Source organism: Phalangium opilio, unplaced genomic scaffold (assembly GCF_054372755.1).
Source record: "Phalangium opilio isolate 3A_F unplaced genomic scaffold, DU_Popi_V2 ptg000053l_1, whole genome shotgun sequence".
Classification (NCBI taxonomy): domain Eukaryota; kingdom Metazoa; phylum Arthropoda; class Arachnida; order Opiliones; family Phalangiidae; genus Phalangium; species Phalangium opilio.
In genome coordinates, this window is record NW_028324172.1 from 1,126,132 (window position 1) to 1,269,797 (window position 143,666).

Here is a 143,666-nt window from a genome sequence, read left to right on the forward strand (position 1 = left end):
TATATGTCCTGATGATTCTTCATGCAAGAAACATTTGAGCTTGCATGGCCTATGGTACTTTGCTTCTGTGGCAACTAAATCTACTACTGAATTTACACGCGCATTAAAAATTTCCCCAAGTTCATCGTTTCGTTCAAGAGCGCGTTTCTTTATAGCGTCAGCTATCTCTAGGGTTGTCACTTCTTAAACTGGTATGCGATACCGTATTTCCTGTTTTTCTTGCCTTTCACTAAGTAAAATCTTTCCACAAAATAAACAGTTGGTCTTAAAGTCAAATTGTTCGAGAGATGATCGTAGTCTCACTGCATTATCAGTTAACTCATTTCCAGATGTCTCAGTGGAAGTGGCTTTTAAATGAGCCTCAATGCTCGAGGGACGCGTATAATTTTTCCTACAGAAAGTGTGAACTGAAATACTTGCCACATCTTGTAGTTTTACATGTAATTGATCCTTCCTTTTCAAACTGCATTCGATTAATGTTTTAATCCCCCTTGTCACGATGACAGTTTCGCCACTCAAAGGTTCAGAACACAAAACGCACTCATTCATCTTAAATTTTAACTAACGTTAGGTTAAATTAAATATTTTTCAAGTACTTTTAAAAAAATAGTGATGCTATAGACATAGCTTACTCTATTGGGAAATTGGAACAGAAACTAAAACTGAAAATCCACCCTGAAGCTAAAAGAATCGATAACGCTTGAGGCACCATGCAGTTCCATGAACGGCTACCAGGCTTAAATTACTAGACGCACCGAAATGTGCGTGGGGTCTCAAACGATTCAATAAATCTCGAAATTAATTTCATTGATTTTAAAACAGAAAAATTAGTATGATTGAGCGTAAACAAATGTAAATAACGATGATATTAGAAAAAATTAAAATACGTTTAACATTTAAGAATTTTGGAAAGCAAAATATTTTTGAATTTTTTTCCCATGATAAGCGTAAACACCTCTGTAATTATAATGTAAGGGCTACAAAATTGGATCTGTTTGGATTGTAATCGTCATAAGACATCGTTTAAAAGAAACTTCATGTATATCGGTTCATTAGATCTCGAGATATAGAAACATCCAGTATGGCGGCCATTTTCCAATATGGCGGCGAAAGCCGGCACCGGAAGCTTGGGGACTTTCCGGACGTTAATTAGGACCATAAGCACTTTGGATTCTGAAATTTTCAGCTTGGTCATATTTAGTTCCTTTCAAATTCATATCTACCCTGTACTATAGCCAGACATGACTTGCCTGGATTTCTTTATAAGCTCGATAGTGGTGGACGAGATTTATTTTTAGATCATAACCCTCCGATTTTGGTTCTCTTTTGGATTGAATTAATGGACATTTAGTGTACTTGAAGTTCTTGAACTGATTAGTTGCTAAAAGTAGTGAGAATATTTTCATCGGGAAAAAATCGCGAATATGGAAAATGCATTGCCTTTTCGAAGCAGAAAAACCCTTTGAAACAGAGAAAAACTTTATCAAATGGAAATATCAAAGTATATTCTTACGAGGATAGTCCTCCACGTAAAGTTTTGACGTTATCATTTTATTCTGAAAACGAAAGGAACCATTTTGACAACATTTACCAGATGGTCAATGATAAATATTAGTCATTAACGGCTGAAAAATTTATTTTTAAAGCCTTTACGGCTTTGGGAAAACTAAAGGAGCCCTTGGTATCGGAAGAAGATTCACCGTAGGCTAACATCGAAGGAAATACAAATTCACCTCTTAGAACTATTTCAACTGGAGTATGTTTTCTATAAACAAAAAGCCCAAATGATTTTTAAATCAACATTTCCGTCTGAAGCCAAAAAGCTAAGATTTAACGAAGAGTTTCATTTAGTCAAGAAGAAACATAAAAAATGTCTTTTATCCAATTTGATTACGAGAGGATTGACCATTTTGCATACTCAGAAGGATGATCATGTAATTTGTGGACCACTCATCTCCTTGAAACCGATTTGGGTACGGAATGCTATAGGAATCAAGCTCAGGCTAGTTTTGAATATGAAGCTGCCAGCTCTAATAGAAATGAGGCTTACACTACCGAAAATGAAACAAATCAAGACGGTACTTGATCATATGACGAGAAAAGTTTAAAAATTCAAGAAAATTTCATGGAAACTGCGCCCAATTTACTGCTTTGCGACGAGATATCCTATTTCCGTGGATTACAAATAGTTGAAGAGCACAGCCGAAAGTGTGAAGGATCACTAAAGATAAATGGCAACCAGATCTATTCGGCAATCAAAAACCATATCTATTGGGCTATTGATAACTCATATTTGTGCGCGGAAACTTTACGTCACTTAATCGACAATTGTGTTGAGCATTTTAAAGGTAATCATCAAATTTGAGCCGTAGGTTCTACCTGTAAAATCCCGACCATTTGCCAAGTCCTAGAGGACCCTATTTAATTAGAACTGCTAAAAAAGTTCTTGAAATCAACAACGCTCTACAAAAACGCCGAAGTCTACGTAAATTGTAGGAATACGCATTATGTAGAGAGCTTTAACAATACGGTCCTCTTGTATATCGAGTAAAGAGTACATTGTAAAACCTCTTATGGTTTAAGATAGACACTGGCAGTCTTGGAATGGAACGAACACAAGTGTCGCGTCCATACACATCTATGTATGAAACAGAAAAGGCCAAAAATTGTAATAAAACCCAAGAAAAAAAATTACGTCACAAAATCCTTCAAGCACGTATTTGATTAAATTGTTTCTGTTTCATTTTCCAAATGACCAAAATTGAATTGTTAATTTATTTATTTGTTTGTTTAGATTCGTTAGTGAAATCTGGATAATGTTGGCGTCATCCCCCCGATCGATTTCCCCAATGATTTCTTCACTCAAGTGTCCGATTGTTCATCAGATGAAGAGTTCGACGATTAATAAAATATTATTTAAATATAAAAGCAAGTTTACGAAAATTTCTTGTTTCAATAAGCACGCAGTGTACTAGGCCTACTCAAAATATTTTTCTTCAACTATTGTATCTTACAGTACCTTGCACGTAATAAAATTTACCATTTCCACATCTTAAAGAGATATGTACTTTTGTACCATCGCTTTGTTGGCTTAAATATCAATTACATCACCTTTTGTAGTAGAATGCATTTTGGTAATTTTCAATAGGTCTAAGACCATCCCCTCTCTTTCAATATGTTCTTAAAATTCCAATATTGAAATAACTTTTGTTGACATGAGCCCGCCTTAGATAGATTACAAAAACAGTTTTCATCTAGACGGACCGAAATTCAGGACCTGTCTAAGTTACGCTTCATTGTTCATCTTCAGCTTGGCCAGAGCTCCTTTGCACGGCTTTCAGTTTGACAAGAACCCTTTTGCACGGCTTTCAGTTTGACAAGAACCCTTTTGCACGGCTTTCAGTTTGACAAGAACCTCGGTTTTTCCGTAGTGGGGATTCAAAAAGTCGGGGAAACAAAATTTAAGAGACTATCCATTGTTTATCTTCAGTTTGACCAGAACCCCTAAAACGTTTGAAGCACGGTCGCCCATTATTAGTTCGATGCATGGTTTTCAATTTCACAAGAACGGTTGTCGCCGTTTCCCGGCCTTTAAATTAACATTACAGCGAGGCTCCGTCGAGAATCGAACTCACGATCTCCTGTTTACAAGAAAGGCGCTTTAACCACTAAGCCACAGGGCCCTTGTTATAAAGTGAGATGAAAGCTGCATATTTGAGTAATTTAACTAAATTAACTCATTCGCAATTTTACCCTATTGTTTGCATATATGCATATCTCAAGGAACTAATATTTTTGGAGTTTCTCAAAATTTAATATCTACGAAAACCAGTTAAAATAACAAAACAGCGAGGCTCCGACGAGAATAGAACTCATGATCTCCTGTTTTCTAGACAGGCGCTTTAACCGTTAAGCCACGGAGCCCTTGTTGTGAAGCGAGATTAATGCTGAATATTTTAGTCATTTAAATAAATTCAATCATTTGCACTTCAACCCTTTTGTTTGTATATATGCATGTCTCGAGCAACTATTATTTTTAGAGTTTCTAAAATTTTAATAGCCACGAAAACCATTGAGTTCAGAATATATGTATTTCTAGAGTTTTTGTTGAATTTCCTCCTCGCGGACTCGGATTCGTCGAATTTCATTACTTTCATTAGTCGTTAGCGCCATCTGTCGCCTGACGGGTGAAACTGAAAATAGTTTCTTTTGGTGAGAAATTGACTTGAATTGGAAAAATGGGGCTTAAGAAGACGTAAAGCGCCAAAGTTGAAAAACTGCTAGTTGAGCCTTAATTACTAAGAATTTGTTAAACTTCATTTCTAATAAATAAAATTTTGTTAAATTTCTGTTGTAATACTTGTTTTTACTCAAGATTATCTTTTTTCATTATTAAAGTAATAAATAATATGAAAAGTTATTAAATTTTATCATGGGTAGAAAATGCTCAGTAGAGAAGTGCGTTAACACTGGTAGGAATAGAAATGTTCCGTGGCATAAGTAAGTATAGAAATAAAGAATATTAAAAAATATTCAGAAGTTCAACACTATTTGAATTGTACTATTAAGATTCCCTACTAAAAATCCCGAGTTAATGAAACAATGGTGTCGGGCCATTAAAAAACCCGAATGAACTCCACAAAAATATGATGCTATTTGCGGTGATTATTTTTGTCAAGCGGACTATCGCGAAAATTCCAAAATACGCGTGCTATCGGCTAATGCAGTTCCTACTCTGTTTTTACCCGAATCTTGCAACCCAAACTTCAACATAGGAATTGTATATTAATGAAATATAAATCTAAGAAAATTAAATGTTTTACTGTAATTTGCCACTTTTAAACCGTTTACAGAAAACTTACAGTCGGTGTAACAAAAATGCAGGCCTAAACGAAAGTATTATTTCGGAGAGTTCCGCGTCTTATTCGCGATCAATAGAGATAATCCCAGACCCTGAAGACCTTTTAGAAATAAGTGGCTGTGAAGTTGTGGATGATGTTGCTCAAAATATTGATATTGAAAACACGGATGGCGAAATTAAGTCAATGGATAAAAATGTAAGACACGCTTTATTAAGTTTGGCAACATCCCTAATGTTTTGCAACATAATCAGGCAGAGGAACGCAATGTTGCTTCATCAGAAGTTGAAGGTTTGGTTGAACCCATGGATTGGGACTATACTCCTAGCCGTTGCTCTGAAGGCAATAAGAGTTTAAACAAAAACCAAGAAACTGATGAAAGGATTGCAGCTTTATATTCATTGTCAACATTTCATGTACATTGAGTAGTTATGTTTAACTTATGTTGGTACAGTTGCCGCAATTAAAAACTTTCTCTCTCGCGACGTCTTGTTTCAATCATAAGCCGCAAATTATTGATCTGATACAATGGGTATAAAAAAGGTATCTTATATTGTTGTTTCAATAAATTTTTTTCAAAGCGTTTTTTTACACTCTCCACTTTCCATTTCCAACTGCTAAATAGGGGGTTTTGAATGATTGGGATGATTTTAAAGAGAAGGTGAACAGTTGAGCATAGCTCGTCCGAATTACCGAATAACATTCCAGAGAGTAATGTTAATTGCAATTTTCTGAACACACGTCCCCCACGGAATCAGTGCCTAGAGCCATATTCTTATGGATAGAGATACCCTTTAATATTGCACAAAGCTGTAATCAACAATTGTGGAATGAAACTTCTAATCTTCCTCCGGTGAAGATATGGCCACGGGTGCGACATTCTGTTCCACTATGGTTCGCAAATGCCAGAGGGTGGAGAAAGATTTCTATCTAGATTAGTGGGCGATTCTTGATGTCAGATTCAACATAAGTCTGCACGAACGTTTGGTTGAAAACGGCGAATTTTGGAGAGAACCATCTAGAAATTCAATGGCCAACCAATTCCCTCAATATGTCACCCATTGAAAACCGCTTGGTGGAGGAAATAAAGGTTCACTGAAAAGGAGAATACCCACATTCAAAGTATAGCATGGGTCACAAAGTGGTGCCTACATTTGAGAAAGTGGTTGTATTCATTGTCTTCAACTAATTGGGATTCGCCATAATGAAGATGACGAACCTTTCTCAAGAAACTCTTTATTTACAATGCGAAATTAGTATTATACTAAAGTTCCACTAGTCTTAGCAGTGTATCCGATGGCAAATTATGGTCTTTTTGACAATCAATATAATCTGCTGAGCTGCACGAAGTATTAAATCCTTGAAGGTTAAGTAAGGACGCAATTAATGCAGAGTGTGTATATATTTTATTGAGAACAACCCAACCAACATAACAAGTTAAATAAAGAATAAAGACACTTTGCTAATTACTATCCAACATTTATTCTAAATTATGAACATGGTTAGGATAAATACATTTATACGTTTTCATTTTCAATTTCATTATGCGATTAATATTTGATTATTTTACCGTTGGCGTTTACAACCTGTTGCATTCTCTGCGGCATTGATGTAAACAGATTGCTTATATAATCGGGCCGCTCGCCAACCTCTTCCCATGCGGCCTGGATGATGGTGTTTAGTTCGTCCTTATCATTGGGAATTATACTGTTCTGGGATTAAATCCTTTTCATAATCGCCCAGACGTTTTCGATTGGAGATAAGTCGGGTGAATTTCTTGGCCAGTTCATTAGATCTATTTCCGGATGATTCTCATTCAAATACGCCATGGTTGCACGTGACTTGTGTATACTCGAATTATCTTGTTGAAATATAAATTTACCGTCCGGAAAATGATTGTCTACGACATGAGGGAAAAACGTATGTTCCAATACATTAATATATTTATCGGAATTAAGGTGCCCTTCTATTCGCGCTAAGGTGCCAATTCCATGTTTTGAAATATAACCCCACACTGGCACAGAAAACCGTCCGGTATTCTGGATTGAATGAATGTTAGCCGCATCATATCGGGTCCCTTTCTCTCTCCTCACTCTTACGTGATGGTCCATAGATGAACAAAATGTTGATTCGTCGCTGATGACAACTTCATTCCATTCGTTCCTCCAGTGAAGGTGAGCGCGCGCAAATGCTAGGCGTTCTTGTTCGTGCTCTGGTTTGAAATATGGCTTCTCCGCGGCGATACGACTGTGTAGCCCAGCGTCACGTAATCGGTATCTAATCGTTGTTTCCGACGCTTCCAACTCCATGATGGATTTTACAGATCGAACAGTAACCAGCCTCATGTAACGCAACGAGCCTATTGCGTTCTTCCTGTGATAAGCTTGGCATACTGACTGGTGAGAGAGTGAGACAAAGTGAGTAAAAAATATATTCTAACATATATTTGTTCTATTTTATTCAGGCAACATATATTTTAAAAATGCCACGAAAAAACCCAATAAATTGGGTTTTTTCGTGGCATTTTTAAAATAAAACAAATATATCACTCTCTCACCAGTCAGTATGCCAAGATTATCACAGGAAGAACGCAATAGGCTCGTTGCGTTACATGAGGCTGGTCAGGGGGTTCCTTTTATTGCGCAGCAACTGGGCTGTTCAAAGCCAACCGTGAGGTCATGGCTAGCCGCTTATGGTGAAAATGGACGATTGACAGACAAACCAAGGCCTGGAACTCCACGCGTTACCACTGCAGAAGAAGACGACGTTATTGCTGCTCTTGTTGTGAATAATCCTACCACCACTGTTCGATCTGTAAAATCCATCATGGAGTTGGAAGCGTCGGAAACAACGATTAGAAACCGATTACGTGACGCTGGGCTACACAGTCGTATCGCCGCGGAGAAGCCATATTTCAAACCAGAGCACGAACAAGAACGCCTAGCATTTGCGCGCGCTCACCTTCACTGGAGGAACGAATGGAATGAAGTTGTCATCAGCGACGAATCAACATTTTGTTCATCTATGGACCATCACGTAAGAGTGAGGAGAGAGAAAGGGACCCGATATGATGCGGCTAACATTCATTCAATCCAGAATAGCGGACGGTTTTCTGTGCCAGTGTGGGGTTATATTTCGAATGTAGGACATAATCCCCCCTGGACATAATCCCCCGGACATAATCCCCCCATTAGAGAAGAAAAAGACATAATCCCCTCAGGTAGGAGACAAAATCCCCCGGACAATTTCCCCCGAACGGATGATGAAGACAAAATACCCCCAGCCCAAGGACAAATTCCCCCCAGCCCTAGGACAAATTCCCCCCAGCCCCAGGACACATTCCCCCCAATAGATGTAAAAATAACATTTTGGAAAAGGCATACCTTTGTTGGTCGCTAATATATTTTGGAAAAGGTGGCAGCTAATTAATAGGAGAATATTTTGGAAAAGGTGCCAGCTAATTAATAGGAGAATATTTTAGAAAAGGTGCCAGCTAATTAATAGGAGAATATTTTAGAAAAGGTGCCAGCTAATTAATAGGAGAATATTTTGGAAAAGGTGCCAGCTAATTAATAGGAGAATATTTTGGAAAAGGTGCCAGCTAATTAATAGGAGAATATTTTGGAAAAGGTGCCAGCTAATTAATAGGAGAATATTTTGGAAAAGGTGCCAGCTAATTAATAGGAGAATATTTTGGAAAAAGTGCCAGCTAATTAATAGGAGAATATTTTGGAAAAGGTGCCAGCTAATTAATAGGAGAATATTTTGGAAAGGTGCCAGCTAATTAATAGGAGAGTATTTTGGAAAGGTGCCAGCTAATTAATAGGAGAATATTTTGGAAAAGGTGCCAGCTATTTAATAGGAGAATATTTTGGAAAAGGTGCCAGCTAATTAATAGGAAAATATTTTGGAAAAGGTGCCAGCTAATTAATTAACTACGCCACCAGATCGCTGAGGCTTCCAGTGTTTTAGATAATATTGATATTGTATTTTTTATTGTCGGGGGATTATGACCGGGGATTTTGTCTAGAGGGTGGGGGGATTTTGTCTAGAGGGTGGGGGGATTTTGTCTAGAGGGTGGGGGGATTTTGTACTCTTAACTACGATGGGGGGAAAATGACCGGGGGATTTTGTCTTGAGAGAGGGGGGATTTTGTACGTTTTTAAAAATGGGGGGATTATGACCGGGGGTCTTTTGTCTTGGGGGTATTTAGTCCGTATACCTTATATTTCAAAACATGGAATTGGAACCTTAGCGCGAATAGAAGGGCACCTTAATTCCGATAAATATATTAATGTATTGGAACATACGTTTTTCCCTCATGTCGTAGACAATCATTTTCCGAACGGTAAATTTATATTTCAACAAGATAATTCGAGTATTCACAAGTCACGTGCAACCATGGCGTATTTGAATGAGAATCATCCGGAAATAGATCTAATGAACTGGCCAAGAAATTCACCCGACCTATCTCCAATCGAAAACGTCTGGGCGATTATGAAAAGGATTTAATCCCAGAACAGTATAATTCCCAATGATAAGGACGAACTAAACACCATCATCCAGGCCGCATGGGAAGAGGTTGGCGAGCGGCCCGATTACATAAGCAATCTGTTTTCATCAATGCCGCAGAGAATGCAACAGGTTGTAAACGCCAACGGTAAAATGATCAAATATTAATCGCATAATGAAATTTAAAAAGAAAACGTATAAATGTATTTATCCTAACCATGTTCATAATTAAGAATAAATGATGGATAGTAATTAGCAAAGTGTCTTTATTCTTTATTTAACTTGTTATGTTGGTTGGGTTGTTCTCAATAAAATATATACACACTCTGCATTAATTGCGTCCTTACTTAACCTTCAAGGATTTAATACTTCGTGCAGCTCAGCAGATTATATTGATTGTCAAAAAGACCATAATTTGCCATCGGATACACTGCTAAGACTAGTGGAACTTTAGTATAATACTAATTTCGCATTGTAAATAAAGAGTTTCTTGAGAAAGGTTCGTCATCTTCATTATGGCGAATCCCAATTAGTTGAAGAAAATGAATACAACCACTTTCTCAAATGTAGGCACCACTTTGTGACCCATGCTATACTTTGAATGTGGGTATTCTCCTTTTCAGTGAACCTTTATTTCCTCCACCAAGCGGTTTTCAATGGGTGACATATTGAGGGAATTGGTTGGCCATTGAATTTCTAGATGGTTCTCTCCAAAATTCGCCGTTTTCAACCAAACGTTCGTGCAGACTTATGTTGAATCTGACATCAAGAATCGCCCACTAATCTAGATAGAAATCTTTCTCCACCCTCTGGCATTTGCGAACCATAGTGGAACAGAATGTCGCACCCGTGGCCATATCTTCACCGGAGGAAGATTAGAAGTTTCATTCCACAATTGTTGATTACAGCTTTGTGCAATATTAAAGGGTATCTCTATCCATAAGAATATGGCTCAAGGCATTGATTCCGTGGGGGACGTGTGTTCAGAAAATTGCAGTTAACATCACTCTCCCTTTACTGGAATGTCATTCGGTAATTCGGACGAGCTATGCTCAACTGTTCACCTTCTCTTTAAAATCATGCCAATCATTCAAAACCCCCTATTTAGCAGTTGGAAATGGAAAGTGGAGAGTTTAAAAAAAAAACGCTTAGTAAAAAATTTATTGAATCAACAATATAAGATGCGTTTTTTTATACCCATTGTATCAGATCAATAATTTGCGGCTTATGATTGGAGCAAGACGTCGCGAGAGAGAAATTTTTTAATTGCGGCGACTGTACCACCATTCGTTGGGGGACTAGACTAAGGATCATCTGCAACGTGCGATTGAGAAGTGGGGGCATTTTCGGCATTGTCGAAGACAGCTACATTGGTCCAATAGAGTTTTAAATGTTCTAAATTAATTTTTCCGACATTCTGCCCTGAGTTAGCGTCTTCTAACTCGTAGACAACGGGAGAATGTTTAGCTATGATTTTAAAGGGACCTGCCCATTTAAGACTAAGCTTTTTCATAAGCTGACCAGTCGTACTTGATAAAGGATGTGTTTCCATCCATACTAGGGTTCCTACCTCAAACTCAAGAGGGTCCTGGCGGAGGTCATAGTATTTATTCTGGTGTGCTTTAGCTAACTTAGACAATTCATTACAGAATGCTAATTGTTCCTGAAGAACCTTCAAAGCCTTACTACGACTGGGGTCATCAGGGTCCTGAATGGGTTCTTCAATGTCTAAATCCCAAGGGAGACGTGGCTCCCGCCCTAAATTCAAAAAGAAAGGGGATCTGCCCGTGGTTTCATGGGGCGCGGAATTTATAGCAAATTGAAGGAGGTCAAGGGATTCATCCACATCTAATATGGTGATTCCATACGTAGAATGATATTAATTCACCTATTACTCTATTGACTCGTTCAGTGGGATTTCCCTTAGGGGTATAGGGGGTGGTAAACTTTGGGTTTATTCTAAAAGCTCTGCACGTTTGCAGCCAAAGTTTCGAAGTAAACTGTACCCCCTCTATCACTGAGAATAGCTTTAGGAGCTCCCCACCTAGTGATAATAGACTTGAAAGCCGGAACGCAAGTCTTAGCAGTAATAGTTTTTAGTGGTATCATTTCCACGAATTTAGTCATATAATCAACAAAGACTATTAAATATTTATAGTGGTGTCTACTTTGAGTGAAAGGTCCCATAATATCGACACTGATTTGGTCCCAAGGACTTGTTATTTCTGAGGGTTGCATTAGCCCTGGCTTTTTTCTATTCCTAGCCTTAAATTGTTGGCATAAGGTGCATCCTCTTACATAGTCCTGGACATCACTAACTATGGATGGCCACCAATATCTATAAGTAACTTTGCTCAGGGTCTTATCCTTGCCCCTATGAGCTGTAAACGGGTGGTCTTGTAACAACCTCATGGCTTCTAACCTTAAACGAGGCGGAAAATAAATTTTTTCAGGATGGTTCCTGTATGGTCTTCTATAAAGAAGATCATTTTTCATTTCGAACATTTTATGCCTAACAGGGTTAGGTCCTTGCAAGGAATTAATAATGGGGGAAGCAAATGGGTCTTCCCTTGGAGATTTTCTTACGTCTTCCAACGTAAAGACTGAATATAGGGCTCTAGGACCTGGGGGACGTACTCGACCTTCAACAGTGTCACTAGAGAAAGTTGTTGAACTACTACTTGTAGTATTTGTACTTGTGCTACTACAAGTTGGATCGAATTTACTAGTAGAATTGGAAGTAGAGGAACTAAGTGGAGTACCTCGTTTCTGCATCTTTAAGTCCTGTACTAGCATAGGCTATAGGGACTTCTACATTATCTTGTATTTGGGACAGAAGGGCACCTAACCCTGCGTCACTAGCATCTGTAGTGAGAATGCACGGGGAATCCCTTCTAAAGGAAGCTAAGGGATGAGCCTTACAGATGGCTTCCTTAATTTGTTCGAACGCCTGTTGCTGTTCGATGCCCCAAATAAATTTTTGATCCTTCCGTTTAAGTTTATTAATAGGTGCTACTATTTGAGAGTAGTGATTAATGCACCTATTATGCCATCCTGCCATCCCTAAAAATCTTTGGACGTCCTTAACATTTTTAGGAGGAGGGAATTTCTAAATAGCTTCTATCTTAGAAGGATCTATATGCACTCCATTTTCATTTACAATGTGACCAAATATGGTAGCTTCTTTTTGAGCGAAACGACATTTCTTCAACTGAAGGGTGAGACCCGCTTCCTTTAATCTATTTAGGACATATTCTAAACACGTTAAGTGTTGATCCCAATCTTCGCTAAGCGAGATTAAATCATCTAAATAATCGATTAATTGGAAGTAATTTGCGTCTCTAAAGATCTCGTCGATTAAGCGCTGAAAAGAGCTAGGGGCGTTACAGAGCCCAAAAGGGAGTACATTGAATTCGTACTTTCCCATATGAGTCACAAAAGAAGTTTTTGCTCTACTCTTAGGGTGCATTTCCACCTGCCAATACCCTGATTTAAGGTCAAGGGTTGTAATAAACTTGGGTTTTCCTACCCTAGCTAACATATCCTCTATATTAGGCAAAGGATAAGGGTCCTTGATGGTAACGCTATTCAGTTTTCTGTAATCAATACAAAACCTGTAGGGTTTACCCCGTTTTGTTTGATCAACCAAAACTACGGGCGAAGCCCAAGGAGATACAGAGGGTCTGATTATCCCGTCATCTAACATTTCCCTTACATGTTGTTCTATTATTTTCCTTTTCTGGTCATTAACTCGATAAGGCTGAGATTTTATGGGCGGACTATTACCCGTATGAATCTCATGGAAGACTAGTCCTGTTCTTCCTACTTTATCTGAAAACAACTCAGGAAATTTCAATAAAAGGGTTTCTAGTTGATGACGTTGTTCATCAGTAATAGGGGCTGCGGAAACTGCGTCCCTAATATTCTCTACAATCTCCTTATCTATTGGATCCTTTTCTGATGGTATTGAAAAAAGGGATCCTTAAGTTACCTACTAAGCATTGAGATGACTCAAAATCCAATTTGACCCTGTTTTCTTCAAGAAAATCTTGACCTAATATAAAGTCACTATTAAGGGAAGGAACTATGTAGAATTTAAATTTGAATTGTTTCTCACTGTCAATTGACTTAAGAGTAAATTCTAACTCGTGAGAACCTTTTGTAAACGTATAACGGCCGTCGCCCCAAACTACACAATCTAGTTGTTCATCTTCAGGTAATTACAAACTTTTTCCCACTGGTCAAGACTAACAAAAGAGGCATCGGCCCCGCTATCTAATTTAGCGTGAACTGTCGCGTGTTCAAAAGTAACGGGAATAGTAACCCTTTTATAAACTGAACCCTTTCGGACTGATTCAATCCTCAAGGGAAACGCGACACGCTTCTTGTTAGGGGAATTTATTGGGCACCGGGAGAGGGACCACGAGGGACCTCTCCCGTCTGGGCTTCCCCCGATTTGATCATATTTTTATTTGGACAATCGGGTGCAAGATGACCAGGTTCCTGACAACTGTAACAGGTGATCGTACGTGTAGAGGGGTAAGACAAGGCCAACTGACGACCAGGAGACTTGGATCTCTGATTATAATATTTATTATAAGATCGTTGACCTCTATTTAAAGTGTTTTGAGCTCTAGCTTGCGATCTAGAATCTAAGGGTTTCAATGGATATTCCCATTTAGGATGCGATGGAGAAGTAGGACAAGGGCTTTGACAATGCCCGGGGGAACACTGACTATGGGCTGAGCCCTTATTAGCTGGGCAAGAAGACTCAGCATTAACCTTAGGTTTAGGGGGTGACTTCCTCTTTTCCCTTTTCTCAGCATTCTTTCTCCTAACTTCAATATCCTTTTCTACGGTTTTACAGGAATTCCTTAACTGTTCCATAGTGGTAAATTGTAAGAAAAGGAGGGGAGTTCTAAGTTCATCTTTCAGATTGCTCTTAATTATCGGAACTAACTCCTTTTCGGAAAGAGGATGGGTCATCCCTAAATTCAGCTTCATAACTTCCCCGAAGAAATCCTCTACCGACTCCTTATCTTTCTGACTTCTATGGTTTATCTCTATCTTAAGCTTAGAGTCAGCTTCGGAATCTCTAAACTGAACCTTAAAGTGTCTCTTAAATGTTCTCCAAGCTAAATGAGGATGGGAAGGGTTTACACTACACATATCGTCATATTGACGGACTAAATCCCTATACCAATACAAGGCATGCCCTCGTAATAGGAGAGGCAATGCAGCTAACCTTTCTTCATTTGATAGCTTATGAAATTTTGCATACTCCTCAAAAGCTGCTAAAAACTCGGTGGCGTTATCGTTAGACGATCCCATAAAAGCTAACCTTTCTGGAGGTTCGATAGGGACTTTTCCCGGCTGAGGAGTTGAACTTCTATTTATTAACGTAGGTAAATCCCTAACTAACTTATCCAAACTAGTAGCTATAGCTTTATGTATTGCTACATTTTGGGTAGAATTATCTGCCAATGTTTGGAGTAAGGGTAATATAAAGGCTTTTAATTCCTCGTCGGGAGTGTCTGGTCCCAATTTAGGGATTCTTCGAGATGGAGAAATTTGGGTTCCGATAGTTCTAGCTCTTGGATTAGGTAAAGTGTTTGAAAAACTAACTTTAGGCTTATCACTTTTGGACGCTGATTTAGAAGGATCAAGGGAATCAATCCCAGTTTGAGGAGGGAAATTAGAGGGAGTTGAACTTCCCTTAGGGGCAGGAATACTCTTATGAGGGAATAGTTGGTAGGGAGAGAAATCCGGTTCTGAATAGGCTGCAGCCCTTTTTCTTAAATATTCTTCGTCTTTTTTTTCCTCAATACGAAGTTTCCGGTTAAATTCCTCCAATGGATCATCTGTTTCTGGCGGTACTAGCCTGTCGCCATCGTCTTCCGTAGAAGTAAACAGATCTTCCTTTGATTGCTCTTCCCTTTGCTTTAGTATTACATCATCCTCAGATGTTCGAGGCGATCTAAATTGTTTATTGTTGTCCGAATAGTAAGCCATTTTTATTTATTTAATGATGGTTTAAATAAGTCAGTTAACTTTACAATTTATCAAATTATTCAAACAAGTTAAGTTTAGAAAATATATAAATAAGTCATCTAAATTCAATACGTCACTACATCAATTATAAAGATAATTTCATTTAATTATTAAAATTAGTTATGATTAAGTTAGATTTAATTTAATTGAATTATCTTTAATGCTTTACCCTTGTGGAAGCCGAGGCTTAGCACCACGTGGGGCGGATATACCGACAATGATAAACAAATATTTTACGGGACGGACCAAGGCTTAAGGCCTAGTCGTATCGGCCAGGTCCCTGTTCGGGCGCCAATTTATGTAACCTTCTGTATGATAATTTAACTAAGGGAGAAAGCTCCCGAGGGCCATAAAAGAGAATAAAGACAACTTACTGTTAATATCCAATATATGAAGACTGATCTTCTTTAGTTTATTCTCAAAAAAAGAAATAAGGGACAACGATCCCGAAACCTAACTTGGTTTATACAGAAAAACTCCGTTTTAGAAGACTTTAAAAAAAAGGGGGAGAGAACCGCTCTCGACCCGAGACTAATCGTAACTAACTTTTCTTGCAATCTATCTCAACAAGTAAACTGGAGGAGGAGTATGTAGCATGGAGGCTTAATACCCTGCCAGATCCAAGGAGTAGAAACTCCCGGAATCTGGCAGTGTAAACCTTATCTCAATTAAAACAAGTTCTTGTAATATACGAATAATATAAGAGAAACATAAACATACATGGAGACCTTAAAATCCTACAAAAAACATTACGGGTAGGGTGTGTGTAAAAAGGGTCTATTGAACCTATGGAATTACCAATAAATCATATCCTAAATGTACACTATATTCTAAAGATACACCTAATAATGACAATACACCTAGAACCGCCTCGTAGCTTAATTGGTACCTTTTGCACTGTAAACCTTATCTCAATTAAAACTAGTTCTTTCGTATGACATAAACATACATGGAGACCTCAAAATCATACACAGAATAACATTACGGAAAGGTTGGGTGTAGAAATGGCCTACTGAACCAATAGAGTTATCATTAAATCAGACCCTAAATGTACACAATATCCTAAAGCTACACCTAATAATAACACTATGGAAACTACATACCTATACCATCGCCAATAACGTGACGTCATACCAATACACCAAAAATAAATTCAAATTTATCGCACACCATCACGTGACACGTGACGTCATCAATTCCCCCCCCTCCATAATTTCCCCCTTCAGGCACGGTACCATCTAGAGGAAAGAGATAGATAGAAGAGAGGGAAGCAATAAATGGGGCTGCGTAAAGGACGCCAGTATTAATTCGGTATACTGGCGTCTACTCTCTCTCACCACCATCTACTGGTCTTTCGTCTATACCACATAGACACCAATCTGTAACATTGGCTTCTACTCCATCATCGTTAGGCTTAAGATGTACGCGGCGAGCGGCTAGGGTTACGAGAAACGTCTAGCCTCCCAATGGCAGGGCTTCCACCAAAGGTTCACGCAATTGCGCATTTTCGTATCGTTTAGTGTGAATCAATCGCCTTATATACCCTAAATTTACAAAAGTTCTGATATAGGTGTTCCCTAGAAGTATAACGTTAAATATAGCTATGTTTAAAATTATTTTAGGAATTAAGTTTCTTAAACCGACTTAACTATAATTAACGTAAAATACTGACGATTAAAATAATTAATATCAGTTATATTTATTTAATTATTTAAGATTAACTTCTTTCTATGTAATGACACAAGTGAGAGTTTATATAGAACGAGTAATGAAGATTACATCTGAATCGAAACACTACACGCATATCAAAGTTAATATAAAGCGAGTAGGATGAAAAGATCTCTTACAAAACGATAACATTTTTTGCAGAATATTAAATGGAAATATTTTTCGGCATTACGATTCTTTAAGTTGTGTAGCTATAAAAATATTCCAAGAACATCTTTTATATTAACATTTCAAATTTGGTGTTTACTTTTTAATTCAGCTTTACTACATTTATATATAGTGTAAACACAACTTTTAACTCTACTACATAATATGGATTGTAATACTTCGGCTCTCTATAAGTGGTGAGGCAATTGGGTCTATGAAATAAGATACTCTAGATTTAAACTAGAATTGACCTTGTTTCGTGTCCTCTTACAAGAGGTATTAACGGTTCAGAGTGAGCCGAAAGTTAAATACACACTTAAGTGATAGATATTAGGTCCTCATTAGAATTATGAGGATACACAGGGAAATGTTAAACGATTAAACCTTTACAAATGACCTTCGCAATATCCCGCCAATTTGAACTACGTATTTCCGGTTTGTTTTACTGGCTGGTGGACCTGTGTTTAGATTAGAAAGTAAATTCGTCTCGGCTCGGATAGGTAAGATTTTAGGTTTCCCAACTTGTTTACTAATTTTTTCTCCTACATTCGTCCCGTAGAGCCATCAGAAAACCTCGGAAATTAAATCGCGTTTACACTAAGCACTTTGAAACCTCCTTCAGCCTTTTTTGGAAAGGTTCATCATTGGCATTCAAAATTTTTGTCAAATCCACAAGAGTACTTTAAAAAAGAACTAGTATTTTCATAAATGAGTTGGCATTTCAAAAATATTCAAAACAGATTCAAAGTGTACACGCATCTTAAAACCATATAATCATTTATGTCCTCATTGTTAATTTTATGGCTCTTTATAATATAATATATATATATATATATTATTTTGTATAATATATTCTGTCTATTATTATTTTAACAGGAACGGCTATCCTTGCATCAAAGGTTTTCAACACACCTCAATTAAAAAAAATTCATTCATACCTTTATTTGAAAAAACCAAAAAGGTTTATTTACTGTGAAAAAAACTTATGAAGAAATAGAAAATTTTTCAGTTCATTTCGCGCTATGCTAAAAAAATTTCATTTGAAGATGTGATAAATAAAACCGTTATGAAGAAAAAAATTTTTAGTTCATTTCGCGATATGTTAAAAAAATTCATTTGAAGATGTGATAAAAAAACGTTATGAAGAATAAAAAATTTTCGAAGAAAAAAAACGGAAATGTATTTGTCTTACCCGTTCATTTGTAGTTTTTACCTCTCCGAGTGACGTATGTCACGGAGAGGTTCTAATTTCAACGTGTGTGTCTGGGTGTGTGGGTGGGTGTGTGTCTTTCTGTCTGTCTGTCTGTCTGTCTGTAGTTACACCCACGGGACCGCGTTCGCAGTTTGCAAATCGGAGCAAACATGTTCTCAGTTTCCGGACCGCATTTCCCGGAAATTTCGAAAATTGTATTCCACTCCATTGCCTGTCTAACAATGGTCTTTGTCCATCCCACATGGACACCAGTCTGTACACACTGCCTTCTAATCACCTACATCTTCTGGTCATTGTCCATCCCACACGGAGACCAGTCTGTACACCTGGCTTCTAACTCCACCATCTTCTGGTCTTTGATTTTGTCCATCCCACATGGACACCAGTTTGTACACCTGGCTTTTACTACATCATCATCCTTAAGGTTAAGACATACGCGGCGATCGGCCAGGGTTACGAGAAACGCCCGGCCTCCCTAAGGTGGGGCTTCCAACAAAGGTTCACGCAATTGCAATTATCCATAGCTGCGATTCGAAACCATTATATACTACCTATTTGAGTAAGGCGAAAAAACAGTCGTATCCTTCAATTCAAACGTCAATACTAGTCAAGTCTCTCAAGAATGTTTAATTGTTAGTTTTAAAAAGGATGTAACGCTGAATAAGGTGAATAACTAAGGAGGAAAATATATTATAACAATTATATTTTTTTTAGTATTTAAGGTAATCTTGTCTCTCAAAACAAAATTATTATGGAAAGGGTAAAACATCAGTCTATGTGTTTGTCTGTGTGTGTTCGTCCGTTGTTACCCTAGTGTACCGCGTTAGCTGTTCGCTTTGTGTTGATGTGGAAAGAAATCCTACAAAATCTTAATATTTGGTTTTCTCATAATGTAAAATTAATATATGGAAATATTTTTCGTAATTTCGATGCCTTTAGTAGTTTTGTAGCTTTAAAGCTCCGTTTCATTTTGATATCCCAAGAATATTTTTTATATTATTATTTGAAATGGATGTTTATATATTACTTAAGCTATACTACATCCGTTTATAGCATAATCCTTTCGTTATTGATAGCGAGAAGAACGGTACTATGTCGGTCAAATGAATTTGATTTGTCAATAGGCCTAGTGAACCAAAAAGTAAACGCTTGGGTTTGGTTTTCGTTTCTGTAATGCAGAGACATTAACGGTTCAGATTGAGCCGAAAGTTAAGTACACTTTTAAATAGTCAGGCTTAAATTTTATAATTGAATAAAGCATCATGGTGAAAATCTAGGCCGCGTTCAGCAGAGCTCAGCGCTGTTAGCAATGTCATACAGAAGGGGATTTTGTTTTTGAATTTTGACGTCACGGCGCTCAACGCTGAGCCAGCGCGGTTACCAAAGAAAATAGTCGGGTTTTTGGATAGCGTGACGTAAAACGCGTAGTTCTCAGTTTGGCGGTAAAAACATGGAGGTATTATTACAAATAGCTCTTGCTGATTCTGATGGGACTATACCTATTTAATTGGCGTGAAACCAGTTGATCACGCGAGAATTTTAAGAGACATGTTAGTCTTTCTAATTTTAATTATAAAAGTTGTTTTTATCTATCTCTATAAATATGTTATCATACAATTTTTGTTAATCCCTGGTACCTTGCACGCTTTATTGCACTGGCGTAATTTTTAAAACACCGATGGCCGGAGAAAAGCGTTCAGCAAAGCTATGACGACAGAGCTCACCGATTAACGTTTTCCAAAATCCGCTGTCTTTTTTGTGAGCTCTGCTGAAGGCAGCGCAGATCAGTGAAAGGTCTGATCGTAATGGGATTCTAGCTTCGTGTTTTCATGCGTTATATGGTGCGCAATTACTTGCAGAGCGTGTAGGAACAAATAAGCTTTGGTGTTATGTAACGTTAACAGTCATGTTGACAAATTAAGAAAATCGTCGAGGTGAAACGAGAGGATAGTGTTTACACGGCAACCATGTTGTGAATCTGGCTTTGAACATAGACGGTATACAGTTGAGGAGTAGAAAATTGGGCCTTTACAAACACGTAAAGGTAGTATCCCTCCAAAGTTTTATCTCTTCATTTCCCGTTTTCCCCCATCGGATGATTTTAATGTGTACAAGTATATCCTCATTGGATGTAAAATGTCGTCTGATTTACAGTATATTCGCTATGCTTTGTATACCTCTTTAATATTTCATAAAATTAACTTCGGTATTTGTTCATAAAAAAAGAAACATTTCCATATCTGGGTAAATAAGTTTGTAAGTAGGCCTCCTCTTGACTCGGAGAGGTAATATTTTGGTTTTCCCAACTTGTTAATTATTAAAATGTGATAGTTTCCCGGGGATGAAGAAATTTCAATACACAGTTCAAACCCCAAAAAATGTTATATTTTGAAAAAAGGATAGCATAAATACATAGCTTTACTTAAATATGATAAAATCAATATAGTTCCTTTTTTAAATAAAAATACCTAAAATGTGATAATTTTCAAAGTGGTTTTTATGAGGATACATCACTCAAACTAAAAGACAACATTCAAAGACTTAATGAAATCGTCTATATAATGATAGCTGTTTAAAACTATAAACGTAATGGCTTATTTTAAAAAATAACTAAGGTTTATAATTATATTTATTACATTTCAAATGTTTTTGATTAAAGAAAATTTTTACACACTTCAAACCAGAAGGTTTTTGAAACAAATTAAGTTCATCGGTGTTCTTCTGAATTCTCAATCAAGAGTCGACGGAGCCTTTTAACTTTTGTAGATTTAGTTGAGATTACTTCTTTCATCGCAAGGAAAACACCTTTTCATACTCTTAATATTAGAAATGCTCTGCCTGAAATTCATGATGTTTGGATTGTCACTGGATCCTGTAGCTGCCCTATGTTTCCCAAAGTATCCTTCCAAAGAATCCTGGTTAAAATGTTCAGTTAGGACAAACTTCGCCCCACGTTTCAGAAGATACTGCGAAGCTTCGATGATTGAATTGACTATGAATAGATTTGAAGTATTTTTAGGTATAGAAGATAAAATGAATAGTTATTATAAGCAAACCTGTTATTTGGAGTCCTTCCCGCGTATCTCGGCTAAAGAGAATTTTGCTTTTGTCAAAGCCCTTTGGTACTTCCATCTGCTCAACCTCGTCTTCCCACTCCTCAAAATAACAAAGAAATTTTTCCTTGAGTGTTGAAAATAGTTACAAAATAACTAGTTTTATAAATAGTTTTATAGAAAAAAAACCTTCACACTTATATTTTTTTATGACTGTATAAATAGCTTTTACTGTGTTCAAACTTGTTCAGTCTGTTATATCGTTTCGATCAATTATGTTAATTTAAATTCAATAAATTTTGTTAGTTGCCTTTCTACGCGACAGTTTCTTTTTCCCTTGCTACACACCCATAACCCCAACAGGTTATGGGCCCAGCACGCTGCCACTGCGCAATGTGTCGTTAGATAAGCCGTGTCGTCTAGTAAACGTGTCAACAGTATCCTGAATTCGTGGTCTCTCCGTATATCCTGCTCTACATTCTTCTGTCATGATGGATGGTCTTCTACGCCATGAGGTTGAGAAGCTATCTGGTCCCGAGAATTGGCGAAGCTGGAAGAGACAAGTGACTGATATATTGACAATACGAGATGTCTATGGAATAGTCACTGGAGACTGGGTAGAACCTATTACGACAACAGAAACTGGCGCTGTGACATTAAAGAAGTTCCGAGTGGCATTCAGTACTGCCCATACCGTTGTCTGGTCAGCTCTATCTCTTAAGGTCCAGAACATGATTTCCGATTGCGAGAAGCCCAAAGAGATGTGGGATAAGTTGCTAGAGATCTTCGAACAAAAGTCATCAAATAGGCTCCGAAAATTGCTTGCACAATTAATGCGAACAACAAAAGCACCTGATTTCGACATGGCGACCCATCTCGCGCAAATGCGATCTTTGTGGTCGGACATCTTGATGACAGCAAAGAAAGAAAAGGACGTATCTTTTGATGATTGCATACTCGTCACTTGCATCTTTGAATCTCTGCCCCACGACGAGTACCGGGAATTTGGAATGCTTTGGGATACTTTACCAGAAAAAAAAACAAACAGTAGCTGAATTGGAACGACTTCTGATCGGACGAGCCACTCGAGACGAACACACCTTCGAACAATCTTCAGGACTGGTAGCTCACCTGGATAGTAAAGGGAGCCCGAGAACTACCCCGAACGTTGCAAAACCGTTACGGCCGAGAAACCGGAAATATCGGCCACGATGTTTCAATTGCAACAAGTATGGTCATTTATCAAAGGACTGTCCAGACCGAAGAAAAGAAGAGAAAAAGGAAGGACGAAACGATGGTGGAGGTCTCTTTGCTGCAAACAGTTTGATTGCTCGCTTTACTGCAGAACCAGTTTGGTATTTCGATTCAGGAGCCACCCAGCACGTAACAAATGACGGAACCAAGTTTATCACGTTCAGGAAGTTCGAAAATCCACCCACCTTACAAGTTGGAAATAAAGCACAGATGATAGCAGACGGTGAGGGAGATATCCGCATAAGCTTTATGATGGGAAACACTGTACGATTTGAGGTCATCCACAACGTTTGGCATATCAGTGGTTTTGCTTGTAATATCTTCTCTCTGAAAAGTGCCATGAACCGAAATGGAAATTTGGAATTTCAAGCTACGGCGACGTCTTGCGGCCTGTATGAGAACGTGAAGGGAAAGAGGCGTTTACGCCTTCCAGGCAAAGTCGAGTCCTTGTTCCGGTTGGATATCACAGTAGAGCAGCCCCTTAGTTCCGTATACCATACCACTAATCCAGGAAGTGAAAGGAAAATGGATTTACAAGTATGGCATGAACGTTTTGCTCATCAGGATAAGCGACATGTAGCGGCTACTCTGAAGAAGCTCGGTTACGAGGTTATTGAACAAGCAGCTGGCAAGTTGTGTGAAGGCTGCATATATGGGAAGATGACACGTCATAGTTTTGGCACTCGTTTGGATAAGGCTAAAACACCAGGAGAAAGAATTCACTCCGATCTTTTGGGGCCCTCGCCAACGCCGTCAATGAAGGGAAAACTCTACTATCTTCTCTTCAAAGACGAATACTCCGGTATCCGTATCACGTATTTCTTGGAATAGAAGTCTGAAGTTGTTGAACGTCTTAAGGATCTTCTTGCGTTCTGCAAGAATTACGATCATACCGTACGAGAACTCATTACTGACAATGGTACCGAATATGTAAATGAGGCATTCCGACAGATAACGATGCAAGAAATCGGCCTGAAACATCGGACGTCAATGCCTTACACTCCTCAGCAAAATGGAGTTGCAGAACGAGAGAACCGGACAATTATGGAGTCAGTTCGTGCCATGCTCCACTCAAAACCGGATATACCTCCCAAGCTATGGGCCGAGGCTGTCAACACGGCGACGTACATCCTCAATCGTACCGCTCCTCCCTTACAAAAATCTTCTTAAGAGTTCTAAAGGAATTTCTTTGGAACCCTACGGAGCCCTTGGGATCATTTTCTAAAGAAACTATTTCCAAAGACTTCCTTGGAATTTCCTAAAGGATTCTTGAGATAAATTTCTAAAGAAGGTCTAGGGATTATTTTCTAAAGAAATTCTTTAGAAATTCTAGAGATAAATTTCCTAAGAAGGTCTAGGGATTATTTTCTAAAGAAATTCTTTAGGAATTCTAGAGATAAATTTCCTAAGAATGTCTTGGGATTATTTTCTAAAGAAATTCTTTAGGAATTCAAGAGATAAATTTCCTAAGAATGTCTTGGGATTATTTTCTAAAGAAATTCTTTAGGAGTTCTAGAGATAAATTTCCTAAGAATGTCTTGGGATTATTTTCTAAAGAAATTCTTTAGGAGTTCTAGAGATAAATTTCCTAAGAATGTCTTGGGATTATTTTCTAAAGAAATTCTTTAGGAGTTCTAGAGATAAATTTCCTAAGAACGTCTAGGGAATATTTTCCAACGAAATTCTTTAGGAATTCTTGAGATCAATTTCCAAAGAAAGTCTAGGGTTTATTTCCCAAAGAAATTCGATAAGAATTCTACAGATGAATTTCCAGAGAAGGTTTACTTTCCAACGAAATAAGTCAAGAATTTTAGAGATGAATTTCAAAGTACCAGATATATTGCAATTATGCTTTTCATATAATTATCACAAAATATTTTACCCAAATTGTTTAGCTAAAGTTTTACTAGATAGACATTAACTTGATGGTTTAAAAAAAATAAAAACGTTTCACGAAGGCTTGTCCCGTAGCTAAGGCTCAGCAAGCGCTGAAATGGATTGTTATATTTACCTTTTTTTATTTTTTTGCCTTTAATAATCCGTGAGGTGTTGATGTAATGGATAAAATAGATTAAAAGTAAAATAAGAGTAATTAAAATCGTTATGTTTAGATTTACAGGGAGTATAAGCTGTCAGTCGGAATTTTTGATTAATTCTCTTATGGCACGTTTTATCTTTATTTCGAGCGTAATTAGAGTCCAAAATAAATATTTTTTTAAAAAAATTGTAGAGAAAATTAGCTTAAACGCGTTTCTGATACTCAAAAAACTTTCAGTGAATATACATTATTAAATTTAACAACAACGTCTGTATCTACTGCTTGGCCGTTAAAGCCTCCAAAACCCACTTAGTACCCCATACAATTGCACAAAGTTAAAACTTTCTGCCGTTTACGGATGTTTTAAGTCGATAAAATGACTGACTTTATAAGCAGTTTCACACTGCATGCGAGATCTTAGCTCGCTATAAGGGGTGTAGTTCAGCGTATAAGAACTACACCTCCTGTATTGGGATATGGTTCTGCATGTAAGAACTATCCTCGTTTCAAGTGGCTAAATTAATTTACCACTTCTCTATATATTTCCCACGAAAATTCCAAAGACATTTCCCAAGTAAATTCCAAAGACATTTCCCAAGACAATTCCAAAGAAATTTACCCAAGATATTTCCAAAGACATTTCCTAAGTAAATTCCAAAGACATTTCCCAAGAAAATTCCAAAGGTATTTACCCAAGATATTTCCAAAGACATTTCCTAAGTAAATTCCAAAGACATTTCCCAATGAAATTCCAAAGATATTTCCCAAGGAAATTCCAAAGACATTTCCCAAGGAAATTCCAAAGACATTTCCCAAGGAAATTCCAAAGATATTTCCCATGAAAATTCCAAAGATATTTCCCATGAAAATTCCAAAGATATTTCCCAAGAAATTTCCAAAGATATTTCGCAAGAAAATTCCAAAGATATTTCCAAAGTAATTTCCAAAGAAAAAGAGGCCAATATTCCCCAATTTCCTAAAGAACGCCTTAAGGATTTCCAAAGAAATTTCCCAAGGAATTTTCTTAAGAGTTCTTAAGAAGATTTTTGTAAGGGCTACTCGTGTGGATGGTAAAACACCATATCAGTTATGGACTGGCAAACCAAATCCGTCATTAAAGCACTTGCGAGTTTTTGGGACTGATTGCTATGTCCATATCCCGAAGGAGAAGAGGAAGAAGCTATCCAAGAAAGCCTACAAGGGTATCCTTGTCGGTTATGAAGATAATGCAGATGGTTATCGAGTATACGTTCCGGAGCTAAATGATGTTCTACGATCCAGAGACGTCAAATTCAGTTCCGAGAAGTGCATCTTGGATACATTGGACAAACTAGCACCAAGCAAATAAAATTAAAATCAAATCGCAACGACTGGTCGTGTATCACCATAGAGCATGGCGGACTAACTAAAACGGGGGATACGCGATCGGTTGAGGCTTCATGCTGAAGTTGCGCATGCCCAATAGGCGCGCTTGGTCGCGATGGGTACCGAGAAAAGCCGCAATTTGTTTATACGATCGCAATTTTTCCTTTATCGGTTCTGGTGTGCAATAGTATACATCCCCAATTCGACCTCCGGTATCTTTTCTCAAAACTTGTTCCCTTTTCCACCCATACCGAAAAGGCGCCATTAACAAATCGTCCTGAGTATTCTGACTTTGACTTGTCCCCGTGGGGGTCCCCAATTTAGCGGTGCCCAACACCGGGTCCCTCTGAACCCCACGTTTCCGCCTTCCCTCCCCGGAAGGACCTGCCACCGCTAGGTCTACCCCTTGCTCTTCCTGTTTCTCAACTCGAACCCGGCGTCGGAGATTATATTCCCGCCGTGGTATCGGGGTGGGGACTGAGTCGTTTTCTACCGGAATGCTGGGATTCGGATCGGGTATATCCCGTTCTACATCTATCGAGGTCGACGGCCTATCAACGACCCCTTCCGCCTGGCTTTGACGAGGCCGGAAGTTATACACTCTAACGGGCACCGCATCCCAGACATTCTCCTGACCGTCCCTGGAATCTGCCTCAGTAAAAGACATTTCGTCCTGCGTTACAACCAGCTCATGTCCCGGCCCATCATCCGGTCCGCAACGTTCTCCAGCTCCTGTATTACCGGCGGGTTTTCAAGTTCCGTGGTTTCCGGGGTTTCGAGGACCACAGAGTTCATCAGTAGTTTCAACTTATATGCCAAGTACCGGCCAAACCCCTGACTCCAAATCCATAATAGCATAGGAAACTGGTGATATCTTTTCTATTACTCGACAGGTCCCTCCCAAGCTGGGGCTAATTTAGCCGAGAACTAAGCTGCAGCGTTCGATAAGCTATGTCCTACTTTCCACACTAATTGCCCTACTTCTAGTTCCCCATCGGAATAGTTCCGGTCATAAAAGCGTTTTTGTTTAGCACTGGCTTGCTCATTCATTTCCTGATCAAAATCAATGGCCAACTGCCATTCTCGGAGGGGTCCATCTTCATAACCCCTTATCTCTCCCTCTATATCCTCGGGGACACCGGCAAATGTACGCTCATCCCAGGTTAATGTAGGCTCATACCCATGATTTAAATAAAAGCGGGATGAACCAGTGGAAGTTTGGATGGCACTGTTAATGGCCAACTGAATAAGGGGCAAGCTTTCGTCCCACTTCGTATGGACATTCCCGGTATAAATACTCATTATTTCGCCTTTAACACTGTTTGCCCGTTCGGTCATATTTGCCTTGGGATGATATGGAGATGTGAATTTCAATTGAATTTTTAACATTCGGCATAAGCGCTTCCATAATACACATATGAACTGAGGCCCATTGTCCGATAGTAAGGCTGTCATCGTACCATGACGTGAAACATACTGTAGTAAGATCTTACATAGTATAGGGGCGGTAAAACTTCGTGCCGGAAATATCTCTACATACTTGGTAAAATAATCTACCATTACCACTAGGAACCTATTCTGGGATTTCGTCACCGGTAATGGACCCATAATATCAATCCCTACCAAATCCCCGGGATGTATTTTATGAGAAGGAATCATTAACCCTGATTTCTTCGTATTCCTGCTCTTATTGCGTTGACAAATTTCGCAACCCCGGACATTATCCTGAACCAGGGAATATAACTTAGGATAGTAGTATTTAGCTTGCACCCGTTTATAAGTAGCGGTGCGACCTCTATGACCTGATAGTGGGTGGTCATGATAGGCTTGACATATCCATGGCATTATCGCGGTTGGAATAACTACCTTTTCCGGTTGAAAACCCTGGGTTTTCCGGTATAGCATGTCCTCTTTTATAATATACAATGTTGAATCCTTTCCTTGATCTAAGCCTTGTCTAATAGACTGCCAGTATGAATCACCAGTCTGCGTTAACTTAATATCAGCCTTAGTTGCTACGTCTAACGGGAGACCCAATGCCACCGGATTACAAGACACCATATTGACCCGGAATGCCTAGCCCTCAGGACCGGGCGTCTGATCTATGTCGTCCGTTTCTTAGACTTTTGGACTGACTGTGTCCATATCTGATACCTGGCATCGAGACAAGGCATCGGCAACCACATTTTCCCTTCCAGATTTATGCAGGATTTCTAACGGCATAAATTCCTGTAGCTTTAATGCCCACTGCATGAGCCGAATTTTCTTATCCTTCAAGCGTAGTAACCAGCATAACGCCCTGTGATCCAATAGGACCGCAAATTCCCGACCCTCAATATAGAGGTGAAATTTACGGACGGCTTCTACGACCGCTAATGACTCCTGCTCCGGAGTACGATATTTCAATTCTGTAGGTCTTAAGAGGCGACTGGTATATGCCAGCGGTACTTCCACCTCTCCTTTAATCTGTGTTAACGTACCCCCAATACCGATGCCACTAGCATCCGTGGTAACAATAAATTTCCCACCCGGGGTTGGGGCCTGCAACATAGCTGCTTCCGTTATAACCTGCTTTAAACCCTGATAAGTTGTCTCCTCATCGTCCCCCCATATTAGAGTCCGACGCCGCCAAAAAGTTGTCGGCGGCGGCGTTTGAACAGTTTAGGCATAATGGCGTCGGCGCGTCGCCGCGGCGTTAGAGGCGTGTAAGTTCACAACAAGTGATTAATGTCGTGTTGTGAAGTGGTGTTGTTCACTAGATCAGTCCATGTTCGAAAATACTGGTTGAAATCTCTTGAAACTTTAATGTGATTTGCAAAATAATGTTTGGTATTTTGTGCGAAGTTCAAAATGTTACTCTTTCCAAGCTTTTTGTAAGAACATTAAAACGAAAATTAACCATAATTTAATGGCTTAGTCTCAAACAGTTTAAATTAGTTTCGTTCAGTTTCACTGGTTCGAATTTCTTGAAAATTTAGTGAGAAACATATTGAAAGGTTTTAAATTATCGTGCAAAATTTCAAAGTTTTGAAACGAATAGTTCTTTTCCTAAAATTTTCCTAAGCGACTAAATAGGTTGTAGGATTATGCACAAACGAAATTTTAATGCATTTTTTGGAAGTGAATTGTTCGTTTGAAAACTTTGAAACTTTGCATCATAATTTAAAACCCTTCAATATGCCTCTTTTTTCAAGAGATTCGATCAAGTGAAACGGAAGAAACTTTTAAACCATTCGAAGACCAAGCCCTTTAATTAAAGCTCATTTTCGTTGTAATATTTATAAAAAACTATAAAAGGAAATATTTTGAATATTTCCAAAAATAGCAAACGTTGTTTTGCACATCTCTTTAAAATTTCAAGAGATTTGAACCAGTAATATCAACATTTTGGCAAAAAAAAACTGTTCCTCCCATCATGGACAAAGCAATACTGATGGACGGATGGCAGAGGGAGAAAGTTGAAAAATTCTTGTTAATTCGCCTTCTAGCAGCAGATAGTAGCAAACCGGATAGTGGGTGAATCAACGTTCTAAAGAGGGAAGCAGCTAACGTTTACTTTGTCTAGATGGTGCTAGCTTTTTCCGGCATTTGACTCAGTATTTTTATAACCCCCGATAATTTTGGGGCTGAAAAGGGGGAAGTAAGCTTAACGTTGGTTGATTAAATATAAATATAATAGAGTAAATTTTGTTTGTGAACAATATATATATAATAATTATATAATAATAATATAATAATAATAATAATATAATAATATAATAATAATATAATAATAATAATAATATAATAATAATAATAATATTGAATTGAAAAGTTGTTTAATGTGCATAAAAAGAATCATACAAAGATTCACGAGAATATACACTTAGTGAAAACATCATGGCAAAATCGCAAAAATATTACATATGTACAAGACGTTTAACTCGATAAATTAACAGTTTCATTATAAATTATGTATTTGCTTAATACTGACAGAGAATATGTCAAACTTTCCTTTTAGAAGATTGCAAGATCTTTGCATCCTGTTAATAGGTATTAGGCTTGAGCTGTTTACATAAAATGTATCAGGGTTGATTCGCAAAAGTCGGGGAACATTAAAATTTAATTTTTCTAGTAGGGACGGTATTGGCATAAAATTATGTAACAATTTGAAAACAAATTTGAAATCAGAGAGTAAACAGAGACTTTTTATAGTAGGGAGTCCAAGGAGATTAAGGATACCTTCATAGTTATAGTCTAAATTTTTAAGATAATTTCTAAAACAATACTCGACAAATTTTTTTTGAACTCCCTCTATTTTAGCGAGAAGGTAGGCGCTACAACCCCCCCAAGCAATCCAGCCAAATGTTAGTCTCGACCTGACCAGACTTAGAAATAGAAGCCGAAAATGCGAAAGAGAATGCAATTTCTTAGTTAATTTGTATGAAACCGCTAGTGTTCGCCGGCAACGGTTGACACAGAAGTGAATATGTTCATAAAAATAAAGTCGGTGGTCAAACTGTACGCCCAGATCTTTAATAAGATCTTTTCGAGGTACTTTGTTAGAATCGATGACGTAATTCGTGATCACTCTTCGGCAAATGCGTCTCGTGTAGGTCACATGGACTGATTTGACTGGATTTATGGGTAAGTTATTCTTAGAGCACCAAAGGGCTAACGAATCAAGGTCCTGTTGCAATAGTGCACTATCAGATTTACAATTTATACTCTTGCATATTTTATTATCATCGGCGAATTGGAAAAGCTTGGAATGATGTACGGCAAATTGCAAATCAAAAATGTAAACATTGAATAGAAGTGGGCCCAATGATGACCCTTGGGGAACGCCACATTGGACGGGATATATCACATTTGTTAGTTCACCGTTGCATTTTATCACATTGACCCGAGAGCCCAAGTAGTCTACTACCCAGGATAAAAGATTGCCACCCATACCCAGAGCTTTTAGCTTGTCTCTTAAGAACCGATGGGAAACCCTATCAAATGCTTTCGCCAAATCCAGATAAACTGCATCGACCTGCCCTCTATTTATTACCTCAGGAGCCACCATATCCATAAAGGAAGCGTGATTGGTGTCAACGCTCTTTCCCGTTGAAAAGCCATGCTGGCATTCGTTGGGAAAGAACTCGAACCAACCCCGCATAAATTTATGCATTATCATATCAAAAATCTTCGCCAAGACGCTTAAAAGGGAAATAGGACGGTAATTCTTGGGATCTGTAGATGATCCATTTTTGAAAATGGGCACCACTACAGCTGTTTTCGAGAGGCTAGGGAAGCAATGCTGCTGTATTGACAGATTAAAGATATGTTCCAGTAGGGGTAAAAGGACATCCGCACATCCCTTGATAATGAACGCGGGAATACCATCAACCCCCGTCGAAAACTTGTTTGGCAGGCGTTTTATGGCCCAAAAGATGTCAGACTGGGTTATAATCTGGTTTACGTAACTCTGAGCAGCAATGCCATGGGAGTCAAGGGAATAGGTCTCGTTCTGGTCAGTGTTGTCTACGGAAACCTTGGAAAATAGGTCTCTGAAGCAACCAGCCAGTTTAGTCGGTTCAGAAACGAGCCGTTTGTCTATATTGAGCGTAATAGTAGAGCTAAAGTCCTTGAGGTTGCCATTGACAAAACGCCAGAATTGTTTAGGGTGGGCTAATGCGTTTTCGCAAATCTGTTCTGTTAAAGATTTTCTGTCACGAGCTACCAAACGCTTGACAATGGCCCTGCTCTTACGAAATGCAACAGCATCCTGCAATAACCCAGTGCGAAGCTTTTTCCCATAAAGGTATTTTTTATTTTTTATTGCCCGTTGTAGTTCTAATGAGTACCAGTGGGGAAATTTTCCTCCACCAGGTCGACCACGTTTAGGTATACACGTGGACATGGCAGAGCATATACGGTCCGTTATATACTTAACGCAAGACTCCACATCATCAGATCCCAGAATTGGTGTCCAATCCGTATTGTACAGCGAATTATAAAGTCGAAAGTAATCTCCTTTCCTATAATTAAAGACAGGGCTGATAGATGGTAAAGTAGTGCCAAAGGTATCGGTATGTTTCAGGCAAAAGGGCGGGTGATAAGGGTCAATCTGGACGAAAGGATCTTCAAGATCAATAATTTCTATACCGTTTATATTTGTAAGGCATAAATCTAGTAAATTTTTGTTTTCTGGACACTTATTGATTTGGTGTAAATTTAAGCTATAGCATATTTCAAAGACGTTGGCTGCTTTATGTTTAACAGGGGAGGTGCAACCGTGATCGCCAAGTATCTCCCAGTTAATCCCTGGAAGATTGAAATCGCCGAGCAGCAGAATGTCGCAATCAGTATTCAGGGTAGCCGCAAGTAAGCAATCTTTGTAATTTTTATATTGTAAATCATCATTAGATGGGCGAAAGTAACAATTTCCCAATATAATTGAGCGCGAATTGTCAAGATTGATTTCCAGAAACACACATTCTGGAGTTCCTTCAAAGTCTTGACGTCTGCAATGCGACAACGATTTCTTAATGGCGATCAAAGTCCCTCCTCCCCGGACATTTTTAAATAATGGATCAGGGCGATCAGCCCGAAAAACCTGGTAAGTAGAAGGAAAATAGTCACGAGTGAAATTAGTGTTATTTAACCACGTCTCTGTTAGGCAGATGACGTCTAAATCCTGGGCTATAATATTATTTAAAAATTCTTTTGATTTGGTACGGAGACCACGAACATTTTGATAGGCTATAGATATTTGGTTCATTAAGTGTTAGTTGGTACAGTAGTCAGATCATCGTCTTCGGTGGTAGAACAGAACTCCGATGCGTGTTTATGAGCGTCCTGTGGTTCACCATGAAAGTCAGTAATGATGCAGTCTAATGGCCAGATTGATAAATCAGATAATTTATCAAATTCGCTAGCATCCGTGCAAGAGACATAAAATGATGAATGATTCGCCCCCGGATGTTTGGGCTTTAGTCGGATACATAGAGCTGAATTGATACCCGATTCTTCCGCCAGGGCTTCTTTAAGGTCAGTGGAGAGTAAGTCCTTGTCCAGGCGGCTGACGAATAGTGCTTTACGGGCACTCTTATTGACCCGTGGTGGGCGTTCCGCAGTCTTCAGCCGTGAGTTTACCGCCGTTCCAGTTTTGGCTGGTTTCAGCGCTCGTGCAGCCTGGCTTGGGCCATGGAGAATGGTGTTGCCCACAGGCTGGCGAGATCCAGTGTGTTGAGCCATTACAGGTGGTAGCCCACCAGCAAGTGAGGCAAATGTTCCATGTGACCAAGGCGAAGCGTTAGCATTCAATCCAGCAGTTGAACCTTGTAAATGTGGTCGAGGTAATTCAGGGAAATGTGTTCCAAGAACCAGTGGTTTGTTGGTCTTTAATTCCCGCCGCAAATTGGCATTATCCTCTTCTAGGGAATCAATGCGTTTCTCGAGTTTGTTGATCTTATCTTCGAATTTAGAGTAGATTTTCTCCACGTTTTCCAGCTTCTCCACAATCTTATCCAGAATAGAGTCTTTATCTCTGGTAAGACTGTCAACCCGAAGAAGGTGATGTAATGCCTCGTGTACGTCGGCTAAGGTAAGAGGATTGTCCCCATTCATTGATTTTCTGAATTTAGGAGACGTGGGTTCACAGTGCGAGCAGGTATAAGAAGATTTGCTAGTACAATCCTCGTGAATTCTGCGTTGACAATTTCCAGAGCAAAGAATACTCTTTTGCTTCCCAAAGAACTGCCTGTCACAGATTTCACAGCGATCCCGAGAACCCGCCATTCCGTAGCAGGCGACTTAACCGAATCGCATGGCAAACCGCTGCCGTTAGAAGTAAAAAACTCGTAAAATTTAAGAGAATTAGCAAACTGGAGGCAAACTGGAGGTATTTTTAGTAAGGTCTGAAGCAAAGTTATAGAAAATGACCCGTCATGAGTCCCGCGGAACAAACGACACGAACTATCCGCAACTATGACAAACCGCTGCCAGAATGTAACACCAAAATACAGCAAAAACACGAAAAATAGTCCAAATTACTGTAAAATAAGTTAAAATACCGTAAACGGAAGACGTTAGATGTCGAAATGTTGAAAAATCCGGAAGCCGGACGGAGTAGGAACCGTAAAACGAGAGGAAAAACTCGGAGCGCGAGTAAAGCGGCAAACATACACTCAACGCGTCGTCACAATAATAATATAATAATAATAATAATAATATAATAATAATAATAATAATAATAATATAATAATAATAATAATAATAATATAATAATAATAATAATAATATAATAATAATAATTCAATTCAATTCAATTCAAGTTTATTGACTCTGTACAACAACATCCAATTAGGACTTTTCATAGAAATACAGAGTGTTAAATTAAAATTCAATTTTGTCTATATTAAATTACTTTAATATTATATAAGATTTAAAAAATACAATGGTTAAAACAGTTCTCCATATATTTAAATACATCGTCGAATAAAATTTAAGGTCTTAAAAGCATTTCTTAAGTTCCGTCTGGAAGAAACTTTTTTTGGAAATAAATATATCTGGGGCGTTACATAGATTATTGTAAGTATTTTGTATCCTTAAAATAGGATTTAACAGATTATTATTTGTATTGTAGAATGAAGTTTTTTCCCTTGTTTTCTGTTGAGCGTGGAAATTAATATTCCCCAATAGGTATGAGCAATTGACATAGTTATGAATTAGATTATATAAGAATGATATCTCTAAATATTTAAATCTGTCTTTAAGTGGTAAAATGTTCAATTTTGATATTTCATATTCATTAAGATTTTTAAATTTTTTATAACAAAGGTCTAAAAATTTTCTCTGTACTCGTTCTAATTTAATTATGTTGTAGTTTGAACAACCCCCAAAAACAAGAGTACCATATTCGAGTTTCGTCCTTACTATGGTTTTATATAATGTAACAAATATATCCGTATCGTTAAATGTTTTTGCTAGGCGATATATTGCATATAATTTTCTTAAGGAGGTATGCTGTATTATCTCTATGTGTTTGTTGAAGTGTAATTTTGTATCCAGCATTACGCCCAAATCTTGCATATCATATTTCCTTGGTAAGTTCTTATTCCCTACTAGATATTTGTATGAAATAATGTTCGTCTTCCTCGTATACGATATAATGTAAGTTTTATCAGTATTTAGTGGTAATTTATTAAGTTCAGCCCAATCATTTATCAGTAGAAGTTGTTCATTCAAGATTCTACAGTCCTCTCTAGTTTTGATTTCTCGATATATCTTATTGTCGTCAGCATAAGCCTGGTTAATGTAGGATTTATCCCATAGCAGATCATTTATAAAGATTACAAATAACAGGGGTCCTAATGCTGAGCCTTGAGGAACACCTTTTATGGATTTGAATGTGGTTTGTGTGATGATTTGGTTAACTTTTAAATAGTTTTCTCTATCATTGAGGTAGTCTGCAATCCATTCTAGCATTCTACCATGCATTCCATACCAATGAAGTTTTATAAGTAAGATTTTATGGTTCATTCGGTCGAATGCTTTACTTAGGTCCATATATATACAATCTACTGTTTCTTGCCAACGACTTTTGGTGCCAAGTAGTCCAAGAAAGAAAGTAAGTTTGTGTTGATGGATCTGCCTTTACAGAACCCATGCTGTGTCTGGGCCAAAGATGGTTCAAACCAGGTACTGACATATTTATAAATGATTGATTCGAAGATTTTCGAAAAGGTGCTGATAATTGTTATTAGTCTATAATTATTGACATCTCCTTTGGGTCCTTTCTTGTGGATCGGAACCGCTACTGATTTTTTCCATTTACTAGGAAACATCCCTTGGTTTAAGGAAGCGTTAAAGATATGCAACAATGGAGTTATCATTGACAGGGCACACGCTTTTATAACAAAACCAGGTATGTTGTCCATACCTATAGCTTTGTTTGGTCTTAGCTTCCTGATGGCTTCATCTATGTCCTTTTCCTTAATTCTAAGTGTGCTAAATACTTGAAGTTTTTGTCCTTTCATGCGTTCCTTGAGTAAGTTTTCATTGTCCGATGTCAAATTTGTACTACTTTGCCCATCAATTAAGCCAAAATGTTCTTTAAACCTCATAGCTATATTATTGTTGTCCGTTATAAGGTTTCCACTCTCATCCTCTAGGCATAGATTGTTTTCCGTCCTAGGTTTTAGCCTGTTGTTCACATAAGACCATAGATTTTGGGGTTTATCATTCAGTTCTTTAATAATCGAATTTCCGTACTTTAATTTGTCTAGCTTCAACAATAGTTGTGTTTCTCTTCTTAGATTTTGAAAGTTACTTAAGTCCGCCGGATCCTTGGAGCGTTTGTATTTCCGATGGTAGTAATGTTTCCGGTTCAGTGACTTCCGCAGCTCTATCGAGAACCAGTGAGGGTATTTAGATCCTTTTCCTACTTTCTTGTAAGGGATAAAGGTTGCAAGGCCTTCGTCAAGGGTCTCATGAAGTTTCTCAACCGAGGTATTTATATCATGAGAGGTAAGTACTTCCTCCCATTTTTGATTTCTTAGGTAGGTGTATAGGCCCTTATAATCTCCCTTTTTAAAGTTAGGTTGGTTTTTCAGGATTTGTGATCTCACTGGGGCAAAGATATTGTGTGTGTCTTGTATGTATATTTGTAAAGGTGGATGGAATAAGTCCACTTTTGAGAATGGTGTTGCGTCTTCGCTACTCCTTACGCATGGGTCGTTTGTTAAAACTAAGTCTAAAACGTTTCCTGTATTATTTTCCACTCTATTGAGCTGATTAAGATTTAAACTTAAGGCAAATTCTAAAAGTGCTTCTGCCTTAGGTTTCACTGCTGAATTGCAGTTTGTTGATGTAAGCATGTCCCAGTTGACACCAGGAACGTTGAAATCTCCCAGTATTAGTATATCACCTTCCCAATTTTCCAATTTCTCAAAAAGTTCATTGAAGTAGGTAACGTAATCTTCCTTGGGCACTTGGGGCGCAAAATAGTGGTTGCCTATCAGGGTCTTCCGTCCGTTTAATTTGTATAGCTCTATACACACACATTCGCCTCTTAGTTCAAGATCCATTCGCCGCTTTACTTTAAGATAGTTTTTCACTAATGTCATACTACCTCCCCCCCGTTTTTCAGCCGTACTTGTTAGGTAACGATCTGCTCTGTGTGCTGTCATATCCAAAGGCACAAAATCCATATTGAAGTTGTCGCAACTTGACGTCACGAACTCTAAAAAACTAGATAATATCTTTTTGTAACTTTTTTATAACTTGTATATAACAAACGGTGTAAAACGGCGAAGGGCAGAGTTGCCTAAGGAGTTAACGGATAGAGTTCTTTGCTTGTAAATTTATCTCGATTTATAACGCGCAGTATCACTGTTAGTTTAATTTTAATGATCTCAATAAAACTCTGTTATTATTGAAGTTGAGTCTTAGTCTGGTTTTCGCATGTAAGGCTTATTAGTTCGCGACATTTTGGTGCCGAAACCCGGAAGTGAGAACTTTGAGAACGAGAAATTAGTGGACTAGTAATACGAGAGTTCATGAGCCGCCGAATCTGAGGAATTCATCGGAAGAACTATTATACTTGAGGATCTTACATGCCTAAACTATCTATGGAGACCATTAAAAAATCAAGAAAAGTAATTCGCCAGCGAACGACAGTACTATTGAGTAAGATCGAGATGTGTCTGCTAGATGAGAATCCGGACCGAGAAATCTTGGGAGAGTTACTGGAGCAATTAAAAGGCAAGAACATCAGTCTTAACCAGCTAAATACACAAATACAGTCGATGACAGACGAGACAGACATCGAAGCCGAGGTGGATTTAGCGGAGGACTATGCCGAGAAGATCATTGTTTGGACGGCACGAGCAACAAAGGCCATAACAGCTTCAGCGCTAGAAAGACCATCAGAAGTCATCCTGCACGAGACTCGAACTCAAGAGAGAAATAGCAACAGGACAGCAACCGTAAAACTGCCAACATTAACCATTCCAAAGTACAATGGAGATCGAGCCGAGTGGCAGAATTTCTGGGGTCAATTCGAGGCTTCAATTCACGAGAATCCTACGCTAGCGGCAGTGGATAAATTCACCTACCTGAAATCCTTCCTTGAGGGCCCAGCGTTGTCAGCAATAGGAGGATATACCTTATCAGAAGAAAATTACGAAGCCGCGATAGAGAAGTTGAGCGACCGTTTTGGCAAAAGATCGGATGCAATTAACACACACATGGTGAAGCTCTTACATCTTCAGCCGGTTAAAAGAGCGTCAGATGTAACATCATTAAGACACCTTTATGACACCTGCGAAATTCAAGTGAAGAGTCTAGAGGCTTTGGGAACGTCCGTAAAAACGTATGGCACCTTTCTCTATCCTATCTTAACGCAAGTTTTGCCGCATGAGATTCTACTGGAGTTCAATAGGCGATATGACGATGAAGAGCAGAGCGCGCAAACCTTGCTGGAGTATCTGAAGCGGGAAGTGGAAAGCAGAGAACGAGCCACAGATCTTCGTAAAGACGAGGACGAGAAATACACAGCATTCAATAGCCGATGGACTAGCAACAACGTCAAGAACGAATCCAGCCATTCTAAACATTACCGTAATCTTAGGAACAAGCCTTCTACAACAGCAGTACTCAAAACAGCATTGAACAAGTCCTGCATGTACTGTGGTGATTTACAACATTCTACGAGAGAATGTCGAGCATTATCGATAGACCAGAAAACGGAACTCATCAAGAGCCAAAATCGATGTTTCGTTTGTCTTGCCCAAGGTCACATGGCGCGTCGCTGTCCATCAGGAGTCAGATGTGGACATTGTCAAAGGAAACACCATGAGTCAATTTGCCGTAAACAGTTTGAAGATCAATCTGAGCCTAAAAGTATCAGTTCAGAGTCGGAAGACAGCTCGCAACCAGAGAAACGTACCATGGCGATGAGTACCATTATGCCACAATGTGAGAGAGACTTATCCCAACGACTACTACTTCAGACAGTGGTCGCATACGCAGAGGGTGAAAACTCCAGAGTACCGGTCAGATGCCTTTTCGACGGAGCCAGCGAAGGAACGTTCATTCAAGGGAATTTGCGACGCCGTCTAAACCTTCCAGACGTAAAGGAGGAAGTTGTTGATGTATTTCCCTTTGGGAAAGAGAAACCTGAACGAGTTACCAGAAAAAGGGTGAAACTGACGTTGAGAAGTACTACAAATCCTGAGGCGTATGCGGATATTGAAGCCTTAGAAGTACCAATCATTAGCGGAGCGATGGTCACGGTACCTGGGAAAGGAATTCGGAGGTATATGGAAGACAGTAATCTACCCCTGAGCGATATTACCGAGGTCAATGGGATACCAGTTCCGCAAGAGGTCCTGGTATTGATCGGAGTCGACTACTTCTGGGCATTAAATACCGGAGAGAATAAGCGCATGGACGGATCTTTGGTAGCGGTGAAAAGCATCTTTGGCTGGTCGGTTCATGGGGCACAAAGTATGTCGTCATCTGTTAATTCTATCCAAGTCATGAAAGTCAGCGTTCAAGAGACCGAGATAGCAGCGTCATTAAAAGCCTTTTGGGAGATTGAGTCTCTTGGAATAACAGAGGAATCAGTATCATCGAAGTCTGAAGACGAAGTATTGGTTAACCACGAGAAGACTCTCACTTTCGACGCCGGAAGATATACAGTTCGACTACCATGGAAGAACAGTCAAGATAAAATTGGCAGCAATATGGCCCTATCCAAAAGGAGGCTAGAAGGCTTAGTCAAGAAGCTAAAACAAGATCCTGTCCTCTATATGAGATATCAAGACGCTGTATCTGAGATGTTGGACCAAGGCTTCGCAGAATACGTTCCTGAGCAAAACGTAAACCAAAAGGAAGGGCTACACTACTTGCCTCATTTTCCTGTCATCCGAGATGACAAGTCTACCACGAAATTGAGAATAGTACACGACGCCTCGGCACATGAGAAGGGTTTCCCTTCGCTCAACTCTTGCCTGCATGTTGGGCCCAGCCTGGTTCCAGACTTACTAACCATTCTGATCCAGTTTAGACAGTACCGAGTCGCCCTGATGAGTGATGTCGAGAAAGCCTTCCTCCAGATATATCTCGACCCTATTGACAGAGATTATGTCCGTTTCCTATGGATAAAGACTATGCCAAAGCCAGATGAGCCGTTGGAAATCATCCACTTACGAATGACAAGGGTTCTATTTGGGGTCGCCTCCAGTCCGTTCCTATTAGCAGCCACTCTACGATGTCATTTCAAAAAGTATGAACACCAGTATCCTGAAATCAGCGACATGTTGGCGAAACGACTCTACGTCGACGATTTAGTCACGGGGGGAGAGACCGTTGACGAAGCCAAGGAAGTATATCGCGTTTCAAGAGATATATTCAGTCACGCTGGCATGAATCTGAGGAAATGGGTGACCAACTGCCGAGAATTAGCCGATTTATGGACTGAAGATAGTACACCAGTAAAACAACTCGGCAAGGTGTCAAGCTCTAACCTGCTCAAAGTCCTTGGCATGTCCTGGGATCATGAAGAAGACCTACTTACATTCGACATATCCTCATTGCTCGACCTACTGAAAGACAAAGAAGATACAAAGCGAGGTGTCCTGAAGGCAGCGGCGAGAGTTTTCGACCCTATTGGTCTGCTATCACCATTCTTGATCAGAGTAAAATGCCTTTTCCAAACGTTATGGGTGAAGGGAGTCGGATGGGACGATAAATTACCAGAGGAGGTGCAAGAGACATGGGATGATTGGATCATGGAGCTGAGATTGGTCGACAGGGTTAAGGCACCGAGATGGTATTACGCTGGTTCCAACGCCAAGGTCGTACATCAAGAATTCCATCTATTCTGCGACGCTAGCGAATTAGCTTATGGAGCTGTCCTGTATTTACGCCACGAGACTGAAGATGGAGACATTGGAGTATCATTGGTCTCTTCGAAAACTAGAGTTGCACCCATAAAGGCCCTTACCATTCCAAGATTAGAACTCATGGCAGCTGTTATAGGAGCCCGACTTCTAAACCACACGATGCAAGTATTCGAAGGCTCAGTATCCAGCTATAGTTGTTGGACAGATTCAGAAATAGTTTTACATTGGATTCGAGGTCTATCCAAGCAATGGAAACTGTTCGTCGCCAATCGAGTCGCAGCTATCCAGCAACATACCGAGCCAAGTCGATGGTCACATGTAGCCGGCAAGCTTAATCCAGCCGATATTGCATCAAGAGGTTGTCATATCCGGAACTTAGCAGAAAACTCCCTTTGGTGGAAGGGACCACCATGGCTGACGGAACAGAAAGATTTATGGCCCAGTTCCTCGAAAGCAGCTACATGTCCTGACGAAGAAATCATGCTGGATGAACGAAGGAAGATCGTCACGCTCTTCTGCACTTTGAATCCTGAACCCCTCTTGGATGTCAACAGACACAGTCGAATAAATCGAATCTACAGAATTACCGCTTGGATTCAACGTTTCATTCAAAATCTAAAGACCAACGAATCTTCGAGACAGAGAGGTCCTTTGTCCGCCACAGAGCTCCTAAGCGCCAAACTCTATTGGATACGTGAGATCCAGCGCCAAGCATATGCAGAAGACTACCAAAGCTTATCTGAGAAGAAATCACTATCCAAGACCTCGAAGTTACTTCAGTTCCAACCGTTCCTTGAGGATGAAGTCATAAGAGTTGGGGGACGTCTTCAGTTAGCCACCATAAGTTATGGGCTCAAGCACCCGTACCTGTTACCGGCCGATCATTACTTAACAGAGTTAATAGCAAGGAATTCGCATGAGATGGTCAAGCACGGTGGGCTCGATAGCACCCTTGTCCAGTTGCGAGACGAATTCTGGATTCCAAAAGGACGACAGCTTGTAAAGAAAATCGTCCATCATTGCGGGAGATGCAGAAGATTCCGAACCAAGCCAGGAGCCCAAGTACCAGCTCCTTTACCAGCTGATCGAATAACAGAGTCTCCTCCGTTTGCTACCACCGGCGTCGATTTTGCCGGACCATTGTTTATAAGAGGCGAGGAAGGAGAGAACAAAGCATACATCGCGCTCTTTACTTGTGGAGTGACTCGAGCCATACACCTGGAAGCAGTGACTGACTTAAGCACCGAAAAGTTCATGTTGTCTTTTCGCCGATTCATTTCTCGAAGAGGACTCGTATCTACGGTTTATTCAGACAACGCTCGGACCTTCAAAAGAGCTGAGAAGGACTTAAAGGATCTCTACAACAAAATCACGGAAGATCAGTTCCAGGACTTCCTGGGCCAAAGAAACATCCACTGGAAACATATCGTGGAGCGAGCAGCATGGTGGGGTGGATTTTGGGAGAGGCTCGTAAGATCGGTGAAAGATTGTCTGAAGAAAACACTGGGGCGTAGTTATTTGACGTATGAGGAGCTGAACACCAGTTTGATCGAGATTGAAGCCATCATTAATTCCAGGCCCCTCACATACAACTTTACAGACATAGGCGAACCCTCTCCTTTGTCTCCTTCCCATTTTCTTATCGGAAGACGCCTAACAAGTATCCCGAGTCAAGATTTCTCGCAAGTACCATCATCAGTCGGACGAAACCAGCTGACTAAAAGGCTACGCTACAGACAAATGCTGCTGGACCAGTTTTGGAATCGATGGAGTAAAAGCTACCTGCTGGAATTGAAGACCGCACATGCTAGTAAACCAGTACATGGAGTTCGCGAATTCAAAGAAGGGGATGTGGTCCTTCTTGCTGAGCCAAAACTACCGAGACAAAGCTGGCGTATGGGCCGGATACAGCAACTTTTCCCCGGACGCGATGGCTTGATCCGAGCGGTGGCAATCAAACTTCCTGGAGGGACAATTTTACGACGAGCTATACAGATGTTGCACCATTTAGAAGTTTCACAATGATGAACTGTGTCCATCGGGGGGAGGATGTCGCAACTTGACGTCACGAACTCTAAAAAACTAGATAATATCTTTTTGTAACTTTTTTATAACTTGTATATAACAAACGGTGTAAAACGGCGAAGGGCAGAGTTGCCTAAGGAGTTAACGGATAGAGTTCTTTGCTTGTAAATTTATCTCGATTTATAACGCGCAGTATCACTGTTAGTTTAATTTTAATGATCTCAATAAAACTCTGTTATTATTGAAGTTGAGTCTTAGTCTGGTTTTCGCATGTAAGGCTTATTAGTTCGCGACAGAAGTGTGTATGATTAAGAAATGTTTCTGTAAAGCAAACGATGTCTTGATCGGAATTGTCAAGGTTCGCTCTGACATCATCTAATTTTGTGCGTAGGCCCCGTACATTCTGATACGATATTGATAACTTCCTTGACCTGTTATTCATTGCTGGTTGTGGAAAATTGTCAAAATTATTTTAAATTAATTATTTTTCTTAGCTTTTAGGTGCGGGCATCGACTAACGATGAAGGTCTACGGACGTCAAGGACGATCGAAGTCAGCTGGCACTTGGGCCTCGGTCACGCGGGTAAGTACTTGTACACTTTAAAACTGATTTTTAAAACTGAATTTTTCCGTAGTGTTTAGACGAGCGGCAGACGTTTAATCGCTTAATTTAATCTTATTATTAATTAATTTTGAAAGAAATTTAATATCAATAATTTCAAGTAAGTGGGCTAGAGATGGAAGGCCAAGCCTTATTAGTAACAATTGATAATCGTAAGCGAGATTTCGCAAGAAGAACGTATGGGTGTATAATATAAATTTCCGTTGAACCGATTCTACTCTTTGTCGTAAATAGGAACTACAACCACTCCATGCCAATGAACCGTAAACAAGTCGAGAACGTACTAGACTGAGGTAGAGCAGTTTAAAATGTTTTAACGATCTTAGAGACCGACATAGTTTTAAGGAAACGCCTAAATAGGCCAGGACAGATAGGCTAAAAATGGGCTTGACCTAGAACATTTGAACATAAAGATGAAAATTGGTACATGTGTTATTTTTGACCCAACAAAAAATATACTAAAAGTCCCCTGCTGTAGAGCGCGAGCTTTCGCCGCCATCTTGGAAAATGGCCGACGGGAATGCCAGCTACAATGTATCCCACGTTCTTCTTCAAAAATTATGAAAATTGGTACACATTATGATTGGAACCACATGAACATCATTGCAAAATTTTACATCTCTGTGTTCAATAGTTTGGTCGCCATATTGGAAAATGGCCGCCGTGAATGCTAGGTACAGTATATTTCACCATGTTGTTGGAAAATTATGAAAATTGATAGGTATTATAATCAGAGCTGTGTGAATCTCATAGTAAAATATTGTAGCCATTCATGAGGTAGTTTGGCCGCCATGTTGTGAAATGGCCGCCGGGAATGTCATTTAGATACAGTATACTTTTCAAAAATTATGAAAATTGGGAAATTTATTGTTGAAGACCGTGTAAACATCATACTCTAATAATGAAGACGTGCTGCTTATAGTTTGGGCGCCATCTTGGAAAGTGACTGCGTGAAATGCCAAATATATTACCGATATATAAATTTTTTCGATATTTATTTACTGAGTACGTGATTTTCATGAACGTATTAAACACCATAAAAATAACTATTTCCAAGTCTAAGTTATCGACCCTATGTTTAAAAATGGTCACAGAAAGATTACTATCCTAAAATCTGACACAAATAAAAGCAAAGCTATATCTGACGCAAGAATCAGAGTGGTGTCAATGGGTCTTCGACTTTAGCGAGAACTAACCCATCCCCACTGTTCGGGATTAAATCGTTTCCTAGCTATTGTAGATTATTGTCATTAAAATCTCTCAACGTATTTGTAAGATGTGGACTATCTGTCATTACTTTAAACCCCGCCTTATCTTAACCACATCCAGTTACAGCATGTAAATGAAAGAAGTGTTCTCTGAACCTTTTTTTCTCAAATGCCTCCGTTTGAGATTCTCTTCTTGGTGTCGTTTTGGTTTCAGATTTAAGAATGAAGACGTTCCAATTCGGGTCTGATAGTTTAGGAAAGAACCAAGCTATTCCGCTTCTAGAATAGCTAGGAAACTATTTAAACTGCGAAGAGTGGGGATGGATTCGCGATCCCGAATCCTAAGTCCCATTCAGGCCACTCAAGAACAACGTTTAATACTCATTAACTGTAACTGCGGAAACTCTTGTGTAAAGAACTGTGGATGTAGACGATCCGACTTAGTTTGCTCAGTATTGCGTGGACATTGTCGCTGTACTAGCTGTGATGGATCAGAGCACAAGGGCTTCTTGTGGCAAAGGGGCCCGAGTTCGGTGTGCCGGTTCGGGAGTTGCTTGGGTTCGCCCTTGATTCAGACCGTTCCTTGCCCCGTTCCCTGAAGGTTTTGCTCGGCCACTTCGCCCCCGCCCAGGTGTTGCCTTAATTGGCTCACACCGCAATTGGCAACCCTCTGAGGGTCGCGGATACATTGTTTCGGTCGTGTGGCACTCATGTGCTTGGAGGGAAATCCTCCGTCCCCTCGAGCCTCCTGCTGCCTGTCACCGACCACCTTCTGGCTGGGCTCGCCACTGACGGTGTCCAGCTTCTCTCACGTGCTGAAGGGGCGTTTGTCGGGTCCGCTGGCCGATCCCGTGTCCCTTGACGGCGTTTACGCAGGTTCAATTTGGAATATGATGAGCCCCCAGCTAGGTGCTGCGCCTATTCAAGGCCTCTGACATGCAATTATTGTTAAAAAAATTCAGGCTGACGAGATGAATATGAACGAACAGTTAGAGATTTGTCTTAAATCTAATCTTTAACAACACGAGAATGTATAAACCCCCATATTAAATTATATACCCTAATCAACATGTTGAGAATTACAGATTTGAATAACTTTTCTTTCTCTCAGAATTTAGGGTAATAAATTTCGAGTGGCCCTTTTTAAAGATAGCGTCGATAAATATCGACTTGGAGATGGTTTTTTTTTGGTGTTTATTACGTTAATGAAAATCATCTACTCAATCAAGGAATTTCGAAAAGGTTTATATGTTTGAAATATATTTAGTATTTCTAGCAGTCATTTTCCAAGATTTCGTCCAAACTATAAGTAGCACGTCTTCAATATTATATGATGGTGTTAAGACGGTCTTCAACATAATTATTACCAATTTTCATAATTTTTGAAGAATATACTGTATCTAAATGACATTCCCGGCGGCCATTTTCCAACATGGCGGCCAAACTATCTGATGAATGGCTTCAATAATCTACTATGAGGTTTACACAGCTGAGATTATAATATCAATCAATTTTCATAATTTTCCAACAATATGGTGAAATAACTGTACCTAACATTCACGGCGGCTATTTTCCAATATGGCGACCAAACTATCAAACACAGAGCTGTAAAATTTTTCTATGATGCTCATGTGGTCCCGGTCATAATGTGTACCAATTTTCATAATTTTTGAAGAGAGAATGTGGAATACATTGTAGCTGGCATTCCCGGCGGCCATTTTCCAAGATGGCGGCGAAAGCTCGCGCTCTACAGCAGGGGACTTTTAGTATATTTTTTGTTGGGTCGAAAATAACACATGTACCAATTTTCATCTTTATGTTCAAATGTTCTAGGTCAAACCCTAAAAGTCCTGGGCTAAAAGTTCGGCGACAGCGATTAACTGTAATCGCCACTTGCTCGCGAAAAAGCAAGGCACGATCAAAAATAACGCCAAGATCATTCACCTGTAATTTCTGAGGGATAGTAGTATTTGCAATGGTGTATGTATTACAGATTTCTCTGCCCACTCTCCTCGTGAAGGTTACCTGAGTCGATTTGGTAGGGTTAATTGGCAGGTTATTGGCGTCACACCATAAAGCAATAGCGTGCAAATCACTTTGGAGTTTAGTGCAATCTTCGCGAGAGTTAATAGTTTTACAGATTTTATGGTCATCCGCGAACGCGATTAGCATGGAGGATTTAACTGAATATTGTAGGTCATATATATATATATATATATTGAACAATAAAGGGCCCAAGGATGAACCCTGTGGCACACCGCAAGTTATAGGGTAAGTAAAAGAGCTTAAGACACCATTACATTTAATCATGTTAGTTCGCTCACTCAAGTATGAGCGAAACCACCCAATAAGTTCACTGCCTACTCCCAAGATTCGCATCTTATCCAATAGATAAGGATGCGAAACACGGTCGAAAGCTTTAGCCAGGTCGAGATAGATGACATCGATCTGGCCACGATTTTCCACCAATGGGGCCACGTAATTCATAAACACAGCATGATTCGTGTCCACACTCCTACCCGGTACAAAGCCATGTTGACTTTCAAAGGGAAAAGCACTGAACCACACTTGCAGTTTAGCATGTACGAGCATGTCAAATAATTTAGCAAGGGTGCATAAGAGAGAAATTGGACGATAATTTTTAACGTCGCATGTAGAGCCCGATTTATAAATGGGGGAAACCACCGCTTGTTTCCAAATAGTGGGAAAGATCTTTGTACTTAACGATAAATTATAAATATGAGCAAGTGCTGGCAGTAATATGTCGCCGCAACCCTTTATAATAAAAGCCGGTATCCTATCTGTACCTGTAGACAACTTATTGGGCAGTTTTAAGATTGCTTTGTAGATGTCATTTTGTGTGAAAATAATTGAGGACAACGGGCGATGTTCGGTATTGGACGAGTCATAAATGTAACGATCATGGGAAGGCGTGTTATCAATTGAAATACGTGAGAAATGATCACCGAAATGAGTGGCAAGTATGTCTGTGTCAGTAATCATTTCGTTATTAATCTTGAGGGAGATATGATGCGTCTTATTCTTAATGTTCCCATTGACGAAACTCCAAAATTTTTTAGGGTGGGCCAATGCCTCCTCACAAACACGTTTACTCTCAATATTTCTGTCACGCTTTGCAAATCGTCTAACTAAAGCCCTTTGTTTTTTATAATTTATAAAATCAGGTAGGAAAGCAGAACGCTTATATTTTCCAAAGTAGTACTTCTTTCTACGTATAGCAGAACGCAATTCAGAGGAATACCACTTAGGAAACGCAGACGAACTATTACCAATCTGCATAGGTATGGCAGCATCCATAGCGCACTTTAAATAACGTGTTAATATGGTAGCGCAAAAATTAACATCCCGGGAATTTAAAATGGTCAGCCAATTGGAATCGCGCAGAGTGGTGTAGAGTTGGTAATAGTTCCCTTTCGTGAACTTATAAAATTTTTCCTGCGTGTTAGGCTGAGGACATGACGGAATCGCATACTCTACCAGAAAGGGAGGATGATAGGCATCCGTGGCAACAAAAGGATCACACAATGATGAAATATCTAAGTTATTAACATTGGCTAGGCATAAGTCCAAAATATTATCACAAGAGTTCCTTAACTCATTAAATTGCCTGAGGTTATAATAGTAACATATTTCAAATATGTGACGCGCCTTATTTACAGTAGGAGTGGTGCAGCCCAGAGTGTCGTGAGTCGCCCAGTGCACACCAGGTAAATTATAGTCACCAAGAAGCAATAAATTAGTACCCTGGTCTGGTAAGTCCTGGAGAAGTCGTTGCCGAAACGTGGAGTAATTAGCGTCATTGGCCGATGGGGGAAAATAGACCGTACCGATCAAGAGGGACTCGTCGGAGCACAATTTAACTTGTGCAAAGACGCATTCCGCGACGCCCTCAAGATCATGCCGCCTTATACTAACTAGTGACTTCTTAACGGCAATTAAGGCGCCACCACCCCGAACGTTTTTATATTCAAGATCCGGTCTATCTGCTCTATGTACAATATAAGTATCAGGAAAATAGTTGGCATTAAAGTGTTCATGGTTAAACCATGTCTCTGTTAAACATATAATGTCAAAGTCAAGAGAAATCGCATTATCCATAAATTCTCTAGCCTTGGTTCTTAAGCCGCGGACGTTCTGGTAGGCAATCGACAATGTCATTATTGCTGGATCGTTGGAGACGACGGAGGGGGCTCACTACTGTGCTTGTACGCGTCACGGAGTGGCCCACCAAAGTCTGCGATTATACAATCCACAGGCCAGATATCAGGATCAGAGAGTCGGGAGAACTCATCTTCGTCTGAACAGGTAACATAGAAAGAGGAGTGAGAGGAGTTGGGATTTTTCGGCCGCAGACGAACGCATATAGCCGACTGAATTCCCTCGTCCTCAACAAGTGTTTTACACATGTCAGAAGAGAGCAAAGCAGGGTCGAGCCAGCTGACGAATAGGGCCTTGCGTTGACGTTGAGGCTGTCTACTCGCAGTTTTTATTTTTGAGTTAACCGCAGATCCAGATTTAGTCGGCTTGCGGACGCACTGTTGTGGCAATGAGGGTGGTAAAACCACGGATTGTGGTCGTGGAAGCCCCGACGTTGCCGATGAAGAAGGTGGAAGCAATCCAAGCATCGGGAAATGCGTGGCGGCTGCGGTGAAGGAACGCCCCTGAGGGAGCGTCGGCGCAGTGTCACTCCGGATAGTGGAAGTGGAAGCAGATTCACGTAGCTCAGAAAGCTCCTTCCGCAGCTGTTTATTAGAGCTCGTTAATTCTGTAACCTGTGAATCTAAAGTCAGCACCAATGTTTCGAGGGCGTCCATTTTCTGAAGCATTTTGTCTAAAATAGAGTTCGGTTCCCGAGTTAGGCTGTCTGGGCGGAGCAGGTTAGTGAGTACGTCATGGATATCGTCAACGGAAGTGCATGTGCAGTGTGAGCAGGGTTGTTTAGAACCGAGCTTAGAGTCGCTGATGTCATCGTTAGATGCAGATGAGAGGTTGGTTTGCTCAGATAAAGAGCTGAGTGACGTGCGAGATTGTTGTCGACTGCGCGATAAACGATTAGAAGACTTACAGTTCGTGCAGGTAAAAGAGTCCCCGTTGCAAGATTTATGTGCACGCCTTCCGCAGCCACCAAAGCAGACCGCAATAGCCTGCTTGCCATAAATGAGTTTATCGCAGCTAATTCATGGGTCCTTAGCCGCAGGCATCGGGACAAATATAAGAAATCGAGCCCGAAAAGCTCAAACCGAAAATATAATGAATTAATGAATAGCTTGTTTATTGTGCATAAAAAGAACCGTAGTGGTTCACGAGAAAATACACATTATTATTTACAAAAATATTATGTACAACCGATTAATAATTTATACATGACTAAAGATTTATATATGGAAAGTAAAAGATTGAAACATAATAGAAATCAGCGTATTGTATTTAACTTATCTGAAAAAAATGTCAAATCTATCATTGAGGAGATTGCAGGACTGCTGCATTCTTATAATGGGATTTCTGCTATTTCTTGAGTTATAGAATAGGGCACAGTGACGTAGAATTTTTGCCACTAAAAAGTTGAGGTTTGATAGTAAAATGGGGGATGGAGTTATATTATTAACAAGCTTATATACAAATTGTACATCACGAATTTTACAAATGTGGTCCAAAGTGGCAATTTTTACAATTTTCAATAAAGAGAGGTAATCATAGACATTATCTTTTAAATAGAAAGTGTGACAATAGAGGATAAATTTTCTTTGTATACTCTCGATCCTATTTTTTAAGTATACACTGCAGCCAGACCAAACGAGACAACCATACAAGATGCGGGACCGAACCAGACTTAGATAGAGAAGCCGAAAATGGGAGAGCGAACCTAGCTTTCTCGCCAGTTTGAGTATAACTGCCAATGTGCGGCGAGTCATACTGACCGTTAAATTAACATGTTCTCGAAATAGAAGTTTTCGATCGAATATAACGCCAAGGTCTTTAATGGTAGTCTTTTGTGGAATGGCAGCATTGTGTAAGGTATATACTGATTGCACCTCACGGCAAAATCTTCTAGTATAGGTGACATGCACCGATTTTGTAGGATTGCTTGGAATGTTATGGTGAAGACACCAACTGGAGATTGCGTCAAGGTCCAATTGTAACTCCGCGCTATCGCGAGGTGAGTTAATGATTTTACAAACTTTGTTATCGTCAGCGAATTGAAAAAGGTGCGAATATTTAACCAAAAATTGTAAGTCGTAAATGTAAATGTTGAATAAAAGCGGTCCAAGCGACGAACCTTGGGGAACGCCGCAGTTAAGTTTGTAGGTGGTAGAAGTCATGGAGCCGTTACATTTAAGGACATTGACGCGATCCGCAAGGTAGGAACGGTACCAATGAAGTAGTGAACCACCCGCTCCGAGACCCTGAAGTTTATCTAATAAATATGGGTGAGAAACTCTGTCGAAGGCCTTGGCCAGGTCGAGGTAAACAACGTCGACCTGGCCCTGACCCTCGACTTCAGGAACCACCAGATGCATAAATTCAGCGTGATTGGTATCCACACTTTTGCTCTTTTGAAAGCCATGTTGGCAGGCGTTGGGAAATGCCTTGAACCAACCCTGAAGATACGAGTGCATTAATTTGTCGAAGACTTTGGCAAATACACAGAGTAGGGAGATTGGTCGGTAGTTTTTTATATCGTGCGCGGGACCACTTTTGTATATAGGCACAATAACCGCCCGTTTCCAAAGCCTTGGGAAAGTAGCCAAATTCTCGGCGGTCGTAATTAAGTTATCTGATACTTTCAATATAATTGGTTTAGATCCTTCACCTAGATTGCCATTAACAAAGCTCCAAAATTTCTTGGGGTGACTCCGGGCGTCGGCGCAGACTCGAGAAGTCTCCGCCTTTCTATCACGGACGGTCAAACGCCTGACAAGCGCGCGCAGTCGCTTAAACTCAATAAAGTCCGCGAGAGCCCCAGTTCGTTTGTGCTTTTTAAAATAGTATTTTTTCCTAGTAATGGCCATCCTGAGGTCAGGAGAGTACCATATGGGGAATTTGCTACTGGTCCGTGAAGAGCGTTTTGGGATGTTGCGTGCCATGGCATTCTGAAGAGTGCCAGTGAGTTGCTCGACGCAAAAATTAACGTCGCGCGACTCAAATAACACGGACCAATCGTAGTCCCGAACCATGGTGTAGAGGGAATGGTAATCGCCGCGTAAATAATTAAAGGTTGGTGGTGCAATATTTATATTGGGTGTTCCTCGCATAGCGTAATTGGTTTGGAAAGGAGGGTGAAAGTGGTCCACCTTAACAAACGAGTCGGGTAAAGGTTCAAGTGTTAGACCATTCACGTTAGTTAAACAAAGATCTAACAAATTTAAATTGTTCGTAGGAATGTTAATCTGATTAAGGTTGAGAGAAAAGCACAGTTCGAATATATGAAGGGCTTTTGATTTTGTAAAGGAGGAGCCCCCTTGAGTTCCATAACTTTGCCAATCAACCCCTGGTAGATTAAAGTCACCCAGGAGGGCAATATCGCCAGTGAAATCATGAAGAGTCTGAACTAACCGATCACTGAAGAGCTGGTACTGTTGATCACGGTAAGATGGTTTGAAATATCCGTTACCAATCAATAGAGAGTCTCCAGAGCAATTCTTGATCTCAACCAGTACACACTCCTCAGTGGCCTCGAGATCACTGCGTCGAAAACTCCGAAATGACTTTTTCACAGCAATCAAGGCTCCTCCTCCTCTAACGCCCTTAAAATCAGGGTCGGCCCGATCTGCTCGGTAAATAGAATATGAGTTAGGAAAGTAGTCACAATTGAATTGAGCGGCACCAAACCAGGTTTCACTTAAGCAAATAATATCAAGATCTAGTTCCACGACATTGTTATAAAATTCCATCGATTTAGTCCGTAAACCCCTAACATTTTGGTAAGCAATAGACAGTGAATTGAACTTGGGATTGGCAAAGTTTAAGGTATTCATTGGTCGGTTGCAGTTGGCGTAGGAGTCTCGGTAAGTTCAGTGGTGTGTCTGTGTTCCGGTCGGGGGACTCCGTTGAAGGGGGCCATAATGCAGTCCACGGGCCAGATGGCAGGGTCGCTTATTTTCTCGAAATCCGATTGATCAGTGCACGTGACGTAAAAGGAGGAGTGGGTGGCATTCGGGCTTTTGGTACGTAGCCTAATGCAGTGAGCAGTAGTAATTTGGGCCACCTCGTTTAAGGTGTCGCGCAGTTCATCCGAGCTTAGGGACGAAGAGGCCTTTGGGTGGGCTTGTGCGTCTCTTGGGGGCGGTTTTAATTCGTGATGTGGCGGCTGCACCCGACTGAACCGGCTGGCGAACTTTGGCAGTGGCGCCAGGTGTAGTGGACGGAGGTCGGGGGGCCAGTGCGTGGGAAAGGAGCGGTGGTGGTGGCCCTCTGAGCAAAGGTTTGGCTAGTAATGGGCCAGTACACCATGGTGTGGTGAGACAAGGGTCACCACGTAGTAGTTCTCTGGAGCGGGGAGCAGACGCTTGGTGGAGTTGGAGTGCTTCTTTAAGTTCTCGGTTTTCTTTTTCCAGGTAACCCTTGTCGGTTTCAAGTGAGTTGATTTTAGATTCCAAAGTGACAATGTGAGTTTCTAAAGAGTCGAGCCTTTTGAGAATAACGTCGACTACAGAGTGCTCGTCTCTAGTCAGGCTATCGACCATTAAAATCTCGTGCATGGCTTTATGAACGTCGTCAAGGGTCAGTGGAGTAAGAGAATTGTCCAAGGTACCACCATTGGTGGAGGTACGTTTTGGCGCAGAAAGAGAATCCTTTTTCTTATTCTTCTTAGGGGTCATACTTCCCGGTTTACAACTGGGGCAAGCCGACGGAGACGTAAAGCACGCCTTATGTAATTTGGTCGCACAGGTATCTGAACAAGTCGCTCGTGGTTGTCTTCCCCAAAGAAAGTCGTTACAAACAAAGCATTTGACAGTCGCAGCCGGCATTAAGAAAATACACGACGAAATTCAAAGAACGACAGCGAAAACATGAAAGTGGAGGTATAGTTAGCAAGGTCTCGAACACAGTTATAGAAAAAGTCCCGTGAGGAGTCCCGCGGAACACACGATACGAGCTTTACCACAAGGTATGGCAAACCGCCGCCAGTAGGTATGATCAAAAAACAGCGAAAACTCGAAATATAGTATAAAATACTGAAAATTAAGTTTAATTACCGGAACCGGAAGACGTTAGTAGTCGTTATGGGCACAAAAATGGAGTCAGAACGAAGAACGAACCGAAAATCAAGAGCAAAAACCGGAGTGCGAGCGAAGCGGCGAACTTAGACTCAACGCGTCGTCTGATTAATAATAATAATAATAATAATAATAATAATATAATGAATGAATGAATGAATGAATGGTAGTTTATTGTGCGTAAAAAAAGTCACAAGCGACTTGCGAGATTACACACATAATGGCAAAAGGAAAAGAAAAAATACATCAATGTAAGGGCGTAATACGCAGTGAAGTACAAATAAACAGGGAATTTTGACTGAGTGTAATAGTATTGAACTATTTATATACGTGCTAAGTAATTAATGTCCTGAAGTTTCACGGAAAATATATCAAATTGTTTGGTAAAAATATTACAGGATTTCTGCATTCTGTATATCGGTGTTAAATCACCAGGTTTAACATAGAATGTGGAAGGGTCACCTCTAATAAGCGTTCGCGGCACGAGAATATTTAATTTTGACAACAAATTCGGGAGTGGGATTATATTATGTAGTAGTTTGTATACAAATTTAACTTCATTAATCTTCCGAACATGCATTATTTTGGGGAGATCAAGTATTTCTAGAAGAGATTCGTAGTTATATTCTATATTCTTGAGAAAATAGGTATGAGAAAAGGACACGAATTTCTTCTGCACCCCCTCAATACGATCAAGGAGGTAATTACTACATCCGCCCCAAGCAACCCATCCAAATATTAAGCGGGTCCTTATCAAACTGAGGTAGAGAAGTCTAAAATGCCACAAGGAATTTAATTTTCTTGCAATTTTAAGGGCCACCGCAAGAGTGCGCCGACAGTTGCTGACGGTACGAGATATCTCTTCGATAAATAATAGACGGCTATCAAAAATTGTGCCTAAATCTTTAATTGTAAATTTTTGCGGAATAATGGAGTTTAGTAGCTTGAATGAAGTTTTTATCTTTCGAGAAAAACGTCTAGTGAAGGAAACATGAACTGATTTGGATGGATTTATTGGGAGGTTGTTACGAACACACCACGATTCAAGAGAGTCAAGGTCCCTTTGTAGCAACTGCCCATCTAGTGGGGTATTAATTTCTTTACAGAGTTTATTGTCATCGGCGAATTGAAGTAATTTAGAGTAACTGATTTGAAATTGTAGATCGTATATATAAATAATGAAATGAAATGAAATAGATTTTTAATGTCTATATAAAAAACTATACAAGTAGTTCACGAGAATATAGACAGACATCAAAAGATAGCAATACAATATAATTACAGAAAATACACTTTTTACATATATACATGGGATTGAGATAAACTTTGCACTAGCGTATATTTTTAATCGGTACGGAAAATATATCTATTGTCTGGGAATATTTATTATACGTTTTCTGAATTCGAGTAATTGGATTAAGAACTTTCATAGGTACATAAAAAGTCACGGTATGACGGAGAGAATTTGGAATTAAAAAGTTAAGTTTTGCGAGTAAGTCGCTTAATTTAATCTTATTATTAATTAATTTTGAAAGAAATTTAATATCAATAATTTCAAGTAAGTGGGCTAAAGATGGAAGGCCAAGCCTAATTAGTAAAAATTGATAATCGTAAGCGAGATTTCGCAAGAAGAACGTATGGGTGTATAATATAAATTTCCGTTGTACCGATTCTACTCTTTGTCGTAAATAGGAACTACAGCCACTCCATGCCAAGGAACCGTAAACAAGTCGAGAACGTACTAGACTGAGGTAGAGCAGTTTAAAATGTTTTAACGATCTTAGAGATCGACATAGTTTTAAGGAAACGCCTAAAGTTCGGCGACAGCGATTAACTGTAATCGCCACGTGCTCATGAAAAAGCAAGGCACGATCAAAATTAACGCCAAGATCATTCACCTGTAATTTTTGAGGGATAGTAGTATTTGCAATGGTGTATGTATTACAGATTTCTCTGCCCACTCTCCTCGTGAAGGTTACCTGAGTCGATTTGGTAGGGTTAATTGGCAGGTTATTGGCGTCACACCATAAAGCAATAGCGTGCAAATCACTTTGGAGTTTAGTGCAATCTTCGCGAGAGTTAATAGTTTTACAGATTTTATGGTCATCCGCGAACGCGATTAGCATGGAGGATTTAACTGAATATTGTAGGTCATATATATATATATATATTGAACAATAAAGGGCCCAAGGATGAACCCTGTGGCACACCGCAAGTTATAGGGTAAGTAAAAGAGCTTAAGACACCATTACATTTAATCATGTTAGTTCGCTCACTCAAGTATGAGCGAAACCACCCAATAAGTTCACTGCCTACTCCCAAGATTCGCATCTTATCCAATAGATAAGGATGCGAAACACGGTCGAAAGCTTTAGCCAGGTCGAGATAGATGACGTCGACCTGGCCACGATTTTCCACCAATGGGGCTACGTAATTCATGAACACAGCATGATTCGTGTCCACACTCCTACCCGGTACAAAGCCATGTTGACTTTCAAATGGAAAAGCACTGAACCACACTTGCAGTTTAGCATGTACGAGCATGTCAAATAATTTAGCAAGGGTGCATAAGAGAGAAATTGGACGATAATTTTTAACGTCGCATGCAGAGCCCGATTTATAAATGGGGGAAACCACCGCTTGTTTCCAAATAGTGGGAAAGATCTTTGTACTTAACGATAAATTATAAATATGAGCAAGTGCTGGCAGTAATATGTCGCCGCAACCCTTTATAATAAAAGCCGGTATCCTATCTGTACCTGTAGACAACTTATTGGGCAGCTTTAAGATTGCTTTGTAGATGTCATTTTGTGTGAAAATAATTGAGGACAACGGGTGATGTTCAGTATTGGACGAGTCATAAATGTAACGATCATGGGAAGGCGTGTTATCAATTGAAATACGCGAGAAATGATCACCGAAATGAGTGGCAAGTCTGTCTGTGTCAGTAATCATTTCGTTATTAATCTTGAGGGAGATATGATGCGTCTTATTCTTAATGTTCCCATTGACGAAACTCCAAAATTTCTTAGGGTGGGCCAATGCTTCCTCACAAACACGTTTACTCTCAATATTTCTGTCACGCTTTGCAAATCGTCTAACTAAAGCCCTTTGTTTTTTATAATTTATAAAATCAGGTAGGAAAGCAGAACGCTTATATTTTCCAAAGTAGTACTTCTTTCTACGTATAGCAGAACGCAATTCAGAGGAATACCACTTAGGAAACGCAGACGAACTATTACCAATCTGCATAGGTATGGCAGCATCCATAGCGCACTTTAAATAACGTGTTAATATGGTAGCGCAAAAATTAACATCCTGGGAATTTAAAATGGTCAGCCAATTGGAATCGCGCAAAGTGGTGTAGAGTTGGTAATAGTTCCCTTTCGTAAACTTATAAAATTTTTCCGGCTTGTTAGGCTGAGGACATGACGGAATCGCATACTCTACCAGAAAGGGAGGATGATAGGCATCCGGGGCAACAAAAGGATCACACAATGATAAAATATCTAAGTTATTAACATTGGCTAGGCATAAGTCCAAAATATTATCACAAGAGTTCTTTAACTCGTTAAATTGCCTGAGGTTATAATAGTAACATATTTCAAATATGTGACGCGCCTTATTTACAGTAGGGGTGGTGCAGCCCAGAGTGTCGTTAGTCGCCCAGTGCACACCAGGTAAATTATAGTCACCAAGAAGCAATAAATTAGTATCCTGGTCTGGTAAGTCCTGGAGAAGTCGTTGCCTAAACGTGGAGTAATTAGCGTCATTGGCCGATGGGGGAAAATAGACCGTACCGATCAAGAGGAACTCGTCGGAGCGCAACTTAACTTGCGCAAAGACGCATTCCGCGACGCCCTCAAGATCATGCCGCCTTATACTAACTAGTGACTTCTTAACGGCAATTAAGGCGCCACCACCCCGAACGTTTTTATATTCAAGATCCGGTCTATCTGCTCTATATACAATATAAGTATCAGGAAAATAGTTGGCATTAAAGTGTTCATGGTTAAACCATGTCTCTGTTAAACATATAATGTCAAAGTCAAGAGAAATCGCATTATCCATAAATTCACTAGCCTTGGTTCTTAAGCCGCGGACGTTCTGGTAGGCAATCGACAATGTCATTATTGCTGGATCGTTGGAGACGACGGAGGGAGCTCACTACTGTGCTTGTACGCATCACGGAGTGGCCCACCAAAGTCTGCGATTATACAATCCACAGGCCAGATATCAGGATCAGAGAGTCGGGAGAACTCATCTTCGTCTGAACAGGTAACATAAAAAGAGGAGTGAGAGGCGTTGGGATTTTTCGGCCGCAGACGGACGCACATAGCCGACTGAATTCCCTCGTCCTCAACAAGTGTTTTACACAAGTCAGAAGAAAGCAGAGTAGGGTCGAGCCAGCTAACGAATAGGGCCTTGCGTTGTCGTTGAGGCTGTCTACTCGCAGTTTTTATTTTAGAGTTTACCGCTGATCCCGATTTTGTTGGCTTGCGGACGCGCTGTTGTGGCTGAGATGTAGGTGGTAGAACCATGGACTGTGGTCGTGGTGGCCCCGAAGTTGCTGATGTAGAGGGTGGAAGCAATCCAAGCATAGGGAAATGTGTGGCGGCTGCAGTGTAGGAACGCCCCTGAGGGAGCGTCGGCGCAGTGTCACTCCGGATAGTAGAAGTGGAAGCAGATTCACGTAGCTCAGAAAGCTCCTTCCGCAGCTGTTTATTAGAGCTTGTTAATTCTGTGACCTGTGAATCTAAAGTCAGCACCAATGTTTCGAGGGCGTCCAATTTCTGAAGCATTTTGTCTAAAATAGAGTTCGGTTCCCGAGTTAGGCTGTCCGGGCGGAGCAGGTTAGTGAGTACGTCATTGATATCGTCAACGGAAGTGCATGTGCAGTGTGAGCAGGGTTGTTTAGAACCGAGCTTAAAGTCGCTGATGTCGTCGTTAGAAGCTGATGAGAGGTTGGTTTGCTCAGATATAGAGCTGAGTGACGTGCGAGACTGTTGTCGACTGCGCGATAAACGATTAGAAGGCTTACAGTTCGTGCAGGTAAAAGAGTCCCCGTTGCAAGATTTATGTGCACGCCTTCCGCAGCCACTATAGCAGACCTCAATAGCCTGCTTGCCATATATGGGTTTATCGCAGCTAATGCATGAGTCCTTAGCCGGAGCCATCGGTAAAATTAATAAAAATCGAGCCCAAGTGGCTCAAACCGAAAGAAGCAGACGTTTCGAGTAGAATTAGCTATTGTTGAAGTAGGTCTGGTAGACAGTTATAGCAAATTCTGCATCATAAGTCCGGCGGAACAAACGGTGCTACTAACGGCGCGACTATGGCAAACCGCTGCCGCGAGAAGATTTTGAAAGACTGCGAAAACACGAATAAAAGTTTAATTAAGTGAAGATTAATTTTAATTACCGTTAATGGAAGTCGTTATAAGTCGTTAGGTGCAAAAAAGCGGATACAGAACTATTAAGGGACTGTAAATTATGAGCAAAAACCGGAGCGCGAGCGAAGCGGCGAACTTATACTCCACGCGTCGTCTGCTAATATCTATAATAATAATAATAATAATAATAATAATAATAATAATAATAATAATAATAATAATAATAATAATTCAATTCAAATCATGTTTATTGCTCTGTCACATAACATACATAGTTGTACTTTTCACAATGTGGCAGAGATGAGAAAAAAAAAGAAGTTTTGTCATGTTATATTAATAAAAGAAAATTTCAGGAATAAAATTGTATTTACAAAATAATAATTTAAAATCATCGTCGGCAATTTATTTGCCCTGTCTTGTTCAATTGCTCCAGTATAACTGATAAAAACAGACACTTGCTCATTGTTTTAAGGTGTTCTAGAACGATTTAAATAATTTTAGTTCAATTTTACCACGATCAAAAACGTCTATAATTGTTTTATATTTATTGCATGTTTTTTGCATTCGCATTATTGTATTTAGTCGTGGCTCTCCTTTATAGTAGAAAATATCTTTACACCTTGTATTATTTGTAGGAATTCTTATGTTTATTTGTTCGAGAGAATCGCGACAATCAATGTTGTTTTTGAGTATATTTTGAATGAATTTAATTTCAGCAAGTTCTAGTCGGTCTATTATTTTACTTAAATTTAACTGGCGTAAAGCATTTTCATAGCCATAAGTTTTGTTTTTAGAGAAATATGTTTGGTACAGTTCTACAAATTTTCTCTGTATGCGTTCAGCATTTTTAATGTTCGTTTCTGAGCTGCCACCCCAGATAAGATTTCCATATTCCAGTTTGGTTCTAACTATGGCTACATATAACCGAATAAATACCCTCGGACTCTTAAGATTTCTAGCTATTCTTAAAATTTTATACAGTCTACGAAGGCAGTTTGACCTATTCGATTCTATGTGAGATTGTAAGTAAAGTTTGGCGTCCATTACGATTCCTAAGTCTGTGATAGTGCTGGTCCGTTGGATTATTTCTCCAGAGATATTATATTTGTAAAGTATAGTATTAGTTTTCCGGCTGTAACTGATGACAAATGTCTTCAGGGTGTTTAGGGGAAGCTTGTTATTAATCCCCCAGTCGTTCACTTTCTGAAGTTCTTTGTTTAGGGACTCACAATCCTTGATCGATCTTATTTCCTTAAAGAGCTTATTATCATCGGCAAAGGCTTCAATTTCCGCATTATCTTCTACAATCTATAATTATTATAAACGCGGGGATACCATCCACTCCGGTGGAAAATTTGACGGGTAATTGGCGAATAGCATTGAGAATATCAGCAGATGGAATTATTTGTGAACAATAACGGACGGAGTCGACCCCAGGGTAATCAAGCCCGCAGGGTAAATTAGAGTCGGTTCCATCTACTGATATGGAAGCAAAATGAGGACCAAAATGTTTAGCCAAATTCTCGGCGGTCGTAATTAAGTTATCTGATACTTTCAATATAATTGGTTTAGATCCTTCACCTAGATTGCCATTAACAAAGCTCCAAAATTTCTTGGGGTGACTCCGGGCGTCGGCGCAGACTCGAGAAGTCTCCGCCTTTCTATCACGGACGGTCAAACGCCTGACAAGCGCGCGCAGTCGCTTAAACTCAATAAAGTCCGCGAGAGCCCCAGTTCGTTTGTGCTTTTTAAAATAGTATTTTTTCCTAGTAATGGCCATCCTGAGGTCAGGAGAGTACCATATGGGGAATTTGCTACTGGTCCGTGAAGAGCGTTTTGGGATGTTGCGTGCCATGGCATTCTGAAGAGTGCCAGTGAGTTGCTCGACGCAAAAATTAACGTCGCGCGACTCAAATAACACGGACCAATCGTAGTCCCGAACCATGGTGTAGAGGGAATGGTAATCGCCGCGTAAATAATTAAAGGTTGGTGGTGCAATATTTATATTGGGTGTTCCTCGCATAGCGTAATTGGTTTGGAAAGGAGGGTGAAAGTGGTCCACCTTAACAAACGAGTCGGGTAAAGGTTCAAGTGTTAGACCATTCACGTTAGTTAAACAAAGATCTAACAAATTTAAATTGTTCGTAGGAATGTTAATCTGATTAAGGTTGAGAGAAAAGCACAGTTCGAATATATGAAGAGCTTTTGATTTTGTAAAGGAGGAGCACCCTTGCGTTCCATAAGTTTGCCAATCAACCCCTGGTAGATTAAAATCACCCAGGAGGACAATATCGCCAGTGAAATCATGAAGAGTCTGAACTAACCGATCACTGAAGAGCTGGTACTGTTGATCACGGTAAGATGGTTTGAAATATCCGTTACCAATCAATAGAGAGTCTCCAGAGCAATTCTTGATCTCAACCAGTACACACTCCTCAGTGGCCTCGAGATCACTGCGTCGAAAACTCCGAAATGACTTTTTCACAGCAATCAAGGCTCCTCCTCCTCTAACGCCCTTAAAATCAGGGTCGGCTCGATCTGCTCGGTAAATAGAATATGAGTTTGGAAAGTAGTCACAATTGAATTGAGCGGCACCAAACCAGGTTTCACTTAAGCAAATAATATCAATAATAATAATAATAATAATAATAATAATAATAATAATAATAATATAATATATATATATATATATATATATATATATATATATATATATATATATATATATATAATGAAAAAAACTAAAAGTCCAAGAAGACAGACGAGTTTAAAAATAGTATAAGTCTCCTCTCAGGTTCTTCTCCCCGAAATAGTGGAACACTACGACGTCACTAAAGCGAGAGAAACTTTCTACGGAAATTTTCTAGGGCGAACGGTCCGAATGCTCTCCCGTTGAGTACTCATAGAAATAGAATGGCGCTACTCGGCAGCATTTAACAATAGAGTTATATTTGCTGATGGGGGTGAGACGTCATTGGTTTTTCAGCCAATGAAATTAACAAGCCAACAGATGGAATCACCTTCTGGTGGCTATAGAGCTCATGTTAAATTCTGCCTCCAAAAGGGCGAATGGGCGGAGTTTAATGTCACCCTCCCCGTAACCGATATTACTCTATTGCCTAGCTCTTCCGAAGGGTGGTGGCGTGCGCGAGGTACACTGGGAGAGTTACGGTGCCGCATCTCGCTCGTCAGTATTTTCAATCCATCTCACCTCCCTTATCCCTGCTTTTGGCCCTGAATTTATAAAGGCCTAAGGATTTGCGGTAAAAAAGCCGTCTTCCCACTACCTAATATGGGTGTACCTGATATGCGCAGTTATCGAAATAGCAACCGCGATTCCAAAAAAAAGCGGAGTTTTTCAAAACTGCTGTTTTAGAAATAGCGGCTGCTGTTTTGGGAAATAGCAGTGTTGGTGTTGAGTTTTGAGCATTTCTTAACAATACAATTGTATTCATTGGTTTCAAAAACTACCTTTTTCTGTGATCATTTAGTCAGTAATGTGACCTACTAACGGATCGTGTTTATGATTTGAGTTTAAAAGTACATTTTAATTATGTACTATTCTTCAGGCTGTTATCAGTTTACAATAATTTGGAAAAGGCATATTAATATTCGAGAAAGTTTATTTTATTTCAGAAGTAGATATTTGTAAACAGTAATATTTTGGAAAAGGCATATTATAATTCGAGAAAGGTTATTTTATTCCGGAAGAAGATGATTGTAAACAGTAATATTTTGGAAAAGGCATAATATAACTCGAGAAAGGTTGTTTTATTTATTTGAAAGTAGATAATTGTAAACAGTTATTTTTTGGAAAGGCATATTATAACTCGAGAAATGTTATTTTATTTCGGAAAAAGATACTTGTAAATAGTAATATTTTGGAAAAGGCATATTATAATTCGAGAAAGGTTATATTATTTTCGAAGTAGATAATTGTAAACAGTAATAAGTAAATTACACGTGTTTAATAAGTAAATTACACGTGTTTAATAAGTAAATTACACGTGTTTAATAAGTAAATTACACGTGTTTAATAAGTAAATTACACGTGTTTAATAAGTAAATTACACGTGTTTAATAAGTTAATTGAACCTGTGTTTTAAATAAATTACACGTGTTTAATAAGTTAATTGAACCTGTGTTTTAAATAAATTGAACGCGTTTAATAAGCCATTTCAAGTGTGAAATTCGTGAACTGAAGGCGTCTAATAAGATATTTGAGCGTGCGAAATAGTTTAATTTTACGTGTGATAAGACGTTAATTAAAAATGTTAAAGACAATAATTGAACGTGTGAAATAAGTTAATTGAACGTGTGAAATAAGTTAATTGAACGTGTAAATTTGTTTAATTAAATGTTTATAATAAGTTAATTGAACGTGTAAATTTATTTAATTAGACGTTTGTAATAAGTTAATTGAACGTGTGCAATAAGTTAGTTGAACGTGGTAATTAGTTAATAGCACGTGTGTAATTATTTAACTCGTGTTTTCATAGTGGAACCGGAACATTGCCAGAATTAGCTTCGGCATTTTCATTTATAGATGCAATCCGAACCAATATCACAGCTCGGATAGGACTAATACAAAGCCTAGTTTTCAGCTGTTATGTATAAATGTAGTATAGCTAAATCAAAAGATAACAAGGCTTTTGAAATATTAAAATTAAACGATTTTTTGGAGTTTTGAAACGAAACATAGCTTTATAGCTATACAACTACGAAACGAATCGTAATGCCGAAACATATTTACCATATTTTCATCTTATATTTAGCAAAAACGAAAAAATTACAATACAAGGGAAAAAAGCAATAAGGGAGTATTAACCGAGGAGTAGAAACTGAAAACTTCTTACAATTATAAAAATTTATAGCTCAGGCCTATGCATTACATGTCAACAGTTTTTTAAATAAGCTCTAATTCCTACTAGGGCTTTCGTTGATTATTTTGAAAAACCAACCGTCTCTATCCTAAATCGACTTCTCAACAATGTCATAAGTCCCTTACCAACTTTGAATAGAGTTCCCATGATTAGTATTTCAATGGGAAAACGTCTTAATTACTCGCTTCATATGAACTATGAAATGCGTAGAGTTCCAACGTCATTACTCGTTATACATATTTGACAGATGTCTTTCCGATGAAAGACGTTTTTCTTAATTTATATCATTCATATAACCCTAATTATTTATTTTTATCGTCACTATTTTACCTTAATTATAGTTAAGTCGATTTATGAAACTTTATTCCTAAAATCATTTTAAACATAGCTATTTTTAATGTTTGACTTCTAGTGAACACCTTTTTAAGAATTTTTGTAAATTTAGGGTATATAAGGAGATTGATTCCTATATAAGCGGGTAAAAAAAATGCAATTGCGTGAACATTTGGTGAAAGCCCTGCCATCTGGGGCTAGACGTTTCTCGTAACTATAAACGCTCCCTTCGTACGTTTTAACCCTAACGACAAGGTAATGTTGCAGATTGGTGTCTATGCTGTATAGACGAAAGACCAGCTCAAGGTGGTGTTTGAAGCCAATGCGAACTGATTGGTGTGTATGTGGTATTTTTAGCCTGCGAACGCGAGGACAGAGACACGTCCAGTAAAATACCTCCTTGACGTCATCGAAACTCGTAGACGTGATAACGATTGATTATAGCTTTTTATGACGCAAGACATGTACGAAATATCAACGTTTCCGAAACGTACAGTAATAATGCAAAATTAAGGGTCATTTAAAACCATTTTCACACGTGTTGTGAACGAACTTCTTATAAAGACTTGAAAATAAAGCTTTTGTATAAATGTGTTTACAACTTTCTCGAAACTTACATCAAAAACGCAACAGACATAACACCATTTCGAAATGTGATTTTAACCTAAAATAAACGTATTAGTTATCACTTTGTATAATTGTTTTAACAACGTTGCCCAAATATACAGTAATAACGCTAAACTAACGGTCAATTGAACGCTTTACTGAAACGTGTTACGAACGTAACATATAGTCCTGAAATGAATGCTCTTGTATAAACGTTTTAACACCGTTGCCAAAACATACAGTAATAACGCTAAACTAACGGCCAATTGAACACCATTTTCAAACGTGTTGCAAACGAAACATGTAGACTTGAAATAAACGCTTTTGTTATCACTTTCTATAAACGTTTAACACCGTTGCCAAAACATACAGTAATAACGCTAAACTAACGGCCAGTTGAACACTATTCTTAAACGTGTTACGAACGTAACATATAGTCCTGAAATAAACGCTCTTGTATAAACGTTTTAACACCGTTGCCAAAACATACAGTAATAACTCTAAACTACCGGTCAATTGAACACTATTCTCAAACGTGTTACGAACGTAACATATAGTCCTGAAATAAACGCTCTTGTATAAACGTTTTAACACCGTGCAAAGTTTCTACTAAGATTAAGTATTTTCTCGTGGAACGGGATACGAAACTTTGCACGCGATTATTCTGCAAACTAAAAGCTTCGAATCTCGATACACGAGAAAACTTGCTCGTTGTTTGAAGCATTGGATAAGAATTTTTTTAACCGTCTATTGGGCATACCCAAAAATATAATGTAAAATCAAGAACGGATTCAGGAACGCCGAGCATGCAACGCTGGCGCCATGAAGTTATACTTTTCTTAATGTTAGGGCGGAGCCTATTTTTTGGGAATTTACTGGCGAAGCGCTGGGATTTTTCGAGATCTGAAAGCAGATTAGCATTATTTTCGACGGAGGGAAGAAAAATTTATTTTCAAGACAAGTAGGACTTCATGGTACCTGTTTTTAATGTTACGTTTCGACGTTCTTATGATATCCTAAATCCGTTATTGGTAAAATAAATAAAATTACGAAACACAAAGGATTTTGCGGGGTAAAACAGGAAATGTTTGTTCCTTCTCTGGATGATTCGCCAACTTGCTTGTCGACCAGGGCACTGGTCGAATCCTTTTGCTAGTAACTTCAGAATTTCTCTCGACATATTGTTGAAGTAAACGTATTTTAATTGGCTTTAAAATGGATTGGTCTATATCTTCTTGCCTGATGAGGTTGAGGTCGGACGGCTTTTCAACACCCAGAGATATTACACGCTCGAGAAGCTTAGCGAGTGTTGTCGGATTTTTTGATAGTTGCGGCAGTGCCAGGAGTAAATAGCTCTCAAGTGCCATTTTTTCCTGTAAGGACATATCTGTTTCCATAAATTGAACATAGGCCATCTGAAAAGAAATTCTTGGTTAAAAGTTATTTTGAATAACTTTACTAAAACTAAATATACTTGCGTGATCGAGTGGACTGTGGTTCAGCTCTAAGAAAAATTAATAAAAACTGTCATTGTAGACAAAGACGCGAAAAAGTAAAAGATAAGTGTAGAACATGAATTGTCTGAAGAAACAGATATTCAAATTTTTTTTAAGGCATGATTATAAAACATCAATTATTTGAAAAAAATTATTATCTTAGTTTTTTTCACTAAAATTACTTAAGTAAAAATATTTTATCATGATTCAATGATTCATGAGCATTATTTTAAAAATCGTAAGCGTTTTCATTTCATTTTCTCTCAAAAATTTAGAGTGAGGTTGAGTATTCGGCCCTGCAAAGAGAATAAATAGACAGAAAATCGTTTATAGCTGATAAAATAAAAACCGTATGAAAATTTAACAAAACATGTTAGTTAATTTTAATATTTTCAAATCTTAAAAATTTACTTGTTGTATAGCTTCAACAGATCACGACAAATCTACAGATCTTTTCGAATTAAATAACTACATCACAGCCAAACTGCCTAGGTTATTATCCGCCTCTCAATATTTCCGATTTTAAAATGTAAAAATTTAAAAGCTCGATTATTAAGATTACCGAGCATTTGAACCACATAGAAACAAATGTTAGTGGAAGATTACCCTATTATCCCTTAAAAAAATCTTGTTGATACTCTTTTTTCTAGATCTAATATTGAGAGCAAATACTTGTGTAAATAAGGTTGAAAAATATTTTTGGGAAAATGAAATTTGGTGAAAAAAAACAAAGATAAGAATTTTTTCAAATAATTGATGTTTTATAATCATGTCTTCAAAAGAGAAAATTTGAATATCTGTTACTTCAGACAATTCATGTTCTACACTTATCTTTCACTTTTTCGCGTCTTTGTTTACAATGACAGTTTTTATTAATATCTGTTACTTCAGTCTTAATATTAATTAAAATTGTATAAAAACCTCAGGAGAAAAAATGTATTAGGGCGATGCGCATGCGTTAGTTAACGCGTTTGAACTAAAATAAATCTATTATAGAACTGTCAATTCAGACTGCTAGACTAATCGACGCCCATTGAAAATTAAACTGCTTTACCGTCATTTTCATATGCAAATCATAGAGGAAGCCGTAGTTTTACCAAAAAATGGACCATTACACAAAAATATTCTGTAGACCTATGCTCAAAAAGAATCCGTTGACCTGTAAACACAACGATTTTTAGACCTGTGCGCAAAAAGATTCCGCAGACCTGTTTACAGATTAATTTAACTTAACAGATACCGAAGACATGTGCGCCGACACATGTCATATAGTTGTGCAACGACACATGTCATATAGTTGTGCGCCGACACATGTCATATAGTTGTGCACCGACATATGTCATACCTAGCTTAATTAGCTGTAATCGCTAATCTGGCTTAATTGGCTGTAATCGCTAATCTGACTTAATAAGCTGTAATCGCTAATCTGGCTTAATTAGGTTTAATCGCTAATCTAGCTTAATTAGCTGTAATCGCTAATCTAGCTTAATTAATTGTTGTCGCTAGTCTAGCTTAATTAGCTTTAATCGCTAATCTAGCTTAATTAATTGTTGTCGCTAGTCTAGCTTAATTAGCTTTAATCGCTAATCTAGCTTAATTAGCTGTAATCGCTAATCTAGCTTAATTAGCTGTTATCGCTAATCTGGCTTAATTAGCTGTAATCGCTAATCTGGCTTAATTAGCTTTAATCGCTAATCTAGCTTAATTAGCTGTAATCGCTAATCTAGCTTAATTAGCTGTAATCGCTAATCTAGCTTAATTAATTGTTGTCGCTAGTCTAGCTTAATTAGCTGTTATCGCTAATCTAGCTTAATTAGCTGTTATCGCTAATCTACCTTAATAAGCTGTTATCGCTAACCTAGCTTAATTAGCTGTTATCGCTAATCTGGCTTAATTAGCTGTAATCGCTAATCTGGCTTAATAAGCTTTAATCGCTAATCTAGCTTAATTAGCTGTAATCGCTAATCTAGCTTAATTAGCTTTTATCGCTAATCTGGCTTAATTAGCTGTAATCGCTAATCTGGCTTAATTAGCTTTAATCGCTAATCTAGCTTAATTAGCTGTAATCGCTAATCTAGCTTAATTAGCTGTAATCGCTAATCTAGCTTAATTAATTGTTGTCGCTAGTCTAGCTTAATTAGCTGTTATCGCTAATCTAGCTTAATTAGTCATAGACTTTTGCACTAACAGAATTCAGAGATGTCATAAATTAGATTTGAAACGAGCTTATGGACTCGCTAACTATTCAAGATATTTTAACTTCAATAGAGCATTTCATCCGTTAAACTTGAAATAGAATCACACCAAGTTTTATATTCAACCACTAAACGCTAATAAAGGCGAGTTTCGAATGTGTTGTCAATTTCTAATAAAACGGTGTAGCATTGAAAAAATCGCAAATCGAGGTATTTTTGAAAAATTAAATCAAAACATACTTAAGCTTAATTTTTGTGAAAAGGACCTAATATAAAGATCATACGTTCATTTAAAAGCGTTTTCAATCCTAAGAAATGTATAGTTTTTGTAGTATACGTTCCACAATTTGGCCTTTTTTTAAAAAAATCCCATGTTATTTCTATGGGAATTTTCCAGTTTTTTGTCAAAAGGGCTGATTAATTTTATATAAATGAAAACCACCCTTAGCAACTTTATTTTTTATAAAATAAACTATTTTTTTTTTAACCACATATTCAGGGTTGGCCTTTGAGTTTAGCATGTTTCAGTGTCATACATGATCCGTTGGTCTTGCGGTCTGATACTCTCTTAGAGTGCGAATGGTCCCGGGCTCAAATCACGGACGGACCCGACTTTTTGCAGAAGTAGTTTAGTGACTATTTAAATTCAACTAGTTAAATTTTAGGGGTTTGAGTGTAGCATGTTTCAATGTCATACATAGTCCGTTGGTCTAGGGGTATGATACTCACTTTGGGTGCGAGTGGTCCCGCGTTCAAATACCGGACGGACCCGATTTTTTGCAGAAGTAATTTAGTGACTATTTAATTGATAGTAACTGCGGGGTAGGCCTTTGAGTGTAGCATGTTTCAATGCCATACATGGTCCGTTGGTCTAGGGGTATGATACTCGCTTTTGCTGTGAGTGGTCCCGGGTTCAAATCCCGGACGGACCCGACTTTTTGCAGAAGTAATTTAGTGACTATTTAAATGAGAGTGGCTGTGGGGTAGGCCTTTAGTGTAGCATGTTTCAGTGTCATACATGGTTCGTTGGTCTAGGGGTATGATACTCGGTTTGGGTGCGAGTGGTCCCGGGTTCAAAGCCCGGACGGACCCGACTTTTGGCATAAGTAATATTGTGACTATTTAAATGCATGTAATTACAGGGTACGCCTATGAGTTTAGTATGTTTCAGTGTCATGCATGGTCCGTTGGTCTAGGGGCATGATATTCGCTTTGGGTGCGAATGGTCCCGGGTTCAAATCACGGACGGACCCGACTTTTTGCAGAAGTAATTTAGTGACTATTTAAATTCAACTAGTTAAATTTCAGGGGTTTGAGTGTAGCATGTTTCAGTGTCATACATGGTTCGTTGGTCTAGGGGTATGATACTCGCTTTGGGTGCGAGTGTTGGCGGGTTCAAATCCCGGACGGGTTCGAGTTTTTGCAGAAGTAATTTACTGACTATTTAAATGCAACTAATTACAGGGTAGGCCTATGAGTTTAGTATGTTTCACTGTCATGCATGGTCCGTTGGTCTAGGGGTATGATACTCGCTTAGGGTGCGAATGGTCCCGGGTTCAAACTTCCGGACGGACCCGACTTTTTGTGGAAGTAATTTGGTGACTATTTAAATGCATGTAATTACAGAGTACGCCTATGAGTTTAGTATGTTTCAGTGTCATGCATGGTCCGTTGGTCTAGGGGTATGATACTCGCTTTGGGTGCGAGTGGTCCCGGGTTCAAATCCCGGCCGGACCCGAAATTTTGCAGAAGTAATTTAGTGATTATTTAACTGAGAGAAACTGCGGGGTAGGCCTTTGAGTGTAGCATGTTTCAGTGTTATACATGGCCCGTTGGTCTAGGGGTATGATACTCGACTTGGGTGCGAGTGGTCTCGGGTTCAAATCCCGGACTGACCTGACTTTTTGCAGAAGTAATTTAGTGACTATTTAAATGAAACTAATTACAGGGTAGGCCTATGAGTTTAGTATATTTCGATGACATGCATGGTCCGTTGGTTTAGGGGTATGATACTCGCTTAGGGGGATTCGCGTTTTGGTTTTCGTCGGGTGCGGTCGCGTTTTTCTCTGGCTCCGTCCTCGGCTTTTCCTCTTGTTCGCGAGTTTTTTTTCGGCCTTTTGGGTTTTTTATTCGTTTCTTTGCGTGAATTATTTTTTGCTGCATATTTTGTGTCCGGATTCTCGCTTTTTGGGCTCTGCCTCGGGCAGAGTCCCGTTATTTTTTCAACTAATCTACTAACACGATGGAAGTTTTGAAACGTTCGGTTTTTGTGGAATGTCAGGAGCGCGTTGTTTCGAAGATTGAAGAAGCTTTGTCCTTGTTTTTTGGTTCGGATTCTTATTCGTCGGTGGTGAGTACGAAAGGCGGATTTTTCGTAACTTTTGTCTCTGCGGAAGATGCGGATAATTGCGCGGAATTAGGTCATGGGCTAGAGGCGGAAGATTGCGTGGTGCGTAAGGTTGGGAGTCGCGAGATCATTGCTACATTTTTTGATCTCCCGGAGTTTGTGTCGGATGACGTTTTAAAGGCAAAGTTGTTGAGTTACAATTGCGATTTAAAAAGTGAGGTGGCCTGGGAGCGTATAAATGGCAAGTATTACGGGCAACGATCGGTGAAGGTCTCGCTACCCGAGGGTGTCTCTAGCTTACCTTATAGTGTGCGTTTGGTCGACGTCATGGGGCTCGAAAGCTCCTACCGCGTTCGGCATGATCGACAGGGCAAAGTTTGTAATAAGTGTCTGTCTAACTCTCACCTCTACAAGGACTGTCCTCTCTTCGTTTGCCGCCGGTGTGACGCCCAGGGGTATATCGCGCGGGTCTGCCCCAATGTTGACATACCTCGACGTCTGCCGACTGCTGCTCCTTCTGAAGACTTGCCAGTTGGTGTTTCTTCCGCCGAGGTTATCCCGGAGGGCGGGCCCACATTTGCAGCGCCTGGAGACTCTGAAGTACTGGTTGCGGCCCCGAAACGTCCAGTTTCTAGTAGTGATGGTGAACCTTCCGTTTTGCCCGAAGATGGCCAGGGCAACTGGCGTGTTGTTGGTGGTAAACAGGGGCTGAAAAGGCCTAAAGGCTCGTTTTCAATCAAGCAAAAAGTTTACGCTTTTTGCTTACGATTGAGGTGGCAAAAAAGCTTTTTTTTTCAATCAGCGCGCTACCGCGTGAGAAAAAAGCAAACTGCAAAACTACTAACCGTTTTCAAACTGGTCGCGCAAAGCTTTTAAAGCGTGCGGTTACCAATATCACGTGATATTGGGCGGGTACCAAAGCATTTTCGCCCCTAAAACTATAAACAAATATGGCGGTCACCTCGAAAAGACGGCGTATGCTAAGCCTCGGTCTTTATGTCTCACCAATTTTTAACAGCGCCACCTTTTATAGCTGCCTATCTTTCTATCCGTAGCATTTCTTTTATTATTTATTTTTTTTCTGCCATTTTCAATAATAGCATAATTGTTAAAAGATATTCAATGTAAAATATAACACTAAAAATCTCCGAGTCGAACGGTCAAAACACACTCAGAGGCATGAAAAATGGAGAATTTCTATTGGACACTAAACTGTGACGTCATCCTCCATCGCGCTTGAAAGCAAAAAGTTAACGCAAATATCTACGGAGGATAGATATCTGCTTGAACAAACATTCAAGCAAAAGCGGCGCCTATCAAGCTTAAAGCTTCAGCCCAAGCGCGATTGAAAACGGCTAAATATTTTCCTTTTGCGTTTCGCTGTGATTTTTCAAGCAAAAGCTTGCGTTTTTGATCAAAAAAGCTTGATTGAAAACGGGGCTTAAGTCCGACCTCCCCTTGCTTGGTCGGACTCCTTCTCCACGTATAGCTGACCAGGTGACCCCTCCGCTGCTCTCGCCCTTCAATGATAAAAATAGTTTCTCTTAACGTCCGCGGTTTGCGGGCTCTGGCGAAGATGAAAGAATTAGTTGAATGGAGCAAAGGTTTTGACGTTTTGTGTTTCCAAGAGACTCACTGGTCGGGCTCCCATGTCACGGTTTTTCGGTCGCTCTGGCGCGGTCCCATTTATTTTGATAATGAGCCTGTTTCCGGTTTTCGCGGTGTTGCTATTTGCATACGGGCGGGCCTTGACGTTTTGCCATCCCGAGTCCTCCGTAGTGGAGAGGGCCGGTTTATTTTGGCGTCTTTGTCCATTGACGGCGAACCTCTGGATATCGTGAACGTGTATCTTCCGAATGTCGCGCCCGATCGCTGGCCCTTTTATGACCGTTTGCGTGGGGTGGTCTCGAGCTGTTCGCGTCCCCTCGTCGTCGGGGACTTTAACGACGTCGCGCAGCCAGGTCTCGATCGCCGACCATTGCCTGGCTCCTCTTCGCGTTTGGGCTCGACTGCCTTATTCCGCTTTCTACGCGATACTCGCCTCATTGACGTTTGGCGCGCAACACATGCGGACAACTTTGACTGGACCTGGTCCGGTCCCGTGTATGGCTCTTTTAATCAATCGCGCATCGACTATGTTCTCCTTGCCGGGGAGGACCGTCAAAATGTTACGACCTGTCAGATCTTACCGTGTCCCCTTTCGGATCATCGCGCCCTTGAACTCCGTCTCGTCTCTGACGGCGTTAAGATGGGCCCCGGTACGTGGTCATTTAATGCGCGTCTCTTGCAGTTCGACGCCTACCGCCAGGCAGTTTTACGAATTCTTCGCCGGAGTCGGCAACGCTTTCGCGAATCGCCGGACAAATTTGCATGGTACGAAGCTTTAAAGCAGTCCCTACGCGAACATGCCATGTTGTACGGGAAGGTTCAAGCCTCGCGTGATCGCGCCGACCGAACTCGCTTACGCGAAGCCTTGTCCAAGACTCAGCTGGCCGCCTCTGATTCCTCGGTTGGTCTCGCGGACTTTCTTGCGGCGAAGGAGGCCTTAAACGACTTCGACAGGGGGGTGCTGCAGGGGGCAGTAGTTCGGGCTAACCAGCAATGGCGCACGGCCGGTGAGCGTCCTACGTCCTTTTTTCTCTGCCTGGAACGTCATCGGCAGTCTTCTAAGTCGATCAAGTGTGTCTTCGCGCCTGACGCGCAGCTCCTCACGGAACCGGGGGCCGTTCGGCAGCGCTATTTTGAACACTTCGCGGCGATGTCTCGTCGACGTCCTACTGACCGGGCTTTAATTGACTATTACGCGTCTTTCGTTACTAACAGACTTTGCGCGGCCGACGCGCAGGCTTGTGATGCCCCGATACGGTGGGCGGACATTTCAATGGTCTTAAATTGCGCTCCCGCCGGCAAAAGCCCGGGTACTGACGGTTTCACGAATGAGTTCTGGCGATTCGTGTTGCCACATATTCAGGAAGAATTTGTTGAACTACTTTCCCATTGTCATTCTGAGGGTCGCCTTCCTCCTTCTATGAAGGAAGGTCTCATTATTTTGCTGCCTAAAGCCGGTGATTTAAGAGACGTCAAGAACAGATGCCCCATCACGTTGCTAAACGCGGACTATAAGCTCGTCGCGAAAGTACTCGGTTCACGGCTTTCTTCAATTTTTCCGTCATTAATTCATGGTTCGCAAACGGGCGCCGTCGATCACGTTCCGCGACCAGTACTCCCGCCCTTTTCTCTGACATATTGGACTTTCTGCACCGGTCTCGCGGGTCGGGTATCCTCGTTAAATTAGATCTCGCGAAAGCGTTTGATCAGGTTTCGTGGGACTACCTCTTTGCGGTACTTCGCGCTTTTGGCTTCGGCGAGCCTTTTCGCAAGTGGATTCAATTATTTCTCGTTGGCAGCAAGTCTTGCCTGAAAATAAATGGATATTTAACAGACTTTTTCAGCTCGGTCGATCGGTCCGCCAGGGCTGTCCGCTTAGTCCCTTGCTTTACGTTTTGTCTTCCGAACCCCTATGCTACGCCTTGGAAAGCCGTCCCGCTATCGTCCAGATTCTTTGGCCGACCTTTCAGCCTCCTCCCTTGTTACGGGTTCATGTCGATGACAATGCCTTGGTGGTCCGTGATACAGCCTCCGTCTTGGAAGTTGTGCGGGAATATCAGCGGTATGGCCTCGCGTCGGGTTCCGACTTGAACATCTCCAAGTGTCGGGGTATGTGGTTGGGCTGCAATCGGGGTCGGGCTCCATCCACCGTTGCGGACCTCACTATTTCGTCCGACCCGCTCGAGATTTTGGGCATCTTTCTCAGTACGGATGGCGCGGTATCGGACGATCTTAACTGGACCCCGCGTTTGGCTAAATTCCGTCGTGTCCTTCGCGCTTGGAAAGGTCGGCGCCTTTCCTTGTCGGGCAAGATCGTGGTGGTCAACGCTTTGGCCATGTCGTTACTGGGGCATTCGCTGCGGTCCCTCGCGATACCGCATCGGTTTGAGGACGACTTTCGCCGGGAAACCCTGGGTTTTTTGTGGGGTAATCGCGCCCATACGGTCGGTTATTCTCTGCTTACGCGTCCGAAGAAGGTCGGCGGCTTTGGGCTGGTTGACTTGCGCACGAAGAAACTTACGTTTCGCTTGCAAGAACTGTTACGGTATATTACGGGCGCCGACGCGCAACGTGCGTACGAACTGGCTCAGTATTTGTTGAGTCCTTCCTTGGATGCCTTGGACCCGGGATTTGACATTTTGCAGTGCACGCTCCCTGCCTCGTATGTTGCGAGGCTCTCACCCCGGTATCGTGAGCTTTGGCTCGCCTGGTCTGAATTCTGTGCCTCTCAAAATCTTCATTGTCCCGACCCGCCCGATTTATTAAATTCGGTTTTATTCTTCAACCCGCTTATTGACATGTCCGGTCTCAGTCCGCGTGCTCGTGCGGTTTTTCTTAGTCACGGTCTGTATCGCTTACGGGATTTTACATACGAAGTGGTTCCGGGTTTTTTACCCAGTCCCGCGATTGCTGATCTGTGTGGATTAGCTTCGGACGCCCCTTGCCCGTCGTGGCTTACAACTGCGGTTCAGTATATCCATTCTGTTCTCCCGGAGACTTGGCTTTCCCGCGTTCGGTCGCGGCGACGCTTCTGTCGTACGGTCGGAGTGAAGTTAGTCGATCATACGGGTGCGGATTTCGCCTTGACTTCCCGGACCAGCAAGGTCATCTACGGTCGTTTTGCGCTCTCCACAGTTGCTGAGTCCCCAGGTGAGCATGCCTGGCGCCGGTTCTTTGGAGGTCCCCTGCCTCGCCCTGCCTGGTCAAAGTTACATTCGTCTTTGCTTCGTCCTTCTCATCGCGACGTCAACCTTCAAGTGGTGCATGGGGCTGTCTTTACGTCTGAGCGTCTTTTCGCCATCGGCCTTTCGTCTAACCCCACTTGCGTGTTTTGCTTACAAACTGGCGAGACTTTAGAGCATATTTTCTTGCGCTGCCCCTTTTCGATTCGTCTCTGGCAGTCCCTCTTTGTCACTAAATTACGCTTGGCCCTTGACAGTGTGCTGGGCAGTTGTACGCCAGGTAGGGACTCTTTTATCGTCTTTCAACATTGTTCGGCGGGCATTCGCCCTAAATCCCGGTTGAAATTCGTACATTTCTTAACATCACTCTTTAAATGGCTAGTTTTAAATGCACGTTCCTTTTTAATTAGTACTGCCAAAGTCTCGTTAAATATTTTAGAAAAACGTTGTTACGCCATTTTAAAACGCGAACTACGTCTCACCTACAGCTCCCATTTTTTGTTATTGAATCGTGATGAACATTTTTTAAAGCACATCAAAGAATTCTTAGACTGGTTATAATTGTTCGATACGTGCTGATTTGTAAAATGTAGCATTGATTAATTTTGACTGTTGTATCAATTTTGTTTTATATTAAAAAAAAAACGTCCGCTTCACAAACGAAAAAAAAATACTCGCTTAGGAGGCGAATGGTCCCGGGTTCAAATCCCGGACGGGTTCGAGTTTTTGCAAAAGTAATTAACTAATTAAATGCAACTAATTACAGGGTAGGCCTATGAGTTTAGTATGTTTCAGTGTCATGTATGGTCCGTTGGTCTAGGGGTATGATATTCGCTTTATGTGCGAGTGTTGGCGGGTTCAAATCCCGGACGGACCCGACTTTTTGCTGAAGTAATTTAGTGACAATTTAAATGAGAGTAACTGCGGGGTAGTTCTTGAGCGTAGCGGGTTTCAGTGTCATAAATGGTCTATTGGTCTAGGGGTATGATACTCGCTTTGGGTGCAAGTGGTCACGGGTTCAAATCCCGGACGGACCCGATTTTTGGCATAAGTAATTTAGTGACTATTTAAATGCATGTAATTACAGGGCAGGTCTATGAGTTTAGTATGTTTCAGTATCATACATGGTCCGTTGGTCTAGGGTTATGATACTCGCATTGGATGCGATTGGTCCCGGGTTCAAATCCCGGACGGACCCGACATTTTGCAGAAGTAATTTAGTGACTATTTAAGTTCAACTAGTTAAACTGTAGGGGTTTGAGTGTAGCATGTTACAGTGTCATACATGGTCCATTGGTCTAGGGGTATGATACTCGGTTTGGGTGCGAGTTGTGCTGGGTTCAAATCCCGCACGGACCCGACTTTTTGCAGAAGTAATTTAGTGACTATTTAATTGAGAGTAACTGCGGGGTAGGCCTTTGAGTGTAGCATGTTTCTGCGTTATACATGGCCCGTTGGTCTAGGGGTATGATACTCGACTTGGATGCGAGTTGTCTTGGGTGCAAATCCCGGACGGACCTTTCTTTTTGCAGTAGTAATTTAGTGACTATTTAAATGCAACTAATTACAGGGTAGGCCTATGAGTTTATTTTATTTCAGTGACATGCATGGTCCGTTGGTCTAGGGGCATGATATTCGCTTTGGATTTGAGTGGTCCCGGGTTCAATTCCTGGACGGACACGACATTATCAGAAGTAATTTAGTGACTTTTAAATGAGAGTAATTGCGGGGTTGGCCTTTGAGTTTAGCATGTTTCAGTGTCATACATGGTCCGTTGGTCTTGGGGTCTGATACTCTCTTAGGGTGCGAACGGTCCCGGGTTCAAATCACGGACGGACCCGACTTTTTGCAGAAGTAATTTAGTGACTATTTAATTGAGAGTAACTGCGGGGTAGGCCTTTGAGTGTAGCATGTTTCTGTGTTATACATGGCCCGTTGGTCTAGGGGTATGATACTCGACTTGGGTGCGAGTGGTCTCGGGTTCAAAAAACGGACGGACCTGACTTTTTGCAGAAGTAATTAAGTGTTTATTTAAATGCAACTAATTATTGGGTAGGCCTATGAGTTTAGTATATTTCAGTGACATGCATGGTCCGTTTGTCTAGGGGCATGATATTCGCTTTGGGTTTGAGTGGTCCCGGGTTCAAATCCTGGACGGACACGACATTTTCAGAAGTAATTTAGTGTCTATTTAAGTTCAACTAGTTAAACTGTGGGGGTTTGAGTGTAGCATATTTCAGTGCCATACATGGTCCGTTGGTCTAGGGGTATGATACTCGCTTTGGGTGCGAGTGGTCCCGGGATCAAATCCCGGACGAACCAGACATTTTGCAGAAGTAATTTAGTGACTATTTTAGTTCAACTAATTTAACTGTAGGGGTTTGAGTGTAGCATGGTTCAGTGTCATACATGGTCCGTTGGTCTAGGGGTATGATAATCGCTTTGGGTGCGAGTGGTCCCGGGATCAAATCCCGGACGAACCAGACATTTTGCAGAAGTAATTTAGTGACTATTTAAATTCAACTAGTTAAACTGTAGGGGTTTGAGTGTAGCATGTTTCAGTGTCATACATGAACCGTTGGTCTAGGGGTCTGATACTCGCTTAGGAGGCGAATGGTCCCGGGTTCAAATACCGGACGGGTTCGAGTTTTTGCAAAAGTAATTAACTAATTAATTGCAACTAATTACAGGGTAGGCCTATGAGTTTAGTATGTTTCAGTGTCATGCATGGTCCGTTGGTCTAGGGGTATGATACTCGCTTTGGGTGCGAGTGTTGGCGGGTTCAAATCCCGGACGGATCCGACTTTTTGCAGAAGTAATTTAGTGACTATTTAATTGAAAGTAACTGCGGGGTAGGTCTTTGAGTGTAGCATGTTTCAGTGTTATACATGGCACGTTGGTCTAGGGGTATGATTCTCAACTTGGGTGCGAGTTGTCTCGGGTTCAAATCTCGGACGGACTTGACTTTTTGCAGAAGTAATTTAGTGACTATTTAAATGCATGTAATTACAGGGTAGGTCTTTGAGTTTAGTATGTTTCAGTGTCATGCATGGTCCGTTGGTCTAGGAGCATGATATTCGCTTTGGGTCTGAGTGGTCCCGGGTTCAATTCCTGGACGGACACGTCATTTTCAGAAGTAATTTAGTGACTATTTAAATGAGAGTAACTGCGGGGTTGGCCTTTGAGTGGAGCATGTTTCAGTGTCATACCTGATCCGTTGGGCTTGCGGTCTGATACTCTCTTAGGGTGCGAATGGTCCCGGGTTCAAATCACGGACGGACCCGACTTTTTGCGGAAGTAATTTAGTGAATATTTAAATTCAACTAGTTAAATTGTAGGCGTTTGAGTGTAGCATGTTTCAGTGTCATACATGGTCCGTTGGTCTAGGGGTATGATACTCGCTTTGGGTGCAAGTGGTCCCGGGTTAAAATCCCGGACGGACCTGACATTTTGCAGAAGTAATTTAGTGACTATTTAAATTCAACTAGTTAAATTGTACGGGTTTGAGTGAATCATGTTTCCGTGTCATACATGGTCCGTTGGTGTAGGGGTATGATACTAGGTTTGGGTGCGAGTGGTCCCGGGTTCAAAGCCCGGACGGACCCGATTTTTTTCAGAAGTAATTTAGTGACTATTTAATTGAGAGTAACAGCGGGTTAGGCCTTTGAGTGTAGCATGTTTCTGTGTCATACATGATCCGTTGGTCTAGGGGTATGATACTCGCTTAGGGTGCGAATGGTCCTGGGTTCAAATCTCGAACGGATTCGAGTTTTTGCAGAAGTAATTAACTGACTATTTAAATGCAACTAATTACAGGGTAGGCCTATGAGTTTAGTATGTTTCAGAGTCATGCATGGTCCGTTGCTCTTGGGGTATGATGCGAGTGTTGGGTGCGAGTGTTGGCGGGTTCAAATCCCGGACGGACCCGACTTTTTGCTGAAGTAATTTAGTGACAATTTAAATGAGAGTAGCTGTGGGGTAGGCCTTTGAGTTTAGTATGTTTCAGTGTCATGCATGGTCCGTTGGTCTTGGGGTATGATGCGAGTGTTGGGTGCGAATGGTCCCGGGTTCAAATCCCGGACGGACCCGACATTTTTCAGAAGTAGTTTAGTGACTATTTAAATTTAACTAGTTAAATTGTAGGGGTTTGAGTGTAGCATGTTTCCGTGTCATACTTGGGCCGTTGGTCTAGGGGTATGATACTAGGTTTGGGTGCGAGTGGTCCCGGGTTCAAAGCCCGGACGGACCCGATTTTTTTCAGAAGTAATTTAGTGACTATTTAATTGAGAGTAACTGCGGGGTAGGCCTTTGAGTGTAACATGTCTCTGTGGCATACATGATCCGTTGGTCTAGGGGCATGATATTCGCTTTGGGTTAGAGTGGTCCCGGGTTCAAATCCTGGACGGACACGACATTTTCAGAAGTAATTTAGTGTCTATTTAAGTTCAACTAGTTAAACTGTGGGGGTTTGAGTGTAGCATGTTTCAGTGTCATACATGGTCCGTTGGTCTAGGGGTATGATACTCGCTTAGGGTGCGAATGGTCCCGGGTTCAAATCACGGACGGACCGGGCTTTTTGAGGAAGTAATTTAGTGACTATTTAAGTTCAACTAGTTAAACTGTAGGGGTTTGAGTGTAGCATGTTTCAGTGTCATACATGGTCCGTTGGTCTAGGGGTCTGATACTCGCTTAGGAGGCGAATGGTCCCGGGCTCAAATCCCGGACGGGTTCGAGTTTTTGTAAAAGTAATTAACTAATTAAATGCAACTAATTACAGGGTAGGCCTATGAGTTTAGTATGTTTCAGTGTCATGCATGGTCCGTTGGTCTAGGGGTATGATACTCGCTTAGGGTGTGAATGGTCCCGGGTTCAAATCACGGACGGACCGGTCTTTTTGAGGAAGTAATTTAGTGACTATTTAAATTCAACTAGTTAAATTGTAGGGGTTCGAGTGTAGCATGTTTCAGTGTCATACATGGTCCGTTGGTCTAGGGGTATGATACTCGCTTTGGGTGCGAGTGGTCCCGGGATCAAATCCCGGACGATCCAGACATTTCGCGGAAGTAATTTAGTGACTATTTTATTTCAACTAATTAAACTGTAGGGGTTTGAGTGTAGCATGTTTCAGTGTCATACATGGTCCGTTGGTCTAGGGGTCTGATACTCGCTTAGGAGGCGAATGATCCCGGGTTTAAATCCCGGACGGGTTCGAGTTTTTGCAAAAGTAATTAACTAATTAAATGCAACTAATTACAGGGTAGGCCTATGAGTTTAGTATGTTTCAGTGTCATGCATGGTCCGTTGGTCTAGGGGTATGATACTCGCTTAGGGTGTGAATGGTCCCGGGTTCAAATCACGGACAGACCGGACTTTTTGAGGAAGTAATTTAGTGACTATTTAAATTCAACTAGTTAAATTGTAGGGGTTCGAGTGTAGCATGTTTCAGTGTCATACATGGTCCGTTGGTCTAGGGGTATGATACTCGCTTTGGGTGCGAGTGGTCCCGGGATCAAATCCCGGACGATCCAGACATTTCGCAGAAGTAATTTATTGACTATTTTATTTCAACTAATTAAACTGTAGGGGTTTGAGTGTAGCATGTTTCAGTGTCATACATGGTCCGTTGGTCTAGGGGTCTGATACTCGCTTAGGAGGCGAATGGTCCCGGGTTCAAATCCCGGACGGGTTCGAGTTTTTGCAAAAGTAATTAACTAATTAAATGCAACTAATTACAGGGTAGGCCTATGAGTTTAGTATGTTTCAGTGTCATGCATGGTCCGTTGGTCTAGGGGTATGATACTCGCTTTGGGTGCGAGTGGTCCCGGGATCAAATCCCGGACGAACCAGACATTTTGCAGAAGTAATTTAGTGACTATTTTAGTTCAACTAATTAAACTGTAGGGGTTTGAGTGTAGCATGGTTCAGTGTCATACATGGTCCGTTGGTCTAGGGTATGATAATCGCTTTGGGTGCGAGTGGTCCCGGGATCAAATCCCGGACGAACCAGACATTTTGCAGAAGTAATTTAGTGACTATTTAAATTCAACTAGTTAAACTGTAGGGGTTTGAGTGTAGCATGTTTCAGTGTCATACATGGTCCGTTGGTCTAGGGGTCTGATACTCGCTTAGGAGGCGAATGGTCCCGGGTTCAAATCCCGGACGGGTTCGAGTTTTTGTAAAAGTAATTAACTAATTAAATGCAACTAATTACAGGGTAGGCCTATGAGTTTAGTATGTTTCAGTGTCATGCATGGTCCGTTGGTCTAGGGGTATGATACTCGCTTAGGGTGTGAATGGTCCCGGGTTCAAATCCTGGACGGACACGACATTTTCAGAAGTAATTTAGTGTCTATTTAAGTTCAACTAGTTAAACTGTGGGGGTTTGAGTGTAGCATGTTTCAGTGTCATACATGGTCCATTGGTCTAGGGGTATGATACTCGCTTAGGGTGCGAATGGTCCCGGGTTCAAATCACGGACGGACCGGGCTTTTTGAGGAAGTATTTTAGTGACTATTTAAGTTCAACTAGTTAAACTGTAGGGGTTTGAGTGTAGCATGTTTCAGTGTCATACATGGTCCGTTGGTCTAGGGGTCTGATACTCGCTTGGGAGGCGAATGGTCCCGGGTTCAAATCCCGGACGGGTTCGAGTTTTTGTAAAAGTAATTAACTAATTAAATGCAACTAATTACAGGGTAGGCCTATGAGTTTAGTATGTTTCAGTGTCATGCATGGTCCGTTGGTCTAGGGGTATGATACTCGCTTAGGGTGTGAATGGTCCCGGGTTCAAATCACGGACGGACCGGTCTTTTTGAGGAAGTAATTTAGTGACTATTTAAATTCAACTAGTTAAATTGTAGGGGTTCGAGTGTAGCATGTTTCAGTGTCATACATGGTCCGTTGGTCTAGGGGTATGATACTCGCTTTGGGTGCGAGTGGTCCCGGGATCAAATCCCGGACGATCCAGACATTTCGCAGAAGTAATTTAGTGACTATTTTATTTCAACTAATTAAACTGTAGGGGTTTGAGTGTAGCATGTTTCAGTGTCATACATGGTCCGTTGGTCTAGGGGTCTGATACTCGCTTAGGAGGCGAATGATCCCGGGTTTAAATCCCGGACGGGTTCGAGTTTTTGCAAAAGTAATTAACTAATTAAATGCAACTAATTACAGGGTAGGCCTATGAGTTTAGTATGTTTCAGTGTCATGCATGGTCCGTTGGTCTAGGGGTATGATACTCGCTCAGGGTGTGAATGGTCCCGGGTTCAAATCACGGACAGACCGGACTTTTTGAGGAAGTAATTTAGTGACTATTTAAATTCAACTAGTTAAATTGTAGGGGTTCGAGTGTAGCATGTTTCAGTGTCATACATGGTCCGTTGGTCTAGGGGTATGATACTCGCTTTGGTTGCGAGTGGTCCCGGGATCAAATCCCGGACGATCCAGACATTTCGCAGAAGTAATTTAGTGACTATTTTATTTCAACTAATTAAACTGTAGGGGTTTGAGTGTAGCATGTTTCAGTGTCATACATGGTCCGTTGGTCTAGGGGTCTGATACTCGCTTAGGAGGCGAATGGTCCCGGGTTCAAATCCCGGACGGGTTCGAGTTTTTGCAAAAGTAATTAACTAATTAAATGCAACTAATTACAGGGTAGGCCTATGAGTTTAGTATGTTTCAGTGTCATGCATGGTCCGTTGGTCTAGGGGTATGATACTCGCTTTGGGTGCGAGTGGTCCCGGGATCAAATCCCGGACGAACCAGACATTTTGCAGAAGTAATTTAGTGACTATTTTAGTTCAACTAATTAAACTGTAGGGGTTTGAGTGTAGCATGGTTCAGTGTCATACATGGTCCGTTGGTCTAGGGGTATGATAATCGCTTTGGGTGCGAGTGGTCCCGGGATCAAATCCCGGACGAACCAGACATTTTGCAGAAGTAATTTAGTGACTATTTAAATTCAACTAGTTAAACTGTAGCATGTTTCAGTGTCATACATGAACCGTTGGTCTAGGGGTCTGATACTCGCTTAGGAGGCGAATGGTCCCGGGTTCAAATACCGGACGGACCCGACTTTTTGCGGAAGTAATTTAGTGAATATTTAAATTCAACTAGTTAAATTGTAGGCGTTTGAGTGAAGCATGTTTCAGTGTCATACATGGTCCGTTGGTCTAGGGGTATGATACTCGCTTTGGGTGCAAGTGGTCCCGGGTTAAAATCCCGGACGGACCTGACATTTTGCAGAAGTAATTTAGTGACTATTTAAATTCAACTAGTTAAATTGTACGGGTTTGAGTGAATCATGTTTCCGTGTCATACATGGTCCGTTGGTGTAGGGGTATGATACTAGGTTTGGGTGCGAGTGGTCCCGGGTTCAAAGCCCGGACGGACCCGATTTTTTTCAGAAGTAATTTAGTGACTATTTAATTGAGAGTAACAGCGGGTTAGGCCTTTGAGTGTAGCATGTTTCTGTGTCATACATGATCCGTTGGTCTAGGGGTATGATACTCGCTTAGGGTGCGAATGGTCCCGGGTTCAAATCTCGAACGGATTCGAGTTTTTGCAGAAGTAATTAACTGACTATTTAAATGCAACTAATTACAGGGTAGGCCTATGAGTTTAGTATGTTTCAGAGTCATGCATGGTCCGTTGCTCTTGGGGTATGATGCGAGTGTTGGGTGCGAGTGTTGGCGGGTTCAAATCCCGGACGGACCCGACTTTTTGCTGAAGTAATTTAGTGACAATTTAAATGAGAGTAGCTGTGGGGTAGGCCTTTGAGTTTAGTATGTTTCAGTGTCATGCATGGTCCGTTGGTCTTGGGGTATGATGCGAGTGTTGGGTGCGAATGGTCCCGGGTTCAAATCCCGGACGGACCCGACATTTTTCAGAAGTAGTTTAGTGACTATTTAAATTTAACTAGTTAAATTGTAGGGGTTTGAGTGTAGCATGTTTCCGTGTCATACTTGGGCCGTTGGTCTAGGGGTATGATACTAGGTTTGGGTGCGAGTGGTCCCGGGTTCAAAGCCCGGACGGACCCGATTTTTTTCAGAAGTAATTTAGTGACTATTTAATTGAGAGTAACTGCGGGGTAGGCCTTTGAGTGTAACATGTCTCTGTGGCATACATGATCCGTTGGTCTAGGGGCATGATATTCGCTTTGGGTTAGAGTGGTCCCGGGTTCAAATCCTGGACGGACACGACATTTTCAGAAGTAATTTAGTGTCTATTTAAGTTCAACTAGTTAAACTGTGGGGGTTTGAGTGTAGCATGTTTCAGTGTCATACATGGTCCGTTGGTCTAGGGGTATGATACTCGCTTAGGGTGCGAATGGTCCCGGGTTCAAATCACGGACGGACCGGGCTTTTTGAGGAAGTAATTTAGTGACTATTTAAGTTCAACTAGTTAAACTGTAGGGGTTTGAGTGTAGCATGTTTCAGTGTCATACATGGTCCGTTGGTCTAGGGGTCTGATACTCGCTTAGGAGGCGAATGGTCCCGGGCTCAAATCCCGGACGGGTTCGAGTTTTTGTAAAAGTAATTAACTAATTAAATGCAACTAATTACAGGGTAGGCCTATGAGTTTAGTATGTTTCAGTGTCATGCATGGTCCGTTGGTCTAGGGGTATGATACTCGCTTAGGGTGTGAATGGTCCCGGGTTCAAATCACGGACGGACCGGTCTTTTTGAGGAAGTAATTTAGTGACTATTTAAATTCAACTAGTTAAATTGTAGGGGTTCGAGTGTAGCATGTTTCAGTGTCATACATGGTCCGTTGGTCTAGGGGTATGATACTCGCTTTGGGTGCGAGTGGTCCCGGGATCAAATCCCGGACGATCCAGACATTTCGCAGAAGTAATTTAGTGACTATTTTATTTCAACTAATTAAACTGTAGGGGTTTGAGTGTAGCATGTTTCAGTGTCATACATGGTCCGTTGGTCTAGGGGTCTGATACTCGCTTAGGAGGCGAATGATCCCGGGTTTAAATCCCGGACGGGTTCGAGTTTTTGCAAAAGTAATTAACTAATTAAATGCAACTAATTACAGGGTAGGCCTATGAGTTTAGTATGTTTCAGTGTCATGCATGGTCCGTTGGTCTAGGGGTATGATACTCGCTTAGGGTGTGAATGGTCCCGGGTTCAAATCACGGACAGACCGGACTTTTTGAGGAAGTAATTTAGTGACTATTTAAATTCAACTAGTTAAATTGTAGGGGTTCGAGTGTAGCATGTTTCAGTGTCATACATGGTCCGTTGGTCTAGGGGTATGATACTCGCTTTGGGTGCGAGTGGTCCCGGGATCAAATCCCGGACGATCCAGACATCTCGCAGAAGTAATTTAGTGACTATTTTATTTCAACTAATTAAACTGTAGGGGTTTGAGTGTAGCATGTTTCAGTGTCATACATGGTCCGTTGGTCTAGGGGTCTGATACTCGCTTAGGAGGCGAATGGTCCCGGGTTCAAATCCCGGACGGGTTCGAGTTTTTGCAAAAGTAATTAACTAATTAAATGCAACTAATTACAGGGTAGGCCTATGAGTTTAGTATGTTTCAGTGTCATGCATGGTCCGTTGGTCTAGGGGTATGATACTCGCTTTGGGTGCGAGTGGTCCCGGGATCAAATCCCGGACGAACCAGACATTTTGCAGAAGTAATTTAGTGACTATTTTAGTTCAACTAATTAAACTGTAGGGGTTTGAGTGTAGCATGGTTCAGTGTCATACATGGTCCGTTGGTCTAGGGTATGATAATCGCTTTGGGTGCGAGTGGTCCCGGGATCAAATCCCGGACGAACCAGACATTTTGCAGAAGTAATTTAGTGACTATTTAAATTCAACTAGTTAAACTGTAGGGGTTTGAGTGTAGCATGTTTCAGTGTCATACATGGTCCGTTGGTCTAGGGGTCTGATACTCGCTTAGGAGGCGAATGGTCCCGGGTTCAAATCCCGGACGGGTTCGAGTTTTTGTAAAAGTAATTAACTAATTAAATGCAACTAATTACAGGGTAGGCCTATGAGTTTAGTATGTTTCAGTGTCATGCATGGTCCGTTGGTCTAGGGGTATGATACTCGCTTAGGGTGTGAATGGTCCCGGGTTCAAATCCTGGACGGACACGACATTTTCAGAAGTAATTTAGTGTCTATTTAAGTTCAACTAGTTAAACTGTGGGGGTTTGAGTGTAGCATGTTTCAGTGTCATACATGGTCCATTGGTCTAGGGGTATGATACTCGCTTAGGGTGCGAATGGTCCCGGGTTCAAATCACGGACGGACCGGGCTTTTTGAGGAAGTATTTTAGTGACTATTTAAGTTCAACTAGTTAAACTGTAGGGGTTTGAGTGTAGCATGTTTCAGTGTCATACATGGTCCGTTGGTCTAGGGGTCTGATACTCGCTTGGGAGGCGAATGGTCCCGGGTTCAAATCCCGGACGGGTTCGAGTTTTTGTAAAAGTAATTAACTAATTAAATGCAACTAATTACAGGGTAGGCCTATGAGTTTAGTATGTTTCAGTGTCATGCATGGTCCGTTGGTCTAGGGGTATGATACTCGCTTAGGGTGTGAATGGTCCCGGGTTCAAATCACGGACGGACCGGTCTTTTTGAGGAAGTAATTTAGTGACTATTTAAATTCAACTAGTTAAATTGTAGGGGTTCGAGTGTAGCATGTTTCAGTGTGATACATGGTCCGTTGGTCTAGGGGTATGATACTCGCTTTGGGTGCGAGTGGTCCCGGGATCAAATCCCGGACGATCCAGACATTTCGCAGAAGTAATTTAGTGACTATTTTATTTCAACTAATTAAACTGTAGGGGTTTGAGTGTAGCATGTTTCAGTGTCATACATGGTCCGTTGGTCTAGGGGTCTGATACTCGCTTAGGAGGCGAATGATCCCGGGTTTAAATCCCGGACGGGTTCGAGTTTTTGCAAAAGTAATTAACTAATTAAATGCAACTAATTACAGGGTAGGCCTATGAGTTTAGTATGTTTCAGTGTCATGCATGGTCCGTTGGTCTAGGGGTATGATACTCGCTCAGGGTGTGAATGGTCCCGGGTTCAAATCACGGACAGACCGGACTTTTTGAGGAAGTAATTTAGTGACTATTTAAATTCAACTAGTTAAATTGTAGGGGTTCGAGTGTAGCATGTTTCAGTGTCATACATGGTCCGTTGGTCTAGGGGTATGATACTCGCTTTGGTTGCGAGTGGTCCCGGGATCAAATCCCGGACGATCCAGACATTTCGCAGAAGTAATTTAGTGACTATTTTATTTCAACTAATTAAACTGTAGGGGTTTGAGTGTAGCATGTTTCAGTGTCATACATGGTCCGTTGGTCTAGGGGTCTGATACTCGCTTAGGAGGCGAATGGTCCCGGGTTCAAATCCCGGACGGGTTCGAGTTTTTGCAAAAGTAATTAACTAATTAAATGCAACTAATTACAGGGTAGGCCTATGAGTTTAGTATGTTTCAGTGTCATGCATGGTCCGTTGGTCTAGGGGTATGATACTCGCTTTGGGTGCGAGTGGTCCCGGGATCAAATCCCGGACGAACCAGACATTTTGCAGAAGTAATTTAGTGACTATTTTAGTTCAACTAATTAAACTGTAGGGGTTTGAGTGTAGCATGGTTCAGTGTCATACATGGTCCGTTGGTCTAGGGGTATGATAATCGCTTTGGGTGCGAGTGGTCCCGGGATCAAATCCCGGACGAACCAGACATTTTGCAGAAGTAATTTAGTGACTATTTAAATTCAACTAGTTAAACTGTAGCATGTTTCAGTGTCATACATGAACCGTTGGTCTAGGGGTCTGATACTCGCTTAGGAGGCGAATGGTCCCGGGTTCAAATACCGGACGGGTTCGAGTTTTTGCAAAAGTAATTAACTAATTAAATGCAACTAATTACAGGGTAGGCCTATGAGTTTAGTATGTTTCAGTGTCATGCATGGTCCGTTGGTCTAGGGGTATGATACTCGCTTTGGGTGCGAGTGTTGGCGGGTTCAAATCCCGGACGGATCCGACTTTTTGCAGAAGTAATTTAGTGACTATTTAATTGAGAGTAACTGCGGGGTAGGTCTTTGAGTGTAGCATGTTTCAGTGTTATACATGGCACGTTGGTCTAGGGGTATGATACTCAACTTGGGTGCGAGTTGTCTCGGGTTCAAATCTCGGACGGATTTGACTATTTGCAGAAGTAATTTAGTGACTATTTAAATGCATGTAATTACAGGGTAGGTCTTTGAGTTTAGTATGTTTCAGTGTCATGCATGGTCCGTTGGTCTGGGAGCATGATATTCGCTTTGGGTCTGAGTGGTCCCGGGTTCTATTCCTGGACGGACACGTCATTTTCAGAAGTAATTTAGTGACTAATTAAATGAGAGTAACTGCGGGTTTGGCCTTTGAGTGGAGCATGTTTCAGTGTCATACCTGATCCGTTGGGCTTGCGGTCTGATACTCTCTTAGGGTGCGAATGGTCCCGGGTTCAAATCACGGACGGACCCGACTTTTTGCGGAAGTAATTTAGTGAATATTTAGATTCAACTAGTTAAATTGTAGGCGTTTGAGTGTAGCATGTTTCAGTGTCATACATGGTCCGTTGGTCTAGGGGTATGATACTCGCTTTGGGTGCAAGTGGTCCCGGGTTAAAATCTCGAACGGATTCGAGTTTTTGCAGAAGTAATTTACTGACTATTTAAATGCAACTAATTACAGGGTAGGCCTATGAGTTTAGTATGTTTCAGAGTCATGCATGGTCCGTTGCTCTTGGGGTATGATGCGAGTGTTGGCGGGTTCAAATCCCGGACGGACCCGACTTTTTGCTGAAGTAATTTAGTGACAATTTAAATGAGAGTAGCTGTGGGGTAGGCCTTTGAGTTTAGTATGTTTCAGTGTCATGCATGGTCCGTTGGTCTTGGGGTATGATGCGAGTGTTGGGTGCGAATGGTCCCGGGTTCAAATCCCGGACGGACCCGACATTTTTCAGAAGTAGTTTAGTGACTATTTAATTGAGAGTAACTGCGGGGAAGGCCTTTGAGTGTAACATGTCTCTGTGGCATACATGATCCGTTGGTCTAGGGGCATGATATTCGCTTTGGGTTAGAGTGGTCCCGGGTTCAAATCCTGGACGGACACGACATTTTCAGAAGTAATTTAGTGTCTATTTAAGTTCAACTAGTTAAACTGTGGGGGTTTGAGTGTAGCATGTTTCAGTGTCATACATGGTCCGTTGGTCTAGGGGTATGATACTCGCTTAGGGTGCGAATGGTCCCGGGTTCAAATCACGGACGGACCGGGCTTTTTGAGGAAGTAATTTAGTGACTATTTAAGTTCAACTAGTTAAACTGTAGGGGTTTGAGTGTAGCATGTTTCAGTGTCATACATGGTCCGTTGGTCTAGGGGTCTGATACTCGCTTAGGAGGCGAATGATCCCGGGTTTAAATCCCGGACGGGTTCGAGTTTTTGCAAAAGTAATTAACTAATTAAATGCAACTAATTACAGGGTAGGCCTATGAGTTTAGTATGTTTCAGTGTCATGCATGGTCCGTTGGTCTAGGGGTATGATACTCGCTTAGGGTGTGAATGGTCCCGGGTTCAAATCACGGACGGACCGGACTTTTTGAGGAAGTAATTTAGTGACTATTTAAATTCAACTAGTTAAATTGTAGGGGTTCGAGTGTAGCATGTTTCAGTGTCATACATGGTCCGTTGGTCTAGGGGTATGATACTCGATTTGGGTGCGAGTGGTCCCGGGATCAAATCCCGGACGGACCCGACTTTTTGCAGAAGTAATTTAGTGACTATTTAATTGAGAGTAACTGCGTGGTAGGCCTTTGAGTGTAGCATGTTTCAGTGTTATACATGGCCCGTTGGTCTAGAGGTATGATACTCGCTTTGGGTGCGAGTGGTCCCGGGTTCAAATCCCGGACGGACCCGACTTTTTGCAGCTGTAATTTAGTGACTATTTAAATTCAACTAGTTAAATTGTAGGGGTTTGAGTGTAGCATGTTTCGGTATCATACATGGTCCGTTGGTCTAGGGGTATGGTGCTCGCTTTGGGTGCGAGTGGTCCAGGGTTCAAATCCTGGACGGACCCGACTTTTTGCAGAAGTAATTTAGTGACTATTTAATTGAGAGTAACTGCGTGGTAGGCCTTTGAGTGTAGCATGTTTCAGTGTCAAACATGGCCCGTTGGTCTAAAGGTATGAAACTCGTTTTGGGTGCGAGTGGTCCCGGGTTCAAATCCCGGACGGACCGACTTTTTGCAGCTTTAATTTAGTGACTGTTTAAATTCAACTAGTTAAATTGTAGGGGTTTGAGTGTAGCATGTTTCGGTATCATACATGGTCTGTTGGTCTAGGGGTATGATACTCGCTTTGGGTGCGAGTGGTCCCGGGTTCAAATCCCGGACGGACCCGACTTTTTGCCGAAGTAATTTAGTGACTATTTGATAGTAACTGCGTGGTAGGCCTTTGAGTGTAGCATGTTTCAGTGTTAAACATGGCCCGTTGGTCTAGAGGTATGATACTCGCTTTGAGTGCGAGTGGTCCCGGGTTCAAATCCCGGACGGACCCGACTTTTTGCAGAAGTAATGTAGTGACTATTTAATTGAGAGTAGCTGCGTGGTAGGCCTTTGAGTGTAGCATGTTTCAGTTTTATACATGGCCCGTTGGTCCTGGGGGATGATACTCGCTTTGGGTGCGAGTGGTCCCGGGTTCAAATTGCGGACGGACCAGACTTTTTGCAGAAGTAATTTAGTGACTATTTAATTGAGAGTAACTGCGGGGAAGGCCTTTGAGTGTAACATGTCTCTGTGGCATACATGATCCGTTGGTCTAGGGGCATGATATTCGCTTTGGGTTAGAGTGGTCCCGGGTTCAAATCCTGGACGGACACGACATTTTCAGAAGTAATTTAGTGTCTATTTAAGTTCAACTAGTTAAACTGTGGGGGTTTGAGTGTAGCATGTTTCAGTGTCATACATGGTCCGTTGGTCTAGGGGTATGATACTCGCTTAGGGTGCGAATGGTCCCGGGTTCAAATCACGGACGGACCGGGCTTTTTGAGGAAGTAATTTAGTGACTATTTAAGTTCAACTAGTTAAACTGTAGGGGTTTGAGTGTAGCATGTTTCAGTGTCATACATGGTCCGTTGTTCTAGGGGTCTGATACTCGCTTAGGAGGCGAATGGTCCCGGGTTCAAATCCCGGACGGGTTCGAGTTTTTGTAAAAGTAATTAACTAATTAAATGCAACTAATTACAGGGTAGGCCTATGAGTTTAGTATGTTTCAGTGTCATGCATGGTCCGTTGGTCTAGGGGTATGATACTCGCTTAGGGTGTGAATGGTCTCGGGTTCAAATCACGGACGGACCGGTCTTTTTGAGGAAGTAATTTAGTGACTATTTAAATTCAACTAGTTAAATTGTAGGGGTTCGAGTGTAGCATGTTTCAGTGTCATACATGGTCCGTTGGTCTAGGGGTATGATACTCGCTTTGGGTGCGAGTGGTCCCGGGATCAAATCCCGGACGATCCAGACATTTCGCAGAAGTAATTTAGTGACTATTTTATTTCAACTAATTAAACTGTAGGGGTTTGAGTGTAGCATGTTTCAGTGTCATACATGGTCCGTTGGTCTAGGGGTCTGATACTCGCTTAGGAGGCGAATGATCCCGGGTTTAAATCCCGGACGGGTTCGAGTTTTTGCAAAAGTAATTAACTAATTTAATGCAACTAATTACAGGGTAGGCCTATGAGTTTAGTATGTTTCAGTGTCATGCATGGTCCGTTGGTCTAGGGGTATGATACTCGCTTAGGGTGTGAATGGTCCCGGGTTCAAATCACGGACGGACCGGACTTTTTGAGGAAGTAATTTAGTGACTATTTAAATTCAACTAGTTAAATTGTAGGGGTTCGAGTGTAGCATGTTTCAGTGTCATACATGGTCCGTTGGTCAAGGGGTATGATACTCGATTTGGGTGCGAGTGGTCCCGGGATCAAATCCCGGACGATCCAGACATTTCGCAGAAGTAATTTAGTGACTATTTTATTTCAACTAATTAAACTGTAGGGGTTTGAGTGTAGCATGTTTCAGTGTCATACATGGTCCGTTGGTCTAGGGGTATGATACTCGCTTAGGAGGTGAATGGTCCCGGGTTCAAATCCCGGACGGGTTCGAGTTTTTGCAAAAGTAATTAACTAATTAAATGCAACTAATTACAGGGTAGGCCTATGAGTTTAGTATGTTTCAATGTCATGCATGGTCCGTTGGTCTAGGGGTGTGATACTCGCTTAGGGTGTGAATGGTCCCGGGTTCAAATCACGGACGGACCAAACTTTTTGAGGAAGTAATTTAGTGACTATTTAAATTCAACTAGTTAAATTGTAGGGGTTCGAGTGTAGCATGTTTCAGTGTCATACATGGTCCGTTGGTCTAGCGGTATGATACTCGCTTTGGGTGCGAGTGGTCCCGGGTTCAAATCCCGGACGGGTTCGAGTTTTTGCAAAAGTAATTAACTAACTAATTAAATGCAACTAATTACAGGGTAGGCCTATGAGTTTAGTATGTTTCCCTCTCATGCGTGGTCCGTTGGTCTAGGGGTATGATACTCGCTTTGGGTGCGAGTGTTGGCGGGTTCAAATCCCGGACGGATCCGAGTTTTTGCAGAAGTAATTTAGTGACTATTTAAATGCAACTAATTACAGGGTAGGCCTATGAGTTTAGTATATTTCAGTGACATGCATGGTCCGTTGGTCTAGGGGCATGACATTCGCTTTGGGTTTGAGTGGTCCCGGGTTCAATTCCTGGACGGACACGACATTATCAGAAGTAGTTTAGTGACTTTTAAATGAGAGTAATTGCGGGGTTGGCCTTTGAGTTTAGCATGTTCCAGTGTCATACATGGTCCGTTGGTCTTGGGGTCTGATACTCTCTTAGGGTGCGAACGGTCCCGGGTTCAAATCACGGACGGACCCGACTTTTTGCAGAAGTAATTTAGTGACTATTTAATTGAGAGTAACTGCGGGGTAGGCCTTTGAGTGTAGCATGTTTCTGTGTTATACATGGCCCGTTGGTCTAGGGGTATGATACTCGACTTGGGTGCGAGTGGTCCCGGGTTCAAATCCGGGACGGATTCGAGTTTTTGCAGAAGTAATTTACTGACTATTTAAATGCAACTAATTACAGGGTAGGCCTATGAGTTTAGTATTCTTCAGTGTCATGCATGGTCCGTTGGTCTAGAGGTATGATACTCGCTTTATGTGCGAGTGTTGGCGGGTTCAAATCCCGGACGGACCTGACTTTTTGCAGAAGTAATTTAGTGACTATTTAAATGCAACTAATTACAGGGTAGGCCTATGAGTTTAGCATGTTTCAGTGTCATTCATGGTCCGTTGGTCTAGGGGTATGATACTCGCTTAGGGTGCGAATAGTCACGGGTTCAAATCCCGGACGGATTCGAGTTTTTGCAGAAGTAATTTAGTGACTATTTAAATGCATCTAATTACAGGGTAGGCCTATGAGTTTAGCATGTTTCAGTGTCATTCATGGTCCGTTGGTCTTGCGGTCTGATACTCGCTTAGGGTGCGAATGGTCCCGGGTTTAAATCACGGACGGACCCGACTTTTTGCGGAAGTAATTTAGTGACTATTTAACTGAGAGTAACTGCGGGGTTGGCCTTTGAGTGTAGCATGTTTCAGTGTTATACATGGCCCGTTGGTCTAGGGGTATGACACTCGCTTTGGGTGAGAGTGGTCCCGGGTTCAAATCCCGGACGGACCCGACTTTTTGCAGCTGTAATTTAGTGACTATTAAAATTCAACTAGTTAAATTGTAGGGGTTTGAGTGTAGCATGTTTCGGTATCATACATGGTCCGTTAGTCTAGGGGTATGATACTCGCTTTGGGTGCGAGTGGTCCCGGGTTCAAATCCCGGACGGACCCGACTTTTTGCAGAAGTAATTTAGTGACTATTTAATTGAGAGTAACTGCGTGGTAGGCCTTTGAGTGTAGCATGTTTCAGTGTTATACATGGCCCGTTGGTCTAGAGGTATGATACTCGCTTTGGGTGCGAGTGGTCCCGGGTTCAAATCCCGGACGGACCCGACTTTTTGCAGCTGTAATTTAGTGACTATTTAAATTCAACTAGTAAAATTGTAGGGGTTTGAGTGTAGCATGTTTCGGTATCATACATGGTCCGTTGGTCTAGGGGTATGGTGCTCGCTTTGGGTGCGAGTGGTCCAGGGTTCAAATCCTGGACGGACCCGACTTTTTGCAGAAGTAATTTAGTGACTATTTAATTGAGAGTAACTGCGTGGTAGGCCTTTGAGTGTAGCATGTTTCAGTGTCAAACATGGCCCGTTGGTCTAAAGGTATGAAACTCGTTTTGGGTGCGAGTGGTCCCGGGTTCAAATCCCGGACGGACCGACTTTTTGCAGCTTTAATTTAGTGACTGTTTAAATTCAACTAGTTAAATTGTAGGGGTTTGAGTGTAGCATGTTTCGGTATCATACATGGTCTGTTGGTCTAGGGGTATGATACTCGCTTTGGGTGCGAGTGGTCCCGGGTTCAAATCCCGGACGGACCCGACTTTTTGCCGAAGTAATTTAGTGACTATTTGATAGTAACTGCGTGGTAGGCCTTTGAGTGTAGCATGTTTCAGTGTTAAACATGGCCCGTTGGTCTAGAGGTATGATACTCGCTTTGAGTGCGAGTGGTCCCGGGTTCAAATCCCGGACGGACCCGACTTTTTGCAGAAGTAATGTAGTGACTATTTAATTGAGAGTAGCTGCGTGGTAGGCCTTTGAGTGTAGCATGTTTCAGTTTTATACATGGCCCGTTGGTCCTGGGGGATGATACTCGCTTTGGGTGCGAGTGGTCCCGGGTTCAAATTGCGGACGGACCAGACTTTTTGCAGAAGTAATTTAGTGACTATTTAATTGAGAGTAACTGCGGGGAAGGCCTTTGAGTGTAACATGTCTCTGTGGCATACATGATCCGTTGGTCTAGGGGCATGATATTCGCTTTGGGTTAGAGTGGTCCCGGGTTCAAATCCTGGACGGACACGACATTTTCAGAAGTAATTTAGTGTCTATTTAAGTTCAACTAGTTAAACTGTGGGGGTTTGAGTGTAGCATGTTTCAGTGTCATACATGGTCCGTTGGTCTAGGGGTATGATACTCGCTTAGGGTGCGAATGGTCCCGGGTTCAAATCACGGACGGACCGGGCTTTTTGAGGAAGTAATTTAGTGACTATTTAAGTTCAACTAGTTAAACTGTAGGGGTTTGAGTGTAGCATGTTTCAGTGTCATACATGGTCCGTTGGTCTAGGGGTCTGATACTCGCTTAGGAGGCGAATGGTCCCGGGTTCAAATCCCGGACGGGTTCGAGTTTTTGTAAAAGTAATTAACTAATTAAATGCAACTAATTACAGGGTAGGCCTATGAGTTTAGTATGTTTCAGTGTCATGCATGGTCCGTTGGTCTAGGGGTATGTTACTCGCTTAGGGTGTGAATGGTCCCGGGTTCAAATCACGGACGGACCGGTCTTTTTGAGGAAGTAATTTAGTGACTATTTAAATTCAACTAGTTAAATTGTAGGGGTTCGAGTGTAGCATGTTTCAGTGTCATACATGGTCCGTTGGTCTAGGGGTATGATACTCGCTTTGGGTGCGAGTGGTCCCGGGATCAAATCCCGGACGATCCAGACATTTCGCAGAAGTAATTTAGTGACTATTTTATTTCAACTAATTAAACTGTAGGGGTTTGAGTGTAGCATGTTTCAGTGTCATACATGGTCCGTTGGTCTAGGGGTCTGATACTCGCTTAGGAGGCGAATGATCCCGGGTTTAAATCCCGGACGGGTTCGAGTTTTTGCAAAAGTAATTAACTAATTTAATGCAACTAATTACAGGGTAGGCCTATGAGTTTAGTATGTTTCAGTGTCATGCATGGTCCGTTGGTCTAGGGGTATGATACTCGCTTAGGGTGTGAATGGTCCCGGGTTCAAATCACGGACGGACCGGACTTGTTGAGGAAGTAATTTAGTGACTATTTAAATTCAACTAGTTAAATTGTAGGGGTTCGAGTGTAGCATGTTTCAGTGTCATACATGGTCCGTTGGTCTAGGGGTATGATACTCGATTTGGGTGCGAGTGGTCCCGGGATCAAATCCCGGACGATCCAGACATTTCGCAGAAGTAATTTAGTGACTATTTTATTTCAACTAATTAAACTGTAGGGGTTTGAGTGTAGCATGTTTCAGTGTCATACATTGTCCGTTGGTCTAGGGGTATGATACTCGCTTAGGAGGCGAATGGTCCCGGGTTCAAATCCCAGACGGGTTCGAGTTTTTGCAAAAGTAATTAACTAATTAAATGCAACTAATTACAGGGTAGGCCTATGAGTTTAGTATGTTTCAATGTCATGCATGGTCCGTTGGTCTAGGGGTGTGATACTCGCTTAGGGTGTGAATGGTCCCGGGTTCAAATCACGGACGGACCAAACTTTTTGAGGAAGTAATTTAGTGACTATTTAAATTCAACTAGTTAAATTGTAGGGGTTCGAGTGTAGCATGTTTCAGTGTCATACATGGTCCGTTTGTCTAGCGGTATGATACTCGCTTTGGGTGCGAGTGGTCCCGGGTTCAAATCCCGGACGGGTTCGAGTTTTTGCAAAAGTAATTAACTAACTAATTAAATGCAACTAATTACAGGGTAGGCCTATGAGTTTAGTATGTTTCCCTCTCATGCGTGGTCCGTTGGTCTAGGGGTATGATACTCGCTTTGGGTGCGAGTGTTGGCGGGTTCAAATCCCGGACGGATAAGAGTTTTTGCAGAAGTAATTTAGTGACTATTTAAATGCAACTAATTACAGGGTAGGCCTATGAGTTTAGTATATTTCAGTGACATGCATGGTCCGTTGGTCTAGGGGCATGACATTCGCTTTGGGTTTGAGTGGTCCCGGGTTCAATTCCTGGACGGACACGACATTATCAGAAGTAGTTTAGTGACTTTTAAATGAGAGTAATTGCGGGGTTGGCCTTTGAGTTTAGCATGTTCCAGTGTCATACATGGTCCGTTGGTCTTGGGGTCTGATACTCTCTTAGGGTGCGAACGGTCCCGGGTTCAAATCACGGACGGACCCGACTTTTTGCAGAAGTAATTTAGTGACTATTTAATTGAGAGTAACTGCGGGGTAGGCCTTTGAGTGTAGCATGTTTCTGTGTTATACATGGCCCGTTGGTCTAGGGGTATGATACTCGACTTGGGTGCGAGTGGTCCCGGGTTCAAATCCGGGACGGATTCGAGTTTTTGCAGAAGTAATTTACTGACTATTTAAATGCAACTAATTACAGGGTAGGCCTATGAGTTTAGTATTCTTCAGTGTCATGCATGGTCCGTTGGTCTAGGGGTATGATACTCGCTTTATGTGCGAGTGTTGGCGGGTTCAAATCCCGGACGGACCCGATTTTTGGCATAAGTAATTTAGTGACTATTTAAATGCATGTAATTACAGGGTAGGTCTATGAGTTTAATATGTTTCAGTGTCATACATGGCCCATTGGTCTAGGGGTATGATACTCGGTTTGGGTGCGAGTGGTCTCGGGTTGAAATCCCGCACTGACCCAATTTTTTGCAGAAGTAATTTAGTGACTAATTAAATTCAACTAGTTTATTTGTAGGGGTTTGAGTGTAGCGTGTTTCAGTGTCATTCATGGTCCGTTGGTCTAGGGGTATGATACTCGCCTTGGGTGCGAGTTGTCTAGGGTTCAAATCCCGGACGGACCTGACGTTTTGCAGAAGTAATTTAGTGACTATTTAAATGCAACTAATTACAGAGAAGGCCTATGAATTTAGTATATTTCAGTGTCATCCATGGTCCGTTGGTCTAGGGGCATGATATTCGCTTTGGGTTTGAGTGGTGCCGGGTTCAAGTCCTGGACGGACACGACATTTTCAGAAGTAATTTAGTGACTATTTAAATGAGAGTAACTGCGGGGTTGGCCTTTCAGTTTAGCATGTTTCAGTGTCATTCATGGTCCGTTGGTCTTGCGGTCTGATACTCGCTTAGGCTGCGAATGGTCCCGGGTTCAAATTGCGGACGGACAAGAAATTTGGCAGAAGTAATTTAGTGACTATTTAAATTCAACTAGTTTAATTGTAGGGGTTTGAGTGTAGCATGTTTCAGTGTCATACATGGTCCGTTGGTCTAGGGGTATGATACTCGCCTTGGGTGCGAGTTGTCTAGGGTTCAAATCCCGGACGGACCTGACTTTTTGCAGAAGTAATTTAGTGACTATTTAAATGCAACTAATTACAGGGTAGGCCTATGAGTTTAGCATGTTTCAGTGTCATTCATGGTCCGTTGGTCTAGGGGTATGATACTCGCTTAGGGTGCGAATAGTCACGGGTTCAAATCCCGGACGGATTCGAGTTTTTGCAGAAGTAATTTAGTGACTATTTAAATGCATCTAATTACAGGGTAGGCCTATGAGTTTAGCATGTTTCAGTGTCATTCATGGTCCGTTGGTCTTGCGGTCTGATACTCGCTTAGGGTGCGAATGGTCCCGGGTTTAAATCACGGACGGACTCGACTTTTTGCGGAAGTAATTTAGTGACTATTTAACTGAGAGTAACTGCGGGGTTGGCCTTTGAGTGTAGCATGTTTCAGTGTTATACATGGCCCGTTGGTCTAGGGGTATGACACTCGCTTTGGGTGAGAGTGGTCCCGGGTTCAAATCCCGGACGGACCCGACTTTTTGCAGCTGTAATTTAGTGACTATTTAAATTCAACTAGTTAAATTGTAGGGGTTTGAGTGTAGCATGTTTCGGTATCATACATGGTCCGTTGGTCTAGGGGTATGGTGCTCGCTTTGGGTGCGAGTGGTCCAGGGTTCAAATCCTGGACGGACCCGACTTTTTGCAGAAGTAATTTAGTGACTATTTAATTGAGAGTAACTGCGTGGTAGGCCTTTGAGTGTAGCATGTTTCAGTGTCAAACATGGCCCGTTGGTCTAAAGGTATGAAACTCGTTTTGGGTGCGAGTGGTCCCGGGTTCAAATCCCGGACGGACCGACTTTTTGCAGCTTTAATTTAGTGACTATTTAAATTCAACTAGTTAAATTGTAGGGGTTTGAGTGTAGCATGTTTCGGTATCACACATGGTCTGTTGGTCTAGGGGTATGATACTCGCTTTGGGTGCGAGTGGTCCCGGGTTCAAATCCCGGACGGACCCGACTTTTTGCCGAAGTAATTTAGTGACTATTTGATAGTAACTGCGTGGTAGGCCTTTGAGTGTAGCATGTTTCAGTGTTAAACATGGCCCGTTGGTCTAGAGGTATGATACTCGCTTTGAGTGCGAGTGGTCCCGGGTTCAAATCCCGGACGGACCCGACTTTTTGCAGAAGTAATGTAGTGACTATTTAATTGAGAGTAGCTGCGTGGTAGGCCTTTGAGTGTAGCATGTTTCAGTTTTATACATGGCCCGTTGGTCCTGGGGGATGATACTCGTTTTGGGTGCGAGTGGTCCCGGGTTCAAATTGCGGACGGACCAGACTTTTTGCAGAAGTAATTTAGTGACTATTTAATTGAGAGTGACTGCGGGGTAGGCCTTTGAGTGTAGCATGTTTCAGTGTTATACATGGCCCGTTGGTCTAGGGGTATGATACTCGCTTTGGGTGCGAGTGGTCCCGGGTTCAAATCCCGGACGGACCCGACTTTTTGCAGCTGTAATTTAGTGACTATTTAAATTCAACTAGTTAAATTGTAGGGGTTTGAGTGTAGCATGTTTCGGTATCATACATGGTCCGTTGGTCTAGGGGTATGGTGCTCGCTTTGGGTGCGAGTGGTCCAGGGTTCAAATCCTGGACGGACCCGACTTTTTGCAGAAGTAATTTAGTGACTATTTAATTGAGAGTAACTGCGTGGTAGGCCTTTGAGTGTAGCATGTTTCAGTGTCAAACATGGCCCGTTGGTCTAAAGGTATGAAACTCGTTTTGGGTGCGAGTGGTCCCGGGTTCAAATCCCGGACGGACCGACTTTTTGCAGCTTTAATTTAGTGACTATTTAAATTCAACTAGTTAAATTGTAGGGGTTTGAGTGTAGCATGTTTCGGTATCATACATGGTCCGTTGGTCTAGGGGTATGATACTCGCTTTGGGTGCGAGTGGTCCCGGGTTCAAATCCCGGACGGACCCGACTTTTTGCCGAAGTAATTTAGTGACTATTTGATAGTAACTGCGGGGTAGGCCTTTGAGTGTAGCATGTTTCAGTATTTTGCATGGCCCGTTGGTCTAGGGGTATGATACTCGCTTAGGGGGCGAATGGTCCAGGGTTCAAATCCCGGACGGACCCGACTTTTTGCAGAAGTAATTAAGTGACTATTTAAATGAAAGTAGCTGCGGGGTAGGCCTTTAGTGCAGCATGTTTCAGTGTCATCCATGGTCCGTTGGTCTAGGGGTTTGATACTCGCTTAGCGGGGCGAATGGTCCCGGGTTCAAATCCCGGACGGACCCGACTTTTTGCAGAAGTAATTTAGTGACTATTTAAATGAGAGTAGCTGCGGGTAGGCCTTTAGTGTCGCATGTTTCAGTGTCATACATGGTCCGTTGGTCTAGGGGTCTGATACTCGCTTAGGGGGCGAGTGTTGGCGGGTTCAAATCCTGGACGGACCCGACTTTTTGCTGAAGTAATTTAGTGACTATTTAAATGCATCTAATTACAGGGTATGCCTATGAGTTTAGTATGTATCAGTTTCATGCATGGTCCGTTGGTCTAGGGACATGATATTCGATTTGGGTTTGAGTGGTCCCGGGTTCAAATCCTGGACGGACACGACATTTTCAGAAGTAATTTAGTGACTATTTATATGAGTGTAACTGCAGGGTTGGCCTTTGAGTTTACCATGTTTCAGTTTCAAACATGGTCCGTTGGTCTTGCGGTCTGATACTCGCTGAGGGTGCGAATGGTCCCGGGTTCAAATCACCGACGGACGCGAGTTTTTGCAGAAGTATTTTTGTGACTATTTAAACTCAACTAGTTTAATTGTAGGGGTTTGAGTGTAGCATGTTTCAGTGTCATACATGGTCCGTTGGTCTAACGAAGAAAATATTTAATATTAATTATATTTATTACCTCTCCGAGTGACGTATGTCACGGAGAGGTTCTGTAACGATCGAGTCTGTCTGTCTGTCTGTGTTTCTGTCTGTCTATCTGTCGGTCTGTCTGTTGTTACACCCACGTGACCGCGTTCGCAGTTTCCAAATCGGAGCAAACGTCTTCGCCATTTCCGAACTGCTTTCACAGTCACAGAAATGGCTCCTCTACTTGAGTTCTCACACCACCATCTTCTGGTCTTTGTCCATCCCACACGGACACCAGTCTGTACTTACTGGCTTCTAATCAGCACCATCTTTTGATCTTCGTCCATCCCACATGGACACCAGTCTGTATTTACTGGCTTCTAATCACCACCATCTTCTGGTCTTCGTCCATTCCACTTGGAAACCAGTCTGTACATACTGGCTTCTAATCACCACTATCTTCTGGTCTTCGTCCATCCCACTTGGACACCAGTCTGTACATTCTGGCTTCTAAACACCATCATCTACTGGTCTTCCGTCTATTCCACATAGACACCAATCTGTCTCACTGGCTTCTACTCCATTATCATCGTTTGGTTTTAGGATATACGCGGCGATCAGCTAGGGTTACGAGAAACGTCTAGCCTCCCTAAGGTGGGATCGCCACCAAAGGTTTTCGCAATTGCGCTTTTTCCTTACTATTATAATGGAAACGAATCGTATATATACCCCAAAATTTGAAGAAAGCGGGCAAGAGGGGTACCCTTCACTTTAAACGTCAATATTAGCAAAGTTTGAGATGATAATAGGTATAACTTTATTTTAAACGATTTAACTATTATTAATGTTAATTATTGAAGATTAAAATAATTAAAAATAATTATATTTATTTAAATATTAAAGATTATCTTGTTTCTCAACTCAAAATTAATACGGAAAGAGTTAAAAAGCAGTCTATGTATTTGTCTGTGTGTGTCCGTCCATTGTTACACTAGTGCGTCGCGTTAGCTGTTAGCCTTGTGTTGATGTGTTAAGAAATCATACAGAACCTTAATATTCCCTTTTTCCATAATATAAAGTGAATATGTGGAAGTATTTTTGGTAATTATGATGCATTTAGTACTTTTGTAGCTTTAAAGCTCTGTTTCATTTTGATATTCCAAAGATTTTTTTTAATATTGTTATTTGAAATGGCTGTTTATATATTACTTAAGCTATACTACATATGTATATAGAATAATCCTTGCTTTAGTTATATCAAGAAGAACGCTAAGGCTTACACCATGGCGGTTAAATCAATTTTATCCGTAACAGACCTAGTGAGCTAAAGAGTAAATAATTGAGGCCCAAGGTGTAGTAAACTATGGGTTTTGATTTTTGTGTCTGTAATGAAGAGACATTAACGGTTCAGAATGAGCCGAAAGTTAAATACACGCTTAAATAATAAGGTGTAGATATAATAATCGAAGAAAAGATCATGGTGGCAAATAGACCAGTGAAAGGGCTGATGGTAAATGGGTATTAGCTATGGAGTTTTCATTCCTTTTATGGTACGCAAGATTTTTAGTGGCGTTTAGCCACAAATCAGCTTTGGTGTTATTTAACCTTAACACGCATAACACTGGTAAACAGCTGAAGCGTAGACAATTGGGCCTTTGCAAACACCTAAAGGTTATATCTCTCCAAAATTTATACACTTCATTTCCTGTTCTTTTCCCATTGACTGATTTCCATGTGTCCAAAATTTATCCTTATTTGATGTAAAATGTCGTCTTCTTTACTATATATATTCGCAATGCTTGGAATACTGCTTCAATAATTTGTAAATTTTTACTTCAAAAAAAAAGAGAAATAATTCCATATCTAGGTAAATAAGTTTGCAGTAGTAGACCTCTTGACTCGGAGAGGTAATATTTTGGTTTTCCCAACTTGTTTTCATGTAAACTGAATTTTCTTCATTTTCCGCTTGAAAAAACACGCGTGAGTTAAGAGCTTACTTAAATCGACCCGACTTTTATGCCAAGGTATAAAAATAAGACTGTGTTACAAAACTTCCAAGAAACCAAAATTTCATCCAATTATACTATATTTTCATTTTAAGCAAAAATATTTATGCACGACGATATATATTAATATATTTTGATTATATTTAATTATATTTAACTATACTTATTATCATTCTTGTTAATAATCTTGATTTTTAATGATTTATTAGTAGCGCCATTAGGATTCTAATAATTGAAGCTTGAGAAATTCACAATGAAATTACCTTTAAACTATCTAGTCCATACTAACGAAAAAACTAATGTGATTTAGCCTATCCTAAAAGTTGTCATTTAACAAGTCGACCCAATGGCTCGTAATAGCAGCCACATCGTTATCTATTTGATTAGCACACAAAAATTCTAAGACCCTAAAAAAATCAGAAGTGTCCGACCCCACAGATAAAAATTCAAAAGTATCCGACCCCACAGTCTCCCCCGACACTTTAGAGATAAACTAAACGATGAAAACTTGACTGTTTCTATCGAGTCTCTATGGCTCAGTGGTAGCGTGTTTTACTGCTGTGCCAGCGACCCGGGTTCAATCTGACGATAACGTAGCGAAAACTCCGGCCAAAAGTACTACTACTACTATTACGGTTCGGGTCAAACTAAGAGCCTATAGTATACTACGGTGTGGCTAAAAATAGGGTCAGTTTCAACTCAAACTTATTATAAGAAAGACCCGGCTTAAATTGTCTGTATGTCTTTTAGTAACGGTTTCCTAGCTTTCAGCATACAAAACCTTATTATTAACAGTTTTGACTTATCTTCAGTTGCTGTAAAACAGATTGTAGAGATAAACTCTATGGGGACGTCGTCTTGAGACTTTTCTATCTGTTTTCGACTTCTTCATAAAAATCAGAAGCCAAACGGCATATTCTACAATTAAAGCCAATAAGACAATGATGTTTCCGACGTAGTGCAGAGAAAGAAGGCTTTCGATTTCCTTCACAGATATCGTTGAAAAATCGTCCACTGGCCGTTTCCATTGGATGAGATCGAGAGAGTATCGCGCTTTGTGGAGGTGATGGAAAAAGAGGTCATTTTCCATGATTAACTCTATCCTGAAATGAAGATTAATGTGTTATTAATTACACGGTGACAGAAGAATCTCTGATTCTTTTGTCTTACATCAGGTTAACTTTCTCCATGAACTTTGATTGCGAAAAATTGTAGGAAACCGCTAAAGAAAAAAGCGTATTTTCTATGGACGGCGAGAAGTACAATTTGTTTGCATAATTTATTTTATTTTCCATGTGTTGATTTTCAATGAGAAGAAATTGTATTATCAGTGTCCCAACGACCATGAACTCCCTGTTGTCCCCGACGTTTCTTGATACGTTGACAAACTGGTCTCCTAAAACCCCGTCTTCAATCGGAAGTATTGAGCTTTCTGGGATGGAGACATTGACCTAGAAATGAAATTTATAGTTCTATTTAAATCATCGAGTAATTTTAGAAGCAAAGAAAAATGTTTACTTACTGGTGTTCAATTACCGATCGGTTGGTGTATTTCTGCACTTACTTTTCGTTGAAAAGATACTAATTCGTCAGTGCCGTCCCAGAACATGACGTTGTGAAAACCCTGTTTGACGAGTTGGTCAACGGTATCCACAGTATCGTAGTCCTTCTCGGTGAAATCCGATTTCAGGTTGGCTGATATTTCGAAGAAAATGAAAGTGGTAGCGATCAACCAGGACATGGCTGCCACGCGCCACGTCATAGCTTTTTCGACACGGTTGTACGCTGTGACCAGAATTGCAAGTCGAATTTAAAGTGTGGATTTATTACACCATTTAAGTTCGAAGAAGCTTACGTTCGAAGAAAAAGAGGAGTAAATTCTTCCAGATCATCTCGACAAAACTCATGACGAACGTTCGGCCATTTTTGGGCGTGGCCAAAGCCAAGATGATGGAAACTGCCAACAGACTCCCTGCCCAGGTTATCGAGAACTGCAGTTAACGTTGAATAAATTGTTATTGTATTTCTTTTGTTTATACGGATTAAAGCAAAGAAATCCACGGAAAAAAAATCTAAAAAAAAAATTCCAGCGGAAAAAAAATCCATTGATAAAAAAAACCACGCCAAAAAAATCTCAAATGAAATTTCCATTAAATAGCAAGCTATTCGATGTTCTCATTGTCAGTTTGTCATGGAGGTTATTAAATCAAACAAAGGCAAGGAAAAAATTTGTTTTGAAGGGAATATGTACGTTCTTCAGGTTCGAGGGCGCACCCAAATACGTTGGCGTTGTGCTAAAGCCAGCTCCTTAAAGTGCAAGACGATTATGAAGACTACGTTGGACGTCAAGGAACCCAAAGTAATTCACTGTCACAATCACCCATCGGATAGGAAAGCTGTGGAGGTTGCAAATGCTTAGGAAAGGTGAAAGAAAAAGCAAAGGCATCTCGTATAAAACCGTCGGAGTTATTTGCGGAAGCCGTCTCACAATTGGATGATGAAATTAAAGCCGTAATGCCACCTGAAAACACTGTTAAAAGGAACATCAGAAACCAAAGAACATCAAACCATCGAAATAATCCAAGCTCTATCAAAGACTTGAAGATCGAAGGTATCTGGTGCTCTACCGGGGAGCCGAAACGTGAAAGATTTTTGCTAAGCGATTATGGTCAAGATGCGGATGAACGAATGTTAATTTTTGCCACGGATGATGGTCTTCGCAATCTTTGTAGTGCTTCTGCATGGTTTATGGACGGAAATTTTTCTTTGGCTCCGAAGCAGTTTTTACAAATGTATATTATTCGAGTTCAAGTGAACAAAGTTTTTACAACAGTGGTTTACTGTTTGCTGGAAAGTAAATCAGAACGAACTTATAAAGAATTGTTTGTCACCCTTCTCGACGAATGTGCCGCGAAAGACTTATGCCCTAATCCAATCTTCATAAACGTAGATTTCGAAAAAGCAGTTATACAAGCGGCAAAATCTGTTCTAGGCGAAGATATTGAGGTTCGCGGCTGCTTCTACCATTTAACACAAAGCACTCATAGGAAGATTCAATCACTCGGGCTAGAAACGACCTACAGACGTGACGAGGAATTTAGCCATTTCGTTGGTAAGCTTGATGCTCTTGCATTTTTACCAGTATTGGACGTCTCAAAGGGCATGGAATACCTAAAGTCTGTTATGCCAGAAGAAGCGACCGATCTTCTCACGTATTTTGATTCTACTTATGTCAATGGATCGTTTCGAAGAATAGGTAATAAAGACTCTGCTGCGACTTTTAAACTTCGAAAAATTAAACCAATGTTTCCACCAAACCTTTGGAACGTCCACGAAACCACTTTAAATGACGCCGACAGGACTAACAACGAATGCGAGGGTTGGAACCATCGATTTTCAAATTTAGTTTGCCAGAAACATCCCGTCATTTGGACCCTTATAGAGAAGATGCGATTAGAACTCTCCTCCGACGAAACCAAGTTGGCCCAACGTGTGTTGGGGAATTTACCACCGAAGAAGAAACGAAAATATTCGGATTTACAAGCAAAGCTGAAACTACAGTGTGAAGAATATGTTAGTGGAACGCGAGACATTCCCAATTTTTTAAAAGCGATTTCGCATAATATTAGGTTTCGATAAAATAGTATGGAACAATAAAAAATTTGGATTTTTTTCCCTTACTTTTTTAGTTTCTGGATTTTATTTCTTTGGATTTTTTTACCATGGACTTTTCAGGGCTAGATTTTATTTCTTTGGATTTTTTTACCTAGATTCTGTCCTTCCATGTTGAGGAAAGGGAGAGATGGTTTCTTGGTCATTTTCGGGATTGAAGAGACGATAAAGGTCGAAGCTGAATCGCAAACGCTCGTGATTCGCAATTTCATTTCCGGAGAGTATAAAGTATCGATTTGGAAAGGAAAAACATCGCATCTATTTCCTGAGAAAAGAATAGTAAACCATATCTTACTTCTTTCACTGATCAATTTAGAGCTGTAGGCCTAGATGGATATGCCATTTTTAATACGCTTCAGTAATTCTTGGTTGGAATGCAGAGGGTTTTTTAGATTCAAGGCGACTTAAATGAGGGAGCCCAAAGTTTACCTCAAGTTCTTTTTTTTTATATGTAAAAAATATTTCTTATCCAGAATTGGTTCTTATCAAATCATAATATTAGGTAATGGATTAATTCTCAATTTAGGATTTAATTACTGTCAAAATGCTACTCCTGCCTTATACCTGTAAATATTAACAGGTGGTTCGTGGAAGGCCTGCAGCGCCTGCCACGTTGTTGCGCGAGATTGAAATTCGGAGAATTACCGTTGAAAATTCACTCCGGTTTCGAAACGACTGTATAACTTCCAACGGTACGGACACGTTTCGACACTTTGAATAACGTTTATATATTATTCATGCTACGTCTTAAGATGAAGTGTAATAAATTTTTACCTAATGTTAAATCCTTTACGGAAAAACTCCGTCAGCGAAGTGAAGAAATATTTGGCGATCTCAAATTCCTCGGTTTCCTATTATAAAAGCAAAGTTTAGAGCAACCATTTTAGTCTTTCAAGAAGAATCTTTATTCATAGTTTCAGAGCCGAGTTGAAAGGTGCTTTTGTCATTGACTAAATACTTTTACCTCGACTATTCCGAACCGGATATAATTCATGTTGACTGATCTTTCAATTACACTAAATCAAACGGGCGTATGAGCGTATGATTATGTTCAGGACCATATTTGCCTATTTGAGAGACCGACAAAAGTTGTTCCAAGACTAAATTCGTACCATTCGTACCAACAACAGCCTTAAAAGTTGATAGTGCACGTTTAGGAACGCTATTGAACCTATTTTCCCAAAGTTTTGCTATTTATCTACAATTACTTTTATCACGATATATTTCATTTGCATTCTTAATTAAATATTAACTGGAGCTTAAATATTTTAAGATGTCATTTCCGTTGTGGGTTAAGTATCTTTTATATTTATAATATCGATCCAACTTCGTACGCGCTTGGGGTTGGCTGAAAAGGGATACTGGAAGATATTAAAGAAATCAAATATGTTACGAAAGAGTAAATGCGTCCAGGGATAGATTTAATTTTAGAAGTAGGAATGGAGAACGGTTAGTATCTACTTCAGTCCAACTCATAGCCCAGTATAAAGCCCCTCCTTCCAAGTTTAAATTATCTTATTGGCTCATGCAAAGTACGTTTTGATGACGTTGCTGACGGGTACGGCGAAAAATAAGTAATTCGGTTTTACCTCTGTCGCTATGACCCGCCTCTTCTTACAGACCTCTCCGTCCCTTGGAATGGGGTCCGGGACTTTGACGCGCGCCCAGATTACTCTGTTCTCCATTCCTACTTCTCAAATTAAATCTATCCCTGGTGGAATATAATATAATACAACAATTTTTTTAAAGTTCGACATTATTTCTACATTACCGTTAGATAATTTTACACTAAAATACATTACCCTTTAACATCAAAACGTAATTTATTTCATTATGTAATACTAATTACAATATTGTTATACTTAGTGATTTTAAATCGTCTTAAGTGCTATTATAATATCTTATGCTATCGAGTGTTTTCTCAAAAACGGTTGAGAGACAGAAACGAAAGTGATTTGTCAAATATCGTGGATTTGAATAAATACTAACGTATTATGAATTCCTAACATAGGCCAAGAAGCTGCCCAACAAATATGCGATAAACCCGCGGATGTGTGTAAATCGAGGCGGAAATAGCTAGGTCACGTGGGCAAATGGAACTATTTCACCGGGGAATCCCAAGTGGTGGGTTTGAAATCTTGGCCATGCGCAGAGAGAGGAGTACGAGTTTCCCTCTCATAAGGTTGGGGGGAGGGAGTTCATATTTTTTTCTCCTGAAAAAGCGAAATGCCTTGTGGAAAGTAAGAGATGTGAATCCATAATTAAAATTAACTCAGTGTGAACTTCGTCTTCAGACAATTGCCGCGGTTCTCTTCTTCTTCAAAGCCAGCAGAAGGGATAAGCCATATTCCAATATTAATGCCAATACCGCGATGACGTTTCCCACGTAGAACAGAGAAAGAAGGCTTTCGATTTCCTTAACGGATATCGTTGAAAAATCGTCCACTGGCTGTTTCCATTTTATGAGATCGATCGCGTATCGCCCTTTGTACAAAAGAGCGAATAAAAGGTCGTTTTCGGTTATTAACTCGACCCTGAAACAATGACGAAGTGTTAAAAGGGATAAAATCCCGATTTTGTCTTTAGTCTTACATCAGGTTGACTTTCTCCATACACTTCGATCGCGAGAAATTGGATAAGACAACCAAAATCAATAGCTGATTGTCTATGGACGGCGAAAAGTAGTATTTGTTCGCGTATTGTATTTTATTTTCCATTTCTTGATTTTCCAGCAGAATAAGTTGCATTATCATTGTCCCAACGACCATGAACTTTCTGTTGTCACCGACATTTTCCGCGACGTTCAAGAACTGGTCTCCAACAACCCCGTCTTCAATTGGGAGTATCGAAGTTTCGGGGATGGGCACGTTAACCTAGTTACCAAATTTATTGTTCAAGTTATTTAAATCATCCAATTAGGGTGGACGCTGGTTTCATCTAATATTTCTCCTAAAATGTTCACTTGCTTGAGATTAGATTTAGCGATCGATTTTTGTATTTCTGCTCCTACGTTTCTGCGAAATGAAGTTAATTCGTCAGTGGCATCCCAGAACCAGACATTTTTGAAACCCTGTTTGACAAGTTGGTCGACGGTGTCCACAGTATCGTATTCCTTCTCGGTGAAATCCGACTTTAGGTTGCCTGATATTTCGAAGAAAATGAAAGTGGTCGCGATCAACCAGGACATGGCCCCCACGCGCCACGCAATCGCTTTCTCGACACGGTTGTACGCTGTGACCACAAATACGAATCGGTTTTCAAGTATGGATTTATTACACCATTTAAATTGAATGGCGCTTACGTTCGTAGAAAAAAATTAGGAAACTCTTCCACATCATTTCGACGAAAGTAAGGACTAACGGTCGGCCATTTTCATTGTTGGGCTTGGCCAAAGCCAAGAGGAACGACACTGCCAAAAGGCTCACCATCCAAAATATCGAGAACTACAGTTAATGTTGAAATTATATATCTACCTCGAGAACATAGAATAATAGTTAACGTTACTTGTCCTTCCATGTTGAGGAAAGACAGAGATGGTGTCTTGGTCATATTCGGGACTAAAGAGATGATGAAGGTCGACACTGAGTCATAAACGCTCGTCATTCCACATTTCATCTCAGGTGTATAGAAACTATCGACTTGTATAGGAAAAAACATCACGTCCATTGTCTACAAAAAAAATAAATGAAGGTTTTAAATCGAAGCAATTATTATGCTTAAAATGATTTTAGGAACAAGTTTTCTTAAAACGACTTAACTAAAATTAAGTTGTATTACTGACGGTTAAAATAATTAATATCAATGATATTTATTTAATTATTTAAGAAAAAATTTAAGTAGGTAGATAGCCCTCGTCTCGTCTCGGAGAGGTTTAATATGTTTTCCCAACTTTTTACCTCTCCGTGTGACGTAGTCCAGGAGAGGTTCTGTAACGGCCGAGTCAGTGTGTGTGTCTGTCCGTTGTTACACCCACGTGACCGCGTTCGCAGTTTGCGTATCGGAGCAAACCTGTTCGCCATTTCCGAACTGCTTTCACAGTCATGGAAATGGCTCCTTTACTTGAGTTCTCACACCACCATCTTCTGGTCTTTGTCCATCCCACACGGACACCAGTCTGTTCTTACTGGCTTCTAATCACCACCATCTTCTGGTCTTCGTCCATTCGACTTGGACACCAGTCTGAACATACTGGCTTCCAATCACCGCCATCTTCTGTTCTTTGTCAATCCCACATTGACACCAGTCTGCACTTACACTGGCTTCTAACACCACCATCCACTGGTCTTTCGTCTGTTCTTACTGGCTTCTAATCACCACCATCTTCTGGTCTTCGTCCATTCGACTTGGACACCAGTCTGAACATACTGGCTTCCAATCACCACCATCTTCTGGTCTTCGTCCATCCCACTTGGACCCCAGTCTGTACATTCTGGCTTCTAAACACCACCATCTACTGGTCTTCCGTCTATTCCACATAGACACCAATCTGTCTCATTGGCTTCTACTCCATTATCATCGTTTGGTTTTAGGAAATACGCGGCGATCAGCTAGGGTTACGAGAAACGTCTAGCCTCCCTAAGGTGGGATCGCCACCAAAGGTTTTCGCAATTGCGCTTTTTCCTTACTATTATAATGGAAACGAATCGTATATATACCCCAAAATTTGAAGAAAGCGGGCAAGAGGGGTACCCTTCACTTTAAACGTCAATATTAGCAAAGTTTGAGATGATAATAGGTATAACTTTATTTTAAACGATTTAACTATTATTAATGTTAATTATTGAAGATTAAAATAATTAAAAATAATTATATTTATTTAAATATTAAAGATAAACCTCTCGTGCAAAGAGAGAGATTATCATCGCCTCCTATATCTACCAAGGCCCGTGCATGCGATATATTTCCTTCATTGCCTCCTATATCTATCAAGGCCCGTGCATTTCGATATACTTTTCAAAACAACAACCAAAATGGGAAACTCCTCACAGAAACATAATAATTTCTTTTCTCTGTATATGAAATGAAAATATGGATAATATTGCGCTCCTTCTTTAATGGTATGAATCCTTGCCTGTCTATTAATATTTTACGAAGGAGTAATACGTTTTTAGCGAAGTCTAGAGAGGATAAACATAAGCGAGATTGTTTCGGGAAAAAAATACTGCTTCCACTAATGGGTTTATACTCCTTGTTACTGTTGTATAGAGTAATCATGATAAAAGCTTAAAAAATTACGCGAGGACAGACCTTTTTTATCATCTTGTTTTATTCTTAATAAGAATTTAAAACATTTATTTTGTATCAAAAAATATTTTTGGTGCTAAGATTGCTTTAAAAAAATCTAAACGGTTAGGCATTGGTAAAAAAGACAAATGATATTTTTCAAATCAAATGAGATAACGCCCACCTAGTTGAAAATTGCCCTTTTTTATCCGCGGGAGCCATTCTTAATGAGAATTTGATGCTAGTAGGTTTTCAATTAAACTACCGGTATATTATTGTTGTTGGAAATTGGATATTAAGTCAAATTAAGTGGTTGTAAAGAGCCAGCAGGTTTTTGACGCTTCTTTTTGTGAGTATCTGATTTTTGTATGTAAAATGGAGGAAAATAATGTTGAGAGTAAGGATGAAATGCGGAAGCGCAAAGCGCGGGAAAGGATGAGGGCAAAAAGGTCGACGTTTTCATTGGATACTTAAGCTTATATAATCTTCTCGACACGGAGAGGTAATATTTTGGTTTTCCCAACTTGTTAATATTACCTGTTTTAAATCACTCCGGTTTCGAATGGTGTTAACCTCATCCAAAGGTACGGGCACAAAAACAACACTTGGAATGAGATAAAAATATTATTTAGACAACGCGATAAAAAGATGTGAGACAGAATTCTACCTAATGTTAAACCTTTTACTGAAAAACTCCGATATCGAAATGTAGAGATTTTTGGCGATATCAAAATCCTTACTTTCCTATTTGTGAAAAAGACAATTTACACAATAGAAATTGGCCAATGAAACTTATTTCAATAATATCAGTTTTTTGACATCGAGTCGCGTTGATAGAAAAACCTACATTTCAGATTTTTGTTGTGTAAATATTATTTTCTTACCTCGATTATTCCCATTCGAATATTAACCATGTTGAATGATTTGTAATTCAGACTATTGAGGACTGCGTTGCACAGAAGGGATTTATTTGCCTTTAACTATTCAGCAAAACCCAAAATTGACGAATTACCGATTTTCTCAAAGTTCAAAGTTCATATTTATCTAGATTTTTTTCATGCACTAGATTATATTTTGCGCATTCCAAATTTAGTGTTGACTCTGGTTTACTTTCTGTTATGGAAAAACAATGCTTTTGTGTTACGTATTGCTGTTCCGAGTTAAGTGAATTGATCGGATTACATGCCAAGGGAGTGGCTAAGAAAATGTTTTCGAAATGTTTGAATATCGTTAGAACAAAGGCATGGATTTAAAATAAGAATGTGGTGGGCGAAGATATAGTAAATGCGTCAATAAAGCTGTGACGCAAACACCTGAAGAAGAAAACCATAAACATAATGGAAACCGTTTTTCTAGGGGTCGACAAGGCTAGAAAAGTCTACTAATACATTTACGTTATAGAGGAATAATTTTAAGGGAAAATACGAATTCTTGAAAATTAATGGCGACAGTGTTTAATGCTTTGGTCCCATCGAACCGAATTCCCATTCGACAGAACGGCTTTTTTTGTGGTGTCCCATTCGACCGAACGTAGCCAAAAGTGCGATTTTATTATAGTCCCATTGGACCGAAATTCTATTGAACTGGAAGAAGACATACTGTGTGGTTTTGCATTAAATATATTTATAATTTCACAACTTATTATTGTTAAAATAAACGTGAGTTGAAAATGTATTACTGCACTTATTTTAACTGCGTTTTAATTACGGCGAACCTAACCTAACCTAACCAAACGTAACCTAACCTAACCAAACCTAACCTAACCTAACCTATCCTAACCTAACCCAACCCAAACTTGTTTGGAGGTAAAAAGATAATTCATATGAGTATTAAAAGCCCGCCTCTTACCACGAACAATTTATTAGCAATAATAGAAATATTTTGGAAAAGATGTCAGATAATTAATTGGAGAATATTTTGGAAAAGGTGGCAGCTAATTAATAGGAGAATATTTTGGAAAAGGTGGCAGCTAATTAAAAGGAGAATATTTTGGAAAATGTGGCAGCTAATTAGTAGGAGAATGTTTTGGAAAATGTGGCAGCTAATTTGTAGGAGAATGTTTTGGAAAAGGTGGTAGCTATTTAAAGGGAGAATATTTTGGAAAAGGTGCAAGCTAATTAATAGGAGAATGTTTTGGAAAAGGTGGTAGCTAATTAGAAGGAGAATATTTTGGAAAAGGTGGTAGCTAATTAAAAGGAGAATATTTTGGAAAATGTGGCAACTAATTAGTAGGAGAATGTTTTGGAAAAGGTTGCAGCTAATTAATAGGAGAATATTTTGGAAAAGGTGTCAGCTAATTAATAGGAAATTATTTTCGAAAAGGTGGCAGCTAATTAAAGGGAGAATGTTTTGGAAAAGGTGGTAGCTAATTAAAAGAAGCATATTTTGGAAAAGGTGTCAACGAATTATCGGAGCCAAACCTAACCTAACCTAACCTAACATAACCTAACCTAACCTAACCCACCCGAAACCAAAATATTATAATTTTAATTTAAAACTTAAAGACATTGATGGAACTACCATTAAGACTGTACTTCATTTTAAGCACAATTTGTTTATTAATTCTATATATCTCTTGCCTTGAAAGGAATGAAAGTGAGCGTTTTAATTAGTATCACGAAATATTTACTTTTAATATTATTAACATACCTTTCGGAGATTCAAACCAACAACCTATCGCTTCTTAGTCCAACACCGTTTCCACTACACCACCGAATCGCTGACGGCTACAGTGTTTCAAGTTATATTGATGTATTTTTTAGTGGCATATTCGGACGATTGGGATTTCGGTCCATCGGAAATATAGCCATTGGGCTGGAAATCTTAAATCATTGCGGGATTTTCGGTCGAATGGGATTTCGGTCCATTGGGAATTCGGTTGAATGGAACGATACCTTAATTACTATTCCAAATAACCAAAGTCACTTATGCAAAAACATTTTAATAATTTCAGAAATACATTGTATTTGGTTTTAAGTTTATCCGCGTCACGTTTAAAGGAAAGCATAATCTAAACAACTTTTAACATATAAGAAACACGAAAATAGTAGCGGAAAAACATTTGCCTTTAACTATCAATATTATTAACATACCGAAAAGCACATTCAGCTTAGCATGATTTTTTTTCTAATAATTTAAATATACTGCGTGTGTTGCGCGCATGGATTCGCTAGTATTACGAATGGCAAGGTCAAGTGAGGAAAAGGAACTATATCACTGTGGAGAATCCTTAGTGGTGAGTTTGAAATTTCGCCCATGCGCAAAGAGATAAAATTAGAATTTCTCTCTCACTCACAAGTAAAGGCCTTGGGGTGGTTGCTATTCATATTTTCCTACCTGCTGAACGGGCGCCGATGCGAAATGCCTTGTTTAAGGTTAGACGTGGAAAATTAATAATATCTTAGTATTTATACATATCCATGATAAAATATTACGAAGGTTAACTCAATGTGAACGTCGTCTTGAGACCTTAGATGCGGTTCTCTTCTTCTTTAAAGCCAGCAGAAGGAATAAAGCATATTCCAAGATTAAAGCCAATACCGCGATGACGTTTCCCGCGTAGTACAGAGAAAGAAGGCTTTCGACTTCCTTCACGTATATCGTTGAAAAATCGTCCTCTGGTTGTTTCCATTTGATGAGATCGATCGCGTATCGCGCTTTGTACATGTAAACGAATAAGAGATCGTTCTCCGCGCACAACTCTATTCTGAAACGGAAACTGACGTGTTAAAATTTTCAAAATCCTTTTTTATTTCTTTAGTCTTACAACAGGTTGGCTTTCTCCATGAGTTCTGATTGTGAGAAATTCGATGAAACGACCAAAACCAAAAGGGTATCTTCTATGGACGGCGAAAAGTAGTACGTGTTTGCGAATTGTATTTTATTTTTCATTTCCAGATTTTCAAGCAGAATGAATTGCATTATCAGTGTCCCAGCGACCATGAAGTTCCTGTTGTCGCCGACGTTTTGCACGACGTTGACGAACTGTTCTCCCATAACCCCGTCAATTGGGAGTAATGAAGTTTCGGGGATGGGCACGTTGACCTAGTCAAAGAAATTTATTGTTCTATTAGTTCATATCATCCAATTATTACAAAATAGATATAGAAGATGTGACCCAAGAATAGATGCAACCCAAGAATAGATGCAACTACATGGTCAACGCTAGTTTCGTCTATAATGGTTCTCTTGCTTAAGACCCTTTTCCGGTCGATTCTGCACTTACTTTTATGCGAAAAGAAGTTAATTCGTCAGTGCCATCCCAGAACCAGACATTTTTGAAACCATTTTTCACGAGTTGGTCGACGGTGTCCACTGTATCGTAGGACTTCTCGGTGAAATCCGACTTCAGTTTGCCTGATATTTCGAAGAAAATAAAAGTGGTCGCGACCAGCGAGGACATGGCCGCCACGCGCCAAGTAATTGCCTTTTCAACACGGTTGTACGCTGTGACCAGAAATAGGGGTCGCATTTCAAATGTTGATTTATTACACCATTTATTGTCGAAATAGCTCACGTTCATAGAAAAAAATTAGGAAATTCTTCCAAATCATTTCGACAAAAGTAAAGATGAACCGTCGGCCATTTTGGTTTTTGGGCGTGGCCAAAGCCAAGAGGATCGACACTGCCAATAGACTCACCATCCTAGATACCGAAAACTACAGTTATTGTTGAAAGAAATTGTTATTGTATTTCCTTCGGAAGATACGGAAAACGTTCACTGAACTTGTCCTTCCATGTTGAGGAAAGACAGAGATGGTGTCTTGGCCATTTTTGGGATTGAAGAGATGATGAAGGTCGAAACTGAGTCATAAACGCTCGTCATTCGAAATTTCATCTCAGGTGTAAAAAAAATATCGAGGCGTATTGGAAAAAACAGCAAGTCTATTGTCTGCCAGAAGGATACGTTTTAAAATTTACAATTATATGTATAATTAAGTTTGTTCGAATATAGCTTTTTCGACATAATCTATGGTGCACTATAGTTTGGGTGCAGAGACATATGATGTGCTATTGTCATTTAGATTCGCTGTTCCATATCTGAGGGAACCAAATAAAAAACGCTTTTACAAATTTTTAATATTACCCGTGGTAAATCACTTCGGTTTCGAAGAATGTCCGAAGGTACGGGCACAAAATCAACGCTTGAAATGAGGTATAAATAATATTTAGACAACCCGTTAAAAAGAAGTTGGACAGAATTTTACCTGATATTAAACCTTTTACTGAAAAACTCCGATGTGAACGCGTTGAGATTTTTGGCGGTATCAAAATACAGAGTTTCCTATGAGAAAAATTAAGACAATTTAGATATTTCAAATTATTAATTTTCAGTTCTTCGATATCGAGTCGCCTTGAAAAATGCATCTGAGATTATTGTTGCTTAAATATTGTTACCTTGATTACTCCTATTCGAATTTCACCCATGTTGAATGATTAAGGCTGATGATAACGGCGTGGCACATAAGAGTTATTTTTGCTTTTGACTATTCGGTGGGCCAAAAAACTCTCAGTCTATTTTCGCGACTCAGTGTTTATGGCCCAAGTCGGTGCACTAGCGTAAAGTGCGGGTTGGCATAAAAGTTAATCAGGAACGGTCGAGAAAAATTGACGGATGACCGATTTTTTAGAAGTTCATATTTATCTAGCTTTATTATTTCCAGCAGGTTTTACTTCGTGCGTTCAAAATTTAATGTTTACTTTTGATTTACTTGTTATGGAAAATATTAACTTTATGTTCCGCATCGCTGTTCCAAGTTAATTAAATCGATGCGACGACATGCTAAGGGAGGGGTTTCGAAACGTTTGTTATCGTTAGAACAAAGGCAAAAAGATGAGGAGGTGGGTGATGAAATAGAAAATGCGTCGCTAAAAAGGTTACCCAATACCTAAAAAAGAATTCTATAAACATAATGGAAACCGTTTTTCGAGTCACCAGGCAGCATTATTGAAATAATATTCCAAATAACCAAAGTCATTTATGCACAATAATTTTATTATTTTGAGAAATATATCGTATATGGTTCTAAATCTATCCGCGTGCATTTAAAATAAAGGATCACAATTTTTATTAAAAACTTTTTCAATAAGTTATGCCATGCCTACTACACGTGAAAGATACGAAAATTGTAGTGGAAAAAATGGGGGGGGGGAGGGAAAGTTTCTAGTCATACTTCGCAACCTGCTGAACGGGCACCTATGCGAAATGAGTTGTTTAAGGTTAGACGTGGAATTAATAATATCTTAGTATTTATACATGTCCGTGATAAAATATAATGAAGGTTAACTCAATATGAACGTCGTCTTGAGACCTTAGATGCGGTTCTCTTCTTCTTTAAAGCCAGCAGAAGGAATAAAGCATATTCCAAGATTAAAGCCAATACCGCGATGACGTTTCCCACGTAGTACAGAGAAAGAAGGCTTTCGATTTCCTTAACGGATATCGTTGAAAAATCGTCCACTGGCTGTTTCCATTGTATTAGATCGATCGCGTATCGCGCTTTATAAAAGAGGGCGAATAAGAGGTCGTTCTCCGCGCACAACTCTATTCTGAAACGGAAACTGACGTGTTAAAATTTACAAAATCCATTTTTACTTTTTGTGCGCCATCTGGCGACAAAAAGTTATGCATTTATACTGAAGATTTACTACCCCCCACTTTTACCCCATTTTTATCCTTTTTTAGTGCCTTTCCCCCTATATTACCCCCTTTTTTCCCCCATTATAGCCTTAACCCCGCCCTATCCCCGCCCATTTTCGCGTTAATTTATTTAAATTTATTCATATAATGCTCTAAAACGCGAACAGATGGACCTAGGGTAGCTAAACTTTATATTATTTTATTTCGAAAATTTCCAAGTCCCCGATGGGACTCGAACGTACCAACGTTAACGCTACGGTTCGGAAACCCGGCACGCTAGGTCTGCGCCACCGAATACTTATATAGTCCATTGCTTTCATAAGATAAAAGCTGGGATAGACAAATCCATCTCGAGTCTAGGCGCGTTTCGCGCTAAGATAGAGAAATTAAACAATCGCCCACTACCACGTTAATATGACGTTAAGTCGGCCTCAAAGTCACGTCTGAAGCTTAGAAATCTTTTCCTAAAACCTTATCAGTCTTGAATGTAGAGAGAAACGAATTAGCAGGCAAAGTTCACCATGAGTTATCCAATGATATTGTCTCTTGAAAACTCGTCTGCTACTCTGCTTATTTAAGCGAGCAGTCCACGTTTACAAGTGAGATTAATGATAACTTTATAAATAATGATGTAGTTTAATTAAGTTTAAAATTAACCGATTGAGGAAGTTACCATAGTTCAATATATATTATTGTGTATTTTAATTAAGATTAAAATAAATATATATTCACGAGTGAGATTGATGATAATTATAAATAATGATGTTTCAAGTAAGTTAGTTGAGGAATTTACTTTAGATTAATTAATATTATACTTTAATTTAATTAATAATATACTTTAATTTAATTAATAATATACTTTAATTTAATTAATAATATACTTTAATTTAATTAATATTATCATGATACTATAGTTTCTGATAACTTTACAAATAATTATGTAGTTTAGTTAAGTTTAAAACTAACCGATTGAGGAAGTTACTATAGGGTTGGTACTGGTAATTGTGAACACTTTTTGCAAATATTTGAATAACTTCCGTGGAGCTAACGTTAGACACCAGAAACTTTCAGGATATGAAATATGATTCTTTAGACACAATTCGCTGTTTTCAGCTTTTTAACTCTCTTAAATTTTGCACAATATCCATACCCTATTTCCCAATCCCCTTAGAGGACCCCAAATGTGAACAATCGCTGGTAAATGTAAACACCCTGACCCTAAATACTGAAGGAGGTAGTGACTGAACACTGGACCCAAATGTGAACAACAATGATAATAAAATGGGAGGAATAAAAAAGTCCCTAGGAAAGGACAGGGTTGCCACAGTACCTGGAAATCCTGGAAAATCTGGAAAAGTCAGGGAATTTAAAAATGGGCCGAAAAGGTCAGGGAATTTGATTTTAGTGGGTAAAACTTCTGGGAATAAGTCTTTATTGAAAGAGTAATGAAAGTTTCTCCTCATGCTCCCTCAACACAGAAAACTCTAGATTAATCCTTAAAAATGTCTAGAATTGTTTTTGTAAAGTAAATGCTCTCTTAGACTGTTATTTATAGTTAAAATGTCTCTTATTTGCTTTTTTGCAACAAATACACGGGAAAACTTAATGTAGAGAGTTTATTTAATTATAAGCACTTAAAACGTGCTGTAAACATTCACACTTTCGGCCTAAAAGGTCAGGGAAAATCTGAGAAAAAGGTCAGGGAAAATCTGAGAAAAAGGTCAGGGAAAATCTGAGAAAAAGGTCAGGGAAAACCTGGAAAAGTCAGGGAATTTGGTTCTGAAAATTCCGTGGCAACCCTGAAGGAGCTACCATTACTTAGGGCCTAAATGCATGCACCTAGATTAAAGTTTACGCAGATGTGATAAGTGATAATAGGATAATAGGATAATATAGTTAAAACAATACCCGAGTCAAAATGTTCAATAATTTGTTGAGAAGTCCTATTTATTTCGATACCTCGCATAACAGCTGTCTCGTTTTCTCGCTTTCCCGCCCAATAAGTAGTGGTAGCTAACGCCCTCTTACCGCTAAATTGATAAATTTACTAATGGCGCGAAATTTGAGTCTTTTTTGGGTCAATGATGTATTTTAAAGTTAATATTATCCGAACGTAGATTCTTTACACCACTTTTACTTTTTATTTTATAGTAAAATAGCTTAAAAAGGATTCTAATTAACCTTGAAACATTTGCAATTTTTACTTGGTTTTTTCCAAATCTATTTATAAAATCGAATTCCGAATCGAAACCACAGATATTAATATCAATTTTCTAGCGAAAAACGTGATATATCTAACGATTAAAGGTTTGTTATCGTGGGATTATTGTAACTCTTGCTAAAGCTTATTCCCCGATGGTATTGTATTAAGAAACACCTAAAATTGGCATCAACTTAAGTTGATCAGTCCGAGTTGGTGTGTATATAGGTTCGTATCTTTCATCCACGAATTCCTACAATATTTGAACCATTTTTATCGTAATTCTCGATATTCAATCTACAAATAGAGCCCTTTTAAAAGGAATTTAAGACGCCGAAAAATTAGCTGCAAAATTTTAAAGAAAAAATAGAATCGTTCACATTTGCCAGTACCAACCCTAGTTTAATAAATATTATTCTGTAATTTAATTAAGATAAAGTTCTGAAGGTTAAGTTTAAAATGAACCTAATGAGTAAGTTACTGTAGTTTATTACTAGATTTATTTTATTCATGATAGGAATGCTATTTTATAAACCATAAAAAAACCGAAATTCTAAATTAGCTGGGGTCATCTTATAATGAATATAGTAATACTAATTCTTGTCACTAGACGTCGCACAAAAAGTATATGGCCGAAGCCATCTTGTTATTTCTTTAGTCTTATAACAGGTTGGCTTTCTCCATGAGCTCTGATTGCGAGAAACTAGATGAAACGACCAAAACCAAAAGCGAATTTTCATTTTTCATTTCCAGATTTTCAAGGAGAAGGAATTGCATTATCAGTGTCCCAACGACCATGAACTCCTGTTGTCGCCGACGTTTTGCACGACGTTGACGAACTGTTCTCCAATAACCCCGTCTTCAATTGGGAGTAATGAAGTTTCGGGGATGGGCACGTTGACCTAGTCAACGAAATCTATTGTTCTACTTATTTAAATCATCCAATTATTACAAAATTGAGATAGAAGAACTGACCAAAGAATAGAAGTAACTACATGGTTAACGCTGGTTTCGTCTAAAATGGTTTTCTTGCTTGAGACCCTTCTCAAGCAAGTACCGATCGATTCTGCACTTACTTTTCTGCGAAAAGAAGTTAATTCGTCAGTGGTGTCCCAGAACCAGACATTTTTGAAACCCTTCTTCACGAGTTGGTCAACGTTATCCACAGTATCGTAGTCCTTCTCAGTGAAATCCGACTTCAGCTTGCCTGATATTTCGAAGAAAATGAAAGTGGTCGCGATCAGCCAGGACATGGCTGCCACGCGCCACGTGATCACTTTCTCGACACGGTTGAACGCTGTGACCAGAAATAGGGGTCGAATTTCAAATGTTGATTTATTACCCCATTTATTGTCGAAATAGCTCACGTTCGTAGAAAAAAATTAGGAAATTCTTCCAGATCATTTCGACAAAGTAAAGATGAACGGTCGTCCATTTTGACTTTTGGGCGTGGCCAAAGCCAAGATGATCGACACTGCCAATAGACTCACCATCCAAGATACCGAGAACTTTAGTTAATGTTGAAGGAAATTGCTATTATATTCCAAAGGAACATATAAAAAGTTCACGTTACTTGTAGTTCCATGTTGAGGAACGATAGAGATGGTGTCTTGGTCATTTTCGGTATTGAAGAGACTATAAAGGTCGAAACTGAGTCATAAACGCTCGTCATTCCACATTTCATCTCAGGTGTATAGAAAATATCGAGTTGTATGGGAAAAAAAAGTCCATTGTCTGCCAGAAGGATACGTTTTAAAATGAGCAAATATACCTATGTATAATTAAGTCTGTTCGAATATCGCTTTTTTTCGACATAATCTAGTGTGCACTATAGATTTGGCGCAGAGACATATGATGTTTTTATATTACCTGTGGTAAATCGCTCTGATTTCGAATAGTGCTAATCTCATCCGTAGGAACGGGCACAAAACCAACACTTGGAATAAGGTATAAATGTTATTTAGACAACGCGTAAAAAAGAAGTGTGACAGAATTCTACCTGATATTAAACCTTTTACTGATAAACTCCGATATGAACGCGTTGAGATTTTTGGAGATATCAAATTCCTGAGTTTCCTATAAGAAAAACTAAGATTATTTAGACGATTCAAATAATTAAATTTCTTGAATAATCTCAGTTTCTCGATTTCGAGTCGAGTTGAAAGATATATTTGGGATTTTGATTACTCCTATTCGAATATCAAACATTTTGAATGATTTGTAATTCAGACTGTTGAAGACGGCGTGTCCTTTGACTATTCAGTATACCAAAAAACCTCTGAGACGATTTCTGCGACTCTGTATTAATGGCCAACGTCGGTGCACTAACAGAAAGTACGGGTATAGCTAAAAGTAAATCAAGTTCGCTCGAGAAAATGGACGGATTACCGATTTTGTCAAAGTTCACATTTATCCACCTTTACTTCTTACAGTAGGTTATATTTCGTGCATTCGAATTTTAGTGTTGGCTTCGGTTTGCTTGATGTTATGCGAAAATATTGACTTTACGTTGTGCAATGACGTTACGAGTGAAGTAAATCGATCCAACTAAATGCTAAGAAAGGGTTTTTGTGTTTCGTTAGAACAATGGCAATGAGATGAGGTGGCGGGCGAGGAAATAGTAAATGCGTCAATAAAGCAGTTACCCAATACCCAAAGAAGTAATCCATAAACATAATGGAAACCGTTTCTCTAGCCACCAGGCAGCATTTTTTAAATAATATTCCAAATAAACAAAGTCCTTTATGCACAAACATTTTAATATTTTCAGAAGTATATTGTATATCCGCGTACATTGAAAGTAAAGGATCACCATTATTAGTATAGTTTTTAAATAATTTTTAGGCCTAAGATTTGAAAATAGTAGCGGAAAAAATTGCCTATAAATATTTATATGTAACATTGGATTCTACTTCATAATCATAGTCTAGTTACACGGCGATTAGCTGTTGTAACGAGAAACGACTAGCCCCCAGGCCAGAAAATAGACATTTTTGTTTGTATTTGTTTGTACAAATAGCTTTGCTTGATGCAGTAAAATTGAGAATTAGTTTTTTTTATTTTATCTGATAGATTAGATTTTGATTCAGATTATTTCTTGTAATAAATAACATTTTTTTCTTACTAGAAGCCTCACTTTTGGGGTCTCCCCTAAACTAGGTATCTCCCAACTTCGCGGACAAAAGACGGTTTGAACGTCTCAATTTTGAGCCAAGATTAGAGCTTTAATATGAATTAATACTAACGTATTACGGATTACCCCTGTTAGGTCAAAAAACTTGCCACCAAATACGCATTACATCCATGGATGTGAGACGGCTCTGAATTGAGGCGGAAATAGCTGGGTCACGTGGGGAAAAGGAACTATATCTCTCTGGAGAATCGTGATTGGTGGGTTTGAAAATTGGCTCATGCGCAGAGAAGAAAAATACAATTGTCTCTCTCCCTCACAAGGTTTGGGGGAGGGGGTTTGAAATTCATGTTTTTTACTGTGCTAAAAGGGTGTCTCAGCGAAATGCATTGTGGAAGGTAGGAGATGGGAATCTATAATACGGTAGTATTTAAACATATAGATTTTCGTCTATAAAGCTAAATTTGACGGTTCTTCGTGGAAAAATTCTTCACGGACATAAGAAAGGAAACGACCTTCTCTACTATTAAAGCCAAGATGCCGATGATGTTTCCCACTAAGTACAGAGATACAAGGCTTTGTATTTCCTTCACGGATATCGTTGAAAAATTGTCCGCTGGCTGTTTCCATTTTATGAGATCGATCGCGTATCGCCCTTTGTACATGAGAGCGAAGAAGAGGTCGTTTTCTACGATTAACTCTATCCTGAAATGAAATTGACGTGATAAAATTTGAAAAATCAATTTCGTTTCTATAGTCATACATCAGGTTGGCTTTCTCCATGAACTTTGATCGCGAGAAATTCGATGAAACGACCAAAACCAAAAGGGTATCTTCTATGGACGGTGAAAATTAGTATTTGTTCGCGTATTGTATTTTATTTTCCATTTCAATATTTTCAAGCAGAATAAGTTGCACTATCAGTGTTCCTACGACCATGAACTTCCTATTGTCACTGAGGTTTTCCGCGACGTTGATGAACTGCTTTCCAAAAACCCCGTCTTCAATTGGGAGTAATGAAGTTTCAGGAATGGGCACGTTGACCTAGTTAACGAAATTTATTGTTCTTGTTATTTTAAAATCATTTTATTATTATAAATGAATATTGAAGAATAATGGCCCAAGAATAGATGCAAACGTTCGGTTCAACTGATCCCCACTAACACTTGGGATGAGATGAAAATACCGATTGAATTGTGTATTTTTGCACTTACTTTTCTGCGAAAAGAAGTTAATTCGTCACTGTCCTCCCAGAACCAGACATTTTTGAAACCCTGTTTGACGAGTTGGTCGATGGTGTCCACTGTATCGTAGTCCTTCTCTGTAAAATCCGACTTCAGGTTTCCTGAGATGTCGAAGAAAATGAAAGTGGTCGCAATCAACCAAGACATGGCTGCCACACGCCACGTGATCCCTTTCTCGACACGGCTGTACGCTGTGACCACAAATACCAGTCGATTTTTTTTAAGTTTTGATTTTTTACACCATTTAAAGACGGAATATGCTTACGTTCGTAGAAAAATATTAAGAAATTCTTCCACATCATTTCGACAAAAGTAAGGACGAACGGTTGGCCATTTTGGTTTTTGGCCGTGGCCAAAGCCAAGAGGATCGATACTGCCAATAGACTCACCATCCAAAATATCGAGAACTACGGTTAATGTGGAAAGAAATTGTTATTGTATTCCTTGGGAACATATATAAAAAGTTCACGTTACTTGTCCTTCCATGTTGAGGAAAGATAGAGATCGTGTCTTGGTCATTTTCGGGATTGAAGAGATGATGAAAGTCGACACTGAGTCGTAAACGCTCGTCATTCGATATTTCATGTCAGGTTTAAGAAACTATCGACTTGTATAGGAAAAAACATCACGTCTATTGTCTGCCAGAAGAATTCGTTTAAAAATGAACAAATATATATATAATGTATTGTATTCCTTGTCATTCGACTTTTTTTTCAGGTGTAAAGAAAGTATCGACTTGTATGGGATAACACAGTAAGTCCATTGTCTACCAAATGAATACGTTTTAAATTAAAGCGCATAATTATTAAGTCTGTTCGAGTATCGATATTTTTTATAGTGCAAATAATTTGGGCAGAGAGACTGCTTAAGAGCGGTTGTCTTTTAGATTCGTTGTGCCTTATCTGAGCGATCCCGAAGAAACCTCTTGTGCAATTGTCAATATTACCTGTGGTAAATCACTCTGGTTTCGAATTGATTTAATTTCATCCGAAGGAACGGGCACAAAACCAAGACTTGAATTAAGAATAAGTATTATTCAGACAACGAGATGAAAATAAATGAGACATAATTTTACCTAATGTTAAACCTTTTGCTGAAAAACTCCGTAATCGTAGCGTAGAGATTTTTCGCGAAATCAAAATCCTTACTTTCCTATTTTGAAAAAAAAACCGACAATTTAGACAATTCAAATTGACCAATGGTACTTTTCTGATAAAATATCAGTTTTTAGATATCAAGTCGCGTTGAAACCACCATTTTATATTATTGCTAAGATATTCTTACATCGATTATTCCCATTCGAATATCACCCATGTTGATTAATTTGTAATTCAGACTATTAAGAAAGAATTTTTGCTTTTGACTATTCAGCAGACCAAAAGACACTCATGCTATTTTTGCGACTAAGTTTTCTTGACCAAAGTCGGTGCTTTAACAGAAATTACGGGTAGGACTAAGGGTAAATAAAGAACGCTCGAGTATCTAGATGTATTACCGATTTTCTCAAAGTTCGTATTTATCTAGCGTTACTTCTTCCTAAAGGATATATTTCGTGCATTCAAAATTTAGTGTTGCCTTTGGTCTTTTTTTTGTTGATATGGAAAAATATTGACTTTATATTACACAATGCCTTTTCGAGTTTAGTAGATCGATCCGAATTTATGGTAAGAAAGGAGTTTCGAAATGTTTGTATGTCGTTAGAAGAAAGGCGTGATATGACGTAACAACGTGGTGAGGAAGGATATAGTAAATATGTCAAGAGGAAAACCAGGCTTGAAAATTCTAATACATTGGTGTTATTGATTTATAATATGAATTGAATTTTCAAAATCTTGTAGATTAATAGTCACATTTTTTAATGAACATTCCGAATAACCAAAGTAATTTATGCAAAAACATTTTAGTATTTGACCAAATTTAAAGCCTATCCACGTCACATTTAATAAAAAGGACCACCATTATTAAATAGTTTTTAAATAAGTTTTAGACCTTCTACAGGTAAAAGATTCGAAAACAGTAGCGGAAAAAACTACTATTAATTTACATAATTAATAATAATAATATTTTTATCTTCCAATTTCGCTGAAAAAAGACGGTTTGAACGTCCAAGTTTTGGGGCAAAGTTAATGCATTAATATGAATCAATACTAATGTATTATGAATTCGCAACCAGGACAAAAAGCAGGCTACCAAATACGATTTACTGCCGCGGATGTGAGACGCCTGTAACTCAAGGTGAAAGGAGATGAACGCATGGGGGAAAGGAGCTTAATCTCTTCGAAAATTCCCAACTGGTGGGTTTGAAAATTGGCTCATGCGCAGAGAGAAAAATACGAATGTTCCTCCCACTCACAATGTTGGGGGGTTTGAAATTTATATTTTTTACTCTGCTGAACGGGCGTCTAAGCGAAATGCCTCGTGCAAGGTAAGTGAAGAGAATCCATAGTGAAGATTAAATCGTTGCGAACGTCGTCTCGAGACATTTGCTGCGGTTCTGGACTTCTTCAAAGCCAGCAGAAAGAATAAAGCATATTCTAACATTAAAGCCAATACCACGATGACGTTTCCCACAAAGTACAGAGAAAGAAGGCTTTCGATTTCCTTCACGGATATCGTTGAAAAATCGTCCACTGGCCGTTTCCATTTTATGAGATCCATCGCGTATTGCCCTTTGTTCATGAGAGCGAAGAATAGGCCGTTTTCCGTGATTAACTCTATCCTGAAACGAAATTGCCGTAGTAAAATTTACTAAAACCCCTTTCTTTGGTCTTACATCAGGTTGGCTTTCTCCATGAGCTCTGATTGCGAGAAATTCAATGGAACGACTAAAACCAAAAGGGTATCGCATATTGATGGTGAAAAGTAGTATTTGTTCGCGTATTGTATTTTATTCTCCATTTCTTGATTTTCAAGAAGAATAAGTTCCATTAGCATTGTCCCAACGACCATGAACTTCCTATTGACCCCGAGACCTTTTGCGACGTTCTGGAACTGGTCTCCAAAAACCCCGTCTTCAATTGGGAGTAATGAAGTTTCGGGGATGGGCACGTTGACCTAGTTACGAAATTTATTGTTCTAATTAATTATCGTCGAGGCTGTTTTCATCTAGTATTTCTTTTAAATGGTGTACTTGCTTGAGAAGGGATGAAAGTAGCGATAGATTTGTCTATTTCTGCATTTACCTTTTTGCGAAATGAAGTTAATTCGTCAGTGCCATCCCAGAACCAGACATTTTTGAAACCCTGTTTGACGAGTTGGTCGATGGTGTCCACTGTATCGTATTCCTTCTCAGTGAAATCTGATTTCAGGTTTCCTGAGATTTCGAAGAAAATGAAAGTGGTCGCGATCAACCAGGACATGGCCGCCACTCTCCAAGTGATGGCTTTCTCGACACGGCTGTACGCTGTGATCAGAGATAATAGTCGGTTTTCATCACACCTTTTAAAAACGACATAAGCTTACGTTCGTAGAAAAATATAAGGAAATTCTTCCATATCGTTTCGACGAAAATAAGGAGGAATGGTCGGCCATTTTGATTTTTGGGCGTGGCCAAAGCCAATAGCATTGACACTGCTAATAGACTCACCACCCAAAATATCGAGAACTACAGTTAATGTTGAAAGAATTTGTTATTGTATTTCCTTGGAATACACGATGAAAGTTTACGTTACTTGTCCTTCCATGTTGAGGAAAGACAGAGATGGTGTCTTGGTCATTTTCGGGATTGAAGAGATGATGAAAGTCGACACTGAGTCATAAACGCTCGTCATTCCAAATTTCATCTCAGGTGTAAAGAAACTATCGACTTGTACAGGATAAAACAGCACGTCCATTATCTACCAAAGGTATACGAGTGATGCTATTTTTCTATGCATTTCGATTCTCATTTAAATTCACAGTCCCTTACCTGAGGTATCCCAAAATAAATGTTTGAGTAATTTTTAATATTACCTGTGGTAAATCACTCTGATTTCGAATCAATCTAACCTCTTCTGAAGGTACGGGCACAAAACCAATACTTCGAATAGAAGTAGAAATATTATTTGGACAACGCGTTTGAAAGAAGTGTCACATAATTTTACCTAATGTTAAACCTTTTACTGTAAAACTCCGTGATCGAAGCCTCGAGATTTTTGCCAATATCAAAACCCTGAGCTTCCTATTACAAAAAAAACTTGACAAAACAAATTGACCAATGAAAGTTTCTTGAATAATTTCAGTTTTTCTGACATCAAGTCGCGTTGTAAGATACATTTGAGATTTATTCTACTTAAATATTCTTACCGCGATAATTCCGATTCGAATATCAGCCATGTTGAATGACTTGTAATTCAGACTGTTGGAGACGGCAAGGCCTTTGACTATTCAGCAGACCAAAAAAACTCTTAGGCGATTTTTGCGACTGTGTTATTGGCCTTCGTCGTTCCGTTAACAGAAAGTACGGGTTAGCATTAAAGTAAGTCAAGAACGCTCGAGAAAATGGACTGATTAGCTTTGACAAAAATATTGACTTTATGTTAAGTGAATAGATCTGTCTACATGCCAAGGGAGTGGCTAAGAAAGGGTTTTTAAAGTGTTTGTATATCGTAAGAACAAAGGCGTAGATTTAAGATAAGAAGGTGGTGGACAAGATTATAGTAAATGCTACAATAAAGCTGTGACCCAAATACTTAAAGAAGAAAACAGTAAAAAGAATGGAAATAGTTTCTACATCGACCAGGCTAGAAAATTACATTGGTGTTATGGATTTATAATTTTAAGGAAATTTACACACTCTTGTAGATTTATGGCAACATTTTTTATTTAATATTACAAATAACCATTAGTCATTTATGAAAAATAATTTTAATATTTTAACAAATTTATTGTATTTTGTTCTAAAGGGGACCCTACACGCTCAATAATGTGGGACCCGTTGTTTAAGTTACAAATAAATAAAACTTTATCCAGACTAAAATTTGAGCATAGTTCAAAAATAATGCCACAATATGTTTTAGGAAAATGGACCCTCATTTGCGGTAAATTTTGGATAGTATTTGCGTAAAAAACTGAATGAGCTTTTTGTTGCACAAAAAAGAAACAATATTTTGGCATTCGAATAACATTAAAGTCTGTGTATTTGACGCTTTGTACGTAATATTTGGACAATATAAGTGAACGCGGTCTCTGGACTCAACATCAACTTTTTTTATTGTGACAAAAATATATTGTATAAATCATGTGGAATATAATCATTATATTTGTCCAATGAAGTTTAAAGGTTTTTCTAAATATTTGGGCATTCTACATCTTGATTGGTTTTGATTTGCACAATTAGTTTAAAGTCTTGGGAATATTTTATAAGACGATGAATTTAAAGTAAAGACTACTATTGATTAAAAATTAAGTTTTTAAATAAGTTTTAGGCCTACTACACGTAAAAGATACCAAAATAGTAGAGGAAAAAATTAATTTTTGAATATCTATATGTAACATTTGATAATACTTCATTATCATCGTCGGGTTTCACGGTGATCGGCTGGGGTTACAAGAAACTCCTACCCTCTCAATGGCGGAATTTCTATCAGGCCAGAAAATAGATATTTTTACTTCTTTTTGTTAAGTTCAAGAAGCTTAGCTTGATGCAGTAAAATTGAGAATTAGTTTTTTTATTTTATCTGAAAGATTTTGATTCCCATTATTTTTACCAAAAAATCATTCTTTTATCTTACTAGAACCGCCGCTTTTTAAGGAATAACCAAGACCAATTTTGTCCCAACCTCTTTGACAGTATAGACAGTATGAAAATTCAAGTTCGAGGTACGGTTTCAGCATGGACATGTATTAATACTAAAGTATTTGGAATTCTTAACTAGACCAATAAGCTGGAAACGGGGTATGCTTTACACCGGCGGATGTGAGACGGCTGTAAATCAAGGTGGAAAGAGATAGGTCACGTGGAGGAAAGGAACTCTATCTCTCCGGAGATTCGTAATTGGTGGATTTGAAAATTGACTCATGCGCAAAGAGTAAAATACGAATGTCTCTCTCACTCACAAGGTTGGGGGTGGAAAGTTTGAAATTTATATTTTTTTATTACTCTGCTCAACGGGCGTCTAAGCGAAATACCTCGTGCAAGGTAAGTGGAGGGAATCCATAATGAAGATTAAATCGGTGTGAACGTCGTCTTGAGATATTTGCTGCGGTTCTGGGAGCCTATTCTCTAAAAATCTAAATCATTTGGACGATGATCCAAATCTAAACGTTTGGATCGGCTCCATTTGGATAGGGCGCTTAAAACCGTATTCTCTAAACCAAATCCAAATCGACATTTGGATCTCCCGCCAAACCTTTATCCAAACCAAATGTACGTCACTTCCTCTTTCATTACGTAATTTTACTTACTGTTTATTGGTCAATTCTTTTGCAGCGTTTAATATAAAAGTAAAATGTTTTTAAGCCTTGGGTTTTTGCATGTTAGATTGTAATAATTTTGTAAAATTAAGAAACCTCTTAATTTGATAGTTTAAGCTTATTAGGCCTAAATAATATTAAGTGGGAAATTAATTTGAATGAAAAATAGGTGGATATCTTTTATTAATTCGGAAATAATGCATTCATTTTACATTTGAATTTTAGAAGCTAAGTTATTATTTATTTTGTGTATATAAAATTCAGCGTTAATTTCACTAAGGCAATAAATTACTTACCAACGAGGAATTAACTAGTACATATGTTTAATATTAGAATTTAATTGTTTCAAAACTAATAAAGTTTTGAACCGGTTTTTGTAATTTAGTTATTAAAATTTGTGATTGTCGATTGGTCAATATTGTAAATTAACCAATGGTGGAATCAATTTTTTTTAAACTCAATGAAACTGAAATATCAATCAATCATCTACTGAAAGAGGTATCAACCTACTTTTTTTCAAAAGAAGGTAAATAAGGATTAGATGGCTTGCTGCTTCAAACAAGATTTTTAATCATGAAGAGAATATTTTGTTAATTTTGGTCAAATTTAGATATTCGGTAATCGAGTTGATATGAATAAAGCCCTTTTTGCTCATGTCTATTTTAAACTTTAATCACAGATTTCGCTTACCATTTTACAAGCATAATAAACACTACTGAAGGACGCAAATCTATCTGTGATCGGTAATGGTGACCAATATAGCAATTTGCTCAATTAATCGGTTTGAACTTCATTTGCACATTTCTACTCGTTAATTTGATATGTTGCGAGAAATTTGAATGGAATATAAGTAGTTATCTCTTTCAGTAGATAATTTTTGATGTTGATATTTAAGATTCATGGATTTAAAAAAATTATTAAGCTTTGATATCAACATCGGTTAATTTACGATATGGGCTTATGATGGTAGTCTGTTTTTAAGATTAAATCGTTACTTTAAGTGTCACTAGACAGTATCTACCTCCAAAATCGAGACTTAGTAACTTTATAACCATCTCCTAGTCACAGGATATCCGAGGGTCAATTTCTTACATCATTGACATGTGATAGTGATTATCGGAGGAAGGCTTGCTATAGCTGTCAACTTTTGGCAAGGCCTAATACCGTTTTGCTTGACTTTCGCCGTCAAATTCCTTTTAAAGCATAGATCATATAGTATCCACCCTTGATTTTCATTTAGCAACACACGTTGGATTCGTAAACCTCGACGCGTACCACGATTAGAAGCATTAAAATGCAAAAACAACACACTGACCGCATACATTTTTTTAGTAAATAACATTTCTCTCTACAGCTGTTTTGGGGGCTGACAGACGATAAAGAAAAAGCCTTCGGAGTCCGGCCCCTTAAAGGGGGTGGTTTCGAGGGAACATTCAAATGCAAGGCGCGTCCCTTGAATTCGTAAATACCGACGTTTAACGCAATTATAATATTGAAATCTTATACAATTAAGTTAAATTTAAGAAAACAAAGCACTACTTTCAAAGTCTAAACTTTAAAAATACGACGATAAAAGAAGGCGAAGTAACGGGCAACGAGACTCGAGAGGCAAACATTTAAATGGCAAAAATTAACGGAAAGCCAAGGCTTAGCGCAATTTCACCGCCTTAAAAAAAGGGCCAAGTTTCGAAATAGATTGTGGGACAATAAAAAGGTGGAAAATTATGATATTAGGCTTATATTAAAGCTTGAAACCTACTTTATATTATATTTAAAATCCATCCATAAGCATCTCCTCAAAAAATATGAAAATGACCACGAAAAAGAACCCACTCTCAAATTTTTTCCCCTTAAAAAAAATGGCGGCCACAAACGGGGTGAAAATGGGGAAAAGAGCTATCCAAATGACGATTTGGCCGGCCATTTGGCTTGCCAAATGTTTGGATAGGGTTTGAACCAAATGAAAAGGGATTTGGAGTTACAGAATACGGATTAGTGTCATTTGGGGATGAGCCGACCCCAAATCCAAATCATTTGGATTAGGAACGATCCAAATGTAGTTAGAGAATAGGGTCCCTGGACTTCTTCAAAGCCAGCAGAAGGAATAAAGCATATTCCAATATTAAAGCCAATACCGCAATAACGTTTCCCACATAGTACAGAATAAGAAGGCTTTCGACTTCCTTCACGGATATTGGAGAAAAATCGTCCACTGGTTGTTTCCATTTTATGAGATCAATCGCGTAGCGCCCTTTATACATAAGAGCGAATAAGAGGTCGTTTTCCGTGATTAACTCCATCCTGAAACGAAATTGACGAGGTGAAATTTACAAAAACCCTTTTCGATTCTTTAGTCTTACATCAGGTTGGCTTTCTCCATGTACTTTGATTCTGAGAAATTGTAGGAAACTGCAAAAACCAAAAGGAGATCGTCTTTGGACGGCGAAAAGTAGTAATTGTTAGTGTATTGAATTCTATTTTTCATTTCAAGCAGAATAATTTGCATTATCAGAGTCCCAACGACCATGAACTTTCTGTTGTCTCCGCTGTTTTGCGTGACGTTGACGAACTCGTCTCCGATAACCGCGTTCACAATCGGAATTATTGAGCTACCTGGGATGGACACGTTGACCTAGAAATGAAATTTATAGTTCTGTTTAAATCATCCAGTAGTTTTAGAAGCAAAAATTGAAGAATTTTAATTTATTTGTCAGATTTTTTCCGAGACTTTTCGCAACGTTGACGAACTGATCTCCCATGACCCCATTTTCAATTGGGAGTATTGAAGTTTCGGTTATGGTTACGTTCACCTAGTTACGAAATTTATTCCTCTTTTTTTTAAATCGTTCAATTATTATAAAATGAATGTGTATTGAAGAATAAAGGATTCGATGAAAATGTTTGGTTCAATCCTAAAACAACAAGGTTGACGCTGTTTTCTTAGTCTTAAATGGTAATGTATGCTTTCTTGAGAAGGGATAAAAGAATCGATTAAATGGTGCATTTCTGCACTTACGTTTCTGCGAAAGAAGTTAATTCATTACTGATATCCCCCAACCAGACATTTTTCAAATCCTTTTTGACGAGTTCCTCTATGGTGTCCACAGTTTCATAGACCCCGGTGAAATCAGACTTTAGGTTGCCTGATATTTCGAAGAAAATGAAAGTGGTCGCGATCAGCCAGGACATGGCTGCCACTCTCCAAGTGATTGCTTTCTCAACACGGCTGTACGCTGTGACCACAAGTACAGGTCCGTTTTCAAGTATGGATATTTTTGTACCATTTAAAGACGAAATATGCTTACGTTCGTAGAAAAAAATTAGGAAATTCTTCCACATCATTTCGACAAAAGTAAGGACGAACGGTTGGCCATTTTGATTTTTGGGCGTGGCCAAAACTAAGAGGATTGACACTGCCAAAAGACTCACCATCCAAAATATCGAGAACTAGGGTTAAAGTGGAAAGAAATTGTTATTGTTTTCCTTGGGAGCACATTTGAAAACATTGGCAAAATGTTAACGTTACTTGTCCTTCCATGTTGAGGAAAGATAGAGATGGTGTCTTTGCCATTTTTGGGACTGAAGAGACGATAAAGGTCGACACCGAATCATAAATGCTCGTCATTCGACATTTCATATCAGGTTTAAAGAAATTTTCGAGTTGTATAGGAAAAAAACAGAATGTCCATTTTCTACCAAAAGAATACGGTTTAAAGTTTTAAGTCAATTCGATAATGATTTTTTTTTTGTATATTTGGGTGCAAAGCGATTTACATTTAGATTCGTTATACCTTATCTGAGGAATCCCGAAAAAACTATTTTTATTATTACCTGTGGTATGTTTTTCTCGTTTCGATTTCGGTCAATTTCTTCCGCAGATACGGGCACAAAACCAACACTTGAAATGAAGCATAAATATTATTTAGACAACTCGCTAAAAATAAGTGAGACAGAACTTTACCTAATGTTAAACCTTTTACAGAAAAACTCCGATATGAACGCGTTGAGATTTTTGGCGATGCCAAATTCCTGAGTTTCCTATGAGAAAAAAAAAATAATTTAGACAACAAAAATTGACCAATGAAATGTTCTTGTATAATATCAGTTTTAAGATATCGAGTCGCGTTAAAACATACATTTGAGATTTTTGCTGCGTAAATATTCTTACCTCGATTACTCCCATTCGAATATCGACCATCTTGAATGATTTATAATTCAGACTGTTGAAGACGTCGTGTAACAGAAGGGAATTTTGGTCTTTGACTATGCAATCGATTTTTGTGTCTCATGATTAATTGTCAAAGTTGCTGCACAAACAAAGTACGGGTAGGCGTAAAAGTAAATGAAGAACACTCGAGATAGTTAACATCATAAGTTTATAATGCCTCTAAGTACACAAATTCGGGTTACAACTGGGCATCTTCTGCAGGCTACTGTGACGTCAGAACTCTTATAGCGCTAAGATCCGAAGAGAGAAAATTTTGAAATTTCTGTCGCGGTGCAGCCACCAAGCGGTCGAGACAAAAAAATCATCCAGTGGAATAAAGGAGAGTTTTACGTTTCGTATAGGCAGGCACTGGGGAGGGGAACGAATTTTACTTAAGCAACCCCAAATCCCTCTCTCTCTCGTGAGATAGAGGCGGTTTCAGTCCTGAAACATTCTAAAAGGGATAAAAGAAACGCTAGGCTAGGCGGTACAATTTTGTATTGAAGTTGAGGTGATAAATGATACGGAGAGAGTATAGGGTTTCATTAAAGGGAGCCAGACAAACACTATTGCCATAGAAGTGGAAGCGATATGAGTAATTAGAGGCATTATAAACTTATGTTAATATTTATCTACCTTTGCTGCTTCCAGCCAGCAGGTTATATTTCGTGCTTTCGAAATTAAGTGTTGACTTTTACTTGTTCTTAAGGAAGAATATAGACTTTATGTTTCGCATTGTCGTGCCGAGTTAAAATCGAACCGACTGCACGCCAAGGGAGTGGCAAAGAAAGGGTTTTAGAAATGTTTGTATGTCATTAGAACAAAGGCGAGGATATAAGATAAGAAGGTGGCGGGCGAAGATGTAGTAAATGCTTGAATAATGCTGTGACCCAAATACCTAAAGAAGAGGAAAACCATAAACAGAATTGTAATAGTTTTTCATCGACCAGGCTAGGAAAGTCTACTGATACATTTATGCTATAGAGGGATCGTTTGAACGGAATTTTGTAGATTAGTGGCAACATTTTTTAGTGAATAACCCAAATAACAGAAGTCATTTATGCAACATAATTTTAATTTATTACATTTTGCACTAAGCCTATCCGAGAAACATTTATACATGCCGAAACACGTTGAATTGCTAGTACAGTAGAAAGGGAAGCATAGTGCAAGGCGGACTTAAGTACTTGCGCATTTCAAAAACTGGACTTGTCCTCGGTCGACATCTTAGATTTTCACTATTCTCGTGAGTCGACAAGTCTTGGCTTGAACGGTTAAAATCTTGTAAAGTTGATTTTTAAAACCAATGGTCTACCTTAAGATTTAATCTACCCTTTCCCAAAATAATCTTTGTGTGAAAGCAGGGATCTATTTAATTTTAGAAGCAGGAATAGAGACTAGTTACCCTTTACTTCAGTCCGACTCATTGTCCAGAATAGAGCCCTCCCTTCAGCACGCAACGAAAATTTTAAATTATCTTATTGACTCACTTAAACTACTTTCTTTTTTACCTCTTTCACTATGACCCGAGTAGTATAGGGCTACATTTCGTACCACGGTAGAGGTATAAAGTAGGTGCGTGGGAACTGGGTCATGGGAACTGGGTCATGAGAACTGGAGCGTGGGAACTGGAGCACGCCGCCGCCGCCGCGGTGAATCTTCGCGAGATCCCCGCGCGCGAGTTCCTTCCCCCCTCACCCCCGCGGGGTTCCCCGCGCGCGCCGCGAGTTCCTTCCCCCATTTTAACTCCGCGCGCGGCGCTAGTTTCGTACTATTCAATTCCAGGAAAAATTCTATTGTTAAATTCTTACTATTTACTTAGATTTTATACTGAGACTATCCCTTTAGTTTTTTATCCTGAGACTGTCCTTTTAAAGAATTAAGAGGTGTTTTCCCTCGGTAACATCAAACCTTAACCTTTCTGTTTTCATACCTTGCGTGTGACTAATCAGTAATAGGGATTATTTATTCAACAACACGAACTGGCTATAATACGTTTTATTCAATGCCTTCAAATATATATCAGTTTAGTTTTTAAATCATTTACATCGTTTACAATGTAGTTGTAAAGAAATAGTTCATCAATAGGTAGATTAGTACCAAAATCTTTGCGAAACTTTTCAATGACATTATCGTAGTTAATTACTTTTAAAGCTTTCACTAGGTTTTTTTCGACCCTTTCGTTCCAGTCAGTTTCTTCGGACTCGCACATAATATCGTGGGCTATTTTGTTTTGGCAAGAGGTATTGTCGCAGCATTGGGTCATCTCCAATAAGATTTCCGTTACGTTTTTCAGAATCGCTTCTCTCATAGTTTCAACGGCTCTTGTTTTTCGTGTAGCTCTAAGTCTATGAGAGCTTTTATTTTCTTCAAATAATCCCAACTAGATTGGTTAAAGGAAATGCCCCCGCTTGTAGCGTACAAAATGTTGTATTTTTCTCGACATCCTCTCGTGTATTTTCTAATGTCAAATATATGACCTTTCCGGTTTACGAAGCATTCTAGCTTTAAATTGCTAGTAGTTGGATGTAGCCAGACGGAAAACCTCGGCGAATTTCCTTTGAAGAAAGCGTCGATTTCGTTGGAAAACTCCCAAATATTAGACCAAACGTGTTTCTTTAATGATATTTGTACACGAGTGTCGGTACGTCTAAAATATACCTTTGGGGTAGTGACATTACCAACCCAAACTTCTACTTTCTCCGAAATATTGTGAACTTGGTTCATTTTAAAGCGGTTAAGAAATGACGATTTCGACGTTGAGTTCCTACCTAATATAGTTTTTCCTCAAAGTTCAGGTGATCTCCAAAAAAAAAGAGTAATACGAATGACGTCATATCTAATTCAACCAATCAATGCGCTTATATTATAACTGTTCGACGAATGACGTCTATTATAACAGTTCGACGAATGACGTCATATTTGCCTTAAGTTTTACTCTAATGATACAAACGTTTTTATTGTTACATTGGGACTATTTGTTACAAACTTCTATCGTTAAAGTTAGATTATTTTTATAAGCATTTTCTAATGGCATAGAATTAAGGCGATATTTACAAAGTCACGTCCTGTTCTTATGGAATATTTACAAGTCAGCTATATAAAATATAAATGGAAAGACCTTTGTTTGTATTAAGAAGTGCTAAGCTTATTGGCTGACTTAACCATCTGGGTAGAAGGTTTAAAAAACTAACCAATTACAAATTATGTACTAGAACGTTTATAGCACGTGATTTTACTGTTACAAGCACTTCTTGGAATCGGATGTTTCTTAGAAATCAGCTAAAGACGGTCATTTAGAGGTCTTACAAGTTATGTAAAATTTCAATAGAAAAATGGTCAAAATTTTTTAAAAAAGGCTTTTTGTTTTCAACTTGGTTTAAAGTTTTTGATGAAAATGATTTTAAGTACGAGTGCAAAATATAATTTGTGTGGATATAGTGGTTTCAAGCGTGTAATTTTCGAGTAAAAAACCACGTTTGTTTTTGTGATCATCAACTTAAATAAGGAATACATATATTCACATTGAAAGGTAACTTTTTTTGCTATATTTAAATTAGTTTTGGGGTGCTTAGTTTTTGAAATGTGCACTTTAATAAATTTCAAGAAAAATATTCTAAAAGTGAACTATCGTTATGAGTTATAAACGTGCCAGGGTGTTAGCCACTAAAATAAAATCAATATACATGACAAAAATGGGTAATGAACGAAAAATAAACGAACTCCTCCTCCTCTACATTTAAATTAGCAATGCGTATAGAGCTTCATCTATTTAGTTGTCTTAAACGGCAGAAAATCCAACCCTTTTCTTATGAAACAAGTCATACCATCCTGTTAACTGGAAATGGTAGCTGTAAAACCCTTTCGCTAGGAATGCGAGATGTAAAACCCTTTTCTCTAGAAATGAAAACAATGTATCTGACTGAGAATTTAAGTTTATTATACTACAATTTACAATAAATAAAAAAAAATTAATGTAAAAAAGATACACGAGCCACTTTGGTATGAGTTACCTCTTCTTGGTCTCTAAATGTAAATGATCTGCGATTGCTAATAGTATGCCAGCCGGTATTATGCGAACAAAATTCCTCACTATACATATTAAATAAAGGTTTTTTTATGCAATTACTACAGAAACTTTTCTGAACGTCCCAAATTACTTCTACCATCATGTCGTCTCGATGCACTACTGTATGAGTTTTTACCGCTAGATATTTCGTATTTGGTTCGTCCATATCGCTAAAAAAGACAAAACAGTCTCTGCAAACTCTACGTTGGCATTTCCTTTCACCTTTTCTCCATGTTTTTAAAAAATAGTCATATTCTATGTGGTGGTACCCATCCAATAAAAAGAAAGGGATGGTAACTCTATTCCTTTGCGTAGCTTGAAATTGAGCAAAAGTCAAGCGATTATCCACTTCGAATTCAATTTCTGATTCTGTGATCCAAAGCCAATTTGGCATTTCTTCGGGGTATAGATCCTCTTCGCCCAGGTTCCCTCGTTTACCAATAGCTGCTTTCCAAAATACCTGTTCAGATACTCCCCAAAGTTGGCGTGGAATTGTTTTCTTAATATCATTAAAGGTTTGCTCCGTATTAGCTAAAACGAATTCCATTGTTACTACCATGGCTCTAATGGCCATGGATCTCAAAGACATGGGTGAGCGAGATTCCATATTGATTTTAAATATATGAAGAGATGCTTTAAAGTTAATAACTGAATGTTGTATGTGCCCTTAAGTTTTAAATTTCCCCTTAAATACCTACTGTTAATTAGATAAAAATATTCGCCAAAAGTAACATTAGGTCGATTGAAAGGTTACTTACCGATAACTGGAATCGAACCAGGATCTTTCGAATTCCATATTTAGCAGCCAATACGCTACCAATCGACCTAATGTTACCTGTGATCTTTGAGTGTGAAACTATAAGTCTATTTTTCCAATAACTACTATTTATACAATGTATGACGGAGGTGATAATAGATTTTTTGGCAAAGGTAGTTAAGTATAGTAAAGCATATATAAGGCTCATTAGACTTCAAAGTTAATTGTTGCGTTGATTCATAATTCCAAGAAAAATCCTTCTATGCCAGAACTTCGAATTAACTAAAACGTCATTGTTTCTAAGGCTTGAGTTCCAAGAAATTTTAATTTTATTTAAAGGTATGGTTGTTAAGTTTTATTTCTCTATTCGTTTAAGTATGTCGCGCCAATTTTCCCCTGCTTTCACGTGCAAAAGCGGTAGGCATGATAAACTACATAAATTACCTTTTACACTCCCTTTAAGAAGTCTGAACAATATAAATACCGCAGCCACCGCCCCGCAAACTACAAAATATCCTCATTGCTTTCGCTTAATCTCCCTGCTAAAATTAATAATTTCTTCAAAATGGTAAGTAATATATATAAATATATATTTTTGGTACTTTTTCTTACTACGCCATAGTTTTATGTTATCTAGGCTCAAAGCAGCAACCCTTGGGAGACTCTTCAACTACAGTTTAGTCAATCCGAACAAATAGGAGTTAAACTATGCAAGTTTAATAATAAATTATACGTAGACATAAGAAAGTACGCTGTACCCAGAATACCCCTTAAATCGGGGGTATGCATACCCATTGAAATAGTAGACGACTTAGTTAAGGTTTTGAAATTAGCATCTCTGAATAAGTTACCGCAAAGTTCCTGTTTGCCTGGGATGTTGGAAATCGAGAAAATAAAAGAAAAGGGTTGTCTAATAACGAAATATAGGGGCCAAGCGCGCGAGAAGCAACTGGATTTGAAGGCCGTCGATATACCGGAAGTAGTGGAACTAATATCGAGCATTTTGAAGCAGGTTACGTTGAAGTAGTAAAATGTCTGATGATGAACCACTAGACCTTTCTATTTTTAGAGCAGAAAACTTTTATGAATTAGTTTAGTTAGTTATATTAGTTAGTTAGCCAGATCTAGGAAATTTAACTGTTCATCCTACGAATACAAAATTATCTTTAAAAACCTTGATAAAATATGTGTGACGGAACTATATGAAAAATTGAAACTCATATTTCAATCAATCATTGAGACTATTATCAACGCGGGTAGAGACTACAACAGAGTCAGGTTTTGTGTTAGAAGTGACCAGCTGGAAAATGCCATAAATTTAAGATTTATGGCGTTGAACGAACTGACAGTTGATAGGCTTTTTGGTGCTATAAGTCAAGTTAGTCAATCAAATCGTAATTTCATTTTAGACCGTGATATTAGAATTGATGCAATTTTTCTAAAAACTGATATTCCAATATCGGGTAGAAAATCAGTCAGAAATAGATCGATGTTATCACTAGAACATTACATGAAAAACGGGAGGACTTTTTTACCAATTTTAAACGATGACGATCTTTGCGTAGCTCGAAGCATAGTGTGCGGAAAAATGGTTGCGGACTTAACCTATTTAAAACAATAAAAACAAGATAGATCTGGTTTCGACTATAACCGATACCGTAGAATACAGGCACCTAACAGACCACTACAGAGGGAAGAGGCCCTAAAACTTCACCATGAAGCTAACTTACCGGTAGGACCCGTTAGTATAGAACAGATTTCGGCTTTTCAAAAAATCTTAGAACCCGAGTACCAAATTATAGTGTTTAGCACTGAAAATAATTTT

At 39.7% G+C, this 143,666-nt stretch overlaps 4 protein-coding genes and 24 non-coding genes across 28 annotated transcripts; 24 read left to right on the plus strand and 4 right to left on the minus strand.

Moving 5' to 3' along the window:
- Nucleotides 1-3,851: 3,851 nt before the first annotated feature.
- TRNAS-AGA (transfer RNA serine (anticodon AGA)) lies at nucleotides 3,852-3,924 on the minus strand. Its single transcript has one exon. It is a non-coding gene; the product is annotated as a tRNA-Ser (tRNA).
- Nucleotides 3,925-36,148: 32,224 nt separating this feature from the next.
- Nucleotides 36,149-37,400, minus strand: LOC149672255 (uncharacterized). Its single transcript, XM_089840152.1, has 2 exons — nucleotides 36,207-37,400; nucleotides 36,149-36,163 (listed from the first exon to the last, which is right to left on the minus strand). The coding sequence occupies exons 1-2, from the start codon at nucleotides 37,398-37,400 to the stop codon at nucleotides 36,149-36,151; spliced, it is 1,209 nt and encodes a 402-aa protein (XP_089696278.1).
- Nucleotides 37,401-37,889: 489 nt separating this feature from the next.
- LOC149672256 (uncharacterized) lies at nucleotides 37,890-43,124 on the plus strand. Its single transcript, XM_089840153.1, has one exon. It carries the CDS (start codon nucleotides 37,890-37,892, stop codon nucleotides 43,122-43,124), a length of 5,235 nt encoding a protein of 1,744 aa, XP_089696279.1.
- Nucleotides 43,125-45,525: 2,401 nt separating this feature from the next.
- Nucleotides 45,526-49,133, minus strand: LOC149672257 (uncharacterized). The gene is made up of 2 exons (XM_089840154.1): nucleotides 46,899-49,133; nucleotides 45,526-45,624 (listed from the first exon to the last, which is right to left on the minus strand). Exons 1-2 carry the CDS (start codon nucleotides 49,131-49,133, stop codon nucleotides 45,526-45,528), a joined length of 2,334 nt encoding a protein of 777 aa, XP_089696280.1.
- Nucleotides 49,134-55,002: 5,869 nt separating this feature from the next.
- On the minus strand, nucleotides 55,003-58,324 carry LOC149672258 (uncharacterized). Its single transcript, XM_089840155.1, has 3 exons — nucleotides 56,392-58,324; nucleotides 55,936-56,261; nucleotides 55,003-55,074 (listed from the first exon to the last, which is right to left on the minus strand). The coding sequence occupies exons 1-3, from the start codon at nucleotides 58,322-58,324 to the stop codon at nucleotides 55,003-55,005; spliced, it is 2,331 nt and encodes a 776-aa protein (XP_089696281.1).
- An 11,634-nt stretch (nucleotides 58,325-69,958) lies between these two features.
- TRNAQ-UUG (transfer RNA glutamine (anticodon UUG)) lies at nucleotides 69,959-70,030 on the plus strand. Its single transcript has one exon. It is a non-coding gene; the product is annotated as a tRNA-Gln (tRNA).
- An 8,455-nt stretch (nucleotides 70,031-78,485) lies between these two features.
- On the plus strand, nucleotides 78,486-78,557 carry TRNAP-UGG (transfer RNA proline (anticodon UGG)). Its single transcript has one exon. It is a non-coding gene; the product is annotated as a tRNA-Pro (tRNA).
- Nucleotides 78,558-80,733: 2,176 nt separating this feature from the next.
- Nucleotides 80,734-80,805, plus strand: TRNAP-AGG (transfer RNA proline (anticodon AGG)). Its single transcript has one exon. It is a non-coding gene; the product is annotated as a tRNA-Pro (tRNA).
- Nucleotides 80,806-82,009: 1,204 nt separating this feature from the next.
- On the plus strand, nucleotides 82,010-82,081 carry TRNAP-UGG (transfer RNA proline (anticodon UGG)). Its single transcript has one exon. It is a non-coding gene; the product is annotated as a tRNA-Pro (tRNA).
- A 1,842-nt stretch (nucleotides 82,082-83,923) lies between these two features.
- On the plus strand, nucleotides 83,924-83,995 carry TRNAP-UGG (transfer RNA proline (anticodon UGG)). Its single transcript has one exon. It is a non-coding gene; the product is annotated as a tRNA-Pro (tRNA).
- A 1,523-nt stretch (nucleotides 83,996-85,518) lies between these two features.
- TRNAP-AGG (transfer RNA proline (anticodon AGG)) lies at nucleotides 85,519-85,590 on the plus strand. The gene has a single exon. It is a non-coding gene; the product is annotated as a tRNA-Pro (tRNA).
- Nucleotides 85,591-86,794: 1,204 nt separating this feature from the next.
- TRNAP-UGG (transfer RNA proline (anticodon UGG)) lies at nucleotides 86,795-86,866 on the plus strand. The gene has a single exon. It is a non-coding gene; the product is annotated as a tRNA-Pro (tRNA).
- A 1,842-nt stretch (nucleotides 86,867-88,708) lies between these two features.
- On the plus strand, nucleotides 88,709-88,780 carry TRNAP-UGG (transfer RNA proline (anticodon UGG)). Its single transcript has one exon. It is a non-coding gene; the product is annotated as a tRNA-Pro (tRNA).
- Nucleotides 88,781-90,446: 1,666 nt separating this feature from the next.
- Nucleotides 90,447-90,518, plus strand: TRNAP-AGG (transfer RNA proline (anticodon AGG)). The gene has a single exon. It is a non-coding gene; the product is annotated as a tRNA-Pro (tRNA).
- A 568-nt stretch (nucleotides 90,519-91,086) lies between these two features.
- On the plus strand, nucleotides 91,087-91,158 carry TRNAP-UGG (transfer RNA proline (anticodon UGG)). Its single transcript has one exon. It is a non-coding gene; the product is annotated as a tRNA-Pro (tRNA).
- A 410-nt stretch (nucleotides 91,159-91,568) lies between these two features.
- Nucleotides 91,569-91,640, plus strand: TRNAP-UGG (transfer RNA proline (anticodon UGG)). The gene has a single exon. It is a non-coding gene; the product is annotated as a tRNA-Pro (tRNA).
- An 85-nt stretch (nucleotides 91,641-91,725) lies between these two features.
- Nucleotides 91,726-91,797, plus strand: TRNAS-UGA (transfer RNA serine (anticodon UGA)). The gene has a single exon. It is a non-coding gene; the product is annotated as a tRNA-Ser (tRNA).
- A 410-nt stretch (nucleotides 91,798-92,207) lies between these two features.
- Nucleotides 92,208-92,279, plus strand: TRNAP-AGG (transfer RNA proline (anticodon AGG)). The gene has a single exon. It is a non-coding gene; the product is annotated as a tRNA-Pro (tRNA).
- Nucleotides 92,280-93,644: 1,365 nt separating this feature from the next.
- On the plus strand, nucleotides 93,645-93,717 carry TRNAP-UGG (transfer RNA proline (anticodon UGG)). The gene has a single exon. It is a non-coding gene; the product is annotated as a tRNA-Pro (tRNA).
- A 1,374-nt stretch (nucleotides 93,718-95,091) lies between these two features.
- TRNAP-UGG (transfer RNA proline (anticodon UGG)) lies at nucleotides 95,092-95,163 on the plus strand. The gene has a single exon. It is a non-coding gene; the product is annotated as a tRNA-Pro (tRNA).
- Nucleotides 95,164-95,252: 89 nt separating this feature from the next.
- On the plus strand, nucleotides 95,253-95,324 carry TRNAP-UGG (transfer RNA proline (anticodon UGG)). Its single transcript has one exon. It is a non-coding gene; the product is annotated as a tRNA-Pro (tRNA).
- A 410-nt stretch (nucleotides 95,325-95,734) lies between these two features.
- On the plus strand, nucleotides 95,735-95,806 carry TRNAP-UGG (transfer RNA proline (anticodon UGG)). The gene has a single exon. It is a non-coding gene; the product is annotated as a tRNA-Pro (tRNA).
- Nucleotides 95,807-95,891: 85 nt separating this feature from the next.
- On the plus strand, nucleotides 95,892-95,963 carry TRNAS-UGA (transfer RNA serine (anticodon UGA)). The gene has a single exon. It is a non-coding gene; the product is annotated as a tRNA-Ser (tRNA).
- Nucleotides 95,964-96,373: 410 nt separating this feature from the next.
- On the plus strand, nucleotides 96,374-96,445 carry TRNAP-AGG (transfer RNA proline (anticodon AGG)). The gene has a single exon. It is a non-coding gene; the product is annotated as a tRNA-Pro (tRNA).
- A 3,937-nt stretch (nucleotides 96,446-100,382) lies between these two features.
- TRNAP-UGG (transfer RNA proline (anticodon UGG)) lies at nucleotides 100,383-100,454 on the plus strand. The gene has a single exon. It is a non-coding gene; the product is annotated as a tRNA-Pro (tRNA).
- Nucleotides 100,455-100,539: 85 nt separating this feature from the next.
- Nucleotides 100,540-100,611, plus strand: TRNAS-UGA (transfer RNA serine (anticodon UGA)). The gene has a single exon. It is a non-coding gene; the product is annotated as a tRNA-Ser (tRNA).
- Nucleotides 100,612-100,861: 250 nt separating this feature from the next.
- Nucleotides 100,862-100,933, plus strand: TRNAP-UGG (transfer RNA proline (anticodon UGG)). Its single transcript has one exon. It is a non-coding gene; the product is annotated as a tRNA-Pro (tRNA).
- A 410-nt stretch (nucleotides 100,934-101,343) lies between these two features.
- On the plus strand, nucleotides 101,344-101,415 carry TRNAP-UGG (transfer RNA proline (anticodon UGG)). Its single transcript has one exon. It is a non-coding gene; the product is annotated as a tRNA-Pro (tRNA).
- Nucleotides 101,416-143,666: the final 42,251 nt, after the last annotated feature.

What these genes read in the sequence shown, in the direction of transcription:
- LOC149672257 (XM_089840154.1), bottom strand. Translation starts at nt 49,133, where the DNA reads ATGACATTGTCGATTGCCTACCAGAACGTCCGCGGCTTAAGAACCAAG. An exon ending in CTATCCCTCAGAAATTACAG is followed by an intron (nt 45,625 to 46,898) that starts GTGAATGATCTT and finishes CGCGACCCTCAG; the next exon opens with AGGGTTGCCAATTGCGGTGT.
- LOC149672255 (XM_089840152.1), bottom strand. Translation starts at nt 37,400, where the DNA reads ATGGATTTTGTGCCTTTGGATATGACAGCACACAGAGCAGATCGTTAC.
- LOC149672258 (XM_089840155.1), bottom strand. Translation starts at nt 58,324, where the DNA reads ATGACATTGTCGATTGCCTACCAGAACGTCCGCGGCTTAAGAACCAAG. An exon ending in AACTTGCGGTGTGCCACAGG is followed by an intron (nt 56,262 to 56,391) that starts GTTCATCCTTGG and finishes ACTCTCGCGAAG; the next exon opens with ATTGCACTAAACTCCAAAGT. An exon ending in AACTGCTCTACCTCAGTCTA is followed by an intron (nt 55,075 to 55,935) that starts GTACGTTCTCGA and finishes AATTTTTGATAG; the next exon opens with CCGTCTATTATTTATCGAAG.
- LOC149672256 (XM_089840153.1), top strand. Translation starts at nt 37,890, where the DNA reads ATGTGTCTGCTAGATGAGAATCCGGACCGAGAAATCTTGGGAGAGTTA.